Source organism: Nannobrachium achirus, assembly GCF_963921795.1.
Source record: "Nannobrachium achirus genome assembly, chromosome: 6".
Lineage (NCBI taxonomy): Eukaryota > Metazoa > Chordata > Actinopteri > Myctophiformes > Myctophidae > Nannobrachium > Nannobrachium achirus.
The window spans coordinates 37,577,210-37,699,105 of NC_137815.1; the positions used below are offsets into that span (position 1 = coordinate 37,577,210).

At 43.0% G+C, this 121,896-nt stretch overlaps 6 protein-coding genes across 8 annotated transcripts in view; all 6 read right to left on the reverse strand.

The window, feature by feature from the left end:
• The window catches only part of r3hcc1 (R3H domain and coiled-coil containing 1), a gene marked incomplete at its 5' end in the record, with an annotated part of 13,248 nt that extends 5,476 nt beyond the window's left edge, over nucleotides 1–7,772 (reverse strand). The window contains 6 exons of the mRNA XM_080728197.1: nucleotides 42–214; nucleotides 717–1,479; nucleotides 1,970–2,107; nucleotides 2,210–2,339; nucleotides 3,718–3,790; nucleotides 7,668–7,772. Of these exons, the coding sequence (XP_080584323.1) occupies nucleotides 42–214; nucleotides 717–1,479; nucleotides 1,970–2,107; nucleotides 2,210–2,339; nucleotides 3,718–3,790; nucleotides 7,668–7,772 (1,382 nt within the window). The remainder of the gene's footprint in view (nucleotides 1–41; nucleotides 215–716; nucleotides 1,480–1,969; nucleotides 2,108–2,209; nucleotides 2,340–3,717; nucleotides 3,791–7,667) is intronic.
• Nucleotides 7,773–11,400: 3,628 nt separating this feature from the next.
• ccdc71 (coiled-coil domain containing 71) lies at nucleotides 11,401–46,183 on the reverse strand. Its single transcript, XM_080727303.1, has 3 exons — nucleotides 46,138–46,183; nucleotides 36,494–36,615; nucleotides 11,401–12,549 (listed from the first exon to the last, which is right to left on the reverse strand). The coding sequence occupies exon 3, from the start codon at nucleotides 12,536–12,538 to the stop codon at nucleotides 11,414–11,416; it is 1,125 nt and encodes a 374-aa protein (XP_080583429.1). The 5' UTR covers nucleotides 12,539–12,549; nucleotides 36,494–36,615; nucleotides 46,138–46,183; the 3' UTR covers nucleotides 11,401–11,413.
• Nucleotides 46,184–58,726: 12,543 nt separating this feature from the next.
• On the reverse strand, nucleotides 58,727–71,026 carry pdhb (pyruvate dehydrogenase E1 subunit beta). Its single transcript, XM_080728606.1, has 11 exons — nucleotides 70,979–71,026; nucleotides 70,830–70,889; nucleotides 69,140–69,247; nucleotides 68,817–68,879; nucleotides 68,666–68,701; nucleotides 64,743–64,933; nucleotides 64,469–64,563; nucleotides 62,711–62,821; nucleotides 62,447–62,538; nucleotides 61,321–61,462; nucleotides 58,727–59,838 (listed from the first exon to the last, which is right to left on the reverse strand). The coding sequence occupies exons 1-11, from the start codon at nucleotides 71,012–71,014 to the stop codon at nucleotides 59,693–59,695; spliced, it is 1,080 nt and encodes a 359-aa protein (XP_080584732.1). The 5' UTR covers nucleotides 71,015–71,026; the 3' UTR covers nucleotides 58,727–59,692.
• Nucleotides 71,027–73,871: 2,845 nt separating this feature from the next.
• pxk (PX domain containing serine/threonine kinase) lies at nucleotides 73,872–101,348 on the reverse strand. 3 transcript variants are annotated; one of them, XR_013962127.1, is made up of 19 exons: nucleotides 101,110–101,348; nucleotides 97,413–97,463; nucleotides 97,267–97,314; nucleotides 93,345–93,531; nucleotides 90,913–90,990; nucleotides 89,185–89,258; nucleotides 88,846–88,920; nucleotides 88,635–88,739; nucleotides 88,445–88,546; nucleotides 87,445–87,606; nucleotides 87,036–87,153; nucleotides 86,703–86,781; nucleotides 86,540–86,588; nucleotides 84,928–85,005; nucleotides 84,619–84,705; nucleotides 84,156–84,213; nucleotides 83,794–83,856; nucleotides 76,255–79,165; nucleotides 73,872–75,540 (listed from the first exon to the last, which is right to left on the reverse strand). XR_013962127.1 is itself a non-coding variant. In XM_080728469.1 (19 exons), exons 1-18 carry the CDS (start codon nucleotides 101,209–101,211, stop codon nucleotides 81,943–81,945), a joined length of 1,533 nt encoding a protein of 510 aa, XP_080584595.1. In that variant the 5' UTR covers nucleotides 101,212–101,348; the 3' UTR covers nucleotides 79,060–79,165; nucleotides 81,931–81,942. The 3 variants fall into 3 exon arrangements, 2 of the variants coding, with proteins under 2 accessions (XP_080584594.1, XP_080584595.1); XM_080728469.1 differs by lacking the exon at nucleotides 73,872–75,540 and adding an exon at nucleotides 81,931–81,959 and having other exon boundaries at nucleotides 79,060–79,165; XM_080728468.1 differs by having other exon boundaries at nucleotides 73,872–79,165.
• Nucleotides 101,349–102,107: 759 nt separating this feature from the next.
• Nucleotides 102,108–103,733, reverse strand: LOC308286772 (hydroxyacyl-thioester dehydratase type 2, mitochondrial-like; the record flags this gene model as incomplete). Its single annotated transcript, XM_080727897.1, has 1 exon — nucleotides 102,108–103,733. One exon carries the CDS (start codon nucleotides 103,731–103,733, stop codon nucleotides 103,200–103,202), a length of 534 nt encoding a protein of 177 aa, XP_080584023.1. The 3' UTR covers nucleotides 102,108–103,199.
• Nucleotides 103,734–103,747: 14 nt separating this feature from the next.
• Nucleotides 103,748–113,762, reverse strand: rpp14 (ribonuclease P/MRP 14 subunit). Its single transcript, XM_080727898.1, has 7 exons — nucleotides 113,626–113,762; nucleotides 113,295–113,355; nucleotides 111,753–111,875; nucleotides 111,491–111,572; nucleotides 106,581–106,657; nucleotides 105,932–106,010; nucleotides 103,748–103,854 (listed from the first exon to the last, which is right to left on the reverse strand). Exons 3-7 carry the CDS (start codon nucleotides 111,842–111,844, stop codon nucleotides 103,798–103,800), a joined length of 387 nt encoding a protein of 128 aa, XP_080584024.1. The 5' UTR covers nucleotides 111,845–111,875; nucleotides 113,295–113,355; nucleotides 113,626–113,762; the 3' UTR covers nucleotides 103,748–103,797.
• Nucleotides 113,763–121,896: the final 8,134 nt, after the last annotated feature.

Genomic DNA, 121,896 nt, shown 5'->3' on the forward strand with positions numbered 1-121,896 from the left:
TGTGAAAGAGCTCAGATGAGATTTGTTCTACTCTCTCTGACCTGTATTCTGCAAAGGCATCCAGCAGGTCATCGGTTGTGAAAGAAACCGGAAAGTCATAGATTTCAATCACATGGCCAAAGTCTTCCAGGTTGATCCGCACGTTCTCAAAACAGGAGTAGTCGTTATGGGCATGCTCAAAGCAGACGTCCACATTTTTCAGGTATGGTATAATCTGAAAGGACATAAAGAACACCCTTTTTATTTTTCTTCCACATAAGGAGTAAACCTTGCCAGGATTCCCATAGGAAAGAATATGCATGATGGATTTACCATAATTACTAAAGACAGATCTTTATTCATAATTTTACACAAAGATGCATTTGCATTTCTGAAGAGTGCTTCATCAGGTTTGTTTTAATAACTTTCTGCTGTGCTTAAAGGAGAATTCAGCAGCCCATTGTTGACAACACTCTGTGGAGAAGTCTTTGCCATTATGAAGGACAGATTCAAACAAGAAAAAGGAATGGTCGAGTAATACAAATAAGCGATTTAGCGTAAAATCCCACCGCTCTCGGTCGGAGTTGCAGAGGACTCGAGATGAAAAAAAAAAAAAAAAAAACGTACCAATCAGATTAACGTAATAAAATGACTGACTAGTCCAGAATTGTCATTTAAAATAGTTTTATAAGACAATTAAGTCAACAGCGGTTCTTAGTAGGGCCTATGTACTGTACCTCTTGAAAAGTGGAAAAGGTGACCTCTGTGTTTGCGTCTGTTGGGTTAGGGCAGCATGACACACCACCCTGTCTGTTTGCGTCTGTTGTGTTAGGGCAGCATGACACACCACCCTGTCTGTTTGCGTCCGTTGTGTTAGTGTTAGGGCTGCATGACACACCGCCTTGTCTATTTGTGTCCGTTGTTTTAGGGCTGCATGACAAACCACCCATGTACTCCTTCTCATCGTCCTCCAGAGTCATAGCAACAAAATATGATAGAGGCATGTTGGACATGTCCCAGACCTCTTCTTGCTTCATGCACATGTTCTGCTGCTCATCGTGAGGACAGGGCAGTGAGCTGTTGCTGGAGCCGTCGTCAACACAGTTGGCTATGCTATTGGGCGTGCTGGGGAGCGACTCACAGTTGGAAATGTTTGTGGATGTTGTGCTCTCTGCAATGTCAGACGAGGAGCACGAACATGAACAGGAGTCAGAAGAAGCGCTGGTGCTGCAACAGCAGCTGCAGTTACAACCATCGTCTACCGGTATGCTGGAAAACTTCTCTCGGGGAAGCGGCAGGCTTTGGAGGGCCTGTCTCTCCCTGGAAGCCCTCGGTACATAGAGCGGCTGGTCAGGCTTCCGAGGTGCCCGGCGGATGTGGTTTGGGGTCGGTGACGTAGACTTGGTCGCTTTCTGCGTTCCCCCTCTTCCTCTTGGCCATGAGGGCTCCTCATACGGGCTGTTGTTCACCTCTGTGTCACTGTCTTCTTCTAACTCACCCCTATTACAGGATAAAGTTAAATTAAATTAAATGGAATGATACTGTGGTATCCTTAAAATAAATAAAAAGACACCAACCCCGACAGCTTCATAAAAGTAGTAAAGCTGGTGATAAAGTTTTGGGAATCACACATACACCTACTAAAAATACACCTTTTGCCAATATAAGACACAAATTATAGCTATTTGCATTCTAACAAGATACTGTATGTAACAAAGAACATCTACAATGTGTTGGTGTGATGCATCATCTCTACCATACTGCAGTGCCGTGGCATTTACACCATTATGAGCAGGGCATGAAATGGCATGCATTTTCTCTTTAAAAGCAGCAGTTAGAGTAAGAGAGCAAGATAGATAGAGTTTTTATTCCGTGGGGGAAATTCAGTCATCAATGGCAGTTACAGTAGGAAAAGGAGGTACAGGGCATATTACAAGCAAAAAAAGAAAGGTCAATATCTTGATAAAAATACATTTAAAAAAAGGTATACCTGAGCTCAGAATAGCAGACTACCACCCTGCGGCTCCAGCCTTCCCCAACTGAGAAGGTGACAAGTTCTGGGTGGTTCTCTGTGGTCTTGTGGGTCAAGAACCGAAGTCGGCTCGAAAGAGGGGGGAACAGTAGCACACTGAACAGAGAACATTGTGACAAGTATTAACAACATTAAACGTATGGAACAGGTAACACATGCTCACAAAAAATAAACTTGAGAACAGTCGAATAGTCTTACCTTTTGCGGTTCCCTTTTTTCTGGTACGCATCCAGCTCCTCAAGGACAGTATGGACGAACTCATTCTCTTGTTTAGGGAGATAGGTCCCATCGATGCAAGGAAACGCCAGGGTGGACAGGAAGATGTATCCTGTTGACAGCGCGGCATAATTAAAAGTGTAACCCACCACCAAGACACACAATTATTTGATTATTCTAGCTCAGTTAGTGGTTCTCAAACGTTTTAATTTCAAAGGAGCCCCATAAGAGTCACACACCTTTAAGCCAGGATATAAACGAGTCAGATCAACGACTTGAGGCTGCTTCAACCCTTTGAAAATACTTCATTTTTGTCAAAAATATAAATAACTTTATTATTATTTAGGGTTTAGGCAAATTAGGGCTGATATAAAGCCTATAACTGCCACATGACTTTGCTAATGTTTCTTTCTGTTTAATTGCCAGGGTTCTCTTCGAGGTTGTATCTAGACAAACTAACAAACAGTGTAGTGCAGTGGTTCACAAACTTTTTCATGTCAAGGACCCCCCAGATACATGCATTATTAAGCTACGGACCCCCATTTAATGGCATTTCTATCCCTGGCTAATATGACAAATATGCCTTAATACATTATAATTGTCCTCTATAACTACAATGTAAAATTAAAAACACCTTAATTATTTGATTTCTTCTAGAAATAGCTAATCTTTCACTCAATAGGAGAAATGCCCGTCGCAAGTCGATGATGTTATAAATGTAATTTGTGATCTATCCCTATGGAATTTATGGCATGCATGTGCAAATAAAAATAAACATAATACTTCCTACAGTTAATTATGAGCATCAAATCAATATTTCAAATGTGTTTGTGTTTTGTTTTTTGCACATGCATGCCATAAAAATGACACATGACATTTATGACATCATCAACTTGCTCGTGGGAAGTCACTCAACAGTCCTGTGTACCAGCTGGTTCTAATGTTAGAAAGCCTGGTAGGCGAGGTTACAATAATGTAGAAGGCAGCACGATGTTATTGAAGACAAGCGCTTCCAAAGTTCAATACTTGGAGAAAAGAAAAACATGTTTGCTCGGATTTCTTGACAGAAAGTATAACATGTATATGGTGGATTTTTTCTGAAACAAACACGTTGCAGATAGAAACAGCATAATTCAAGCGATATTGGTGAATGTGACGTTGTTTAATACAATCTTAAAAAACCCGCTTTGATGCATTGAATCCCTGCATTGCATGCATTGAAATGAGAGGTATTGCAACCCTAGATTCATCACATTAAAAAAATAATCTAGTGTTGCAATTTGCGGCTACCCATAAGGGTCCATTTGGTTCCAAACTATCATTTAGCTGGGGGGCCCCCTGGAAATCCCTCAAGGACCCCTGGGGGTCCCCGGACCGCAATTTGAGAACCGATGGTGTAGTCAACAACAAGACGATTAGCTCTTAGCATGGATATTCTAGAGGAGAAAGCACAGCTCAATTTAAACAATTAAATCAAAACGTTAGCTTACCCACCAGAAAGGAAATGGTTTCAAGTGTATCGCAGGTACGGGTGCACAGTAGTAGTGATGACAGTAAATAGGCCTAGATACGATGATAGTGAAGGAGATGAACGCAGTGCTAACAGAGTTCCACGCACCGCTAGCGATGTTAATGTGGGAGAGTGTTTTTAGCAGGTCTTTCAGTCCGAGTGTATCAAAAAAGCAACTGGGTTAAGGCAGCGGACGCTTATGATTGGCTGCGCGGAGTTCACGAAAGTCGGGGGGACGGAGACACACCTAAACTAATCCTAACCTAATCCTAACACTGGTGAATGCTAACCTGGTGAAATGCTAACCTACAGACGCTGGTGAATGCTAATCTGGTGAAACGCTAACCAGCCGACGCTGGTGAATGCTAACCTGGTGAATGTTAAACTGGTCGGACCAATGGTGCTTAACCCAGTTGCTTTTTTGATACAATCGGACTGAAAGACCTGCAAAAAAACACTTCGCCTCCCGTTAGGATGTAGGCGTCGATTGGCGTCCAGATAATCAATGGTGAATTAGCCCCACCTTGTGCTCCGGAGTGAGATTGACGATCTCTCTCTCTCTCTCTCTCTCTCTCTCTCTCTCTCTCTCTCTCTCTCTCTCTCTCTCTCTCTCTCTCTCTCTCTCTCTCTCTCTCTCTCTCTCACACACACACACACACACACACACACACACACACACACACACACACACACACACAAAATGAGTAGACAATAATATTACCAGAAACACATAAAGAACTAGCCCTTCTGAATGGGATGTACAACAGTACAACATCTGTTTAGCCAGCTCCTTTTAGAATGAAATCCACATTTTTGGAATAATAATCATACCATCAGCCAAAATGGCTGTAAAATATAGCAGTAATCTCTCTTGATCTTTTAAACGAAACGTGGCAGCCAACAAAACCAGAGTAATATGTAGGCCTATATATTTACACATTTGAGAACCGCTAGAACCAGTGGACTCCTATGCCTGCATATGCCATAGTGCATAGTGTCATAGTAAATCAGTCTCATACATATTCTGAAGAAAACCTGGAGACTTGACAAAACATTGTTCAATGTGTAACACACGTATTCTGCCTTTTGTATTTGATGTTATGCTTTTGAAACTGATATTATCCTAGATAAAGTACTATGTTCTATCCGTCTGTCTTTCAATGTTATATGAGATACTTAAAGTGTGGTTCCTGTGGAAATAAGCCTCGGCTTTCTAGGATCTCCTTTTAGTTGACCTTGTACCAGTGATTTGTACTGTCATGAAACTGTACTTTTTTCTATTGCAAACTTCTAATAAATTCTTCAATCAATCAATCAATCAAAACACAGAATATCATTTTATGCAATATGTACTGGGGTCCTTGCTGCTTCTCTCTCAGTTAAATGGTCCTTCACCTGAAAAACGTTGAAAATCCCTGGTTTAGTGCACAGTCGAGTCAGTGTCAACCAGAGGTGTAGTCAATGCTACTTTTAGAAGTGGGGGAGCACATCTATCCTGCTTGTTTCTCTCTACACAAAATCAGACAGGGTCCGGGCCCCTGATAGGTTCCCTATAGGCCCCTGTGGTGTGACTATTCTCATTGATTGATTGATTGATTGATTGATTGAAGACTTTATTAGAAGTTTCCATAGGAAAAGGGACAGTTTTGAGTACCAAGTCATCTGCGAACAGGAACAGGTTGCAGTCACAAGCAGATGCCATGTCGTTTACATTAGGAACAATAGAGGCCCTAGTATGTTTCCTTGAGGAACACCACAGCTTACTAGGAGGGGGGGGGACAGGGTTCCATTCACCTCCATCACCTGTTCTCTCCCCACTAGGAAGGATTGCATCCAGCTCACTGCTGCACTATCAAGACCGATAGATTTAAAATTGAGCACCCGGTGCTACATTTTTTAAACACCTCGCCAGTTGTCACTGTGGCGAGTTTAAAAACATCTTTGCATACTCCTAGATTTCTGTAGTATTTATTGACATGCTCTTTGCCATACTAGAGATGGACTGGACAGTTTGTGGCTGGTGGTAAAGTAGATGTTAAGACAATTTGCCACATCAAGCTTGTCTGAAATGAAAGTGACAGCCGTTTTGATGTTTATGTTGTGGAATAGGGTTTCCAGTTTAGAACTGCAGCCTAGTTGGTTGTTAAGTCATGCCAGAAAAATCTGTGATGCCAGACCCCTAAACAGTGTTTGTGTCAAGTTTGGTGCGAATTGGAGCAATGGCCTTTATTTGGGCCACAAGTGGCCCCTAGTCACTGTTACTATATTTCTCATTACATGGCAGGCCACAGGACAGTGTTTGTGCCAAGTTTGGGCCGGATTGGAGCAATGGCACGCGGTAGACCCCTAAACAGCAGTAGTGGACAGCAGCAAAGTATATTTACTTGAGTACTGCTGTTGTTAACTACATTTGTTGAGTATCTGTACTTTACTTGAGTATTTTAGTTTCAGCTCATTACAAACTGTATCCATAACCGCACGCGTAGCCACGTAGTCGGACGTCGACTCGACATTGTCAGACTTATGGGTAGCTCTGGTCCATAGCGTTAGTGGAGTTCTCCTCCACTAACTCTATGGCAGCCCCTTCACTCCACTTAATTTCTTTTTGGGGTTAGGGTTAGCTTCTGAATCGTTAAGTTAATTTATGCACTCAGAATTTGGTCTGGAATACTTTTGAACAAATGTTATCAATGGGGCGTGGCTGTGGTGCAGCTGAGGTGTTATGGAAGCCCCTGCAGGTTTGCTTTGATAAGAGGTTAAACTCATCCGTGTAGTTGAGTCTGGTGTCTTATCTTCCTCTGGTCCCATCTTCCTCTTGACAACACAACACAGATTCCCTGTGGGGTTCAGGTCAGGCCAGTTGGCTAATATTTTGAGATATGTTTGATTTTCATGAGCTGTATGCCATAACATTTTCACTGCATGCACAATGAATCTAGAAAATATGAAAGTCTTTTTTTTTTTTAGATTAATCTGTACTGTATATATTATTGATATATTTTGTACATGGTAATTTGCACTTTGGAATACTTACTTTCGCTTGTAGTTGAGTAGCCTCGCGTAGCCAGGCTTACTCATCTGCAAAGAGAAAATCTGTGAGGCTGAGACAGCATAGAACGGTGCTACTTCCGCCGGGGAGAATTTTCACGGATGTTATTGTTTTTTTTCCAGTGTGGTGTAGGCTATTCCCCGGAATCCCCACTGGCGGAAAAAAAATGTTCTACTCCTCTCGACCCTTCGGATGCTCATAATAAACAATATCCAAACAAAAACATTCTGACAAAGGACACCTATTAAGAGCGAGTTAAGAGCTACAATCTATTTAGGTTTGTTTCGCTGGCGGATGTAAACAGACCTGCACTGTGTGACTAACTTCCCTTAACAGCAGCACTTCCGCCACTTCAGTTATGCAGCCCACAGTGGATATTGTGTCCAGGGTGGTAGTTAATAATTGACAAAGTCCTCGAGTTGAGTAGGCTACATTGCCCACCACTGCTGCAGAGTTTGGTACAGATTGGAGCAACGGTGCACTTGTGGCCCCTGGTGTGACCATTCCCATGACAAATCCCTAAACAGTATCTGGGCCAGCCAACTTTGGTGTGGATTGGAGCCATGGTATGTCTGTCTGCCTGGCACTCAGGGGCCCGTTGTGGCTATTCTTATGGCGGTCACCTGAACAGTGTTTGTGCCAAGAGATTGGTGCGGATGGGATCAACGGTGTGCTGTGCAGCCCCGGATGTTATTTTTGTGCCGCCCACAGTTGACCCACCCTCTGCAATTTTAATATAGGGTAGGATATATATTGCACAAGTAGAAGTTGAATTTTTTGATGTATTGTGCAGCCCTACCAGATAAGCGCTGAGAAAGTGCACGTTTCTAGTTTAAGTGAATGGTGCATTTTTTTTAGATAGCGCCTTTCTTTGTCCATACCAACTCTGGGGCAGCCCCGGGATCGAACTTGGAACCTTCCGGTAGCCAAGCAGCCACTCTACCCCTGAGCCACTGTGTCATGGACAGACCAGCTGACACGAACATCCTTAGATCGCTTCCACTAGCAGAGGTAAAAGGGGCTTTGAACCATGCACATTTAGGACATTTTCAGCAATAGTTTTTATTGTATTTTAAAGATCGTGTAGGAAATACATTAACATACTAATGTTGGACAAACAAGAAAAATAAAATCAATAAAAATGATTGATAAAGTGGACATGAACATGGCATGTGCCAAAAAAAAAAAACGGCACCAAGGAAGACAATAAAAAAAAGAAAAGAAAAAGATCACAAGACCAGCATGGTGGGAAATCAAATACGGACCTAGGAGGATACTGCGTAACTATCCCCATCTTGGAATGCCGTTTAGCCCAAACAGTCATCAGAATACATGGATGTATCAGGGACCTCTAGGTGGTCGGTCCTTCACCACAGTGGAAAACACGTCTAGAAAGCACACAAGGTGGATTTGGCACACTGCTACTCTCTGGGGAAACACTGCAATTTATTGTCAAAATGTACAGTACGAAAACAAACACCTGTCTCGGTGAAATGAAATGAAAACACGTTTGAGGCTAATTATTCCTAAATACATTTTGAAATCAGCACCACTGTGGGTTCATCTTTTCTTTAAGTATTCCTTGGAAATTTCACCATGAAAAAAATAATAGCCTCACATTCTTTGTCAATTGATTCAAAAATTACAGAAGTGAAATAAAAATAGACAACAACGTTGTTGTTTTATTCATTAAATGCCTAATAGTACAGCAATGTCCAAGTCGGAGTGCTTCTCAAGATAAGCAACAGTATAAGAGGCTGGACTTTGTTTAGACTGCTTGAATATACGCATAACTGAGAAATGGACAAAATCAGTAATACAAATGTCATCAACATATCAATAGCCACAATGCCCTCGAGTGGCATAGCTGTGGTGAGCATTCTGACTTCAATTTGATCCCAAACAGGGTATGAACATTTTTCAATGATATGAACTGATATGTCCCCAAATTCACCAAATCATTTCAGTTCTCTGAACCAACTAGATTGTTTTAGAATAGTACGGAATGGCAGGTTGAGTGCCAAGTGAATAGTTCAGTAGGTCACCTCTTACAACAGCTAATGGACCACATCAGTAATACAAATGTCATCAATATCTTTAGTCACCAGGCCCTTCAGCTTTCTGAATGGACTGACTGGTATGTCCCCAAATTCACCAAATACTTTCGGTTTTCTCAACCAACTAGATTATTAGAATGTTATGGAATAGATGGTAGGTTGTGTGCCAAAGTGACTATTAGAGTACGTACAGTCGTACACTTTTCAAATAAAGCTAAAGATTTTAGCATCCATCTGGTGGTCATTTAATTATCCAATTCAAAATTAGTTTAGAATGTTGTCAACTGCAGCAAACTATGACAAACCCACCACAATGCTGTGTGCAGTCCATCGCTGGTCGGAGGGTTCTGTGCATACACAGAATTTCCACAACACTCACTACTATAAAATAAACCGGTTCACTAGCTCCCTGTATGGGGATAAACTAAAAACAAAAGGACTTTGTGCATGCTGATGCTGCTGCAGTCCAGTCCACAGAGCAGCCATGCTGCAGCACTGTACAAAATATTTTCTTGTTTTCTCAGTCAACACTAAAAATAAAAACAATAAAGTAGACAAAACTGCCCACTATTTTCAGGTTCATTTATAAAAAGAGGAATATTTTGCCGTCAAACTGAAACGCGAGTGGTAGAACCTATGACAGTGAGCCCAACTACCGACTCCTTACCCTTTAAATCTGAACCCCCAAAAATAACACAGTGAATCACTTTTGCACTCCTGTGGCACTTATCAGACATGTGATGTTACTCATTGTCACTCACATAAAGAAATATGTTTGTTTCTGTCAGTTTTAGATCCACATGTCCTAGACCTGTGTCAAGCCCTACAGTGGTCACTTAACACTGGTCCTCAGGGACCCCTTGAACTGAATGCTTACTATCCTACCAGGCGGTTAAAGGAATATTTCACTTTCAAAACATGTTTTGTGTGCACCCCAGTTTTTTGTTTTTAAGTTACTTGATTCAGTATTTAGATATTTGATATTAATGTTATCAGACACGCCCCCTTCCTATACAAACTCATTCATCTAACATGGTTTAAAAAAATGTTAGTGGTTTATCTAGCAACTTATAAACTGTCTGAAGATTTAGTCTACATTAAGGATAAGTGGGATAAAGAACTGAGAATTACTATAAATGGAAACGAGTGGAATCAGAGTTTCAAAGACATTTTTAATTTCTTAAGATCACCCTTCTGGCAGGAATATGCCTGGAAAATCAATATAAGGTACTTCCAAACACCTCTGTCAATATCTAAGTATCATTCAAACTCTAGCTGCTGGAGAGAATGTGGGGAGAGCAATGCGGATCATACCCATATATTTCTCACATGCCCCAAAATACAAACTTTCTGGTCAAGAGTTAAACAAATAATAGAACAAATATTTGGGAGAGTTTTAAATTTACAAAATCATAATATACTCCTGGGAACACGTCCCAAAAGCCTGCAGAGCAGAGATCTATATCTCTTTTGGATTATGAGAATTACAGCACTCAAACAAATATCAAGGGGGTGGAAAAGTTTGGAACCTCCCAGGGTGGATAAATGGTTGGAAAAACTGGAGGACATGTACTCTATGGAGAAGGCGACATATAAAATTAATGGTAAGGAAAATGTATTTGAAAAAAGGTGGGCCTCTTATCTATTAAATAAGGATAACATGCCCACTTAACACTACCTATTGATTTGTCCATTTTATTTGTATTTTTGTTCAAACCAAAAGTATCTCAGACATAATCATCAAACAAAAAAGCCTCTTTATCTTATTTTTTTATTTTATTTTTTGGTCTCTGTAAAGTGGTTTATTTTGTTGTTGTGTAGGTGGTGGTTTTTTGCACTTAAAAAAATAATAATAAAAAAAAGGTCAAGATGTCCATACAGGGCCATGATGACATGTGAAAAAATGTGAAATGACAGTGAATTTGTTCTCTGGAAGATGAGTTGCATGTTAAATGACTTTAATAAAGTATAAAAAATAAAACATAAAAATGATAAACTGGGTAGTAAGTCTGGGAAGCTCACAAAAGCAGACATTAAAATGACCCCTAACATGTTTGAAAGCAAAATATCGCTTTAAATGCATTCAAAATTCTTCTGCAACAAAAGATCTGATGGTTGATTTGGGAACTTTCTGATAAAATACAGCCATCTGTCCTACAAAGTCAAAAAGTGAAAGCAGAAAAATGTTACCTCCTGTCCTGTCAAATGAATTATTGGTAAGACCTTGGTGAGATAGTATAACAGAGATAAGAGTAATTAGTGACATTTACAGGTGTAAGGTTTTGTAGACATGAAACCTAAACATATACTGCACTATGGCATATGACCTTCAGAAATGGAGGAAAAATAAATTAAGTTTGCTGTTGTAGAGAACAGGAATTTGTGGGCATTGATCTTAAGAGCGACAGAACATTCTTGGTGTAGAAAAAAATGCTGAAAATAGTTGCTTGGGTCTGGGAGCCTTCAGTTCAACTGGGATAATGTTGGGGTAATAAGGGGGTGTGTAGACAGGTTGAGAAGGTTGGGCGAAAGGAAGGGTTGTTGAGGGGTAGGGTTTAGTTTTTTCATGGTTATTTATATATAAACGGTTGGATCTGAATGACAGGAGAGAGGTTGAGCTGCAAGATATTCTGGGCTTCCCGTCGGGCTTCGGCCACTGAACGAGAATCGTCTATTTTGATAACCTTCTGTCTCAGATAGTTCTTGCTTTTTAGGGCTTTTATCCCTCCATTTTCCACAACCATGGGCTTGCTCGGCAACCCGTTCTGTTGTTTGTATCCGCCTTGTGGCCAGTGGGCTCCATTCCTCCTCCTAGTAACCATCAGTTCCATGTCAGTCTCTGGCAGAATGTGGCCGTTGGCATAGATAACCGGAGCAGAATCTCCTATCAGTGCCCCTCCATCCATCCTGATGGGGCAGGACAGGGTCCTCTGGTTCGACAGAGCCACAGCTGTGGTAGGGGGCGACCTGCTGCCGTTTTGCGAAGGCTCACGGCCATTTTGAGAAGGCTGCAACGGTATTCCTGAAAACGTGAGGGAGTTCTGTCGTTGCTGGGTGGTAGAGTCAGTATCGGAGTCCCAACATGTCTGTATCTGGAGTCGAGCAGTGTGGCCGCCCGTCAGACCCTCAATGTTAGTCAGCCTCAAGCATGACTGTGCTCGAGGAATAACAGGGGACGACACAGTGGTCCTGAAGCCACCATTGGAGCCACGGTAGATGACGGCACGGTGATCCAGCAGCGAATCAGGGGGTCGGATCCCCTTGATCCTGGGCTTGGCTCTCTCAGTAGTACTCCAGGAAGGGTGTTGTTTGGATGCAGGCCTGTTCCTTTTCTTCCCTCTCTTCCTCTTGCCTGTTAATTTGTCGCCTCCTCCCCTCTCCACGGGGTTCCCCATTGCGAGTGGGAGAGTCATGCAGGAACGATATCGGTAGACGTCTTTGCTATGCAGAACAGTGGGCCGATGGCCCTCCTGTCTCAGTTCTCTGAGGAATGTCTCCAGCTCCCTCATGTCCAACCGGCCACAGTTGGAGCTCATTGAGGTCATTGCAGGTGACTGGAGTATATGCAGTGCATCCTGGAGTACAATTTGACCAGCACTGTTGATACGAGACCAGCTGTGGAAGGGACGCGGCTCCTCAGTGGAGACTGTTGACTGGCATCTGAGTGGAGGACCTCTACTCTCTGAATCAGCCATGTTGTAGATTCCTGGCAAGAAGGAAATAGAGAAGTTGTTAAAATTGTAGTAGAAAAAAAAAAACAGTTCCTGGTAAAACTGTGTAGGCTTGCTGAAATCTAGTAGACATTCGACTGCAAAGGAAAAACAAAGTCAACTAAAGTTTAAATGTTTATCACTCACACTGATGATTGGTTGGCAACATTTATTTCACAAGATTTCTTGTTACTAGGGGGAGGCCATAACAACCTTTGCTCATACTGCTGACACCACTGCTATAGTAGACTGGGATCACTTCACTTTTCGGGGTTTGATCCGGTCGGGAGCAGAAACCACTTCATGTCATGTTGTAGTCCTAGACGGACTACACTTTGGCAGTTTTAACCCAAAATATTCCCCTGCACCCAAGGACATAGTTTTAGGGCCTACCTAATAAAACACCTTGATGCGGCGTAGTTCTGCTTTTCGAAGAATTCGTTTGGTAAGTGCATCTTTTAGTCCAACTCGTAGACAACTGGCAAGACTACACTAGGCTACTCGAGCATTTTAATAGGGATTGGGGAAACAAATGAAGGGAACCAAATCAAAGCGACGGCGCTTCTTCTAGTGGTTTCTGCGGATTTAGGCGGAAACCAAACTGTCTGTTGTGAACGAACACCAGGCTTTCTCCCAGAAAGCCTTGTGTTCGTTCAAAACAAGGTTACTGCTATAGAAACCACTAGGGCGGTCGCACTTAATACATAATCGTCTATTCGCGATAATTTTTCATATTCACGATTATCGTCAATATCCAATTTAATTTAAAAAAGTAGTGGGTTTTGACAATAAAACCATTCTTAAACCTCGTCCTCACGTCAACACTTTATTCTTGAATGCGCCTTCTCCTTGTTGAACGTCCCCGTGAACGCAGAACGCTCAATGCTCATCCTCCACTCCACAGTCAGTCAAGAGTCAACAGCAGCACGGCACGCACTGCAGTCACACAGGCAGGCTGGCTGACTAACTAAACATGCTTAAAAAGTTTGTTTCAACCGATCCAAGCTCGGACCTACAGACACATGTACCATGCACATCCCGGGACTATATCCCTTTAGCTTAGCGCTGCAACTCTGCTCTGGTCTGGAGGGGGATGATGATGAATGATCACACACAGACGGTGACTAGACTAGAGTATAGATGCTGGATCGATTGTGATAAACATTATCGACTATTGTCGCTATTCTCAGTTGTCGGCTATTTTTGCAGTTGTCGGCTATTTTCACAACGCATCGTGACGCGTTGTGGGGTTGTAGATCGGCTATTTTCACAATACATTGTGACGCGTTGTGAGCTTGTAGATTGGCCACGGTATAGGGCTAAAGTTTGCAAGTAAATGTACTTAATAGTTACTTTACGCCACTGAACTGATGTTCAAAAAGCAATTAAATTGCTCTTCTTCATTAACTTGTACAGTATGAGTATTATCAAAGCTCATAGCCTACTATATAGTGGCATAAAATGAAGGGGTAAAAAAGACAATATATTCGTCAATTGCGATTATTTTGTATGACGATTAATCGTCTCCAGAAATTCCTAACCGCGACAGCCCTAGAAACCACCAGAAATTGCAACAACTCAGGCTTACGAAAAAATATTAATCAGACTACAGCCTAGAGGTGTGTGTATGACGACAAAATAAAATATTAAAATCTGCGTTTTCTGAGAGATTGTGATAACGATGAGTGCATATGCTATTGTTGCAGTTCTATACCTTATGTTATACTACACAGTAAAATGGTGTCGCTTGCAAATAAACAGAGCTACAAACCTATCCCACGTTTTAATGCTACATGATGGTAGTTTGTAGATGTATTATTTTTGCTCATACATTTTTCCTCCCCGTTTTTACGTAGTGCAGTGTAGCACAGGACGACAACAACACAGACAAGTTGTTCCGTAAAAAGCCTGACATCGGAAATATGGATTAACTGGTTTAGATTTCCAGGCTGTATATTCCCGAACATTAAGCCTGTTGTGTATATAGTCTGATATCTTTTACAGTGTAGTGTACCAAACTGCTTTTTTCCTGGGTGCGTAATCTATTCATTAATGAAGAATTATTCTCTAAATTGGTTCGCATGTCGGATGGCAACACAACATGCGTAGAGTTACTGCAACTATGTTTTGGGGTAACGCAAGTTACTTTTTCCAGTTCGGTAATGCCGTTACAGAACTGAGTTGGCTTCGTTACTAATTACTGTGAGAAATTAGCGCACAACTTAACTCATACACTGCCAGAGTAAATAAATAATCCCAGCCTGCCATTAATTTTTCTTACCTAGTCACAGAATATGTATCTCCAGTACGATAGATCACGTGAGTTAACTCAAATGAAAAGCCTGGGTTCCCGAGGCTATGAGTTAACTGACCTAACCACGTCACTAAACAGCTTGCATTAGCATATTGCTAAAGTAGCTAGCTAGCCTGTTAGCTATAATAGCATCTTAACAGCTTTTATGTTTATGAAAATAAAAAAATAAAAAAATATTATATAGTAAGTTTAACTATACCAGTAAGACTCCCTAATCGGGAGATAAGCGACCGTTGGTCGCTTATCTCCACAAATAGGCCAAAAGTTTGTTTTACCAATTATTACACTCTATGTGAACATTTACATCAACAAATCTCAAGTACTGGTTTTTAGGGGGGCTGAGTGTGGCGCAGCAGCGTGTCATGCATTTTCTGCAGGGCCTTGTCAATGGCTTTGCGTTCTTGCTGCTTTTTGTTGTTGTTGATCCTCTGGAAGCGCGCCCACTCGTTTGCGTGCAAATCAGCTGGATAGAGGCACAAGCCTTGCAGGGAGGTAACTCTGGAACAGCCAACGTAAGTGATACCCAAGGAGTGCTCAGAGGTTCCGATGTCAAGGCGCACTGCAACCAACTGTTTACCATAGCAACCATGTTTTTTTTACCTTAGCAACCAACTGTTTACCATAGCAACCATGGTTTTTTACCCTAGCAACCAACTGTTTACCCTACTAACCAACTGTTTACCATAGCAACCATGTTTTTTACCTTAGCAACCAACTGTTTACCCTAGCAACCAACTGTTTACCACAGCAACCATGTTTTTTTTACCCTAGCAACCAACTGTTTACCCTAGCAACCAATTGTTTACCATAGCAACCATGTTTTCTTACCCTAGCAACCAACTGTTTACCCTAGCAACCAACTGTTTACCATAGCAACCATGTTTTTTACCTTAGCAACCAACTGGTTACCATAGCAACCACTGTTTTAGACCACTGTTTCTTGCCGGTCTTATATAAGGGTCATTTGTGTACGGTGTGATGTCATACTGATGTCAGCAGTGTGATGTCATACTGATGCGGAGATATGAGCAGGGCAAAGGTGTGACGTGTGACCGACGGACGGACGGACGGACGGACGGCCGGTGGAGGTTTTGATACCAGTAAGACTCCCTAATCGGGAGATAAGCGACCGTTGGTCGCTTATCTCCTGTCACACTGCTGACATCAGTATGACATCACACCGTACACAAATGACCCTCATATAAGACCGGCATTATCTACCGACAGATTAGTAACAAGATGTCAAAATCGTTGAAGGTTGAATCTCCAGATATGGAGATAACCAACACATCACTCCATATATGGAGATAACCGACGAATCTCACTAAGTCTGACCTCACAAGCCCCATATTTGGACACGAACAACATATAACTCCATATATAGAGACATAGCTGCTGACATCAGTATGACATCACACTGCTGACATCAGTATGACATCACACCGTACACAAATGACCCTTATATAAGACCGGCATTATCTACCGACACATTAGATGCAAGCAGGATCTCGACTCTGACACAACTCATCGGCTCATAAGCTGGTTCTCCCTCCATATATGGAGATAACCGACGAATCTCACTAAGTCTGACCTCACAAGCCCCATATTTGGACACGAACAACATATAACTCCATATATAGAGACATAGCTGCTGACATCAGTATGACATCACACTGCTGACATCAGTATGACATCACACCGTACACAAACAAAGGTGTTGACGTGTTGTTGCTGGTCTGTTTGTGTACGTTAGCAACCACCTTAGCAACCATGGTTTTACCCTAGCAACCAACCGTTTACCATAGCAACCATTTTTTTTTTACCTTAGCAACCAACTGTTTACCCTAGCAACCAACTGTTTACCATAGCAACCATGTTTTTTTACCTTAGCAACCAACTGTTTACCATAGCAACCATGGTTTTTTACCCTAGCAACCAACTGTTTACCCTAACCAACTGTTTACCACAGCAACCATGCTTTTTTTTACCCTAGCAACCAACTGTTTACCCTAGCAACCAATTGTTTACCATAGCAACCATGTTTTCTTACCCTAGCAACCAACTGTTTACCCTAGCAACCAACTGTTTACCATAGCAACCATGTTTTTTACCTTAGCAACCAACTGGTTACCATAGCAACCACTGTTTTAGACCACTGTTTCTTGCCGGTCTTATATAAGGGTCATTTGTGTACGGTGTGATGTCATACTGATGTCAGCAGTGTGATGTCATACTGATGCGGAGATATGAGCAGGGCAAAGGTGTGACGTGTGACCGACGGACGGACGGACGGACGGACGGCCGGTGGAGGTTTTGATACCAGTAAGACTCCCTAATCGGGAGATAAGCGACCGTTGGTCGCTTATCTCCACAAATAGGCCAAAAGTTTGTTTTACCAATTAATACACTCTATGTGAACATTTACATCAACAAATCCCAAGTACTGGTTTTTAGGGGTGCTGAGTGTGGCGCAGCAGCGTGTCATGCATTTTCTGCAGGGCCTTGTCAATGGCTTTGCGTTCTTGCTGCTTTTTGTTGTTGTTGATCCTCTGGAAGCGCGCCCACTCGTTTGCGTGCAAATCAGCTGGATAGAGGCACAAGCCTTGCAGGGAGGTAACTCTGGAACAGCCAACGTAAGTGATACCCAAGGAGTGCTCAGAGGTTCCGATGTCAAGGCGCACTGCAACCAACTGTTTACCATAGCAACCATGTTTTCTTTTACCTTAGCAACCAACTGTTTACCATAGCAACCATGGTTTTTCACCCTAGCAACCAACTGTTTACCCTAGCAACCAATTGTTTACCATAGCAACCATGTTTTCTTACCCTAGCAACCAACTGTTTACCCTAGCAACCAACTGTTTACCATAGCAACCATGTTTTTTACCTTAGCAACCAACTGGTTACCATAGCAACCACTGTTTTAGACCACTGTTTCTTGCCGGTCTTATATAAGGGTCATTTGTGTACGGTGTGATGTCATACTGATGTCAGCAGTGTGATGTCATACTGATGCGGAGATATGAGCAGGGCAAAGGTGTGACGTGTGACCGACGGACGGACGGCCGGTGGAGGTTTTGATACCAGTAAGACTCCCTAATCGGGAGATAAGCGACCGTTGGTCGCTTATCTCCACACACTGCTGACATCAGTATGACATCACACCGTACACAAATGACCCTTATATAAGACCGGCATTGTCTGACCTCACAAGCCCCATATTTGGACACGAACAACATATAACTCCATATGTTAAACAGTTGGTTGCTAGGGTAAAAAACATGGTTGCTATGGTAAACAGCTGGTTGCTATGGTAAACAGTTGGTTGCTAGGGTAAAAAACATGGTTGCTATGGTAAACAGTTGGTTGCTAAGGTAAAAAAACATGGTTGCTATGGTAAACAGTTGGTTGCTAGGGTAAAAAAATGGTTGCTATGGTAAACAGTTGGTTGCTAGGGTAAAAAACATGGTTGCTATGGTAAACAGTTGGTTGCTAGGGTAAACAGTTGGTTGTTAGGGTAAAACCATGGTTGCTAAGGTGGTTGCTAACGTACACTAACAGACCAGCAACAACAGACTGTTGCCACAGCAACGTACACAAATGTTTGTGTACACTAACAGACCAGCAACAACAGACTGTTGCCACAGCAACGTACACAAAGGTTTGTGTACACATCACACTGCTGACATCAGATGTCATACTGATGTCAGCAGTGTGATGTCATACTGATGCGGAGATATGAGCAGGGCAAAGGTGTGACGTGTGACGTGTGACGTGACGGACGGCCGGTGGAGGTTTTGATACTAAACTGCGACCTAACGGCCGCAACTAAACTGCGCCCTAACGGTCGCAACTAAACTGCGACCTAACGGCCGCAATAATATAATAACTACAGCATGTCTGAAACTGGTGGGCAGGGCTAAACCAAAGAAATTGTTATTTGTTGAGGGGAACACTATCCTGCTCTCATTGTGTGTCCTAACACAAATTAACAGGTAGCGAACATGTTTTGAAGAAGAGGCAGAAGATGGAGTTAAGATGACCGTTTACTGTTGTCTGTGTTCTCTCCAATTAATACAAATTTGTAAAACTGAAATAAAAACAGCTAAAAGACATCACAAAACATTTACAGTAATGCTTTGGTCTCAAGAATCCAAAATAAACTACAGTCAGCATACTGAATCAAGTATATTAAAGTATTAAACATGTAAGCGTCTAAGCAATATACTGTAAGCTCAGACATTACTTATTACTTTAGCATTTTAACATTCTTACAAACATGAATTCACATCAATTTATTTTTTTTACCAAAAGAGCAGCACAATGAGATAAATCCACTTACAAGCGATGAACTTCAAAGAATCAAGAAAAACCAAGGCTGCCGACATGTGCTGAACAAACATTTGACTGACTGAATGACCTCAATTGCTAGCACTGGGCTTACTTACAGTATAATACTTCAACTAATTGCACATGGCAAACAGTTGTGTGATTGACAAGAGGTCATGAAGACCTGCTTTATTGCTCAAAGCTAGCAGCTGTGTAGAAAGACTGCTAGACTAGTGGAAAATTACAATACTACCTGAAACAACCACTAGGTGGGTACAAACCGAAGTTGAGACAGAACATGACAAACACAAAAAAACATTTACGTGACTGCATGGAGCCTCGAGTTGGATGTGTTTGTGCGAGAAAAGCAATGAATGCAAGAATAGCTCTCCAGACCGTCACATATTATAGTAACATAGACGGCACATAGTCAGGATGAGACTACTGTTTTTCTGCTGGCACGCATCGCTCTTCTCACTCTCTTGCTAACCAAAATGTGTTTATACAACGAAGAATTGGAAAACATTCCATTGGATATTCTTTTCAGGAGTAGGCCAAGATCACAGCAATGAGTGGAGACAAAGTGAAGTTCAAGCTGGGTACACTGTAGCTTACCCCAGTTTGTACCATTGACAGCAACTTTGCAAAACACACCCATCTCCTTTTTATGTAGGCATAATTGTCTTTTTAATTAATGCCATAATTTGATTGATCATTTAAATAATCAACCGGTTAATCGATTATGAAAATAATTGTTAGTTGCAGGCCTATTCGGGTGGCGCAATGGTAAATTAAAGTGCCTGCCTTATTTACTTTACTGCCAAAAACTGCGACTGTCGTGGTTGACTGCCGTGATTTTCATACCTTTTTAACGTGGGCGCGTGCATGTCCATCGTGCACCTGCGTGCACACTGTGGTCTTTTTCTGAGCTAGTAGCAGTGATGTTTACAAAGGAAGTAAATGGAGCAGGAAGTGGTCACAGAGAAATGGCTTGTTCCGGCGCAAAAAAATCAAGATCTGGTTCCGGTTATCTGCCCAGACCAGAAGCACTATCTCTAGGTTACTTAGTAACCGCGGAGCTAAGATCCGATTTTGGATTTTTTTTTATAAATTAAATTCTCTGGTTTCTCGGGCAGGGCAGTAAATGAGTTAATTTCTCTCTTCCCCTGCCAAACGTGTCTCCCCATGTCTTTTGTTCGAGGTCCCAGACCGCCGTACTCGTCTCTGTACGTCTTTGTTTTATTGCTTTTTCCAAAAGTTAGAATTCAGCCCCATCTTGTGTTAGAAGAGTGGAATCACAGCTGAAAAGGAACGTAATCAAAAATGTAATTAAAAATAAATAAATCGCCCCTTCCATTCACTGACTGTTTATTTATGTCACAAGTGATCCAATCCCTGTATAGAGCCCACCTACTGTATCGGGTAATTTGAAAGCCGCTTCTGTATCCGGGCTAAACCGGCAACCAAAGTTAACTGATCCTGATAGCATTGTTGTAGACGCATGTGCAGTTGCACACCACAGACAACAACATTCATTGCAATTGCTGCTTGCAAACACCACAGAATACATTGACACAAACACACTGGAACAATTTCAAGGCACTTTATAAGATTGAACGTTTGAACGTTTAACTTAGTGTTCGTGGCAGCTATAATATGACTTTTGATATCATTGCTTTCCCCTCTTCTTTTCTGTACCGAGTACCCGGCGCTGAATCTTTTAACTCTTATTGTGCCATCCCGAACTAGTTCGGGATAATTATTAACGTCCTGGGTGCCTATCCCGAACTAGTTCGGCTTTGTAATTTTTTTTTTTTTTTCGAGCCGCGCCGCCGGCCGTCATCTGTTTACACGGCCCGCGAGAGCGTCGTGCCGCCGATATTTACCATCCACTCCAATGCAATCCAGGATCTTTAGAGCTCATTTTCTCTGTTCCATGCATATCCATGAGGTGTGCAAGGTTTAATCATGGCTAAATCGCCGAAAATAGGGCTTCTAAAATGCTTGGTAGCCAATAGCTAACTTCAAGCTAACTTCATCCTGTTCCTGTACATGCACAAAGGAAAGTGTTCAGGCGCATCATGGCTGCGCACGGCTATGGTGTTTCTCTATGGTGTTTTCTATGGCCACTGGGCGCCCTCTAGTGGTGAAAAGGTGGCATTGAAAGGGTTAAAGGCCCACTTTCACACGTCACACTCATCAGCTATCAGTACAGCCTGTTCTGAGAACCCGTGGAAATCTTTTCACCTCTGCCTTCCCAAAAAAAGGGGAAGACACAATGCTCAGAAATAGGACTTTGTGAGGATAGAAGGTGCTAGGAGGACCACAAAAAAAGACTACAATAGGAAAATTGAAAATTCATGGTGTAGGACCTTAACTGTTTTGTAACCGATAATTTGTGACCTGTTAAGAATATTTCTCGATTTGGCAATCCTTAGTTGGGGGGGTTGCTTTGGTTCAAAGTTTTATGCGGCACACACTGCCATCTCATACAGCACACCAACGGTCTGCGGCATAGCGCTTGAGAAACTGTGTTCTATAGGGCTGAAATAACACTAGCGCTGGGTCAATGGGACCCTCGGGTGAAAGTAAACTCAATCTCCTGTGATCCTTTGGGTGATGACGTCATCAGGAAGGGAATAATCTCTGTTGGCTTTTATGCAAAAATCGCCAGCCCTTATCTAAGCGACGGACAGCCGCGGAAGAAAACATCTGTGACAACATAGTGAATTTCCACAACAGTGGCTTGTTGGGTCTTCAAAATAAAGCAGTCAATGGCGGCACACGTTATCTAAATAATTAATTATATATAAAGCATAGAAAGTGTTAAGTGTGCCTGCCATGTAATGACAAAACAATTATATTTAGTAGGGATGTCCCAATCAGATCGGGTGATCGGAGTGAAAAAGATCGGTTTGGAATCGGGAGAAAAAGATCAGGATTTTCTATATAAATTATATATTTTTTAAGCCTGCAACGATACATGAACCGTTATCGAACCGTTCGATACGAGGGTCTCGGTTCGGTACGCGCTACGTACTGAATGACAATTAATTATATATATTCTATCAACGTCGGATGATGCGCTCTCTTGTGCTCAACCAGAGTTGTTGATCTGCACTCTACTATGCAGCTCCAGAGCTCCTCCTCCCCTCCCAGCCCCCCACCACAGAGGAAAACATGCATGCAGTGCACACTGACCAGATGAGAGAGACGCTGAACTTTATTTTCACAATAATGTGACGCTCATGTCATGTGAATCATAACATAACATTCTCTCGGTTACACTTGGATGGAGATTATTGCGCTCTCTTGGCTATGGAGAATACTGTAGCACTCTCTGAGTCGGATCTCTCTCTCTCTCCCTAGGCAGCACACTGTTGTCTGTGGCTAGACTGGCTACTTTAGCCTAGCATTAGCAAGCTATCCTAGCGCAGCTAGACTCTATGGCTGCGTCCGAAATCCACCCTATTCCCTACTATAGTGTACTAAAAGGGGGTTCCGCCATTTTGAAGTAGTGTCCGAATGTATAGTGAGCATTTTTGTACCCCAATATATTGGACTAAAATATCCCACAATGCATCTGGATGTGTAGGGTGCTTTCGATGGTCACTATTCAAGCCCTACCACCCCACAATCCACTGCGCAGCGGCCGCTACGTCGCACAGGACTTCGCACAGGGCCCCGCATTTGTCCGGCACAGCCCTGCACACATGCACAATGCAGGCTCTTGCTGTGTAGCGACCTGTTGCTGAGCAAACGCAACCGAGCTGCCCGTAGCATAACCACCGGCTAAAGAAACGCGCACCAATGTCCACAGCCTTGTCACCAGAGAACAAATTATGAAAAAAGCTATGAAGTTGTTTATGAAGAGAATATACGAGAATAGACGCTGGAGGCTTTTGTTTTTCGATCGCTCTCTTTTCTTCCCAACCTTCCACAGCTGATAATGATAATCATGATAATAATATTTGATTTAAATGTGCAAGAATAACCTATTTTATCACAAATATGTGTGTATGTCTGCATGTGAGACAAATGAATGTGGCACAAACATATTCATTCATTCACCCATGAATTAAAAAATTAAATAAAAATAAACTATTTTTATAACATTATTTTAATGAATCGCGATAAAAAAACAATTATATAGGTATATCTCTCATAATAACACTGCAACATGTTGGTATGTTATTTACAATCCACAAGCATTGGGGAGTTGATCTACAAGCTCACAACGTGTCGCTTTGCGCCATGTTGAGAGCTTGTAGATCAGCTATTATTTATTGCTACAAAAGCCAGCGCTCTGAGCGTTTTAACTGCGCGACAGCGATGACGCAATTAGATGGCGACCGAGTAGTGTCCGAAATTTGCTGATGAGTTTCACTACTGTAGTACACTACATCTGGATCCCTCATTTAGGGTTAGGGAGTAGGGAACGAGTTCCGCATTTCGGACACAGCCTATGACTGCCAACACACAAGGGCAGTGAGTGTGATATTGTCTGACTATGCGAGGGCAGCAAGGTTATTATCAAGCAAGCACTCTAGCCCCCCTCTCACCCCTCCCTTTAGTTTGATATTTTGCAAAGAATGCACAGACAACTATTCCACAATCTCCGAATGCTATATAGAGTCTGGAACGGCAGCTCCCGAACGGCGAGTATCGGAAGTAGCCACTGCTGCACTGAACTGTAGTCCCATTGGAAACGTAACAGAAACACAATAGCTCAGACAAAGTCATTCGAGCTGCCTATTATTGTTATGAGTGTATAGTTTAAGAAAACGTTTGAAAACATCATGGAGGTAACACCAATAACACCAGAGAAAGACGAAATAAAGCCCCCAGAAATGTTGAAAGGAGACGTAACGCTTCCAATAGGACATGTTATTGTTACTGCACCAAGGGAGCGGTTGCGTCATATCCGCTTTATCTCGCACTCATCGTTTCTTCCCCGGTTTGCCAGACTGTATGCCGGGAGCATTTGCCAAAATCGCGGAGGCAACAGTCTGGCCACGCGAGACTAGTATCCCTCAAATTAATATGTATTTGGCATCTGAAAATATCTTGTGCTGATTTGAGTTGCTACAAAAATATTTAAACATTGTTAGATTTATTTTTGAAAATAGAAGATCTACAAGCTAGATTGGTTATAAGGGTTAAAGTGGTTGATTTTGATACCATGTTAAGTAATTTAGCTGGGGACCCCCTGGAAGCCCTAAAGGATCCCCTGCCCTAGAATATGAGTGTTGTTGAAAGATAAGCTGATAAGCTTTATTTTTATTTTGATCCAATGCTGCACCAAGTGAAAAAAATAAGCTATATTCATGTTGGATAGAATGGATACTGTAATTTAAAAAATAATAATAATACAAATAAAATAAAAATACCTTAAGGGACATCGTGAATGTGTTTTCTTTTCTTTATGCATTGCCAAAAGATCGGATCGGGAAAAATCTGTATTGGCAGATACTCAAAATCAAATGATCGGAATCGGAAGCAAAACAAATGATCGGGACTTCCCTAATATTTAGTGTGTTTGCCAGACTATATTACTTGTGCTTTATAGAGTAACCAAAAGTTTGACCGCCTACTCCTCCCACAGTTTTTGCGCTACACACTCGAGCCATATGTCATATCAACCAACTTCATCAGGAATCGTGTGCTTGCATTTTCTGTACAGACAAGTTGTATAGTAGGGATGTTAACAATGAATCTTAAATCGATGAATTGCTGTTAAGAAATTATTCGATTCATTTACACGATTATAATGAATCGTTTTTATTATTCACTAAGGTATGGTGTGTGTGTGATATCAAATGTGAGCTTACATAACTAGATTTACTGTTCCTACGAAACAGTGTGGGCTCGCATGGAACACCATGTATGGGCACAAAGATCTACCCTTTGGCTGCATTGGCTAAGGCCTTTGTACTGTCAGTAATTTTTTTGAGGAGAATAAACTTGACCTATAAAGATTTGGAGGGGACGAGCTGTAATTGCTGAAGCCCCGCCCCCTCTGTCTTCCTATTGGATGGCCTTCAAACAGCCATAACTTCAGTTCGCAGCATGGTTATGTCTCGAAACTTGGTTTCTGGACCTAGACCACCAATAGGGACGAGCTGTAATTGCTGAAGTCCCGCTCCCTCTGTCTTTCAATTGGCTGGGCTTTAAACAGACATAACCTCCAGTTCCCAACATGCTACCGGTCTCAAACTGTGAGGGTGGTCCCACAGACCTAACCGCTAACCCCAATCCCAATTTCATGACAAACTAGTCCTGTGCACAGTATATGAGGGATTGAGTGTAGGAGTCTCAGAAGTAATGTTGGAGAACCCAGACGTATTAATGTCATCTCCAAATTTGGATATTGTTTCAGCACACGGCTGTTACCATGACGGGGACAGGCGGTGGTATAAGTGATGTCAGAAATGTGGGCACTGTTTCACCCGTTTATGCCCATGTATGGTGTTCCGTGTCCAGCCATGGACGTCAGTACTATGACGTCCTTGTGCTAGTGCTGGGCGATGAATCGAAAATGGATCACGATCTCGATTCAGACACCTATGCGATCACGGCGATTCTATGACGTCATGACACTGTGGCAGGGAAATAAAAACATTTGGGCAAAAGTCCTCACTCCACACACCAGCACTGAGCACTCCGTGCAAAACGCTGAGGAAAAAGGCTACAGACACACGCACAGCCACTCTATGGAGCGGTTTACCACTAGAGATGCAATTTATGGCTCTTTGAAGTGAGCCAGAGCCATGGCTCTGGCTCACTTAAAAGAGCCGTTCAAAAGAATGGCTCATTTGGCTCTTTTGACTCATTGCATTTAAAATATTTTCGTTGAAACATGAATCCACAAGGTGGCACGGTCTGGCACCACATTCCTCTGCTGACAGTTGAGATCACAATTTTGTATTTACCCTTTTTATAAAACATGTGTGTGTGTGTGTGTGTAAATTAAGCTACCTTTACTAATGTTATTCATGCAACACCTTAAAAAAACCAAGCAGGCAACAATGAACTCGCTCCTCCCTAGCAGCGTATATAGCCAGGATTTACCAGCTGGCTAGGCCTGGCACAATGTGAGCTTGTACATCGGCTATTTTAAAATAGCAAACATTTAAATATTTACAGGGACATAATACAGTCATTTGTCATGGAAGTGGACTTCCCAAGCAATATGGAGACGTTTTAATTATAGAAATCGCTTAATAATTGTCTACGCTATGATCAAATCAAACTGTAGTGTCTTAATTTGCTTCCTAGATAGCTGCACATTGCCGCGCCGCACCGCGCATCGCGTCGCGAGCCAATTCAGCCAAATGAACGGCTCCCTACTCCGCGAACCGGATCCCATCGTTCACTTCAAAGAGCCGTTCAAAAGATTCGATTCGTTCGCGAACGTTGCATCTCTATTTACCACTGCTCAAAAACACCTGCAGAGCTGGACTTTTGTTATATGTGCCGCGGTTCCCTGTGACTGATCTGTCTGACAGACGTTAACGTGTGAAGAAAGACTGTAGCACTAGCAAGCAGCATAGCGTGTGTCAAGTTAGCAGACGTCCCAAGTCTCCCGGATGTTGCGGGAGTCTCCCGGAAATCAGTGTCTCCTCCCGGACACCCGCGAGTGGCACTGAACCTCCCGGAAATCCTGGCCGCTCCCGCAAATGCTTGGCATATCCGGCTGGATGCGGTCTAGAACCGGATCTGCGACCCGCGATGCAAATAAATGTGTTCTCATTCGTCGTCGAACTGTCAATCTTGCAGCCTGTGCGACGCACGGCAGCCTGCAGGCAGGCTGTTGTGTGTGTGTCTCACTGTGAGAGTGTCAAAACTTTCTCCCAAATAGGTAAGAAAGACATCATGCTATAAATTAAACCGATTATATTAAGCCTAAAATGGTTCCGCCGCCGTGCAGAAACGTTTTTAACAGAAAAACCCTATATTTTTCCTCGCGCACGCGTGCTGCGCGCACGTGCACAGGGGACCTCCCGGAAATGCTGATCTCAAAGTTGGGATGTCTGAGTTAGGCAAACGTCAATTCTTGACTTTGTGATGTCAGCATGCTTATCTCCAATTCGGGCATGCGGCTGTCACCATGGTGGCGACACTGTTAAGTATCAGTGATGTCAGCATGCGCATTTCCAAATTTGGGCATTGTTTCAGCATGCGGCTGTTACCATGGTGGAGACAATGTTAAGTATCAGTGATGTCAGCATGCAGACAGACGATCAGACGGCGGACAGACATTCGGTAAATTAATAATTAGATGACCACTATACAGTAACCGTTAACACTAACCTTAATGCTAACTGCTACCGCTAACAGCTAATGCTAACCCTATGCTAAACTCTACCACTAACCGTTTACTTTAACGCTTACCATTAATGCTAATTGCTACTTCCGCTAAAGCTAATCACTACTGACGCTAATGCTAATGCTAAACCTTTCGCTAAACGCCAATGCTAAAGCTAGTGCTTAACACTTTCCAAGCCACGGGGAGCCCCTTAATATTAAAACCGGAATATACCGGACATCTGAGCAAGGAGTCTCAGCCGCGCCGTCTTTTACCGTACTGGGTCATTAAAAACGAAATAAATGATTTTTATCCGAAAATCGGCAATCGTCTAACCTTCCCTAGTCACCATGCATCCATCGATAGCGCATGGCTCGTCTGACATGAAGCAGAAGTGACGTCAGGTCCATTCCTTCTTCAGGCTTCCTTGCAGCCGTCCGTTTACTGTTTAGAGGATAACATTAGCATAGATGGAGTGCTAAGGGCTAAGCTAGCCAAAATGGTCACATCGACTGTTCAGTCATTCTTGGATTATATGCTTGGATTATTATGCGCACGGATCGCGCACGCGAAACGCACGGGGAGCAGATGCCTCGGCCAAAACTGCCACTCTGTCAATGGAGATCCAGATAATCACGGTGAGCTAACAACCTAAAAAAAAAAAAAAACAACGGTGCGGTCCAAGAAGGAGGGGTGGCGGGCTCATGTTTATAAACATAATATTATGTCTCAGATCACAATACAATAATAGAAATTTCACGGCTAATCTATCAACAGTCATTCTATTTCGGCTAGCAAAGTGTTAAGCTTACCGCTAATGCTAGCCACTAGTGCTAACGGCTAACGCTATTCGCTATCAATATCCTCTAATGCTTACCGCTGACTGCTAACGCTAACCACAACCGCTAACCATAACCACTAACTGCTACCATTAACGGCTAAAGCAAACCTGCAGAGCTGCAGGCACACTTTTTTTCTAGTTTCAATTGCGTTTTTTCACTCCCCTCAAAAATGTGCATGTGCACAAAAGAATAGCCCTGAACAGTGTTATAAGCCACTTATAATTCATAAAAAGATGCTTATTAACCTTATTGTTTTCAAGAGCTACCGAATACTTGCATTAAAATAAACTAACTAAGCAAAGAAAAACACCCTCAATGGTAAACATCCATTATTCCATAATCAGTGACAGTAAATATTTCCTAGGTAACAGATGACAGCACGTCACAGCCAGGTGTAAAATTCCTCAAATTCCTTCTTTTGTCTCCATGGTCTCTTCTTCTTTCATTTGTCTTTGAGCTGTGCTGTTCTACAGGCCTGTGTTAGTACACTCCCACGTTAGGAGTGGAGTAATGGGGGAGGGGCAGTTAAGGGTTAAGTGTCCTACTCCGGGATACTCTACACATGTCGGTGCCTGGGAATCAAACCAAGGACCTTCTGGTTCCCATGGCCGCAGTCATTTTTTACCACATTATTGTGGGCTCGCCTGGAAGGCGAGCACACGTATGTTATCTTCATTATTTATTAGTGTGGTTGCCCTAACAGGGCAACACACTATAGTTCTAGGGAAACTTTATTTATTCTTTCTTTGGGTGATAAACTTTTTTTTTCGGCGCGTTTCACCGCCCACAGTTTTTGCGCCACACACTCGCGCCATATGTCAAATCGACCGGCTTCATCGGGAATCGTGTGCTTGTATCTCGCTAAGAAAAAAGTTGCATCGTTTAATTGATATTAATTTATTAGTGAATTAATTTTCCCCATTGACTTGAATGGGAAAATGCAAAAACTCACATTCAATAATTTTTCTCTCGCAAACCATAAGGGCTACAGTTTCAAAATTTAGAGAGAAGGTTCATAATACGTACAAGGATTAAATAAAAAATAATTGCATCAGTCGGCCTCATGGTGGCGCTATAACAGCCCACTTTACGTTTCGGCCTGTAACTCTTGAACCGTAGGTCGGAAAATTAAAATTCCTTTTCCCCTGGATTCCTTGGGTCATGACGCATCTCCCCATATAGGCCACGTCAGGATAGATTTTCCGCCATTTTGAATTTTCTTCAAAACACACTTTTTGCTCCTTTTCCCACATATTTTCTCCAAATGTCACAAAAAACGGTACAGATGATCTCTGGACCCATGCGATAAACATATTCAAGCGATATTTCGATAGTCCATACCGTTCGTCCGTAACAGGCTTCCAAATTTAGCGGGAGGGGCCCGTTTCGCAAAAATCAGCCATAAATCACAAACGAAACATCCAGTCAACACAAAATTTTAACCACAAGTCGCGGGTGGGATTTTCAACAAATCCCCAAAAATATTTCCACTTCGACCCTTAGGGGGCGCCACAAACGCGCAAAACGTAACCGTTTCGTGCCAAAACGCGTTTTTTCAGGGGGGAACGACCCTCTCAAAACGAAACACAAGCGATCTCGGATGCGACGCGACAACGCAATCGCCTGGCGAAACTCGTGGGAGGAGCCTATTTCTTAAAAACAAAAAAACGTATCCTTACATCAAGAACGCAGGATCCCAACGGCGCCTTTTCGATTCGCGCGTCGCACGGCCCCGACGGTATCCGTCCCTACTTCCCCTCCCTCGGGTCCCGGCGTTTTCCTCGGGGTCCCGGAGGCGCAGCCCCGCCACTCGCGCCGGGGCGGGGCGGGCAACCACACTCGCAATTTCACAAATTGCAAATTTTCTAGTTTCTATACTAGTCAGTATCTCCTCAAAACTTTGCCGCGATTCATCTCCTAAACGCTTACACCTTTCAACACCATTCAAATTTTTATGTGTTCAGCTTACTGAGGACAAGTGTGCGTGTATTTTTCTTTTTGAAATGTTTTGTAGTATAATTATAAAAAAATAAAAATGTTTAACTTTAAGCACCCAATGCATTTCCAATGGGTTTAGTGAGTGGGGACAGCGTGAGACAGAGGAAAGGGACCCATGTTTATATTAAGGCGCTGTGGCTGCAATATTCACACTTCAGATATGCTATTTATATCAATGCGTTCACACAGGTCTGCTCTCTGATTTGATCCAAATATCTAAGCTGTGTGATGTATAAAACTATAGTTATAGTTAAAACTATAAATAAATGTCCCTCTCCACTCTACTGATTACACAGCTGTGATCAAGAATCAAGTCCGGGCGATGGGATGTAAATCCCATAGCCATATATCCTAGAGCCCGCAGGGACAGTCAGCCATATTAGTGGTTGTTGTTGGTTGTCAGGGAGATATCAAAACCAATGCATTTCCAAGTCAGATCCACAAACACAATAAAAGCCATGCTCCACTCCTCAGTCTGGAGTGGCCACATAGAAGAACACCTTGGTTAAAGACATAGTGGAGGACAGATGTGATCTGGGATTGTTAGCCTACAGTATATGCACTCAATATACTCCACTACAGTTGGAGTCCATTTGACAGTTGCTGGTTCCCAAACACAGAATCAAAAATGTAGATCTAGAACACATAGAATATGTACAGTACAGTAAGGTTCAGTAGAGTACAGTAAAAGTACAGTAAGGTTCAGTAGAGTACAGTAAAGTACAGTAAGGTACAGAAAGGTACAGTACAGAAAGGTACAGTAGAGTACAGTACAGTAAGGTACAGTAAAGTACAATACAGTACAGTAAGGTACAGTAGAGTACAGTAAAGTACAGTAGAGTACAGTAAGGTACAGTAGAGTACAGTAAAGTACAGTATAGTAAGGTACAGTAGAGTACAGTACAGTAAGGTACAGTACGGCACAGTAGAGTACAGTACAGTATAGTACAGTAAGGTACAGTAGAGTACAGTAAAGTACAGTACAGTAAGGTACAGTACAGTAAGGTACAGTAGAGTACAGTAAAGTACAGTAAGGTACAGTACAGTAGAGTAGAGTAAAGTACAGTACAGTAAGGTACAGTAAGTTACAGTAGAGTACAGTAAAGTACAGTAAGGTACAGCAGAGTACAGTAAAGTACAGTACTGTAAGGTACAGTACAGTACAGTAGTGTCCAGTAAAGTACAGTAAAGTACAGTAACGTACAGCACAGTAAGGTACAGCAAGATACAGTAGTGTACAGTAAAGTACAGTACAGTAAAGTACAATACAGTACAGTAAGGTACAGTAGAGTACAGTAAAGTACAGTAGAGTACAGTAAGGCAGTGACGTCAATACGTGCGCGTCACGCGTCTCTGACGCATTCACGTTGCCTAAAGACGCATTCACGTCAGTGTCCTTGGGTCCCACGGACGCATCGCCTCCACTGGAGTCCACGTTAAAATAATTTACCACGTTGCGAAAAAAAAAAAAAGTCCAGACGCCACCATTGTTCATGGGTGAAGGCATGCTACTTAACGCTATGTTAACACAAATGAAATCCGCGTAGAAAGTCTTAAAACAGACGATAGAACTAACGACAGTGTGTTTTGAACGCCATTGTGTGTCCGTAGATGGTCACAGAATTCAATGGGTGCTTGAGTTTTAGCGTAGCACCGGGCCGCTCTCTGACCATAGTGGCACAGCGTGTTAGGTGATACACCAAAAAGTGTTCCCCCACAGAACGTGTATGGCGCAGAAACATGACATGCTCACTGCTCACACAGCGACCCGCCTCCTCTCCCTCTGTCCTCTTCATTCAATAACAACTGGATACACGCGCTATAGTTTATAGATGTGGTGGACATTGGACAACGTGTTAGAAGCCACACAGGTCTTCCTTGCGTCTTTACAACAATAGCGACGATTAACGTTGTGGTGAACGTGGTCAAATAACCTTTATTGGCTCAACTACAACACGGAGGAAGCAAGCTAGCCTAGCATGTATGCTATCTGAGACAGTATGTATATAGCCTAGGCTGCCTAACTGTTTGATTGATATAGTGTTTTCGTGGCGGCGCCGTCCATTTGGTGGTCCGCCGGGGCAGCGGACCACCGCGGCCGCCTGTGCCTTGCACTCCCGCATCCATAGAGGGGCGGCACGTCCCTCTATGATCAACCGTTCAAAACAAAAGTAGCTGATCTACAAGCAATCCTAATCCACTGTTTTTGACCCAGTCCACTGGTTCTTTGTATACAGCAGAGCAAACACAAGCACGGCATTTCCCCCATTCCATAGAAGCAGTAACAGTACAAACAGGAGACATCATGATCTCACTTAGAAGATCCATATTATCGATGTATATAAAATAACAGGTGGCTGACTGGCTGTTGATTATGAAGACTCGGTAAAAGCTTCTATCTACACCCCCAAGTGGTCAACATCCGATATTACCGGTTAGGTATAAAAAAAAAATCAAACCATCACATGACTATTTGGAAGTATTAAAATAGTAAGATTTGGAATTGTGGTTCATTTCTTTCAGACACATTTCTACGTAACATGAACATAACCATATAATAACCAATTCAAGTTAAATGCTGCACTTTGTCAAAAATGACATGATGCGTTGAATTTTTGTGGGACCCATAAAATATCCCTGGGACTCATCCGAAAGACCCGTCTTGGGTCCCGGGACTCATTACATTAAAAACCTATTAACATCACTGGTAAGGTACAGTAGAGTACAGTAAAGTACAGTATAGTAAGGTACAGTAGAGTACAGTACAGTAAGTTACAGTACGGCATAGTAGAGTACAGTACAGTATAGTACAGTAAGGTACAGTAGAGTACAGTTAAGTACAGTACAGTAAGGTACAGTAGAGTACAGTAAAGTACAGTAAGGTACAGTACAGTAGAGTAGAGTAAAGTACAGTACAGTAAGGTACAGTAAGTTACAGTAGAGTACAGTAAAGTACAGTAAGGTACAGTACAGTAGAGTAGAGTAAAGTACAGTACAGTAAGGTACAGTAAGTTACAGTAGAGTACAGTAAAGTACAGTAAGGTACAGCAGAGTACAGTAAAGTACAGTACTGTAAGGTACAGTACAGTACAGTAGTGTACAGTAAAGTACAGTAACGTACAGCACAGTAAGGTACAGCAAGATACAGTATAGTAAGGTACAGTAGAGTACAGTACAGTAAGGTACAGTACGGTACAGTAGAGTACAGTAGAGTATAGTACAGTACAGTAAGGTACAGTACAGTAAGGTACAGTAGAGTACAGTAAAGTACAGTACAGTAAGGTACAATACAGTAAGGTACATTAGAGTACAGTAAAGTACAGTAAGGTACAGTACAGTAGAGTACAGTAAAGTACAGTAAGTTACAGTAAAGTACAGTAGAGTACAGTAAAGTACAGTAGAGTACAGTACAGTAAGGTACAGTACGGTACAGTAGAGTACAGTATAGTATAGTACAGTAAGGTACAGTACAGTACAGTAAGGTACAGTAGAGTGCAGTAAAGTACAGTAAGGTACAGTACAGTAGAGTTCAGTTTAAGTACAGTAAGTTACAGTAGAGTACAGTAAAGTACAGTAAGGTACAGTTAAGTACAGTAAGGTACAGTAGAGTACAGTAAAGTACAGTAGAGTACACTGAAGTACAATAAAGTACAGTAAAGTACAATAAAGTACAGTAAGGTACAGTGGAGTACAGTAAAGTACAGTAGAGTACAGTAAAGTACAGTAGAGTACAGTAAAGTACAGTATAGTAAGGTACAGTAGAGTACAGTACAGTAAGGTACAGTACGTTACAGTAGAGTACAGTATAGTACAGTAAGGTACAGTAGAGTACAGTAAAGTACAGTACAGTAAGGTACAGTAAGGTACAGTAGAGTACAGTAAAGTACAGTAAGTTACAGTAGAGTACAGTAAAGTACAGTAAGGTACAGTAGAGTACAGTAAAGTACAGTAAGTTACAGTACAGTACAGTACAGTACAGTACAGTAAGGTGCAGTACGGTATAGTAAGGTACAGTACAATACTGTAAGGTACTGTACCTTACAGTACCTTAAAGTATCCTATTTGTTGGGTTGGAAGCGAGCCCACACTGTTTCGAAGGAACAGTATTTCTAGTTTTAATTGCGACCGTCACAGTTACTATCAAAACCTCGACCAGCTGTCTGTCAGTCTGTCTGTCTGTCACACGTCACACTTTTGCCCTGCTCATATCTCCGCAACCGTTGCCCCGAACCAAGCCAAATTTTCTCACATGACCCTCTTCTAGCGCCACCATGAGGCCGGTTCTTGCTTAACACATTTATGGACACTGCTCCTACAATTTTTGCCCAAAAATCACGCAAATCGGTACACAGTATGTTTACACTCATCTCATCAACATGGATCCGTCCCATTTAGCGCCCCCTTCAGGACGATTTAAAAAAAAAAATTTTTTGACACTGCTCCTACAAATTTTGCCCTAAAATCACGCTAATCGGTACACAGTATATCTATACTCATCTCATCAACATGGATCTGTCCCATTTAGCGCCCCCTTCAGGCCGATTTTTTAAAACTAATTTTAGGACACTGCTCCTACAGATTTTGCCCTAAAATCACGCAAATCGATAAACAGTATGTCTACACTCATGTCATCAACATGGATTTGTCTCATTTAGCACCCCCTTCAGGCCGATTTTTTTAAACACATTTTAGGACACTGCTCCTACAGATTTTGCCCTAAACTCACGCAAATCGGTACACAGTATATCTACACTCATCTCATCAACATGGATCTGTCCCATATAGCGTCACCATCAGGCTGATTTTTTCAAAGACATTTTTGGACACGGTCCAAAAATGCCGGTCGCTTATCTCCCGATTAGGGAGTCTAAAGGCTCTATCAGAGTCCAGGGTGAAGAGCTATTCACTTCACCGCGTTGTAGTTTCCTAGCTATCACCTAGGCTTTGTTATGTATTTTAGGTGATAGCTAGAAAACTACACCGCGGTGAAGTGAAGAGCTCTTCGCCCTGGACTCTGATAGAGGCTTTACTGGTTTATTTTTTTCCAAAAAAGAATAGTCTTGGTAAGATCGGCTACAATTGTATTTTTTATAGCTACAATAGTATTTTTTTAAGATATAAAGATTTGTATCTCAAAAAAATTAATCCCATTCCTTTGAACTGGGAATCTTTTTGTGTAGCCAGATGGAAATGTTGACAAAAATGTCCATAAACCTTTCCACTAAAAATACTTAGGGCTATCACTATCAACACTTAGGGCTGGGTCGGTATCGGCATTTTGTCACCGTGGTTTTCGTCTTCCCATTACAGACGGTATTGCGGTAATTACTGCACTCCCGTATCTATTAATTAGGGTTCTGCGATCAGCCAAAATATTCATATCGTCAGTCCAAAATTCACCGCTCCACAGTCCTATAAGCTCGAGTTAAAAAGTAAAAGTAGGCTACCTCAAAATTGCATAGTTACATTACACCACATGGTCAGTCGACTTTTAGAAACTAATGTCTTGCGCTAGATTCATTTTCGCTCGTATGCTCTGTTAAGCCTATATATGTTTGGAGGGATAAAAAATAAACTGCCACAAGGTATTTATAAACATCCATTCCTCGTGTGGATTATGAAGAAAGTTGAACGCTGCTGCTGTACAAGGCTGCTCCAATGCTGTGGATTTCTGTCCATCCGAGTGAGAGACAGCACAACAGCACTTTTCACAAACATCATGTAACATGTGGTACGCGGCCCAAAGCAGAGCGGCATGGAGCGGCAGGCGGTCCTCGCTAAAAAAATAAATACACATTTTTTTTATTATTTCTTTACTGCGGTAAGTAATCTGACATCGCGGTAGGCTGTGGTACGGCGATGGGGCCGTACCTATGTTCCCCAGGTTCTATGTTACCCACTTTCTTACCACCTAAACCTAACCCTAACATCAGTAAAACTAATGCAGGTTAACCTGTGGGGAACATAGAACCTGGGGAACATAGGGTGGACCCCACGGCGATTACCGTGCCCAGCCCTATCAACACTATAATACACCATCAACACACTTAATACTATCAACACTCTTAACACTACAAATACCCTCAACACTACAAATACTTAACACTATCAACGTTCTTAAATAGGTCATCAAATGGCTTTTTTACTACCTTTCTTTTGAAGTTCTCTTCTGAAATGGAGGCTGGTTGTGTTTCAGCCAATCAGTCTCAGCCGACCATCCCGTCCGCTCGGGCTATGGGATCGATGCATCTACACCAGCTACTGTTTGTGTCTTGCGCATGGTGAGGCAGAGAGAGAGAGAATGGCAGTGGTGAAGTATACTGCATTGCCAATTTGTCACCTCAAATGTTTTTACTCAGATACATATTTTTGTGTACGGTTTTAAGTTTAAAATGGATTTTTTTTAATGCACCGTCTAGACTAGATTCAGGACAGAGCACCAGCCCAACTGTGTCACTAATGATTATCAGCTGCGTGTGAAGTAAAATGACTATCACACAGGTGAATCACACATGATTGATAATTATTCTTAAGGGCTTGCTGATGTCACATATTATGTTATCTTTTGACTGGATATTATTAACATTGTACTTTTAAGGACTTTAACAAAATACACAAAAAATGATTAATGTTGCGTGAATTATGACCATGTCTATGTTCTAAAAGTGTGAAAATCATATTTTTCATTTCAGGATGTCTTTACCTAATCAGGTTTCCTGCACCATTTTAAAAGCAAAATTTAAGACTTTTTAAGACCTTTTTAAGACCTCAACAAATGTAATTTAAGACCCAAATCGCCCTCCCGGGCCGTTCGCTCTGCCTTTTTCCGCCGACCTCACACTCACCGCGCTAACGGAGGTGCGCCGTCTCAAGCCTGTATCAGAGTCGGGTCTGCGGTGGAAGGCTATCCACCGCGGTGTAGTGCCGTGTAGTCTTTTTGAGTCATAAAACTACAACGTTAACGCACTAGACCCGACTCTGATACGGGCTTCAGGCGACATTGATCCACGCGAGACACCGCCGAGCGAGCTAAAGCGAGCGACTAGCCGTGTTGAGCGTTGCGAAGGTCGCATGAGACAACTCAGCGCCGTCCGAGTTATGTCACGATAAGACATTAGTCAGGGAATATTAATAAAACCCTGGGAATAAATTCCTTACCAAACAATTTCTTCACCAATGTGTTCGTAAAGGTGTCTAGTAGTAACATCTAACAAAGATTGAAATTCAACATCCCCAGGAAAATCTTTGACAGCTAGGGTAATTCTGGGTCTCATTCACTTATACACACTATACAGGGGGAAAAATGCTTTAAGTGGGATGTGAGGGGTCTAACTAGGTGTTTTTAATTATTCTGAATCCATTGCAAGCATTTGTTTTGCACTAAAAACATTCATTGGGCTAAAAACAGCCCATAAAAATTATGGTTTAGTGATGAGTCATCACTTTTCAGTGGTATAGGGGTCCATTTTTAGCCCAAGGATTTTTTTGTGCAAAACAAATGCTTGCTCACTGACTGCTGCTCGCTTCAGCTCGTTAGCCGTCTCTCATCGTCTGATATTAATACATCAAATAAACAAATCAAATGAATACGCACAAATGTTTATGGCTTAATTTTCCCATGAGCCTTAAAAACACCATCATCAAATTTAATACCTACGGTCAGATTTGGTCAAATTCAAGGCTTTTTAAGACCTTAAATTCACGATTTTTTATTTAAGACAATTTAAGACTTTTTAAGGACCCGCGGGAACCCTGCTAATTGACCGGCAAAGACGTAATATAACGCAAGTCAATCCTTTGTCCAGAGCGCCAAAGACATAATATGATAAAAGTTTTTTTTTTTACTCTAGATGGCACTGTTCGCACATAATATATTATGACTTGTCAAAGGTTAGTGAAAACTGAATGCTGGCAGCAGCAGGATAGAAAATGTTTTAATTCTGGCGGTCACTACTTAACACTCTTAACATGGACAGCCATAATTGTTTTCTGTACTTGGTTGTTCCCTGCCATGTTTTTACAAACCTTTGAAAATCTTTAAAAAAGCCTTTTTTTGTTCCAGTTATGTCATCGACGTGTCAGGTGACCTTCCGGGTATCCCGGAAATAATCGGTGACCCATAAGCTAGTGACCAGCGCCATCCAGCATCAAAATAAGGAACTCTTCAAACTCCCATGTCAGCCTGGACCGTTGGCAATAAGTCGTCAAACTCATCACGTGCCAAAGAACACAGTAAGTGCCGTACCGGACTGAAGTCGTAATTTCGAATCCAACCGTTGAGTGCAAAACCCAACTTAAGTCGGGATATAACATTTCCTATTGTAAACCGTAGCATGCGGTCTGCAGCACCCGGCACTGATGGAAATACTCAAATTCTCATAATCCTTCAGGAGATGTAGTCATCCGGAAATGAAAACCTCTGCTTACTACAATGGATTGCTGTGAAGGCATATGGATTCATCATGTAAGCTATCTCCAGATCGTGTTCTTGTTTAAAGGAGAATTCTGTCGTTAATCGGGTGATAGGCAATTCTGCCTATTTACATCGCTCCTAAATCCCTTTTTTCTTTACTTCTCTGCTGTTTATAAACATAACGATGAGTAGGGATGGGTATCGTTCACCTTTGAATCGATACAATACCATTTTCGATACCTGGGAATCGATATGATACCTTTTTCGATACTTTTAATTTATAATCATTATTATTATTATAATTTACCTTTTTCGGGCCGTCATGTCAAGAAGTAGGCTTACTTTAGTCTTGTTGATGTGACTACTATTACTGTTGCTATGGCTGCTTTTGTATATATATATGCGAGTGTTTGTCTGCAATAGAATATACATATTATATTCTTTTTACAGCTAGGCTATGGTTAAGTTGTATTATTATTATTATTATTACCATCTTACCTTATCTTAGTTTTTCTTATTATTATTGTCACCTCGGCAACATTGCATTCTTGTCCTGTATGTGAGTAGTGAAAATAAAACGATTCTGCAAGTTTAGTTTTAAACCTCACGTCAATAATTGCACTCTTGAACGCACCTCCATGTTGAACGTGTATGCGCATATACGCTTCCGTGTTCCCGTTTACTGAGTGCATATTATATTGTAATTAGAGAAAAGGATTTTTTAATTTTACATTATAAAATTATTTTGATTTCAGTGGGTGGGGGCATGCATACAAGTGGCTAAATATGTCTTTCCAGACACATTCCCATTCCCAAGATGTACCACAATCTTTCATGGGCATAAGTGACTTATGGGGGCTAGTAGTGTTACTGTACATAGTAATAAAGAAATCACCAGCCAAAATGCATTTTCTATGTAAGAGATTTGTGGTTTTAAATTTGTACTGTGAAATTTGTAAAAGACGATTTGTACATTTGTAAACCTTAAATTGTTTTGTATAACACAAAACATGCATGAGTTGTTGAACACTATAAATAATATTGGCAGTTTGGCACTCATTACATTAGCACATGACAAATCAGTGGTTTGTTAAAGTTCCATAGTTTTGTACTTTCTGTTTTGTATGCGTGTATCAACATATAAATATTAAATAAATGCATAAACATGTAGCTATGATACAAGGTCAGAGCTAGCAACCGGTAGCATTGCTAACAAAGTCCTCAGTTTATAAACAAAACATATCGAAATAGCGAAAAATCGTTTTGAAAGTTATCACTAGTCTGTTGGCTTGTGTATTATGTAAATCTTAAACAAGGTTTGTTAACAATGCTATTTTGTCGTGTACGTGCCATGGTCCTCTGGGCACAAGTTCAAGTCCGTTCCAGCAGGGGCAGAGGCTAACCCTTGATCTCAGAGAGCATACAGAGAACAAAGAGAGACTTGTAAACAAAGGAAATTCAACACCTGCTATGCATGATGGGATAGATGGCTCAGTACTACAGCTCTGAATGAGAGCCATTGAATTGCTAATTTATCTGGTTACGGTTTTTAACTCGACTTCAGTTCTATAAGCACATTGAAGTGGTAATTTATCTTGTTGAGGTTTTTAACTTGACTTCAGTTCTATGAGCTGTAGTTTCAAAACTATTCACTCAATCTAATTAACCACTGCTATGATTCCCTGCTTTCATCACCCTGTAGACAATATGCCTTCCGGTTGGTTCTAGCGGAAGTGGCGGAAGTCCTTTACGTCATGCGTTGCAGTCTTCCGGTGATATTCTCACGGCCGAAGTTGAACGCTTTCTGCCTTATATTGTCACCAGGCTTTTCTCTTCGCAGATGAGTAAAGCCCTCTCCATACTTCGACCGAAATGTTCGGTGAGTTGTGTTTTCCGACGTGCAAATTTCCGAACTCTCGTTCGGTCCAATGCTTTTCAGAATATATCATATCATTTTATGGAAGAAAAGGACCTTTTGACCGAAAACGGCGGTTTCGGTCAAAGTATGGACAGGCCTTAAGCCTGGCTATGCTTTCATATGACATGAAAAAGCCCAGTCACACCAATGATTCACAATTCAACTAGTCGCAACTAACTGACCTGCAACGGTAGTTACAATGAGTTGCGTTGTGAATAGGGTGACCAGACGTCCCGTTTTACCCGGGACAGTCCCGTTTTCAAGCTACGTGTCCCGGTGTCCCGAAAAATATCTCTAAAACACTAATATGTCCCGGTTTTCAACATTCACTACAAAATTGTCCCGGTTTTCGCCAGAATTAAAATAATAGTAGCTGTTTTCAGTGGTTGCATAGACATTTATCATGTTCTTTTCATGAAAACATGCTCACCTAACCAATCAGAAAAAAGGAACAAATTCATTGCGTGTCTGAATTCAACACTGAGCCTGTTTGTCAATCACTCACTGCCTGTTTGCAACCCTGCGGTGCGTGCACGAACGTTAGAGAATGGGCACGCGCGTGCGCGGTAACGTGCGCATTGCTTTTAGGGTCCCAGTTTTAGGCAACAGTGTTTTGCGTCCCGGTTTGAGTGGCTGAAAATATGGTCACCCTAGTTGTGAATCATTGGTGTAGAGTTGGGACTGGGATCATGCAATTTGAATGATTGTATATAGAGGCTAGCGTGGTAATGCTACCAGTTTAGCAGGTTAAGTTTGCAGACATAGCAGCCAAATATATCAAATTAGCATCCCTTATACATACAAATATTTTTGTTAGAACAAGATTGAGCTAAATTTCAAAGTGGGGTGTTTATTCAATTTTTGGGAAAAACAAAACACAATGTTTCAATGGTTGTACATACATACTAAGGATGTGAAAAGGTGTCCAAAATGAAAATCGATTACCATAATTGTATTATTGACGTTTATTCGAATAGTCGAATGTTAAAAAAGAAACCATAAAAATAAGTGCAGAAACCCTTTTTTATTCTGCCATCAACAAAAATGTTGCAGATCAAACAACAATAAAACTCAACACTTTAACTTATATTATCCCTCTATATTATGCTTAAATAAGACATTTTTTCTTTTCTAGGCTAAAGGTGTATTTTAGACGTGATGTGGAGGGCTCCGAGTGTTCCCAGTAAGGAAAGTAGATTTTCAACATCTTAAAACTGTCTTTCTTTTGGTGAGAAGATGAAACTTAATTTAACTTTTTACTACAGACGAGACTGAGCAGCCTGGGCTGTCGTGGCTGTCATCATCGGTCACATAGAATTAAGGAGAACTCTGTAAGGCAGCGGAGTATCACGTTAGCATCCATGCTAACATGGAAGCTAACATTAGCCAGACTCCACAAAACCGTTCTTTTGTCCAAGCTTCCATCCGATTGCTTTGTAAATGTAAATCCACGGGGACAAGCAACACTCATGCATATTGTATGATGAGTGCTGCTCCCCGAGGGAGGTTGCTTGTTGGTTGGTGGTGCTGCGCAATTATCGTTCGGGTGAAACTCGTCCAATGAAAAAGGTTCTGCTGTGATTATTAGGGCCCGAGCTCACACAGTGTGTGAGGACCCTATTGTAATCGTAAAGATTATTCTTATTATTATTCCCTCGAATAAATCGTATTTTTGAGCCGCAAAACATACTCCAAAAGTTGCGCAACTTTGCACACACAGAAGTGGCGAAAATTTTCGTATTTAAAAAAAATCTAAATGGGGCGTGGCCTAATGGCGCAACAGGCGCCCCCTACAAAATTTCAACGGCGCAGCCCCACTATACGGTTTCACCTACACGTACAAAAATTGGTACACACCTGTATTATGTCCAGACTTGCAAAAAAGTCGCTTGGTGCCACGTCAGAAACCAAACAGGAAGTCAGCCATTTTGACTTCTTTGTGGCATTTTGGTGCGTTTTTGGCCGTTTTCATGTGTCACACTTTAACGAACTCCTCCTAGGGCATTTATCGGATCAACTTCGAATTCACTCAGCGTACACAAGACACCTTAACGATGAAAAGTTATCAAAATAGTGCGTCAAACTTCCTTCGCCAAACAGGAAGTGCCTTTCGCCAAACAGGAAGTGCCTCTATATCTCATGAACTGTTTGTCATACAGACGCGTGGGTGGCATCATATGACTTGATTAAAAGTCCTTATCCTTAATTGGTGCTTCCTTCACCAAACAGGAAGTGCCCTTCGCCAAACAGGAAGTGACTCTTTATCTCATGAACCGTTTGTCGTACAGACGTGTTGGTGGTGTCATATAGTCTCGCGAGGCCAGACTGTTGCCTCCACGATTTGGGCAAATGCTCCCGGCATACAGTCTGGTGCATCAAAAGAAGAACGATGAGTACCGGTTAAAGTGGAAGTGAAGCCTCCTCGTCACTTCCGTCTCACATCGCACACTTTTATCATTATATAAATAAAAATCATATAAGCATGTTTAGCTTACTGCTTAGCAGAAATGACATTTTAAAATATATTTTCTTGAACGGTAATGCCCGTTTCCATTACTCGCCGTTCGGGAGCTGCTGTTCCAGACTATATATAAATACCATTCAGAGATTGTGGAATAGTTGTCTGGCTACACGAGACTAGGTGTCATATGACTTGATTAAGAGTCCTTAACCTTAATTGGCGCTTCCTTCTCCAAACAGGAAGTGCTCTTCGCCAAACAGGAAGTGCCTCTGTATCTCATGAACCGTTTGTCGTACAGACGTGTGGGTGGTGTCATATCACATGATTAGGAGTTCTTAACCTTAATTGGTTTAACTTAGCCCCTTCCCCTCTTCTGATTGGCAGCTGCCCCTTGTGACGTGGGTAGAGCTGCGAGGGCCCGGTCAATGCTGCTTGCAGCTTTAATTAAAATTGTTTTCCTTTTGATTATCAACTTTGATCTCATAAACAATTATTCGAATAGTCAAATATTCGTTTACATCCCTAATACATATAGGCTACTGGGCTAATGATAGCAATTTAGCATGTTAAGTTGGCAGACTTGGCAGCTAATGAAGCATGTTCTTTTTTTATAATCCGAAACCATAAGGACCATAAAAGGGTGTGTGATTTATGGTTTATCCGGGTTACCCTCACATGCTGGAAAATACAATAGGATATATAATACGTTCCCCTTTAAGCTGAAGAACATTAGTCACCACTACAGCTTGGTAACTGGGTAGATAGTTAGCCGGAAAACAATGTATGAAATTACAAACCTAGTTTAATTTAACATTGTGTATTGGGATAGATACCAACACCAGATATTGGCTTTGTTGTGACCTTGTGGGTGCGTTTGAATATATAGCACTGAGCACACTGTCCAATACAATGTGTCGCGTCATCGCATCATCTCTGTTCACTGTGAGCGACCGGAGATGACGCGACTCTCCACTAGAGGGGGGAAAAAAAACAGGATAAAAATGCTTTTTATTAAACAATCCGTGTAATTATCGTTGAACGGCATCATTTCTGAGTGAAATGAGACTTGGGTAAGCACTTTATTTTTGAAATCTGGCGTTTGTAGCTCAAACCGTTGCGCTATGACTACCCCACTGGACGCAAGGTTGAGGGGGAAACATGACGGTCATGTATATGACCGTCATGTATTCAGGGCTAATAAGTGAGTGTGCATATCCGAACGCACCCTATATCAAGCTAGCTACATGTCTAGCTGATCCTAGCCTCGCATAGCCAAACAATATCACTGCGTGGATATTAGTCTGGTTCTTCTCAGGGTGTTTTTTCTCCCAAGGGGCGGTTACAAAAAGATTCAAACAGACTGGGGTGGTTACAAAGATTCAAACGGACTCTATTGTTGAGCCCACAACCAATCAGAGTAACAAAGGTGATACACCTGACATACATTTGCTTACTGGCCCCTGGTTGGTTCCTCACGACTATTGAGCCGTGAAATATTTGAATAACTGAGTGGGGCCAGACCTAGCTGCCAAGGGCAATCTTTCTTTGCAATGGCAGATTCGTCTGGCTATGCGAGGCTAAGCTGACCATACCTTAAGACCATAAGGTAACAAAATGTAACAGTATTTAACAAAATTGTCATCAACGTTCTGGTCCAAAGCCTGAAAACATACGAGAGCGTCATCCTATTTTCGAATTTAAGAAGATAACAGCATTAATTGGCATTACTGCCATTTAGAATTTTTTTTGCTCCTTTTCCTACATATTTTCTCCAAATGTCACAAAAATACACATGATCTCTGGATCCATGCGATAAACATATTCAAGCAAAGTTTTGATAGTCCATACCGTTCGTCCGTATTAGAAATTCAAGAATCACGAACGAAATGTCCAGTCAACACCAAATTTGAATCGCATGTGGAGAGTCTTTGAATCCCCAAAAGCATTTCCACTTTTACCCATAGGGGGCGCCACAAATGCACAAAATGTAACCGTTTCATGCCAAAACATGATTTTTTGGGGGGGAGATCAATCCTCCCCAAATTAAATACAAGTGATCTCAGGACGACGTGACAATGTAATTGGCTTGCATAATTTGTGGGAGGAGCCTATTTCCTAAAAACAAGACGCCATATATCACGAACGCAGGATCCGATCAGCACCAATTTATAATCGCACATCGCAAGGCCTCCGATGGTATTCCTCCCAATGTTTTCCTCAGATCCCGGTGGCATAACCCACGACTTGTGTGGCGCATACTTGCGATTTCCCGAAATTGCGAATTTTCAAGTTTGTATTGTTCCGAGGTTGGAAATCCAAGGTAGGTCAATGGCATTGGATTGTTTTGTAGTGTGTAACATACACTAGTAGTAGTACTAATACTCCATTACACAGGTGAATTTATTCACCCTCTTCTGCCTCATAGTGCAAATGGAGGCTGAATGTATTTGGTGAATGATTAGCCTATCCCTACTGAACATGAAAATCTATTTATAGCCTTATCTGTGGTTTCTAGGATTGGCATAACCATAGTAAATCACATCTAATTAGAAGAAAACAATTTAAACCAATCACACCCATTTACCAATTGTGCGCGACACCACGTTTTTTCCCCCGTAGCTCACTAGCGCCCTCTCTTCGTCGCGACAAATCTCTTGGCCATTACGTTCCAGAAAAATAGCCGCCATACAGCTTTAAAAAAATGCTGTGCATCACATTCACAACTTCGAGTCCGACTCCCTCATGGAACACGTCGCAAATTTTCAGTCGGACTTGAAACACTGGCAGCTTCTGGCTTTGCTTTTCAAACACCAGGCAATCTTTCTTTCTCAGTCTGCTCTATCTCAACAACTAGTTGGTGATGCCAGTTTTTTAAAAGACTGATTACAGCCCAAGACTCCTCACCTTCAACGCCAACGTTTTAGTATGTCCAATATGGAAATGTTGTATACAATAAAACGTTAACACATTAGAAAAAATAAAACGTGATAAACGTAGTTACCTTTTCCAACGGCTGCTGTGTCGGTATCCAGCCTGACTCTTCCGAGACTCCCCAGTAAAATGGCTGCAACAACAGACAGACAGAGGAGCCGATAGAGGTACACGGTATCATTTTTGCCTTAAGTTATTGTCGGTTAGGCAGCCCCACATTAATATGTAACACACGATTATTGATATTTAACTTATGTTCAACATTATTTTATTCATCAATGTAAAATTTAACTATTTTTTTATAGTTCTGACATCGGAGTAAATTAGCTCTACCTAATTGTATCTTGAATTTTGAGAATATAATGATAATTAGAATACTCTAGTATTATTTGAAATGTAGTCTACTCTATTGCATTGACATTTTAAGATAATCCTGGTGAGCATTACAAGTGCCTAACAACAGATACATTAAGAATATATACATGGAAATACCTATTTGGGGAAAAAACGTACCCTATAATAGAAGGGGTGGAGTCTGCGATGGAGGAAACGAAGGGGTGGAGACTGTTCTCCCTTGGGTCTGATAAAGAAGATAATGTTCAGTAAAATTCCACATATTATAGCCAATCATTTATTTGTACAATCATGATTCATGCCAAGACATGCCAGTAGTGTGAACCAATAGACTATTATCATTATATCTGGGTAGGTTTTATTACATATTTTGGGTCTGTAGCTAAAAAGTCCTAGCTCTGCTAAAAACAGAACAAAACGTCCATGAAGGGGTGGAGTCGTATCAAGGCCAACCCCACCCCCTGAATGATCGTGGGCGTGGTTTACTGGTGTGGTTTACTGGTGCCACAAAAAATCGTCCATTAAATGTTCCCATAGAATCTGAAACATGACCATAGAAACTTTGATTCTTCACTTATGCTTGCAGATCCAGTCTAGAGTGGATATGATAACAGACTGTGCAGATGACCGAATACAGTGGGCTGTATGTAGACTGTAATGGATCTGATTCTGAGCTCCAAACAATAAATATAAATAAACCAAGCTACCAGCCTACTGCAGGAAGCCTTGTGCGACAGGTTCATTTTAACTAGTGATGTTCACTCGAGAGCCAAATGGGTGGAGTTGATTTATTCCAGCTCCACCCCTCTGAATCTAGTCTGAACTGCTCTGAACTGGTCTGAACCGGTCTGAACTAGTCAAGGGCCACCCACTGCCTGGCTGTTAAGGATAATGCAAGCCCTGGAGCTAGTCAAGCCCCACCCAATGACTGACTGATCATATTTAAGTGTGCCTGCCATGCAATGGCAAAACACTTATTGTTAGTTTGTTTGTTTGTTTGTTTGTTAGTTAATAATGATCTCACAAATTTTGGCTCGTAAATAACTGCCGCACGATTTACACCACCCCTGCAATATTTACATCAAAATGTGCGCTCGGCCGGGAATGGGGTGCTATTACTTTTCTTTCCGATCAGCGACGTAATTCGCAAACGACACCAATCGCCCCATTGACTTTGAATGGGGAAAAACTGACACTTTGGCGCCACATTACTCTGGCATACTTTTACCTAACAACATGATTTAAACTTTAAAACGCTCACACGACTTTGGACTTTTTCCGGCCAATAGGGGACAAGCTGCTTATGCCCCTCCCCCGCTGTCTTCCTATTGGCTGGGCTTTAAACATCCATAACTCCAGTTTGCAGCATGGTACCGTCTCGAAATTCAGTGTGTTCTTAGACAGCCAATAGGAATGAGCTATAACTGCTGAAGCCCTGCCCCTCTGTCTTCCTATTGGCTGAGACTTAAACAGCCATAACTCCAGTTTGCAGCATTGTACCGTCTCAAAACTTGGTGTGTGTACTTAGACGGCCAATAGGAATGATCTGTAATTGCTTAAGCCCCACCCCCTCTGTCTTCCTATTTGCTGAGACTTAAACAGCCATAACTCCAGTTTGCAGCATTGTACCGTCTCAAAACTTGGTGTGTGTACTTAGACGGCCAATAGGAATGATCCGTAATTGCTTAAGCCCCACCCCCTCTGTCTTCCTATTGTCTGAGCCTTAAACATCCATAACTCCAGTTTGCAGCATGGTACCGTCTCGAAACTTGGTGTGTGTACTTAGAGGCCAATAGGAATGATCTGTAATTGCTTAAGCCCCACCCCCTCTGTCTTTCTATTGGCTGGGCTTTAAACATCCATAACTCCACTTCCCAACACGTTACTGGTCTCAAACTCGGTGGGTGGTCCCAAAGTCCCAACGGCTAATCGCTAATGCTAACCGCTAATGCTAAAAATGCTAAAGTGAATGCTAAAAATGCTAATGCTAAAAAATGCTAATATTTGATTTGATTTAATAATCTTTATTTTGAACTCAATTAAAAACAAAAAATAAAAATAAAAACAAATAATAATGTTCACAATATATATATATAAAAAAAAACATGATAAACAAAACTAAAGTAAATAAAATGCGATCTTTTTTTTTTTTTTTCAAAAGGTCCAAAAAGGAGTAGGAGAATAGTAAAAATGATAATGCTAATGGTAAAAATGCTAATGTTAATAAAAATGCAAATGTTAAAGCTAATGCTAAAAATGCTAATGATAATGGTGATGCAAAAAAATCTAATGATAATGCTGATGTTAATGTTAATGCTAAAAATGCTAATGCTAACACCAACCACTACACCAGGTTGCACACACTTGGCGAGCTGCAGGCACACTTAAAGTTTTTTAGAAATGTTCTTTTCTACTTTAATCTAATGGGAAAATTGTTGATGTGTTGATGTGGAAATAAGCACAATGCGAATTATATAGAATGCGTTTGAAAATACGCAGAATCTGATCACTTTTCAGAGTGCTCAGCAATGCACCCACTGCAATGAATTTATGAACCATCAGATTCACTGCACATCAGCGCTTACAGTGCATATTTCTGAACACATCTCCACACTGCCTTCCGGCCTGGTGGAGATATTAAGGAAGCCTATGTTTGGTATAGGCCTATACATTTTTTGAGACTTTGTAGTCACTCGCCATTAATGAAAAGGACTACGCCATGAATGAATTCCACATTCACAAGGGGCTCATTTCCATAGTACCTCCCCTCCACTTCAGTTTCCTGGCAACTGAAGAGAAGGGGGCGGTACTGTTAGTGTGGATTCTATTGAGACTATGGGGTGAGCGGGGTAAAGTGGTGCTAAAATTGGAACGATACAGGGAAGATTAGCATGTTGCCATGCTAAAATTGGAACGATGGAGCCATGTTACCATGCTAATCTTCTCTGTATCGTTCCAATTCTAGCCCGAAGACAGCGCAACAAAGGGCATTTTGGTATTGCATCTGAAACAGCTTGGAATTAGAGACAGACAGAACATGAAATTTCAATATCCGAGTGGTTGTTTAGGCTAAAACCTGTATAAAAGCATGGTGTGGCCCCTTTAAATGGCAAAAGGTACTGTTCATGTAACAATTTTACAAGAGACACAATGAATGCTTCAAAAATGAACAGTGGGATTTTTAACATGCCCCGCCCCTCTGCTGGGGAGTGGCTATCCTAGTCAGTCATGTGGATGATAGCAACGTTCGGGCAAGTCCCGGAAAGGACGTGCTGTGATTGGCCAGAGGCACTCTGGCCAATCACAGCACGGGAGGCTAGGGTAATTGCTGTTAACTGCCCTCTGGCTCACACAAAGATGGAGATCCAGGGCGATGATGTGTTCATCTGCTTATGTTGCCATCAAGAATGCACTGTTTCTCTCAGATGCAATCATCATCAACTCATCGTGCATTGTCATATGAGAGGGCAGCGTTCGAGTCAAACAGCCAAGAGCCAGTGTCCTAAAGAAGTGGAGTGGTACAGCCCAACAAAGGCTATGTTGCTGCTAGTGTGGATGGTTGAGCTATAGCATGCAGGATAAAACCTTCAGTATGCTGATGAAAAGGTCAAGACCTAGGTGATCTCTCAGGCTGGACTCACACATATGCGTGAAACATCGTCTGAGAATGGCCACTGGGGGCGCCGTACTAATGCATTGTCAATGCAAGGTTGTTTGGTTTTTTGTCGTTAGCTCAACCACAGCCTGTCTTTTGGCCAAGAGACACGGCAACGACAAAACACCAAACAACCTTCCATTGACAATGCATAAGTACGGCGCCCCCAGTGGCCATTCTCAGACGATAAGGAGAAGATGTTCACGCATATGTCTGTGGCGCGCCTCAAGAGTTAGGAATGGTATTTGTTTACAACAGGCCGTTTGATCCGGTCTAGGCATGGCCTAAACTGGAAACAAGCAGAAGGAGCGGCCTAGCTTTGTTTTGGTCCCCCCTGTTTGTTTCCCAAATCCCTATTTAAATGCTTGTGAAGTGTAGTCTAGCCAGTCACTACGAGTTGGACTAAAAGACGGATATACCAAACAAACCTTTTCCAAAATAAGCAAAACTATGCCGCATCAAGGGGTTTATTAGGTAGGCCCTAAAATGATGCCCTTGAGCGCAGGGAATTATTTTGGGTTAAAACTGTTTCCAGTTTGGTAGTTCCAGCCAAAGTGTAGTCCTTTGAGGACTACAACGTGATGTAGGCTGTTTCCACTCCCGACCGGATCAAAAGCCCGAAATTGGAAGCGATCCCAGGCTAGCTGTTGGGTGGCTGTAGCTGGGACAGACCGACAGACTTTGCTGAAACTGTTGCACTTTCCACAGTTGAAACAGGTTTACCACAAGCAGGCCTGGTCTGAGACTCTGAGTTCTTGAATTATGTATAGGAGAGCTATAGTTCCCACATGGCTGGTGGTGTGGGTAGTCATAGGTCTGGAAGCGTAGTTGAACCACCGGCTTCAAATGCTATCAATCCGTCCATGCTGCTAACTGTACTCATGGGAAGGTGGGTTGTAGCAACTCATAATGTAATAACGGCTCATAATGTAATAAAGGAGCCTTTAAATGACTACCAAGGTAATCAATAAAGTCAACCAACAAAGTCAACCAACAAATTCGTTTTTTTGCAAAGGGTTGCCCCGCTGATCAATATTAAATCTTGAAAGACCCTAAGAGGTGCTCTTATTGGGCCCCTCATTGATTATGGAATACTCGTTTGGTATCGCAATGCCCCAGTTACCTTAAAGTTAAAGCTCCAAACAGCCCAGAACAAACTAAGTACAGCATCTTGCAATGGGCCTGGTGTACAAGATACACTACACCTCCAAGATACCCATGTACCTGACAAACTACTTCCTAAAGGTCAAGGATGTCCTCGATCACAACACCAGAGGCAGCTCCACCAATCATGTTCAACATAGATTTAACACTAAACAAGGCTCTAATTCGTTCTCCTGCTATACCACCAACATGTGGAACGCCCTTCCGCAAGCCTTAAAGGAGAGCAAATCCCTAGCCTCCTTCAAAATTGGTATGAAAAGTCACCTTCAGGCGGCTGCTACTCATGACTTGTAAATAGACTAAGCCCACATGCTCCCAACCTCCCCTTTTTTCTGCCTTTGTATTTGATGTTATGCTTTTTCTGCTTTTGAAATTGATGTTATCCTAGATGTTGTACTATGTTCTATCCGTCTGTCTTTCAATGTTATATGACATACATAAAGTGTGGTTCCTGTGGAAATAAGCTGTAGAGCTTTCTAGGATCTCCTTTTAGTTGACCTTGTACCAGTGATTTGTGCTGTCATGAAACTGTACTTTTTTCTGTTGCAAACTTCTAATAAATGTTTTCAATCAATCAATTCAATGCCTCAACTGATGAACACAGAATGCAATTTCCGCAAAATCAAATCATGAATGCAGTGTCTGATTGCCGTGAAAGGAGAATGGAACCCTTTTCACAATGGCCTATTATTGCGCCACTAGGAGGCCACAATAACCTACCTGACCTGGCAGAGACCTGCTTCTAGTTACATTATAATTTGCTACAGGCGTTCTCTGTAGTCGGGGATCCACATTCCCAAAAGCTCAAGGAATAGGGTTGAACCTGTGATGTTCTGCCGCACTTTTTATTTCTGTTTTATCTATTAGTTTGGTCATTAAGGTCCACAGAATGAGGCCTGCTCTGACGTTTAAGTTATGGCCATTTGTATATTCACTGTTCCATTGACTCCACTACACAGGAAAGGAAATATATATTTTTTTTTAAATTAAAAATTCTGCTTTAAGTAGCATGTGAGGGGTCAAACTGGAGGGTTTTCGTGATTCTGAATCCATTGCAAGCATTTGTTTTGCACAAAAAACATTCCTTGGGCTAGAAAACGAACTAACAAAAGTGTGAAAAGTGATGACTCATCACTGTGATGACTGTGAAAAGTGATGACTCATCACTTTTCACACTTTTGTTGGTTCGCTTTCTAGCCCAAGGAATGTTTTTTGTACAAAAAAAATGCTTGCGATGGATTCTGAATCATGAAAACCCTCCAGTTTGACCCCTCACATGCTACTTAAAGCTTTTTCTTTCTTTTTGGAGCTGTGTGGAACACAAGCTCCCCTATACGTGGCCGTGTGTGTAGGTATGTGGGTATGTGGGTATGTGGGTGGGTGGGTGGGTCTGTGGGTCTGTATGTAGCCTGTATGTAGTAACCCTGGGTGACCAGAGAGGTGCTGTTGAGTCTAGCCTGCCCTGAGCATCAACTGCAATACACACACACACACACACACACACACACACACACACACACACACACACACACACACACACACACACAGCTCCACTTCGAACAGAGGTTCGATTTTTTATAATATATTTCCTTTCCTGTGTAGTGGAGTCAATGGGACAGTGAATATACAAATGGCCATAACTTTTTTTCGCGATGTTTCCGGCAGAGCAGGCCTCTCATTCTGTGGACCTTAACCAAACTAATAGATAAAACAGAAATAAAAAGTGCGGCAGAACATCACAGGTCCTCTCCCATTTTGAGGGACTGGATCCCCGGCTACTGGGTAAGTGTGGCCACTGCCTGATCAGTGAGAGGAAGCAAATTAGGAGAGGAGATAGCTGCACAGTCCAATCTCCTATCTCCTACCTGGGTTGCATCTTGGAGGCAAACCTATCCAGTGAAAAAAAAAAATCACACTCGTGTGAACTGAGCGGTGGAGGCTGTGTGTGTGTGTGTGTGTGTGTGTGTGTGTGTGTGTGTGTGTGTGTGTGTGTGTGTGCGTGCGTGCGTGCGTGCGTGCGTGCGTGCGTGCGTGCGTGCGTGTGTGTGTGAATGTGAGTCTGAACAACAGCGCCCCTCCCTTAATGTGTGGTCAGAAAAGGTTACTGCAGGCTACATACAGACACGGACGCATACAGACAGACATACATACATACATACCCACACACACGGCCACGTATAGGAGCGTTGTGACCACCGCTCAATTACTACCAAGGTAATCCAAAAAGTCAACCAACAAATTTGTTTCTTGCAGAGGGTTGCCCCACTGATCAACAGTAAAACACGAAACACTCTAGGATGTGCACTTATTGGATCCCTCATTGATTATGGAATCTTCGTATGGTATCGCGATGCCCCAATTGCCTTAAATTTAAAGCTCCAAAGTCCAAACAGCCCAGAACAGACTGATTAGGGTTGTGCTTGGTCTTCCTTCTCGGGCCCATCTCACCACTTATCACCACATAAGCGTGGGGTGGCTCTCAGTAGCTGACAGAGTACAGCATCTTGCAATGGGCCTGGTGTACAAGATACACTACACCTCAGATCAGGGGTGGGCAACTTTGATGATGGCGAGGGCCACTATATTTCCACCTTCACTCCAGAGGGCCACATTGCATATTGCTACTTCCTACTTTGTCATTCTAGTATCTCATACAAAAGAGGCAAAAATAGTAAATCTACTTGTAGATCGGCTATTTTTGCTTCTTTTGAATTGGAATCGTGAATATTTGTTTTATTTTTTAACTGGAATCCTGAAATGTACACATTTAGTTATATATTCATGTTGACTCTATGAACCTAAATACAAATACCTACATTGGACATAAAAAAAATACATTTGAATACTACTATACTAGTCATTAAAGGGGTATTTCACTTTCAAAAAAACTTTTGGTAATTTTATCATCTAATCAAGCTTTTATGAACACCCTGAACTGTTTTTAATTAGCTTGATTGAATATTTAGATATTTGATGTAAATGTTACCAGGCCCTCCAGGCCCAGGGCCTCTCCCCACACACACCCATTGTAACTTCAAACTTCATTTTAACCATGATAGATTCATTAAAAACACCCATTATTTGTTTCTGGTGACTCATACTACCCTCCTAATATGTGAGCAGGCCGTGTTTTTTACGATAACTTTTTTCATTTATTTTGACTAATTATTTCTTTGTATTTCATGTTTTCCATTTTTCCAAATAATTATTAAAGATAAATGAAAAAAGTTATCGAAAAAACACGGCCTGCTCACGTATTAGGAGGGTAGTATGAGTCACCAGAAAAAATAATGGGTGTTTTAATGAATCTATCATGGTTAAAATGGAGTTTGAAGTTACAATGGGTGTGTATGTGGAGAGAAGCCCTACCACTGCTCCCTGTTGAAAGTGGAATATCCCTTTAAGCTACTAATATAGACTGACGGAATTAAAGCAAGTCATGTTTGGAATTGTAACAGCTGAAATCAATAATATATCAGTATTACGGTATTAACCAGCGGGCCGCATTAAGTGAAGGTGAGGGCCGCCAGTTGCACATGTATGTCATAGATACTTGCCTGGCTCCAGCCCATAGACCCGCCCACAGGCTACAAAGATACCCATGTACCTGACAAACTACAGTTTGTACTTCCAAAACAACAACATCAGGATGTCCACAATCACAACACCAGAGGCAGCACCACTAATCATGTTTAACCCAGATAAAGGCTCTAATTCGTTCTCCAGCTATACACCAACATGTGGAATGCTCTACTGCAGGCCTTAAAGGAGTGCAAATCCCTAGCCTCCTTCAAAATTGGTCTGAAAAATCACCTTCACCAGATGGCTGCTACTCGAGACTTGTAAATAGACTAAGCCCCCCCCCCCTTTTGTCTCCTATATTTTCTGCTTTTGTAATTGATGTTATCCTTTGCAAAGTACTCTGTTCTATCCGTCTTTCAATGTTATATGAGATACATAAAGTGGTTCCTGTGTAAATGAAGCTTACTAGGATCTCCTTTTATTTGACCTTGTACCAGTGATTAAATCACTGGCAATAGGAAGAAGTAGTTTCATGACAGCACAAATTTTGTGCTGTCATGAAACTGTACTTTTTCTTATAGCAAACTTCTAATATATTTTTCAATCAATAAATAAAATTAAAATAAAATCTATCTTTACAGCCTCTTCTAGTGACACTTTTTAATTTCCCAGCATAACTTCCCCCTTACTGTTACTGTGCAAAATATATATAGGACCAAATCTGTAGTGGTCCAAATCTGCATTCTTTGCTAGCCATACCTCTAAGACGTCGGCCCCACACTCACGCATGAACTGACCGTTGATGCCTCCGTCTAGTAGGCCTACCCGACTGGTAAAGAGAGCACTTTTTGGAGCAGCAAAGTTGTGGTTTTTTTAATGTTTTTTATGCCACGTTTTTTGCAACCCATTTTTCTCACCCGGTGACTACCTAACCTGTAGTCCTGGTTTCCGCTCTCCCCCTGCCGCGCCAGGGGACATTGGGGAGCACCCGGTTGGCTAGGGCGAGGTAGTATAGAAACCAGGACTACTGCATGTTTTTGTGTGAGGGCCTATGCCCAAGGAGACACGGGGAGAACATGCAAACTCACCACAGAAAGGCCCTATCGCCAACCCCACCTAGGGTGTGGGTGCTGATGACGCGGGTGGAGGAACACGCCCCCAGCGCCCACAGCTTCCCCCGGCGGGAATCGAACCCAGGACCTTCTGGCTGTGAGGCGAAGTGCTAACCACTGCACCACCGTGCCCCCGCAAAGTTGTGTTTTAAAGGCATAGGCCTGCTGTGTATCCTACAGCATAATATGATATCTTTCACTGGTATATTTTTCATAATAATCATTCTACATAAATGTGTTTTGTCACAACTTCTATTTGAACACTATTTTTGTCACAAGTGTCTGCTCACAGCACTCACACCAAAATGAAAAGGCACTGGAAATGAATGTATGTATTTTAAAGTTGATACATTAAAACATTATTTTCCAAAATAGCCTCAGTGCTAGGACCCTGCAGAATTTGTTTTGGAGTGGTACTTCCATGGGTTTGTTTCAAGGTTAACCCGACAATGGAGCTACAGTACCAGAGGTGTTAAATGTATGTTGCACAGAATCACTTTAACACACAATCTTTGGTAAAGATATTTGGCGTAGAGAGGAAAAAAGACTGGGGCAGAGAATAGATCTATTCCCTGTGCATGTGTTGTCAAATTTCAAAGTTCCAAACACACACTGTCCCTCTGCTCTTTAAGAGTGTAGCATCGGCGCACACTTCATCCCATTGGCACATCCTCCAAACCAGCTGCTAGCCGAGGACATGTTTCAAACGAGGGAATTTTGTTTTTATATCCCCCCTGAGGAAGATGGAGAGAGACTGAAAGGCGGGGCTGTTTTCACCCAGGATGGCATGTGGGGATAGATAGTCCAGCATAGATAGGGCAAGAGGAACAGGCACTGATAAGAGTCGGGGGAGGTAGACAGGGTTCCTAGGCCTTATACCATATAAATGTGATTATATACTTCTCTCTTCTTTCCCTGTATAAAAAATTATATAAAATAAATCCAAAACAGATTGAAGAGCTATGGATTGGCAGCAAAATGTAAAGAGGGCATCAAGACACTTTTATTGGCATGGTCGCTTTGCATGCAAAGATTATCACGTGGAATGTGCAGCTGGGTACCCTCCTCACTGCCCCTCTTTCATCCTGGGCTCTTTGGTATCAGGCTTATGAAAGACTTATTATGCTTATTTATCTTCCAAGGTTGACACCTTCGCAATTTATTACCATCCTGATTACTCCCGGTGTCTCCCAGGGGCCCTGGATACTTCTTTGTTATTGCCGGACATGTCTCTGTGGCCTTGAAACTGTTCGTTGGGTGGGTGGCAAAGATCTGCCATAGGAACACTGCTCTTTGAACAGGCTGGGTGACTCCCTCCTCTCTCTAATCTACGTTGACATGTGTTGCCCTTCCTCTGGACCTCTTTTGGGATGGTGGTCGGGGATCATGTCCCTGGACAGTATAATAGGATGTTGTCAGTTCCTTCCATGGGGTCGGCAGTGACTCAGGAGGTAGAATGGGTGCTTTTATAGGAACCGGAAGGTTCCTACAGTAGTTCGATCCTGGGCTCCTCCAGAGTTGTCGAAGTGTCCTTGAGACACTCAAGTCCCGCCCATTGTCCTGCCCCTCTCCACACCCATTGGTTGCTGTGTCTTGGTGGGACATTCCATCCACTGCCATGTTAATTCAGTTGCTTCATATTGTTATTGTGTGTGCTCAATTCTAATTTCAAACTTTGTTTCAGTCAATTGGAGCTGCTCAGTGACAGCATAGTGAATCAGCATGTTTTTATTTCCCCAAAAATTATGTTTTAGCTAATTCAACATAAAAAAGGCGGAACCAGGGCGGGACAAGGCAGATAGAGCCTGCTGGTTGGTCAGTCAGGGACCAACCAGGAGGCTAACAAAGGGTGATGCTCCCGATGAGCAGGTTGGTGCCTTGCATGGTTTCCTCCGCTATAGGTGTATGAATAGGTGTGAATGGGTGAATGTAATGCACGTGTATTCATTGGAGGAGGGATCGCACACAGTGGCAAGAGTTGTCTTTTCTTTCTTTATTATTACATGGATGAGAAACAAACGTTTTGGCTATCAGCCTTCTTCAGTGTATGATAGCTGATAGCCGAAACGTTTGTTTCTCATCCATGTAATAATAAAGAAAGAAAAGACAACTCTTGCCACTGTGTGCGATCCATCCTCCAATGAATACATGTTGATCTAAAGGGACACCGCACCAGTCGAGTCAGAGCGCGGTGGTAACCAAAAAGTCTATTGAATGTAATGCACAATCATTGTAAAGCGCCTTGGATAAAGGCGATATATAAATGTACCATTTACCATTGTGTTCTAGTTCAGGGGTTGTCTCAGGGCCTGTCAACACTCCAAAACTCGCACACACAGGAACCTTATATTGCATAAAAAGAGAACATGGCACGGTCACAGGCTACCAAATGTAACACATTCCCTGAATGAAGGAGGGAGGCACTAGAGCAAAAACATGGGACAATTAAAGCCTTTTTAATAGCAGGGTGCAGGCAAATAATGTGATGTTTCGATGTCAATACATCTTCATTAGGAAACATTTGCTCCAATGCTTTCATTCTTCTTACTTAACCTGCTTCTAAAATGCACCGGACCAACCCAAATTTGGCTTGAGACGCGGTGAACTCTTTGTTCATAACCTATTCCCTATTGCATTTATATGTTTTTCTTCTGTCTTGCTGTAGGTCATATAGTGAAAATAGACAATCTGCATACTCAGGTGTTGTTAGTAGATCACCTATTTCCACAGAATTTTATTGTTCGCATATTTTGACATACCCAGAATAGGGACGTTAAAAGTGAACCACCCACAAACAAGACACAATAAAACTGTAAGGTGATAAAATTGGACTTTATTCCTGTAACAGTGTCATTTACAATGACCACGAAAACATCTAATGGAGTGGGTCCTGTTTTAGCTACAATAAATAGTCCTTTCTGACAGGCTGTCAGGTCAATGAGGTCAGTTGGTGACTTCATTTCAACAGTCTTCAAAAAACCGTCCTGAAACGGAGTGCAAACAATTGCTAAGTACTTCTATGCCTATTGGACTGAAATTTGTCTGACAAAAGGAGGAAGAGAGACAGAAAGTCAGTTTTTGTCTGTTTTTCAGGTAGAGGGTTATGTACAACCACAGCTGTGGACAAGAAAACCTTGGCTTCAGTAGCAGCCATGTTGGCACCTCAGGACTGCCAGGTAACTCCATGGCAGACTGGAGACAGGGCACTGCACACAGCTCAACTTCACCAAGATGTCCTCGTCTTAGTCATGTTTCCATTCAAACATACCACTAATGAAACATTTCCGCAATTAGTTGTGTTAACACACTGTTCAAGATGACAGCAGAACGATTCTGTAATTAATGAATTTCACACCTCCAATCAATGAAGGTAAAATGTATTTAATTCAGCTTTTGAAACACGACAAAAACACTTGAATGGAATTCATAGAGGTTTGACAGTCACGTCTTCTGTGCGTTGTTATCTGTGCAACATTACAATCTGGGACCTTTTGGCCACATTACACCGTCAGAAAATCCTAAATAGATTTATTTATTTTTTAATCTATGGTTTTCTGAAAGCAGGGGAACAAGAGATAAAAGTAAAAGAACAAGACAAACGTTTTAACCTGTATGTTGTCAGGACATGATCTCAGGTTGTCTGAACAGGGAGGAAAAGGGGAACTGACCTCTAACATCTCCACCACAGATATTTTAGGCTGTTTGAACAGCCAATAATAAGATTGTTTGTTTAGAAAGAGAATGGAGACGGACAGTCGGTGTGTGTGTGTGTGTGTGTGTGTGTGTGTGTGTGTGTGTGTGTGTGTGTGTTTGTGTGTTCAAATGTTGAGAGTCTTTTTTACTGAAAAGATGATGTCTTTAATCTGTGGTGTACTGTTGTCCTCCAGGATTTTGGCGTAGGGCATGGGGATGTCCACCCCTGTCACCCTGACGGCCGGAGCATCTAGGTAGTTGAAGGCAGGACCTGAAATACACAAAATGATATCTATTTTAACCATACTTCAACGGTACTTTTCTATAAGTCCCATTAATTTTTTCAGTAGAGATTTTATTATCAGCTATGTCATAACAGTCCAATATAGACATACCAGTAAGACTCCCTAATCGGGAGATAAGCGACCGTAGGTGGCTTATCTCGACAAATAGGGCAAAAATGTGTTTTTCCAAAAGGTTCCTGATCCATGTTGATGACATGAGTGTAGACATGCTGTGTAGTGATATGCGTGATTTTAGGGCAAAAACTGTAGGAGCAGTGTCCAAAAATGTGTTTTAAAAATCGGCCTGAAGGTGGCGCTAGAATAGGGCCATGTGAGAAATGAGGGGTGTGGTCTCCGCGTTGCCTTGGCGGACGAATAGGTACCGGCCCCGGCTCTCCCGGACGCTCCTAGCCCGAGTTACGGCATTTTATGTGCGCTGCAGTGGCAGGGGGTCCTCCACTGGGGGCGCCACCACTTTTGCATCCGTTCTGGAGCACCAGGAGTCGGTGGTCCCCGGGAATTCCCCGTGAGCAGCCCCGTTGGGGTGGTCATTTGGTCATTTTTGCACATTCGGTCATTTTTTACATCTGGGGGTCCCCCAGGGACCTGGGGGTCCCTGGGGCTCCGGGGGTCCTTGGAGGTTGTAGTTTGGGAGGCAAGGAGTGTGTGTGTAAAATCTGGCATGGATCGGGTCAACGGGTGCGGAGATATAAGCAGGGAAAAAGTGTGACGTGTGAGCACATTTGGTCATTTTTTACATCTGGGGGTCCCCCAGGGACCTGGGGGTCCCTGGGGCTCCGGGGGTCCTTGGAGGTGGTAGTTTGGCAGTCAAGGAGTGTGTGTGCTAAAGTTGGCATGGATGGGGGCAACGGTTGTGGAGATATGAGCAGGGCAAAAGTGTGACTGACTGACGGACTGACAGACAGCCTGTGGAGGTTTTGGTAGTAAATGCGACCTACGGTCGCAACTATGAGGGTCCTGGTTAAGTGTTGAAATGAAGTTTAGGCAAGTCTAACTATCCATCTTTGTAAATTAACCTCTTAATGACATAAGGAAATAGGGAAACAACGTTTGATTATTCAAAATATGGAAACGTAAATGAAAAACAGGCTCACACCCATGAAATATATAAGAAATTATTGAATAGTGTAAACCTTAATTTAAAGACTGCTGTGCAGCTGCAGCTCTTTCTGCAAATTAAATTGAAAATAAAATCCTGCTGCTTTGCTCAAGGAAAACTCATGTTAATAAGACATATTGCTTCTGTGGAGCTTAGATTATTTTGTATGTCTTTTTTTTAAGTGCTCTTTTTCAGCAATGCCCTGCTTCAAATTCACACAGACACACCAAAGATGCAATGAGCACATCAGCTACTACTAAAAAGAGACCGTTTATGAAAACAACCTAAATATTCTTCTTGTCTAGTGTAGTCTGGGTCTAGCCTGGTTAGTCATTCTGTTGGTACATACCCTCCATGATCCTGGCACAGATCTCTGCTCCAACTCCATACTGTGGCCAACCACCCTCCACCGTCACCAGGTGGTTTGTCTTCATCACACTGGTCTCAATACAATCCACATCCAGAGGACGAATGGTACGTAGATTTATCACCTACACAGAGACAGGTTGATAGGTTAATCAACTAGAAGCGCGACGCCACACACACACACACACACACACACACACACACACACACACACACACACACACACACACACACACACACACACACACACACACACACACACACACACACACACACACACACACACACACACACACACACACACACACACACACACACACACACACACACACAAAAGTTTATAACTGAAACCCAACTGAAAGACTAGTCAATCACCTAGACGTTAATGTGCACACAAAGGTTAACTAGAAGCAGTGCTCTTCCGAGCACAGGTCTCCACCAGGCCACACAAATCGGCCTGTTATAGCGCCACCATGAGGCTGATTTAAAAAATGTGGGGCAGAGGTTCTGAATTAGCATCCAGGGAGTGTGTGTGCTCAGTTTGGCAGCGATCGGGCCAACGGCGCCGGAGATTAGCTGGTAACAACCAGGCCACACAAATCGGCCTGTTATAGCGCCACCATGAGGCTGATTTGAAAAATGTGGGGCAGAGGTTCTAGATTGGCATCCAGGGAGTGTGTGTGCTCAGTTTGGCAGCGATCGGGCCAACGGTGACTGAGATTAGCTGCTCACAAACTGCGAGGACACACGGACGCACGCACGCACGGACGGACGGACGGACGGACGGACGGACGGACGGAGGGGAAAACATACTCTGGAGACAATTACTAGTTGTGTAGTAACCTTGTCACCAGACTTTCCACCACTGAGGAAAGCCTGGTATAATTGTTCTAAAACTAGCCGTGTGATTTAGAAAAAAGAAAAAAAACAACAACATTGTGTTCCGGCGGTGGGTTCCCGTTGATGTCGCATTGTTTTTGTTAGAATAAAAACAGTTAGAATATAAGATGGAACCACTTGACCAATCACATATGCTGCCTCTTCATCAAGAAGATCATAAACACGTGTGACTAAACCCCAAACTCCTCTCCTCTAGAGCAGGGCCTTACCTCACATTCAATGCCCTCCTTGGCGAGGACGACGGCTGCGTCCAGACAGAAACCCACCATACGCGAGTGTGAAACCAGGGTGATGTGACTTCCTAAAAAGAAGACAAGGATGCATTCAGTCATAAATACCCAGGATTACAGGGTGTTCATTTCGTTGAAGATGAAAATAAAATCAACAGTACAATGGAAACACAGTTAATACTGGTCTATGTGGTAGATATACAGTGTCTATATACGATAGTAACTGATCTACGAGGTACTTACCTTGTCTCTCTACCTTTGCCTTGCCGATGGGAACAGTGAAGTCCTTGGATTGAACCTCCTCTGACAACTCAAAAGGAACACCGTACATCAACTCATTCTCCAAGAATACCACTGGAAACACACACACACACACACACACACACAATGAAAGCTCAACATTAGCATGTCCTTGAACAAGGTACTTAGATACCAGCTGCTTCTGCAGAGCAGGTCAGTCCAACAGAACAAAAAATATTAATTCAGTATGTCACCCATCGACCTGTTAGTCTCAAGTCTCATTTCAATAAATAAACACGCTGAAAGGGCTACATTATTAAATTGACCACAAGCACTGAGTCAGTCCTGACAGGATGTTAATGGGGTTTATTAAAAAGAAGGGTATATACTGTATGAATGCATTCAGGAGGAACAGTCTGACTGAAATTAAGATGGAAAGTCACAGTATAATTAAAAATCACACTTGTGTGAACTGAGCGGTGGAGGCTGCGTGTGTGTGTGTGTGTGTGTGTGTGTGTGTGTGTGTGTGTGTGTGTGTGTGTGTGTGTGTGTGTGCGGGTATGTGAGTGTGAGTGTGCCTGGCCTGAACAACAGCGCCCCTCCCTTAACATGTGTGGTCAGAAAAGGTATTGCAGGCTACAGACAGACAGACACGCACGCATACCCACACACACGGCCACGTATAGGAGACGGTGTGATGATCTTTTTATCTCATTAACCTCCACCCCTCCACAGTAAAACAACACGATTAAGTTCATCGTGTGAAGGCAACGTGAATGCAGCTGTGTGATGCCTGGGAAAACTCCCCCTCGTATCTCTGGAGGAAGGACGATAAAAGCTCCTCATACTCCCACTGCTGGCCTGTACTTAGTATTTTTTATAACTGGTCCTGGACATAGAACAGAAAAATCACACTTATGTGAACTGAGCGGTGGAGGCTGCGTGTGTGTGTGTGTGTGTGTGTGTGTGTGTGTGTGTGTGTGTGTGTGCGTGCGTATGTGTGAATGTGAGTGAGAGTGTGCCTGGCCTGAACAGCGCCCCTCCCTTAACATGTGTGGTCAGAAAAGGTATAGCAGGCTACATACACCACAGGCTACATACAGACAGACAGACACACATACATACACGGATACACACACGGCCACGCTATGGAGACGGTGTGACCACCGCTCAAAAACATTTAGGTTCCTTACCATCCAAAAATCAACCTCTAAAAAACAAAAAGATTATTGCATTGCTTAATCGCTGTGTAATGTTTGTGTTCTGTGTGGATGTACTCATAGCACAAACAGCAGTTTAAGTTCATTTAAAATAATCTCACGAAATAAATGCTCCCAATGTGTAAAGTCAAGAAATACAATATACAAAGACAGTTATATTTGTTTTTCTCTGTCATTGCAACTGTCAGGTCGCAAGTTACTATGAAAACCTCCACCGACTGTCCCTCCATCTGTCCGTCACGTCACACTTTTGGCCCTACTCTTATCTCAGGCACCGTTGCCCCTATCCATGCCAAACTTGGCACACACACACACACACTCCTTGGCTGGCAAACCACAACCTCCGCCCCTGATTTCTCACATGCCCCTCTTCTAGCGCCACCATGAGGTTGCTTTTTGCAGACAACATTAATGGACACTGCTCCTACAGATGTTTCCTAAAAATCACGCACAGCGGGACACAGTATCAATTTGTGTACACATGCGACCTGACGGTCGCTTATCTCCCGATTTACTGGTTATATCCAGTCTGTTTTCTCACCAGGGTTGTCATCTCTGATGGCTGATTTGAGGAGACCTCTAGCATCCTCAGCGTTCCATGGACTCACCACCTTGAGACCTGGACAGTGTCCATACCTGGAGACAGATGGGATAGACATGGTTGGATCTCATATTTTTCCCGGCCCTCCTGTTCTTCCACATTCTTTTCATATAGACGACCATAGCCACAAGCACTTCTGAATGCCGAGTGGGGCCTGCCAGTGCCAACTGACCTAGGCTAAATAACTGACTTGATGATTAATTAGCTAACCTACCATGCAGCAAAGCACTGGGAGTGCTGGGCAGCGACGCCGGCTGAGGCTCCATTAGGTCCTCTGAAGACGATAGGTACTGATTGCTGACCAGCTGACATGTAGTAGGTTTTAGCAGCAGAGTTGATAACCTGGTCAATGGCTTGCATGGAGAAGTTAAAGGTCATGAACTCACAGATGGGACGCAGACCAGCCTGGAGCGGGAAACACAATTTTTATCTTTATTGATTCTGGTTCACAAGAAAATCATGGATCAAATAATCCATGGTGATTTGATAATGTAACAAAGAACAAAAAAATCACACCCGTGTGAAGTGGAGCTGTGTGTGTGTGTGTGTGTGTGTGTGTGTGTGTGTGTGTGTGTGTGTGGATCATGTGTACCGATTTTTGTGACATTTGAAGAAAATATGTAGGAAAAGGAGCAAAAAGTGTGTTTTGGAGAAAATTCAAGATGGCGGAAAATCTATCATGGCGCAAATGGGCGTGGCCTATATGGGGAGATGCGTCATGGCCCAAGGAATCCAGGGAAAAAATATTTTTAATTTTCCGACCTACGGTTCAAGAGTTATAGGCCAAAACGTAAAGTGGGGTGTTATGGCGCCACCATGCGGCCAAATGACACAATTATTTTTTATTTAATCCTTGAAATCATTATGAACCTCCTCTCCAAGTCTTGAAACTCTAGCCCCTATGGTTTGCGAGAGACAAATAATTGAATGTGAGTTTTTGCGATTCCCATTATAAGTCAATGGGGAAAATTAATTCACTAATAAATTAATATCAATTAAACTATAGAACCTTTCTCTTAGAAAAGTAATAGCCCACGATTCCCGAGTAAGCCGGTCGATTTGACATATGGCGCGAGTGTGTGGTGGCAAAACTGTGGGACTAGTGGTGTGCCGAAGTTTAGGAAGTTCAGGCTACATACAGACAGACAGACAGACAGACACACAGACAGACAGACACACCCACACAGCCACGTATAGGGAGCCTGTGCTTCACACAGCTCCAAAAACAAAAAAACATTGAATTCCTTAAAATTTGCATCGCTAGTAGAATCCTATTTATCCAATCTCCCTCATCAACTGACTTGGATTTGCCTTTGTCACCTGCTATGCCACTAGTTATTAATAATAATAATCTATTTATATAGCACTTGTACACTGCTTGTATAATAAAAAGAAAACATTAAAAATAAGACAGCAATGCAGTAATAGGCAACTAAACACCAAATTGTGGCAGAACTGACTGGACTAAATGACTTGGACCGATTTAGTGAAGTTGTCATGTAGATTCATTTCAGTCAACTGAATGTCACAATATTTGAAATCGGGACAGTCCCGGTCAAACCGGTATGTCTGGTCACCCTAGCACTTCACCTTGTGGTATTGTAAATACCTCGCCTCTTAACGGGCACAGAAGTATGATCACATCTTCCTGATTCTTGCCTCCCTACACTGGCTCCTACACTGTTCGTTACAGGATTCACTTCAAGATTTGAATGCTTGCTTTTAAGTCTTTAAATGGGTTGGACCATTGTACATATTGGCGCTTCTAACACCCAAAAGGGTCTTGAGGACTACAGACCAGTCACTTGTTAAGGTCTCACTAGCAACACTGATGACCTGTGGAGATAGATCATTTTACGCTGTAGTGGCAAAACTGTGGAACGAGCTTCCACCCCATGTTAGTGTCTCAACGCCGATGTTTAAATCACGTTTGAAAACTCACTTTCACTCTTTCCTTGGCGTTTGAAATTTCAAGCTGAGAGTTAGTGTTTCCACTAGGCAATGTTCTATATGTTGTCCTGTTTATTGTGTATTGTTTGCTTTTGGTATTTTATAAAAAAAAATTACAGAGTGTACAGCACTTTAGTTCAACAATGTTGTTTTAAATTAGGGTGACCATATTCTGAAAATCCAAAAAGAGGACACTCTACCCGGCATATATATATATATATATATATATATATATATATATATAAAATTTTCCCCCCAATCTTTTTTTCTATTACTAGTTTACCGCTCAATTATGCCCTATACCACTAATAGCCTATTATGTATTCAATTTTGAGGGGGTTCCAATTGGACCCTTTACAAATCTATTAATAGGCTAGAGATCCACTGATAAAGTATGCCTTTTGGCTCCTGTATGAACGTTCAGCTTTGTAACTAAATAAAAGAGAGGTAGCCCATTATTCAAACCGCCGTATCTTCTGCTTTACAAGGTTGTAGAAAAGATTCTGTCAATTTAGTTAGCAGAAGAGCTCTCACCTCGCACAGACTGTCTTGTAGGCTACTTTGCAGTGTTATGGGCTTGAAGCAGAACTTTTATAATTGTAAATGCCTAAATGGACACAGAAGACTACCAGCTTTGCTGACAGAACGCTCTGCTTCTCAATGTTGGTCACTCGCACTTTTTGTGCATTTCATCAGTGATTGAAAGCCGCGGTCGTCGCGAGCACCTTCGCCTCGCCGATACGCATCCGTAGAGCCGTCTCCCGTCATTTTTAGACCAGGTTTGAGGGAGTAGCAGGCAAGATTCCTTCACCAATGTAAACACAGTTGCTGAGGGAGTGAGCATTAATAGCGTTTGCAGTTCGTTTGACCCTGCGCTGCGCGATCTGCTGCAGAGCTCTGCTCTGCTCTGCCTCTGATCTGAAAGCGAGACAGGCTGAGGGAGGGAGGGATCGCAGGCAGAGAGTAGTATGAATAATACACGTTCCGGGGTTAGCGCCTCTCACAGTGTGTTTCCAAAAGAACCATTGAACGTGCATTGTAAATGTCCGTGCTTAAACTGTGATATGCGCGAAACCCCGGACATTTGAAGGAATTTATAAAACCCCCCCGGACCGGCCGGACAGCCCCCTAAAAGAGGACATGTCCGGGCAAAAGAGGACGTATGGTCACCCTATTTAAATGCGTTCTATAAATAAAGCAGATTGGATAAATGTATAGACTGACTGTTTCGTCTTCATGAACAAACTATACAGATTTAGCTAATTGCATCACTCCATACTGCTTGTCAACATAATTGACTTCCCTAATAATAATAATAATAATAATATAAGAACGGATATAAACTCACAGAAGAGTATAGTTAATAGGGTTGGGGACGGTAACCGCCGTACCGGCCTACCGCGGTGTCAGGGTCCTTACCGCGGTCAAAAAAGACAATGAAGAGGCTATTTTTTATTGAGAACGAGAGAGTTTTAAAACTGGAGAGAAGCAAGGACCGCATGTGCTCCATGCTGCTCTGCTCTGGGCCGCGTACCACATGTTTGAAAGCTTAATGGGCCGTAAAACTAACGCTAGACCCTACGTTTTCACACATGGAGACAGAGAAATCCCCACTGGACACTGACTGGAGCAGCAGTCTCGTAGCAGGCAGCAGCGTTAAACTTTCTCCATTATCCATACGACACAAGTATGTTTATACATACCTTGTGGCAGTTTCTTTATTATTCATACAGACAGAGCGCGAGCCGCGAGGACTAAATCCGAAAATGAAACTAGCTTTTACTTTTTCCACCACGCCGCTGACTCCAATTGCAGGAGCGCGTTGTGCCCCGTCTGCGATTTTACAACCTTTTGTGTCAAGTCTTGTAACTAATACCTGTCACTCAATCAATGCGATTTGAGACGTGAGTTTACAGAATCACTGTACATGATCTACCCGTCTCTCATCTGGTTGTTGTTCACACACCACGTACTGTCTGTGTCAGAAAAGCCCCAGTAGTCTACGACGAATTTTGGGCAGATGATTGGAATATTTTGGCTTATGGCCGAACCTTAATTGATAGATACGGGGGTGTGGTAATTACCGCAATACCGTCGGTAATGGGAAGACGATAACAACATTTCCATACCGCCACAACCCTAATAGTTAATGAACAGATCTGTATATAATTACAGTCAAACACTCACCATGGCTGCTCCCACAGCAATACCTGCAAAACCCATCTACACACACACACACAGACACACACACACACACACACACACGTTAATGAGAGAGTCAACTTATTATGGGTCCATGGTTGTGTTGAATGGTGTGTGTAATGCGTTTCAGTCTGACCTCTGTGATTGGAGTGTCAATGATCCGTTTGTCTCCATACTTCTTCCACAGTCCCCTGCTAACCTACAGTACAGACACACAGACAGAAAGGCAGAGAGAGAGACACACACACACACACACACACACACACACACACACACACACACACACACACACACACACACACACACACACACACACACACACACACACACACACACACACACACACACACACACAAGCTGGTGCTTAATCACTGCTATTTTCTTCCTGCATTCCATTGTTCAACTGTGCTTTACACTCTCAGTGTTAAATTTACACTCCAGATTTGACTGTGCACTGACCTTGTAAGCTCCGTCATACTGAGCTACTTCCTCTCCTAACAGGAAGACTTTTTCATCCCGTTCCAGTTCCTCGTCCAAGGCATGGTTCAAGGCATCGCGCACCGTCACCTAGCAGCCACAACAGCAGGGGTCATCAATATAGCCGTACACGGACAAACGTGTCTGTTGTATTTATACCAATATGTTCTTATTTGATCGTAATATCCAATTACTGAATGTCAAGTATCCAGGTTTTCTTCAGAGTATGTATGTCACTGATTAACTATGACACTATGGCACATTATGAGTCCACTAGTACTAGTGGTTCTCAAACATGTTATTTGCAAGGTCCCCCGTAAACTCTCAGAGTGTACAAATGGAAAGCGGGTCCATTTGGTTCCATTTGTACACTCCCAGAGTTATAGACCCGTTATGGCCTTTTTGGGTTTCTGGTAATATTATTGTCCGCTCTAGGGTGAGCGGACATCTATCGGTTCAGGGTTTCATGCCAGCTAAACACAGCACCAATTTATTTCGCATGTCAAGTTCTTTAACACAGAACAAAATAGTGAATTACCTGTTAACTGTCAGTTAATGCTTTTTCCCTTTTGTTATTGATGATATCCTATGCTAAGTACTGTGTTCTAGCCGTCTGTCTTCAATGTTATATGAGATACATAAAGTGGTTCCTGTGTAAATAAGCCGAAAAAGCTTACTAGGATCTCCTTTTAGTTGACCTTATACCAGTGATTTGTACTGTCATGAAACTGTACTTTTTCCTATGCAACCTTCTAATAAATTCTTCAATCAATCAAGAAGAATCAACTCTAACACACACAATACACTCCTTGCAAAGTGAATGATTGTACATTGCAATTAATTACAAGTACATAGCCTATATTGTGCATGTGTAGTTGCAAAGCCCTGCATTGGTCCATCCATAGTTGAGCCGAAACATACATTGACATTGCAAAGTATGCCATTGCAATGCAAACTCTCTGCTAAAAACAAAAGTGCCCCTAATGTATTCTATTCTCCTATTCCTATCAGTTTACTTAAGTAATGACAGTCCTAGTTTCCTTAACAGACTTTGAATTTGTATTCTTTTCCAACAACTGAAAGTCACTTGGGATCAATACACAGTGTACTGTAACTAACTGTAATCATATGACCCACATGACATGCTCAGTGACAGTCTCTCAATCCATAGCTTAAGAAACTGTTAATTCTTTTTTATTAATAATATAAAAACGTGTGTGGTGGTGGTGATGATGATGATGCTGCTCTTGAGTCTGGAATGGACATCAGCCAAGCAAACAAACAACCTGCCATCACTGGCCGGATTCAGTCAGTGACAGACATTAGGCCTACTCAGCAGAACTGGACTTCTACATGTAACCCACGATTAATAACATCTTTTCGTCCTGTATATAAACACATTAAAAATCTGCCCATGACACACGCTGCACTATGGTATCATTCATTAGTACAGTTTATAACAGTGGTTCTCAAAGTGGATTCCAGGGGTTCCTTTAGGAGGGTCTAAATTAACCCATACAAGTCTGTAACTCCGACAGTGTACAAATGTAACCATTGTACACTGTCGAGTTAAGGGGAGACCTTGAAATTTGAAAGTTTGAGAAACACTGGTTTATAAGGTTGTAATTAGCCTGCTAGCCTAGCCTTGGTACTGAGTCACATTGGGACCGACCTGCACGGAGACAGGCGCCGTCCGGTGGAACTCCCGCCTCACGACCAGGGAGACAGCGGTCTGTCAGGACGAAAAGAGAGAGAGTCATATCTGAGCAGCAGAAAGGTAAAGGTGTACAATTATAACCAAGGTTTAGTCATTTTCATTACCCTCCCAGAGCGAAGAAAACACCTCATCGACGCCATCTTTGACCTGTCCTCTGCTGGAAGTGGGAGGGAGCTTAGCGGTAACCAGAGGAAGTAAGCGACCAATCAGACTTTACGTTGATGCGACAGCGGGGGCTCGTTATCACAGAACACCAATAGCGGGCGTTCTGATTAATGACGTAGGCGGAAGGGAACCTCGGACTTGACAGGAGGGAAAAAAAATAAAACAATCCAAGGCATCCAAGGGCAACTACAAATGCACCCATCAGGCCATCACTGTCTGTCTGTCTGTCTGTCTGTCTGTCTGTATCACTGACTGACTATGGAAGCAACAATATTGTTATAGCCAACTCAGCATACTTATTATGGCTGTCATGATTATGACATTTGTCACTTAAATCATTGCAATTAACAATTTATTTTTTGAGCGGTACCGCTCCTACATCTGGCTTTGTGTGTGTGTGTGTGTGCATGTATGTATGTATGTATGTATGTATGTATAGTATGTATGTATAGTATTGATGACCATGGAACACCATGTAGGCCTATGGAGATAACTAACTTCACAGACAGAACGGCCCATACAAGGAGATAAGCACAGGTGTCATGTTTGATACCATCGCACAACAGCTAGGTGCGACTTTTTTTTTTGTCGTTACACCGGAGCATATGAATGAAAAATACATTTCTGTTTGGCTTCTAGGCCTTGGAGGCAGGGCAGATTATGACAAATAACCTAATTATACAAATAAATTACATATTTATTAATATATTTTCTAAACTTAGTGCCAATTGATTCCTCCCCACACTACACACATTTCTGTGGTGTCACTGAAGTTGTATCCTACTGACTCACCTGCCAGTGAGGAGCCCCCACCAGGAGCATGTAGGTCGGGCGGGCCTTCGTCCTACTCCCGCCTAAACACTCCCTGCTGACAGGTGCCCTTAGGATTACACGGAATGACCGATATCACCCTCTGTGCCCTTGGCTTCCCACAAAGACGAGTTTTCCATAGAAACAGGTAGAGAGAGACAGTGTTGCCAGGTCTAGGAAGTGATACCAGGTCTAGGAAAACGACTAGGTTGGTTGTTTAAGTTGGACAAAATGTGGCCAACATTATATTTCACAAGATTTGTTGTTACTTGAAGAGGCCATGGGGACTTGCGTTGGCCAGACGGCGGCGGCGCTCGCTGGCGTTCTCCTCAGGCACAACGGCGCGTGCTGGCAGCTGGCTGGGTGGCAGTCGACGTGGAGCTGGCGCTTTGGCATGGAATCAACTTTGACCAAAACTAGACTTCACTTTGTCAAGGTGCCAACTTGCCCTGTTATTTATATTAGGTCGCTCATGTTGATGGTGACGTCAACAAGAATGCTTAATATTGATGACTAAACAACTACACTTTAGAAACAAGCCCAACAAACCGCAATCCGCAACTGCCAATATTGACAGGCAACTTATAGAAAAGAAGCCCAAAGTCGCTTATAACAAACAGCCATGGCAACACTGGAGAGATTATTGGAGAGAGAGGGCAGACAGGCAGACAGAGAGAACTGGAGACCAACCAAGGCATCTTCTTCTTTCAGCTAATTCCCACCAGGGGTAGCCAGTGCTCACCACTCATCTGTTTTCTAGGTCTTTGGCCGCTCCTGCCACCTGCGCCTCCTCTCTCTCACTGCATCCATAAACCTCCACACACATACTGTACTATGTACATACACACATATGCCACATATACAGTATATAGCAGATCTACAAGTCCACACGCTGCAAAGCGACATGTTGTGAACTTGTATATCTCACTATATATGTATACTTAGAAAATCTATATGTTATAGGAGAAAGCAATATTTATTTAAATTACTTCTTGATCATTCGGTTATAAATATCCTGGTCTGTGCAATACTTTAAACAGAAGTGCTTTTAATGTGCGTTGACTTAACTATGCTAACCCAGTCAGGTCAAGTGTAGCTGGCTATATCAAACTTAGGACAACTTTGTTTTTTTTACAAGGGTTCATATTTTAGATTGTAATTAGAGGACAACTTTGGTTTTTACAAGGGTTCATATTTTAGATTGTAATTAGAGGACAACTTTGGTTTTTACAAGGGTTCATATTTTAGATTGTAATTAGAGAAAAGAAGAGTGTTAAGATGTTTTCATTTACTTCTTTCTGTTGTTTTAGCGATTTTAATTACTTTGATTTCAGTGCACGGGGGCATGCGTACAAATGGCTAAATGTGCTTTTTAGACACAATAAGCCAGCAATTTCTTTATTACTAACACTACTAGCCCCCATAAGTCATATCTTCCCATGAAAGATTGCGGTGCATCTTGGGAACGGGCTTATTTTATCTAGCCACTTGCACGCATGCTCCAACCACTGAAATCAATGTCATTAAAATCGCTAAAACGATAGAAAGAAGTACTGTAAATGAAAACGTTTTAACACTCATCTTTTCTATTATCTCATTACAATCTAACATAATATGAACCCTTGTTGTAAAAAAGTTGTCCTTTAAGGCTACTTGCATGTATTCTTGTTTTATGAATCTTTACATTTTTGTTGTAGGCTCTCTCTCTCTACTTGAACCTGCTTCGGCAACTGAATTTTCCGAAGGATCAATGAGTGTCTTTCTGTCTGTCCATCTACAATATCTATTGTATTTATCTATCTATCCATCTAATCAAAATCTTTTGATATTACTCCCTACAGATTGTCCAATCATCATGCAAATTAGTACACGTCTATAGTCATGTGATTAAAACGGATCCGTCTGATTTTTATGACTAGGCCTGTAACACTATAACAAGCCACTTCACATTAATAACAATATAATTAACAGTAACTCGAGGGAGAAAAAAATTATGCAGACACACAGGATAGTTTTCTCAGTTGTATAATATGTAGTAGGACGTGAAATATCAGGGTAATCCTTTACACCACACATTAAATGAAATTGGTAAGCATGTGCAAATAAAACCAAAGATTTTTGATTGTTAAAATAAAACACAGGTTTCGTTTTTCTCCCAAGGCTGTCAGGTGGCTCCCATAGCAACAAATTGACATTTAAATGAATACATTATAAATACAGACTACAACTTCCGGATGTTTCCCATGCCTTACCCTCACTATTCCGATTGATTCCTACTGGTGAGTTCTTTTATCTGTTCTTTGCGTCAAATCGATGTTTGTCGAGTTGATTGTACTGTGAAGACAACTACTCGCGGACACAATAGGCAGTTAGTCCAGGTTGATATACACAGAGATAGTTAATCTAGGTTGTACCAGACAGATACTATCGGCCTATAGAGAATTAGTGTAGGTTGTACTACCGATAGATTTAGTCGTCATTGTACAGACATATACTATATATACTGTATATACAGACGTTAATCCAAGCTGTAATACAGGTCTATATACACATGGTTGTAGACAGTGTACATTATAGACAGTTAATGCAGGTTGTATCCGACACATATTACAGGTCAATATTAGACAGAGTTGTAGACTGTGTACTGTATATACTGTATATTCAGCCAATGCAGGTTGTATCCGACACATACTCAAAGACAGTTGTACCACATGTATGCTATTCACATAAATTATGCAAGGCACTCCCTGACCATTTTGATTGGCTACGCTTTCCTTCCTTTGGCTGGGTGGAACTTGAGCACGCCTCACGAGCTTTAAAGCCTTGCTGTAAGCGTGCCTGGCTTGTTGGAAAGTGATGTAAAAAATCACAGCGATCAGGGTGTAGAGTAGTGGTTCCCAAACTTTATAGCTCGAGGCCCAAGAGAGACATTTTACATGGGACCCAAACTAGTGAAAACAGCAGATCTACAAGCTCAAAACGTGGCACCACAAATGGGTCCCGACCCAGTGTTTGGGAACCAGTGGTGTATTAGTCTACCATGGTTTGCATAATTTGTCAGTGTGAATAGCATTGATGCAATAGTCCAGGTTGAAAGGTTTGCTATAAATACAAAAGAATGTCCTCCAAAACCTCACCATGGTGACAGACAATATTGTTTGACCAGCTAGGTAAAGCAACCACCAAAACAGTAGGGTCAACATGGCTGCCACACTCTTATTTCTATGGCTGTGGTTTCTGGCCCACACAGTGTTGGGTTGTGCAAGCAAGAATGGGCATGTACAGTTTTAGCTCAGGTTAAAAACACAGAACAGTGTTCTGTTGAAATAATATTGTTTAATCCAAGCTGTATCGTGGATGAACACATCCAATCGGCAGTTGGCACGTTGAATATTGGTTAGGGTGAAGCCCACCCCCAGGCAATATTTACCAGGCTCTATTTTCACTAGAATCTAGATTACAATAATAATAATAATTACTGGACATGATAACTTGTTACATAGCTAAGCACTAACCAACAAGGCAGTCCAGGAAATGTTTTATTCAGCTTGAAACTGTCACAGTCATAATATTGCTGTCATGCGGGACATGCGCGCATGCATGCATGCTGGGAGTTGTCAGGGTTCCACCTGACAGCAGGGTTAAATAATTAATTTCTGTGGGAGTGTTCACAGACACAAAATGTTTTTTACTTTAAGATTTACCAGTAAGACTCCCTAAGCGGGAGATAAGCGACCGTTGGTCGCTTATCTCCATAAATAGAGCAAAAATGTGTTTTTCCAAAATCTTCCTGATCCATGTTGTTGACATGAGTGTAGACATACTGTGTAGTGATTTTCGTGATTTTAGGGCAAAATCTGAATCGGCCTCATGGTGGCGCTAGAGGGCCATGTGAGAAATGAGGGGTGGGGTCTCCTCGCCGCCAAGGCGGACGAATAGGTACCGGCCCCGGCTCTCCCGGTCGCTCCTAGCCCGAGTTACGGCATTTTATGTGAGCTGCAGTGGCAGGGGGTCCTCCACTGGGGGCGCCACCACTTTTGCATCCGTTCTGGAGCACCAGGAGTGGGTGGTCCCCGGGAATGCCCCGTGAGCAGCCCCGTTGGGGTGGTCATTTGGTCATTTTTGCACATTTGGTAATTTTTTACACCTGGGGGTCCCCCAGGGACCTGGGGGTCCCCGAAACTCCGGGGGTCCTTGGAGGTTGGGGGTCCTTGGAGGTTGTAGTTTGGCAGGCAAGGAGTGTGTGTGCAAAATCTGGCATGGATCGGGGCAACGGTTGCAGAGATATGAGCAGGGCAAAAGTGTGACGTGTGACGTGTGACAGAGGGAGTGACGGAGGGAGTGACGGAGGGAGTGACGGAGGGACAGCCGGTGGAGGTTTGGATAGTGTGCAAGTAACTGCGACCTACGGTCGCAATAAGCCTTTGTAGATTTGTGAACCTTTATCCTCCTGAATCTACAATCCGGGACAGTCGTTTGCCTTGTCTCACTGAACCACGACCAGCTTTTATATTTTAGGCACCCTGGCCACAATATAACTTCCGGTTGGTTCTAGCGGAAGTGGCAGAAGCTGCGTTTAACAGGCATTACGTCATGCGTTGCAGTCTTCCGGTGAAATTCTCACGGCGGAAGTTGACGGTCTGATATTGTCACCAGGCTTTTCTCTTTGCAGATGAGTAAGCCTGGCTACGCGAGGCTATATCTTAGGGTGGTTAAAGACAAAGTTCTCTAATCCATTCTCTACAACTACCATTAATGGGGTCAGGTGTCTGGTGAGGTGAAACACTCCCACCACCACCACCACCACCACCACCACCACCACCACAGAAGCCCAGATTTGATTCCTGACAGCGGTACTTGAGAGTAGAAACAGTGACAACTTATGTTGCCCGCCTTGCCTCGCATTGTGTGTAATAATGTAAACAGCCGAGCAGCCATGCGTCGTCAAAGCTTTCTATGAGTAATAACGTACACACATTCTTTACCCGTTTCTTGACAGTATGATCAATCAGATCATCAACACACTTGTGTGATACCCACGTTGAAGCAGGAGACCACATCACAAAAAATGCCAGCTCAGGGCCACATTACACACAACCAACAACCACCAGGTGCCGGCGTTTCACCAATCCGGGTCAGTTGGCTCGTTTTTATTCTACAGTGGTTCAAATGAACAGTCACTGAAATAGCGAATCCTACTGGTTGGTCCGTTCGGTAGGGAGGGGAAATGGGGAAGATGGCATGAACCTCTGTTATGCTCTGCCGGTGAGACTCCTTGCTGTCAGGTGAAAAACAGCAGCTGGTGACTACATGTTTTTGTTTTTTCTACTGTACATCCTTTCCAGGCCAACAGTGGGTTGAGACAAGAACTGCAGATTGCTGGGTGAAAGGCCATGACTAAAAATGGCTTAAAACGAAAAAGTCAAGAAATTAATAAATACAATTACAAAAAAGAAAATAACCATTGATGTGCCCTTTAGCAAGGCACTTAACAACCAACTGCTCCAGGGGAGCTGCTCAGTGGCCAGCAGTAAAAAAGAAAAAGAAAAAGTGCAGTTTTACTGAGTAGCTACCACTGGCCAATAATAGAGCACCATGGTTGTACTGTACAGTTGTAAAATAACATAAGTGCTCTATCATTCTTCCCCCTCATTAAAGAAAAAAGAAAAGAAAAAGCCTTCAGTATTCAGTTTCACCCTGCCGGTTGTGAGGAAGCTCTTTGCAGAAGCTCTTTGAGGAAACTCTTTTCAAAAAATGAAAAATTCCCCTCGGCCAAACAGGTTGTCAACTGTAACTTGGTCCGGGGACACTTACACTACATCAATCAAATGAAAACAAACTTCGGCTTTAGTTATTTAACTAAATTAAGCAGTGGTTTAGCGGTTCCGGTCTATCGGGTGAAGTTAAATCTTCATAATAATAATAATTACGTCACAGGATGTTAATATGAAAACGTCCTTTTTCTCAACAACCGGCGATGTCCTCCTCACACTCCTCTTTCAATCCCACCCCTGTGGGTTAAAGTGCTACAGAGTATCTTATTCTCGTTATGACATTCATTTTCATTCATTCACTGAATCACAAAAAAGAAAAAAAAAACACATTGCATCAGATTGGATAAAATGATTGCACTGAATAAAAAGGAATTCCAAACGCTTTCACTGCAGTAAATTGAAGCATTTTAAAATGTTCTCTTCTTTGCGTTGTGCTGCTGCAGTCTGGTTTCTCTTCCACACCACACCATGCTGACATTGTGTCCTTCCATCAGCTAAAGTGACCACCGTCCTGTCCAGGGTGGGGGGCGTTCATCATGGTAGAAGGGCAGTGGAGACATTTTGTTTAGATTGTCATGTGACGAGAAGGTTTCAAGTTAAATCCCACGCTGATCCTAACCTTCTACCATGTTGAAAGTGTCCAGCAACAGGGCACTGACCCTTTGAGGTCAGGGGTCAACCACGTTGAAGTTTCCTGGAACAGGGCTTTACCCTCTGAGGTCAGAGGTCAACCAGAGAGATGTTTCTGCACCTCCCCTCCACAGGAACAACGGGTTTCTCTAGGCACAAGTTTCCATATGGCACACAGTGAGTCTCCATTCCAACACAACACAAACACTAAAAACACAATGAAAACCAACGCGGGAGAATGTTTTAAAATGGCGGTAGAGGGTAAACCAATCACATTGTGGTTGTATAGTGCTTTGGGGCGGAGTCAGTATAGAGGAAGTTGCAGTCCCACTGGGCTAGCTTTCTACTCTCTGTGGGTTCAGAGTGGTAGGGTCCAGGGGCTGGTCAGAAGATGGACATAATCCAGCAACTCACTGGCCAACTAAGATTTTACAACAGAATAGGACCTCCAAATGATAGCTGGCTCTGTCTCTAAAATATCAAAAAACTGCTCAATGGAGGCATGTAAAGAAGGGGGGAAAAGCAATTAAAAGCAACTAATAGCAGTATTGTGTTGCTGCAGGAAGTGGTCAATGCATCCACATTCAGGTAGCTTAAAAAAATGCTATTGCCATGGCAATAGTCAGCTTTGCCAAGAGCCGTCACCCACCGGTGGGCGAGTGATTGATCAAAGGTCGTCCAGTTTACCATCTCTGGGAGGCGATGTCTGGGTCAGGTGGCCAGATGCAGGTCAGATGATTGGTTTGCTGTGGTCTACGGTCTCCGCCTTTCTCAGTTTGCCTTTGCTGAATGTGTGAATGGAGCTGAGCAGAGCAGTGCGCCCCCCCGCCCCATCACACTGACCTTCTGGATGGATGGTGGAGGGGGGAGGTGGAGGAGGAGGGGGAGGAGGAGGAGGTGTGGTCTGGATTCCTGTATGGGTCAAGAGTAGAGAGAAAGGGAGTCAGAATGAATACCAGAACGCTCACCCCAAAACAGTGGTCTCAGGCGTCTATCCGGCGGAAATGTAGAACTGTCTCTGCCTGGTATTCCTAAACGTAAACTAGGTAAACTATGTCTAAATAGTTAAACTAACCTTATTCCTAACCTCAACCTCAGTAAAACGATGCCAAAATCTAACCCTATTCCTAATCTTAACCTCAGTAAAACTATGACTAACCATAAACGCATTTCTATCCTTATCCTCTGTGAAAAAGAAAATACAAGAATAGAAAAGAACCTCCCCACCCAGTGGTGTGAAGTTGGCGGGAGAAAATGAGGGCGAGCGGGTTTTAAAGCAAGCATTCTTGCTACCGTCAGAATCACATTGTGTATGAATATATTATTAATTGATAAAGCAAGCATTCTCGCTACCGTCAGAATCACATTGTGTATGAATATATTATTAATTGATAAATAAAATGCAAAAATGCAATACTTAAAATAATGACAACAGGTACATAAATAAATAGAAATACAGTAGTAAAGTAAAGAGGGAAACAAAATAAAACAATCTGAAACTTGTGTTTTTAGTTCCTGTCTATGAATAATAACTGTGACCATTATGGTGTTAAAGCAATGTTGAACTTTGGTAGAATCTTGAGTTGTATTGCTACCTGGGCACGATAGAAACACAGATAAAGGCTATATTTGGACGTAGGTAGCACCAGATAGGCAGCCCACATAGCTACAACCCAAGGCTCAATAAAAGTTCAACAACACTATTTTCTATAGTTCAAGGAACTAGGGAGTGGCATTCACTGTACTGAACCGACAGGGATCTCTGTCCCACTCTCCTGGATCACTTTTACTTTTTCATTTCATTCCAAAATAAATGAAACCACATTTTGTTGAGAGTGATGTGGTTTTCCATTGACTTACTGTACGTGGACTGTGATGTTTCAATTTAGAAAGTCTGAATGCAAGTGTAACATTTAGGAGTTAGCATTTAGTTTCAATTTCCTTCTGTATCGATTTAATTTCCTTGCTGAAGTTTGGATCACTGCAAAACATTTCGTCTACAATAGGTTTGACAGTTGGATGGAGACAGAAGAAAGTCAGATCATTCCGTGGAGGAGCTGGTTCGTAGAGAACTCTGAAAGTCCATCCATCTCTCTGATAAAAAGGAAACCAATTATGGAACAAAAGCTTGAATAGATTAATTCTCCCTCCATTCACCATAGTGCTCCTGTTTCAACACAAACCAGATTGACAACTTATAGACAAACAGGCAGACGGACTGACAGGCAGACAGACAGACAGGCAGACAAACAAACAGACAGACAGGCAGGCAGAAAGACAGATTCCACACATCACAATCTCCAATGAGGGCAGAGGTCTGAATCAGTGTGTTGGGCATATACAGTATAATCAGAGGAAGAGAAGGGAAACCTTTCTAGAAGTCTTTCTAGAATCATTGTAGATTGTGAACATTGTTTTTTTTAAAGAAGCATGCACACCCTTTCCCAAGCAAGCAGTGACTTACTATATTATGACTTACACTTGACTGCATGTCGGGAAGTGCAATGTGCTCTTAGTCTTTTATGTACAATCACCAAAAAAAACAATCAATCAATCAATAAAACAAAGATAGGTCACAAGTATTATATTTCCATGTTAACAGCCACCAGATTTACTGGGGGACACGATAATGCTTATTTCTATATGCACACCATACCCAATAGAGCGGTGTTAGCAGCTGCTAAAACTGACAAACATGTTAGATTTTCTTGTCAGTCAATGTTGCGGTCTCTTGTGTCCATAAGTCAACAGTCTCAATAGACCTTATTCACGACTGCACAGTGACATAAATAGAAAGGTAATGTTACATCCTGTAAAGGTATTAGCAATGACAGTACTTAAGGCTCTGTTCCATTCAGGTCAAACAGAGTCAAGGAGCTGCTATTGTGAACGTTGGCTCACTGGACAGGCTCTGCTACACTAAATGATTCCACTAATTTGGATTACACTAAAAGTTGAATTTCCTTTTGTTAAACTAATGTTTGGCAATTTAGTAATTTCCGAGAGACCCTTTTCAGAGCAGATATTATGACGGGAAAACACAGCTGAAGGTAATAACATTACTGTTAACTGTGTACCATCATGGACAGCTCCTTTGCAGTTAAAGTCTGGCCGATACACAGAAACCCATGAATGAAACACACCCACAACTGAGATTATTACCTTTTGCTCTGTTTACCTGTCACAATGTTATGAAATGCTGTGAAAATGGTAGATTCCATATTGCAGGGACAAGGACACACTTGTGTAAAGGTAAAATGAATAGTGGGATATCTTTGATTTAGGTGTAACAGTTACTGTAGCAATAATTGAAAATACTACTGACTATCATCACTAGGCATACCTAAATTATAGACACTTTTTTAATTTGGCTGCTGCTGTCTTTACTATTGATGCCAACATTGAACTGGGGTTGTTGATTTTGATATATTGCCCAGTCTTAGCTTAACCACTTAATACCCTACATTCTTTGTGGACCGGTATCCTTCAAAGCTCGATCCCTCGCCCCCTCCTTTATCCCTCTACCACAAATTTGTCCTATTTTTGCAGTATATTATGAAAGGCCCAGAATAATTACGTTAGGTTGCAAGTGGTTAAATATGTCTGTATGCTTGGGTCAGAGTGCACAGCACAGCTTCAAAAAAATGAGAGATAATCATTATTTGTTTTTACTTTACCCTGCATTACGGTCAGAGTGGAGCATGCTCTACGGAGACAGCAGGGAGAAGAGAGGGACATGACAGTTATTCACTCAAGAGCAACAGGATGGACAGAATTTACGGCAATCACCAGGAGAGGATTGGAGAGGAGAGATCTAAATATGTGATGACATCACTAGTATTTAGACTATTTACAGCAGACAAAAGAGGACTGAAGGGGTGCATGTACCAATCCAAGATCCAGCAAGAAACCTCAGTCATAGTGGCACAGTGACTATGAAACCAATGGTACTCCCTTTGTGTGTAGTTGGGTACCGCGTATGGCCAGGCTGAAACATGCTTCTATGACTTTTGCAAAGCATCTGTCCTCAGGGGGATGAAACAACGTGTCTAGTCGCTACACACTTAATGACCAGACAAGGGCTGGGGCGGTATGGATTTGTATTTACTGTGGTAATAAATCACAGTTTACCTTCTCCCCAATCCAACCCTTGATGCTGACTGAGTACCAAGCAGGGAGGCACTGGGTCCCATTTTTCAGTCTTTGGTACAACTCGGCCGGGGATCGAATCCCGACCTCCCAGTCTGACGGTGGACACTCTAACCACAAGGCCACCGAGCTAGTGTTATTGCTGTAATGCGGTATCCCCCAATAAAAAAGTTGTATTGAAAAATACATTAAAAAAACAACAACAACGTGGTTATGAACTCGACACCGCGGTATGCATTACACAACCGTGGTATGGCAGTATTGGGGTTATTGCCCCCAGCCACAGACCAGACACAACAACATGTCCAGTCAGTACACACTTAAAGACCAGACACATGTTCAGTCAGTACACCCTTACAACTTAGTTTTTTTACAACAAGGGTTCATATTTTAGATTTTTCATTTACTGCTTTCTATCGTTTTAGCCATTTTAGCGATTTTGATTTCAGTGGGTGGGGGCAGGCGTACAAGTGGCTAAATAGTATTTTTAAACACAATAAGCCGGCGATTTCTTTATTACTATTTACAGTAACACTACTAGCCCCCATAAGTCACATCTGCCCATGAAATATTGTGGTGCAGAAAGCAGTACATGAAAGCATTTTCACACTCATCTTTTCTTTTCTCTAATTACAATCTAAAATATGGACCCTTGTTGTAAAAAACAAAGTTGTCCTTTAAAGACCGGACACAACAAAATGTTCAGTCAGTAGTACTCGCTTAAAGACTGGGCAGCAACGTGTCAGGTCAATACACTATTTAATACATACATACTTCACGACCGGACAACAACATGTTTAGTCTTCTTCTTTCATGTATTATCAGTCACAATACTGTTAACGACTAGGCCACATTTTCAGCCACTACACAGTTAACTAGGCAACTCGGTCACACTTAACGACCAGGCAGCAACGCATCCAGTCGCAACACAATTAACTAGGCAACTCAGTCAGTACAGCTTAACAACCAGGCAAGGCATTCGGTCGCTACACACTTAACAGCCTTGAGTTTTAAGAGGTGTGCTAGAGAGGGCTTCTAAGCGAGCGAGCCTAAGCGAGTGAGTGCTCACGCCGAGCAGCCGATGGTCACGTGGGTCGACAAGTGTGCTATTCCTCATTGGCAAAACGAGGTTGAGGGTATGACATCACCTGTTGTCACAAACTACAAGTTGTGCTGCACTGGTTCAAACAACAGTCAGCACAACTATCATTGTAGTGATCCCTTCTGACCACACTGGGCTCTACACAAACTGTCAGTTTACAAACACAACCAAACAAACGCACATACAGAGTTTACTCTACGTATATAATGAGTGAGACAGACAGAGACAGAGGACAGACATACTGTACAGAGAGACAAAGAGAGACAGACGGAAAGAAAGAAGTGTGTACCTGTTGTGGAGGGAGGAGTGGGAGAGGAAGGGGACGTGTGAGGAGAACTGGCACCTGAACCTGCTGTGAGAGAGAGAAAGAGAGAGAGAGCATCTGCAGTGGTTAGAGGTGGTCTCCCTACTCTTCCACTGAGACATTTAGATCCTTGGGTGGGACACTAAATGGTTGACATGTAGCCCTGTCCGAAGCTCATGTCCACATTTGGTGCCAGCCTGTACATGCATACTGGTCCTTATCAGTGTGATGTTGTCTGATAAGTCTTGTTCGGGGGAGTACTTAAAACGGATTTAGCTTTAATATACTATTGTATATACCAGTTAATGCAGTATTCAATGTAGTATAACATACTAGCAGCAACATACCAGAGTTATTGCAGTATTTGACAGAGGAGTCTTCTTCATATGCTGATTGTCTTGACTTCTACAACAACAGAAAACAATAAAATAATGAGAATCAGGCAAGGAAGGTTGCAGGTTCACATCCCTGGAGCAGTTGAGAAACTCTGGGCAGGGCAAAGTCAATGAATAACTGTTTAGATTTCAACATGAGACAAAATAACTGTATAAAGGTAATGTATTACACAAGTGTGGAATAATGTCTTGTATTCACTATTAGGCCTTGCTGACTTGTGTAATAGCCTGTGTGAGGAGACATCTTGTGACACTGGCACGATGTCATTTGTCCTTCTCCTTGTGACATGTCCTAGCAGTCTGCATATTCAGGGTGCACCCGATCCCCAACCTCCCGGTTCTGGACAATCGACCAGTTTCACTGTACATTATTCCTTACTTATCTGTGAAGTGAAATTGGGTCATGTTGCTGTACCTTTCTGGCCAGTATCTTTCTCTTCTTCTTCTCCTGTTCTGATCCGTGGTGAGACTGAGCTCTGCTCACACGCTTGAATTGATGGAGCTGAAACAATACATCATCGGCATCACCATCACCATTATCATCATCAACTGCAAAATCATTGTGAAAACCATCATCACCTTCACTAATATTACCATCATAAGCAACATTACTATACTCATCAATTTCATCATCACCTTCATCATCAAAGATAGTAAGTAGTTTGACAGACAGCACTAGTTTATTTAACATTGTTGTAGTTTGTTGTGGTTTGTTGTAACTAACCATCTTCTGTTCATCCTGCAGTCGTCTTTCAAGACTGTCTTTTGCCGTCTTTAAGGCTTCCTTCAATTTGCTGGGGATCTGAAGACACATAAACAACACTTTAGCATGTTCTGATGTATTGTAATTTATTTCTAAGCTTGTGTTGTTGCCAAACGATCCGTGATCTCCACTTACCAATCGTCTGGGCCCAAGAGTTCATAACTTTTAATCACTATCCAATCAGAGTTTGATTTTGGGTAGTCCAAAACCAAAAACAGAATTGGCTGTCACTTTTGATATCGATCTCTGATCATAGAACTATCTCAGCAAACATTATGTCAATAGGTCAAGAAATATAGTAAGTTTGATTATCAAATAACCATTTTTTCACCCTTCTTCGATAATATTTTTGGGGCTTTTTATGCCTTTATTGATAATACTTTAGTGGAGACGGACAGGAAACAGGGAGAGAGAGATGGGAAGCGACATGCAACAATGTCATCTTGATTCCAACCGGGAACGCACTGTCAGGCTGCATTAGCCTTATGTGGTACTGTATGTACATGGGCCGCTAGGCCAGTGGGCTAGGTGGGCTAGGTTGCGGGCGCCCCATAATACCTTTAACACCCCAAATCCAAATCTGATCTCCTTGGACAAGAATTAAACGTTTTTTGAACTCTTGAACCCATGGGGATTTCTAAATGCAAGGTAGTTGTTGTAACGGCGGCCGGGTATAGAGATGCCAACAAAGCTTTCAGTTTTGGAATGAAATTCTGGACTTTGGATTGGTTCAGCAAACAGTATTTTAAATCAGTTTCCACAATGTGATAACAAAAGCTGGAAGTTGGTCCTCAATCTCTAGTTGAGCGAAGCATTCAGACACTGACTTGTGGGTATAATTTAGTTATGGACCAGTCAAATAATATTTTTAATCCTGATGTGACAAAAACATATACTGTATATTAAAGTGAATTTAAATGAGATGAGTTTCAATTCCATACCATTCTGGGGTCATTTGCACATGTACTCTGGCCTTTGAGTGCAACACACACAGTTTTTAAGTTTCTTGATTCAATATATAGATATTTTATAATAATTTGATCAAACGCTATTGGTTTTAATTACCAATAGCGTTTCGGGGTCATGCCTTCCTCAGCATGCTAAGAAAGTGATGGTGTGTGTAGCAGGAGGGACAGATAAACAGACAGGCATGACAAGGACTTCAGCTGCTCTCTGTAAAAATCGCACGCGGGACGCATGTGACAACCCCTGTACTTCCGCACCCGTCTCCCCCCCACGTTGTCGGCTAGCGCCGGTTCTGAAAGGTGGACGTGATGAATGGAGGCTTTCAGACCAAGCCAACCTCACATGGAATCTCTGTGAGAATGCTGACTAAATTAACCACATAAACCCTACAATATACTTAGTTGACTGTGGTCCCCCAGGGCTCTATAATTGCTCCTTTTACCCCTCTACAACAAACCTTTAAGCCAAAAATAGCAGACACACACACACTGCATTGCAGAGCTTATTATGTAGCTTGTAGAATTGCTATTTTGTTCACCCCAGAATAGGAACAAAAAAGGTTAATGTCTTTCACCTGGTGTAAACTGGTTCTAGAGGTTGAACTCACTTTAAACTGGAGTTTGTCTGTCTGGTACAACTGGACATCACTGAACAACCTGCAAAATAATAAATAGTAAATATTAGTTATTAACATTCTAATCGAGAAGGAAATAAATAAAAAAGAAAGAACAAACAAACAGTAATTTGTAGTATGATGGAGATGTACTCACGGTGTTTGTATGAGTTGTGAGACTGTCGGCATTCCAGTTTTACAAGCTTCAGTTGAAAGAATGGACTGAAGTACAGACACTGTAAACACAACACACACACACACACACACACACACACACACACACACACACACACACACACACACACACACACACACACACACACACACACACACACACACACACACACACACACACACACACACACACACACACACACACACACGTACAGTTTCTTAGTGTTGTTGAGATTCAAGTCTCTATGTGCAAACGTTTCTAAGGAGTGTTTAGGTGATAGGACAGTTGTGTTTTCATGTGTGTATACATACATACCTACACTACTGTAGGCTGTAGGAGGGTACTGGTCTACAGAAACACCCTCAGCAGGTCGTCCGTAGGTCATCTCATACAGTAAATGACCAAATGAATAAACATCTATACTCTCTGTTGACTGGAAGCACAAACACACATCAACGATACTTTACAGTAGAGTACAATAGAGTCAAGTACAGTAGAGTACAATACAGTGGAGTGGAGTTCAAAATCACTTTAACAACTTAAAACATGTAAACATTGTCTATTTTCTTTAAAAGAAAATGTGTACATTTTCTGGAATATTATTTAACATTTCAAAAACAAATCTTGTATGGGGTCCCTGGCACAAACAACATTTCAGATATTTTATTTAGGTGCTTTGACATGAAAATGTTTGAGAACCACTTGAGCATAGATAACATCTTACATTGATCTTCCTGAGTTGTGTGATGTGAGGTCTATGGAACGCAGGAAGTCCCAGCATGCTGTTCTCCACCTCCAGCAGACGACACCGACCCTCGTCCAACACAACATTTCCCAGGTGGAGGTGCCCATACGGCAATCCTTTATCATGGAGGAACCGCAATGCCTGTGTACAGTAGACAAACATACACACTTCAATGGGCTTTATTGGCATGAGAAAACATACCGTACATTAACATTGCCAAAGTGGAACAATACAATAAATAAAATAAAGTATGCACAATTGAAAGAGAATACAATTATGTGTATTCTGAGCCGTTACACTGCAACAGCCTATCTCGATCACAAGACCGTACGGACTCTCACTGAGTCTCACTCAGGTAGCTTTCATTTTGCCGTTTTATAATTTGGTTTTAATCCAGTGAGTTTTCTCTTTTCTTTCTAGAGCGTGTCGTCCTAATTCTGCCCTGCATGCATTATTTGGTGTTTGCCGCTGGATCCAGACAAATGCTTTGCAAAATTCTGTGTGCAGGGTCTCAATTTGGTTTTGTCAGTTTGTTCCATTTTTCAAGATTTTCGTTTGCAGATGGTCCCCAGATCTCCCAGCCATAGAGGAAAATTGGTTCTATCACAGAGTCCAATATTTTAAGCCAGGTTTTTATTGGGATGTCTAATTTGATGTTTCTTTTGATGGCCGCATAGAAGGCCCTTCTTGTCTCTTGACTTAAGTTCCTTTACAGCTTGGCTGAAATGTCCTGTGCTGCTGATGTCTAAGCCAAGGTAGGTATCGTATTTTGTTTGTTCTAATGGGATTGTATTTAGAAAGAATTGCTGGTATTGGCAGCAGGATCTTTTTTGATATGTCATGATTTTAGTCTTGGTTTGGGTTCACACACACACACTTGTGTGAGCAGATGATCTCTTCATAAGTCCATTTGAGTTTTTTTTTTTTTTTTTTTTTTTTACAAAAGGGCGATTTACACTGTGTGCGTACATGTGATTACCTCCAGTATGTGTCTTCCATACAATTTAATGTGTTGTAGTTCCAGGCCCTGGCTCTTCTTTGGGTTACAATACTTCTTCAGAAACACATCTTTAGGTTTCACCTACAGAGAGCAGCGGAAATGGTTATATACACCCTGCATGCGCGCACGCACACGCACGCACACACACACATTCAGCCAGTTACCGTACCTTACAGATGTGGTCTCTCAGGGAGCCTTTCTCATTAAACTGTCTGATGACCATCGCTGAAGACTCACCAGTACTGACAAAAAATACTGGACAGATGTATGGATTCTATGAGGTGAGGAGAGGAGAATGTTTAGCGGTACTAATAGAATAGTAGTGGTGCCAACGCTAATAAATAATAATTATGTTTGCTTGTGTGTGTGCATGTACATACAGACATCGTTGTCAATAGCTTCATTGCAGACTGCAGGTCTTTATCTGACAGAAACTTATCCGGACCTAGATCCACCTATCACACATGTACAAGGAAACACACACACACACACACACACACACACACACACACACACACACACACACACACACACACACACACACACACACACACACACACACACACACACACACACACACACACACACACACACACACACACACACACACACACACACACACACACACACACACAGAGAGAGTAGTAGTTTAGACACAGTGCTTATGTAGTGTCAGTATTATATGTATTTATTGTTAGAAAAAGAACAGATCAGCTCACCCAGCTCAACAGCTGTCTTTCTTTGGGAAGCTCTTTGTTTTTGATTAAAAAATACTTCTTTCTGATTCTCCAACCTGGGAACAAAGAAACAGCATTCTGTTTACCTTTCATTTATTTTAACTGAGTACTCAATTATGATTTATTCAATTAACAGGGGTTGACACTAAGGTCTCAGAGGCACTTGCCCGTTGGGCAAGTACACATTATATGTTCTACTGGTCCAAAAGTCGTGCCCACTTGTCCGAAAAGTGAAATCGTCCATTATACAATTTAACACTTTATAAATGTCATACCAAAATGTGTATCCAAATAGCTACATAGTTATGATTGAATATGTGGGTTCAGACCTATTTTATATTAAGTGTAGCAACAGTGAAAACAAAAGTTTTATTTACCTGCCAGGGGCAGGTGGGCAAGCCTTAGTGTCAATGCCTGATTAAGGAATGTTTGGTTATTGATGTGGAAGATAACACATTATAAATCAATATTCTATTTCGAAATATTGTTTTAATAATGTACAGTGAACCAGCTACTGAACCGTATTATTCATTTGTATTTGATGATGCCCTGTTTAACTATTTTAACTCTTATTGTGCCTATCCCGAACTAGTTCGGGATAATTATTAACATCCTGGGTGCCTATCCCGAACTAGTTCGGCTTTTTAAAAAGCCGGGCCGCCGGCCGTCATCTGTTTACACGGCCCGCGAGAGCGTCGTGCCGCCGATATTTACCATCCACTCCAATGCAATCCAGGATCTTTAGAGCTCATTTTCTCTGTTCCATGCATATCCATGAGGTGTGCAAGGTTTAATCATGGCTAAATCGCCGAAAATAGGGCTTCTAAAATGCTTGGTAGCCAATAGCTAACTTCAAGCTAACTTCATCCTGTCCCTGTTCATGACACAAAGGAAAGTGTTCAGGCGCGTCATGGCTGCGCACGGCATGAGCATATACAACGCTTGTCTATGGTGGATTCTATGGCTATTGGGCGCCCTCTAGTGGTGAAAAGGTGGCACAGAAAGGGTTAAAAGAGTTAGTAACTCCCACAGGCACAACACTAGAGGGAGCTAAACAAGTCTTTTAGCTTGCCAAAACAAATTACCCCCCACTGTTTTTTTTTTGTATTCATACTTTTACTGCTCCTAGTATTGATGATTTCTTGTCTTTATATATGTCTGGATTAATTGAATACACAGGACCACAATGGAATTGATCCTTTTAGCATTATTGTATAACTGTACCAATCATTCAATCAATCAAACTCAATACTTGGATGCAGAGTATGAAGTTGATTGTTGGGCAGTTCTCGAGATATGCAGAGGACACACCCACACCCACGTTGTGCATTTTTAGAAGGATTCAAAGTTAGTAAGGTATCGATAATGTGTTGATTTGATCATTGCCGTCCGTGTTTGTATAGTCCCTGTCACAGTAAACACCTACTGTTGTTTTGCGGAAATGTATACAGCTGCTTCTTTCCACCTGACAGTGAGGACTTTCACTGGAATGCATGTGAAGGTACATGCTATCCCTCCCAGATGACTGTCACTCCCCAGCTGGCTTCCCACCCACAAACACGGCCAAATGCGTTCGTTGGAGCGCCAAGTCAGAGGCACTGTGGAGTAATCAAACCCCAGTTTGCAGTGCTGCCTGGGCAGGACCTTTACCCCCGCATCACCCAGACGCCCACCTGGTTCAACCAATACCGTTTCAGGTCCAGGACTTACCAATGTCTCTGAGTGGTTCCACTACCTCCCACTGTGGATCTGACCTGAAGAACATAGAAACCTGCTGAAGGGCAATCTCTGGAGACAGAAGAAAAAGAAGGGAGGGGGGGCGGGGGACAGGGAGAGAAAGAGTGAATGACAGTTAAAGCGATAAAAACCACGTGAGGGAACTAGAAATGGAGAAACAAGAATTGACACATTGTCAATACATAAGCTGGTCACATTTGGGTTAAAAAGGCGGGGACGTTTAATGTTACCATAATGCTTTGAATGAGCGTGACAAAGTGAACATATAACTGACTGACTATATTGTGGGATGAAATCTGCAGTAGACGGCTGTGAATTGCTGTAAGTGGCATCTCTTTGATATTGAAGTAGGACTGTCATCTAAGGGGTAGCCTACTGTCATTTTAAAAAGTAATCTTACAATACTAGTTAATATGTTTATGATGTCATTGTGAGAATGTGCTATAGTGTTGTAGTCGAGTCCACCTAAAGTGTCCAAGTCAAGTCCAAGTCCTAGGGGGTTCGAGTCCGTTTTGTCTTATGGATACAAAAATAATATGAATTTAAAAAGAATTATATATTATAGGTCTACTACTGTAATCTATAACATTTTTAAACATTGCTGTTATAGCTGTGTCATTGTAATAAAGCTGCATGATTATGGCAAAACTTATATTATCAAACAAAATCTTATTTTAATATTTTTTAATAAAAGCTAAAATAAATAAATAAGGTTTCCCTATTCAAACACATAGCAGTACGTGCATGTCTGCATTTCATTGTTTAAGGTGAGAAATGTACCTTATGTCATTAGTCTGATGCCTTCGAGTATATGCAAAGCAAAAAAATACCCCATGTTACTGCTTCAAGTTGTTTTGATTCGTTTTAACCTCTCTACAGAGACTTACAATGTTACACTTCTCTCTATTGATCAGTGCACTTTAAAACGTTCGGACGAGGCTTAACGAGTTGTAATAGGCTACACCTGGAAAGACAAAAAGAGAAAAGATGTAAATTCTTAATCCAGCGGTACGGGTGGATTAATGATCACAAAGGCTGTGTTTGGAATTGGAAGCTGTGTAGGCCTACTGTTTAAATAAGGACTTATTTATTTGGGAACATGTCGAGGATGTCCTGCAGGCTGCAGGTAAGAGGAAAGCAGAGAGAGTTGTCTGTTGGCGAAAAAAGAACTTTTGGGAACTTGCTTGCTGCTGCTGCTGAGCGTGTGTGCCTGTGTGTGTGTGCGTGCGTGCGTGCGACTGTGTGTGCCTATCAGATGCGCATCAGATAATTCAGATATGCTCCGGCGCAACATTAATAGGCTATATACCATTAAAACCAAAGTAATGAGCCTGTTTTGAAAATGTAGCAGAGTAAAAGTACAGATACTTGTGTTAAAATGTAACGGATAAAAGTAAAAAGTACTCAGACAAATAACTACTCAGTAAAGTACAAAGTACTGAAAAAAGTACTTTGTTACAGTAACAAAGTATTTGTACTTCGTTACTTCCCATCTACATCTACAGTGCAGTATTGATACTTTTACGATACTTTTACTTAAGTAAAACATTTGAGTACTTTTTCCAACAGCTAATTTTCCCCATAGCCTGGACTGGAGGAGCGGTAATGGCCCAGTTCTTTCCCCCCATTGTCTAGAAGGGCACTCCTGGGGTACTGTCCTGCGATTGGCCCTTAGCTCTACCATGTGACATGAATAGCCTATCCAGAAGAGGTAATCAATGGTCGTCAAAGAAAATGAGCTGATTACCGAAGCTGGTGGCCCAGCTTAAAAAGGGAGACAAAGAAAGATTGAATCTCAGAATCAACTTTCAAGTGGGTGAAATTCGTTGTTGTGCATGATCCATCGTTTTTGATGTTTTCATTAAAAAAGAAAGGGAAAAGAAGTAGGGCAGGGGGAAGGAAGATCAATCAGTAAGAAACAAACGAATGATCTACATATTTACACATACTGTAGTACCTGAGTTGAGACATAAGGTGGTAAGACATAAGGTGTGGTAAGTACCTGAGGTAAAACATAAGGTGCTTGAGATTAGCAGCAGATCTATACTGTATATGATGCTATGGACTTTGTTAAGGTGCAAGAACAAAACTAAAGTTGTAAGCTATATACTCAATGTAATGACAGCTATCAATCTCAGTGAATCATATGATAAAGATCACAATTTCCAGTTTGATCCCCATAACATGACACAGGGGTTAAAGCCAAAAAGAATCTCAAGACTGAAATCAGTCTCAAAGACTGATAAACCCCTGCATGACACTGAGCATAACACTGAGCATGACAGCTGAGTACTTTGCTAATTGTGACCAAATGCAAGAATTGGTAGAATCATTGACAATGCTAATGTTAAAAGTTGAGGACTTTTTGTTGCTAAATTAATCCCAACTATCCTACCGCTACTGACCTGTGTAATTGGCTGAGTAGTTGTTGGGATCCAGGAACTTCTTGACAAGCTCACAGGTGGAGAGCAGAAGGTGCTGGGTAATAGTGTCCAGGTAGGCCTGCAGTCCTTTCTGTCGCTCAGCAATAAACTCTCTGTCCATGTTACCTATCAACTTCTTACTGGGTAGAAAGAGAGAGACACCAGACACCTAAGAGAAAGAGAGAGGGGGTAGAAGAGACATAATTATACTTTATTACATGGGTAGATATAATACTTTATTGGCGGTTAATTAGGAAAACGCCAACATGGACTATACACAAAAAACAACTATGAAAATGTCAATACAATGTGATCCTGGCTAAAAGAAAAAAAAAATACTCCCCAATGTAGTCATTATGCCAATTGATTCCTCCCCACATACATTTCTGTGTTGTCACTTTTGTTGTATCCTACTGGCTCACGAAAGGGTCTGAGTGACCGTTATTATGAAGGATTATGATACTTGACCTTATAAGTCACTATAATAGGCTTTATAATGTGTTATGATTGCATTATGAGTACTACCAGTGTTATAAGCAGATTACACTGCATTTATAGATGATTTCTCAGAGCTGCAACCATAACTGCGGTGTCAAGCGGCACCTATGCGCTCTGGAAAAAGTCTATACGTGACCTTATATGTAAGTAATTATAATGTCATGATTGTTATGAAGCATTATACCTATTACGATGCAATAAGCAGCTAATAATGTAATTTGTGTTTACAATGCATTATAGATATGGGCAGTAACACTTCCTTACTGATATATACAGTCAACACAAATATACAATGAAGTTTGAGGAGCTTGTGCAGAGGCATTACGTAGCAAAAGCCTGAAAATTGTCATGGGTGTAGTAACCAAAACAGTTCCTTTTATTACATCCAATGGACTCAACCCTCATCTCAGTGACGTCATTACGTGCGTGTCCCGCTTCAAATACGCGTTCACGTCGCCCAGAGACGCATTCACGTCGATTCACGTCATGGTCCTGGGGTCCCGACTCCCGGGGACGCGCCTCCATAGTCCATGTTAAAATAATTGACCGCATCGCGGTATAAGAAAAACATTAGTGATTAGCGAATAGCAAAGGCCGCGATTTTCTGCAAAGTAGACTTCCCAAGCAATATGGGGACGTTTTAATTTTAGAAATCCCTTCATAATTGACTAAGCAATGTAATAATGTCCTTAAATCCTTGTGCATTGATTAAAAGCTGCCGTTTGTCGTAAGCTGAAAGTGAAAGTGATTTCTGTGCAACGGTGGCTCCCCCTCCTCCGTCCCCGCACACATGTGAAGTGAAACTTTTGGTGTGTGTCTTGGGTTGATGAAACTTAAGCAAGGCAGCGACATACGGTACTTTCTTCCTTGACAATAATGAGAGGCAGACAATACCATTACTGACATTTTGCTGAATATAAAAATGTTTTATATTGCTAATAAGCAAAGTAAAAGGGAATCTTTTGGAAACTTTATGGGTCTGTAACTCAGTGAATAAATGGAACCAAATGGACCTGTTCCATTTGTACTCTAGTATTTTAACATTTAATATAAATTGGGGTCCCAGTGATATAAATATAATTAAATGGGTGTCTGTAGCCTAGTGTATTTAGAAATCCCAGTTCTAAGTTCAAACATTAGCCAAATTGTAAAATAAATATAAGAAATAGGCAAACATTTTGAAAATAGCCGATCTACAAGCTCACAGCGCTCAAACACATTTTATTGAGGACTCATAAAACTTTTCTGGGACCCATTTGAATGACCACCTGTGGGTCCCGGGACCCATTACATTGAAAACCTAGTAACATCACTGCCTCATCTCTTCTGTTTGAAAACAGTGACAGTGACGCTATGTGACATTGGAAACCAGATGGGCGAAGGACGATCTCAAGTCCCTCTCAAAAGCCTTGCTAATATTTGAACATCAAATATGCCCCCTTCACTCACTATTCCCACAGCTCCAGTTTGGCTTTGTATGCAGCCAATTTATCTGGCAACTTAGATTAAGTTGCCATTCTCCCCTGCTCTCGAGCATTTCATCACAAACATGCTCAGACGAGAGTTAACACTGGGTGCTTTGATGTGGTTAATCATATTTCACGTCCACTGCACATTCGCCTTAGCCTGATTTCAGACTCAGCTGAAGCTTGAGTCTGACATTTTGCCGTGTTTGAGCGATTTCTGGAGGGGAGGGACTTTGATGGCATGGATTAGTTTTTTGTTAAACCCACCCCCTGCGCTAATTGGAGGAGCCGTCATTTCGGCTCCAGAAATCACTTATTATGAACACAATTCCAGACCAGAGAAACAGTCCACTCTGAGAGTGGGCGGGTCTATGGGCTGGAACCAGGCTACATTCGCCTGATTCAGATTTAATACAATCATTGTGTAACTGGTACTGAGAAAGGTGTCATTAAAATTAGTAGAAAATAAGTCAGTGAACATTTATAGCTGCCATCGAGTCTGTCTTGGAAAATGAAAATTGATCTCACTTTACAGCTGTTATATATGGCCAATTTAGCCAATGTACTTGTCATATCGTAATTCATATCGAGCAACATGCACAGACGGGAAATGAGCTGGGTAGGAAGAATTACATTGACGACATGCTGATTGAAAAGCATGAATGTTGTAATGGAAACTGGACAGACGGGGTGGTTGACGTGCACAAGATGTTATTAACTACCGTGTTGTGTTACGTTTTGTTAAAAACCCACAACAAACAGTAATGAGAGATTGGACTGGGAGTGGCTGTTCAGATACTGTACATCAGGGGTTTTCAAAGTGGACCCTGGGGTGCCGCGACGGCAGTCCAGGGGTGCCGCGAGATCATTTGATAATATTTGGAATTTATTTGGACACTTGAAAAAATATTGAGTATAATTTTAAACTTGGAAGTACAATTTTTTTCCCAGTCAGTTCTAACTAAAATGGCTGTTATCTCAACGTTTTCCTCGCAACATAATCACTAAAATATCGTCATTGTCGGGCAGAAACCTTGTATCTCCAAGTTTCAAATGTGTACGTCTTTTGGTAAAGCAAAGCCCTGCTTAATCATACAAGACTGTCGCACAAAACTAGTGAAAACAGCCGATCTACAAGCACCCGTTGTGTGCTTGTAGATCTGCTGTTTTCACTAGTTTTAGTACATTTTATAGATGATAAATACAAAATAAACGATTTTGGACATACAAGGTTTCCACCCGACAACGAAGATACGCTATAAATATAAGGTGCTGGGAGTGAAAATTATAATGTAGGGGTGCCTCGGATTAAAATAAATATTAATGGGGTGCCCTGAGACAAAAGAGTTTGGGAACCCCTGCTGTACATAATAGTTAAATATTAGGCTATAAAATAAAATAAATCACTTTATGTGCAGACTGGTGTCGCAAACCACCAGCAAATTGGCCACAGACCTCCAGTGGTCCGCAGACCACAAGTGGGGAGCCCTTAATTAGGCTACATGTACCGTGCGGAAATGTATTTATGTATATATTCATGAATGAGAACAAAGCCAATGGCAGATTTGGCTTCATGAACTTGCATTTTGTATTAATATGATAGAGAATGAGAAAAGAGACAGAAGACACTTAAGGCATGCCAGTTTTCTTCACTCCAGTGTCAGGGGAGAGGAGGGAAGAGGAGAGTGGACAGAGAGAGGAGAGGGATGGAGAGGCTAACAGAGATGAACGTGAAGGTCAGTCCCTGGGTCCTGGACAGGAAATGAGCTGGTGAAACCTCAGCTGAATTTGTGGGAACTTCCTGTCAAACAGGAAGTGCTGTTGTGTGATGTGCTCCTTAAAAACCAGTAACCAGGGCCTGACCTGCCCCACTTTGATTACTGGACTTAAAGTGAGTCAGCAAGTTACAAAGTAAAACTCTCACAATGTGTGTGACTCACCAGCAGTCCAGTGTTGAGCAAGTCAAAATCACTGTAGCGACGAATCACCTGGAACACATAAGACAAAACACTTTTAACTGATTCAAATGCAAAAAATATGGTTGGTCCATTTGGTGTAGACATTTGATTGTAAATGGTTTAATTACCTGCCAACTGTTTTCTGGAGCCACTCCTCTCTGGACTCTAATTATGTACTCCTAGAGAGAGGAGAGAGACAGATACGCATGTTAAGGCAATAAAGGCATTAGGATTTGGACTAATGTGATTTGGATCAATTGGATCTCACTGAGACAGCTGTTGGTTGGAATATTATGTCTATTTTGCTGATCTAGGATATGAGCCTTGTTCTCCTCACTATTGTTGATTGTTATGTTGCTGATCTGGAATTCCACTGTCGGAGGTGAGTCACTACAGATTAACCTCGCCTCAACAAGCTTTCCATACAACAGAAAACCTGGTTTTCATTCCTAACAGATTAATTTGATCCAGTCTAGGCCACACCTACTCCACTGCAAATATCTGGTTATATATTGGGCTGGGCGGGTGTCACAATGTTATTGTTCCCCCATGAATGCTGAATCGAGTAGCCTCGGTCTCACCAGTTACAGTAACTCGACAAGTTAAGTTAAGCCCCCAGTCTATACCAATGTTTCCCAACGCAACTAGTTGCAACTTCTAGCCAGTTGTAAGAAATTTGCGTTGGTCTAAATTGACCCGTTGCAGGTTTGTGCAGTTTTGGGATAATGTTGCAAGTTCCGCTGCCTGGTGAGTGGTGATATCCGCAACAGATCAGATCATAAAACTGCTAAATTACAAGATCCCAGTCTACTACAGATGTAATGAGGATCAAATCTAATTTCCTGCTTTTCTTATTGGCTTAGGCTGGCAATGCCAAGGTCCAAAGGTCACCCAGTAAAACCATCCTGGAGTTAATCTACATATGGATATGCAATGCATTGCGACCAGCCGACCACACCCACACCCACACACACACACACACACACACACACACACACACACACACACACACACACACACACCCCTAAACTGGAATTAACTGATGTCAAATGTCAGTCACAACATCAGAATGTTTATGTTTTCATTTAGGAATATCAACTTACAACTAACTACTTTTTGAAGTCAGGTGTTTCGATTGACATAAGAGCTACTACTATGTGGATCTGTCCAATAATAGTCTTCTATGACAATGGTTCCCAAACTGTCCTTTGTAATAGCTCTAAAATGGAAAGAAACACACTATACTTACTATAATAAATGGTCAACCATTAGCCACATTGCAAACGTTGTGAAAATAGCCGATCTACCACTCACATTGGCTGGCCAAAGAAATTATCGCTAGCAGATCCCTGGTCTTATGTATTAGTCTACTGTCTGAATGAATGCTGTGTATAATGTATTGTCTACTGTTTGAATGGATGCTGTATCTAATGTAAATTGTTAATGGTGTGTTTATATAGCACCATTTATATAGGCGTTTTACATAGATTGTGCATTACATTCATTCATGGGTGCTGTGTCTAAATGTATAGTCTACAGTCTGAATGGATACTGTGTATAAAGTATAGTCTACTGTCTGAATGGGTGCTGCATCTAATGTAAATGTTAATGGGGGATTTATATAGCTCCTTTACCCACAGCACTTTATATGGATTGTACATTACATTCATTCATGGGTGCTGTGTCTAGTGTATCCATTCTACTGTCTGAATGGATGCTGTGTCTAATGTATAGTCTACTGTCTGAATGGATGTTGTGCAATGAAGCGTTGTTAATGTGAGGCTTGTGACTGTCAGCCCTTTACTGTATTTTTCCAGTCAGGTACCTTATGTTGGCAGCTGCCTTGCATCCGTTTTTGAATGTTCCTTTGTTGCTTTATCGATGCATCAAGTGCCAAACTGAATACAGAGTTACATGAATGAAACAAATACTGGGTACCGTAACAGTGACTGTGCTTCTTCTAAACTGCTGACAGGCAATCTGCCAGGATGTGTAGTTTGGCCTCAATATTCTGCTGCCTTATGACCACCACCCACCCACCCCTCTCTCATGCTCGCTCTCTCTGTCTGACACACACACACCTGTGTGTGGGTTGGTTGTTATGTTAACCTGGATGTCGGTACCAATACATATACGGTATGTATGAGTAGACTGCCAGTCTGCCACTGGTTTAACAAATCACAGAAAGTGGTTTCCGGTGTCCTGGCGTGACGTTCGCACCTCGATAGTAACCAGGGGCCAGGGCTAGCTCAGCTGACAAGTGTCACACACAAATCGGTGACCTATTCAGTTAAGTGATTCCAAAAGTTGTCACAAAACCCGTCTGCCACAAGATCCTTTCAACAGATTCACAACATCTCGTTTGTTATAAGCATCATAATGTGTTGAGGTAGTGTTTAGGGCTAGTACCTGAGCTCGGGCTGCACTATGACAATTTATGATGGAATATGAGGAAAATAGTGTACTTTTACTCCACTACAATTATTTGAAAACTGTACTTACTACTTTGTAGATTTAGATAATTATTACAAAACATACATTAACCACTTCAGCCCTATATACATTTGGTCCATTTGAAAATAGCTGATCTACATTGTGAGCTTGTAGATCTGCCATTTTTATTTGAAAACTTGTGAAACAGGACATTCTGCATAATGAGTACTTTCTACTTTTGGTACTTTAAGTAAATTTGATAACAATACTTGTGTACTTTTAGTCATTGTATTTCTACTATGCAGTATTGATACTTAAGTAAAATATGTGAGTACTTTTTCCACCACTGCACCAGACAAGAATGCTGAGGATGTCTATTTCATGACAAGACAGTACAGAAGCATTTTATCCTCTGACCTAACTGTAGCCCTGGTCTACAGGTTCCTTGTGTGCCACTGACACTGTAATTCATGTTCTTTTGGCTTAAATAACATACGCCAAAAAAGTGACTTGCCAGTAACCTAGTAGCTGTAGTCACTGAATTCTACAGGTTACAGTTTCCGTTGTAACAACGCAAATCCCCAACTGTCAACAACAAACGTCAGCAGGGCAGAGCTCAGACAGTCGGCCAGTGAATAGAGCTGCTGGACACAAGCAGTCAACCCGTTTGACCAAAACATTGTACCTTAAATAACAACACGTACAGTATCAATGACTTATAAGTCTATCAGCTTGTGCTGGTTTAGTAGTCTTGTGGCTGTAGACCGTAGCGTTATGAGTTCTCCGTAAAAGGCTGCGCACCCTCTCGTTTGCAGAAAAAAATATAAAATACAGTCTCGCTACTTACCAAAACAAATACGGCTTTAGGTAGTTGAAAGCCTACTTTCCCTAGTGGGAACACTCTGAGCCCCCCACCTCACGTCTAAAATACACCTTTAGACAGAATGTGGGAAAATATTTCACCGGAAGGTAAAATCGGGTCAATGAAATTTTCTATTGGCAAGATCTGTAGAGGGCGGTGTGGAGTAGCTAAAACCTCCGGTGAATTATTTTCTTTTCTGGACAAAAAGTGTATTTTAGACGTGAGGTGGGGGGCTCTGAGTGTTCCCACTAAGGAAAGTAATCGTTCAACATCTTTGAACCGTCTTTGTTTTGGTAAGCTAAAGTGTATTATGTATTTTTACTACAGACGAAAGGCTGAGCAGCCTGGGCTACCGCGGCTGTGAGCGCAAGGTCTCATCGGTGACATAGCGTTAAGGTTAAGGAGAACTCCTTCAAAATATGGACCAGAGCAGGACCAGAGGTGATGACGAGTGTGTTTTTATTCCACCGGCTCACCGTGTGTGTTGTTGTAACACACATTACAATGTGTATTATTCCACCTTTACTCACCGTGTGCGTGTTCAGGTTCTGGCTGGCTTCTATCACCGCCGTCAGAGGGACGGTGTCATCCAACAACAGTCTGCCTGGGGACGGCTTCTCCAGGAAAGACATCCCGGTATCTGTCTGTCTATCGATCGCTAGTAGCCAAAAATACGTCCTGAACGGATACTAATAAAAATGAGCACAGTGGCTGGTTATAGAGGTGTTGTCAGGATGATCAGGACATGATGACATCTCAGATTGTGAGCCCACACAGAAAAAGGACGTCGTAGCTTCAGGAAGAAGAGCATAGCGCACAGCTCCTGTTGGTTTCGACGTCACACCGTCATGTTACCCAGAATTACCACAACTTACTTCCGGTTGGTTATTTCCCAAAATAAAAGTAACGGTGATGGTTACTTCCCAAAATAAAGGTCACAGTGAAGTGAATGAACCATAGGTGAAAAGGCACAGACCGGATACTAAAAAAATATACTGCGTGTACACACACACACATATTTTCCACTGAATATATTAACGCAACAGATTACTTTTGTATTTGTATTTATTTGTTTTAAACTCAACACATATATTGTCAATGTCTGTCACTGTCAGTGAAGACAAATATCCCTTCGGCGACAATAAACATTAACTCCAGTCAAATGGGATCCGTGCAATACCAAAATGACCTCTATTTCCACTATGGATATTAACCATTGCAATTAAAACAGAATGCTGAAATTATATCACATTTGCTGGTTGAGAATAATATCTTATGTCCACAGGAGAATACTTTTTACGTTTTATAGCCTGCTCAATGCGACTCCACTTTGAGCATCGGACATAAGTTGACCCACTCTATTACTATTCAGTATGGACTATGAATTTCTAGCCTGGGTGCCAGCCTGTTCGCTCCGTTCCGCAATTTGTTTGTCTAGACAAATCTAAACAAATCACGGAATGGAGCGAACAGGCTGGCACCCAGGCTAATGAATTTCAGACAAATCACACAATTCTTGCAATGGCGTCATCTCATCTGCCGTTATGTTCTAATCTGGCTCAAGCCCCTGAATCGCTAGCCATGCCCTTTAAAAAAAAAATATATATATATATATATATATATATATCTTTTCAAACTAAATTAATATTCAGGCTGAGTGTTAGGCTAGTGATGTTCCACTTTTTAACTTTGAGGTGCAGGAAGTGCAGAAAAATAACTTTGGCAAGGGCATGTAATGTGTTTGTTTGTTTTCTCTACATAACTAATATAAATTTAGAAGTAAAGAAATATGCTGCAGCCTTTAGTCATTAAATTACACTTTCACAGCTTCAACTTGACCATTCCTGTGCATATTTATGACTTTATCATTTAGTACGCAGACTTTGTGTGAAGTCTGAATCCCAAACTGCCAGGTACAGAGATCTATACTCTCCACTTAACCTCATCAATAGAGATGTCCATTCATATTAAACAAGCACAGTGACTAATATGATCCACAGCAGGTAGGTTATCGGTGCCTTGCTCAAAGACACTTTAACAGGACATGAGTCTGCTGTGTGAATCAAACCACAACCCAGTCACTCTTCCTCCTTCTGCTCTGTCTCCACTCTCAGAGGCATCCTGCCAGCACATTCCCCTTCTCCCCATCTTCTCCTGTCTCCCATTTTCTTTTCCTTAACGCAGGGGTAGGCAACCTTAGGCACGGGTGCCAACATTGGCGAGGGGGGGGGGGGGGGGGGGGTGATCAAACCGATCACTGGCACACTAGCATGTGTGTGAGAGTCGTTTTTTCTTTTAAAATCAAAAAGGGGTAAGTGTAAGTTAAATGAAATAGTTAAATAGTCAGTTAAATGAAGTCCCCTTTATACAAATTACATCCTGCACATAATTCTAAATTCATTCAAACTCCTAACTCTGACTCTCTGGGAGGGAGTCTAAGAGAAATCAGTGTCTAATGATCATACATCCTGGTGTGAAAGAAAATATTTCAAACGTAATGTTGATATGGCACACTGACTATCAAGAAAATGAAGACTTGGTACTTCATGTCAAAAATGTTGCCGACCCCTGCCTTAAGGTGTCACTTCATTTTTTTCTTTTGTCCGCTTCTTCCACCCTCCTAGGGTATCTTAACTACCACCTCTCCCTCCATCACCACCTTCTCGTCCCGTTTGACAGAGCATCTCACGGTGATGAAGGCCAAATTCATCTTCAACTTCCTCACTGTGGCCAGAGCCAGCACCTCCTCCCCTGGGTAGAGGGGAGCCGGGAAGCGGATCTCCTGTCGGAGGAGGACCGATCCGGGTCCCGGGAGCCGGGTGCCAAGGACCGCAGACACCAAGCCATTAACCAGGACTCCATGGACCACTGGGGATGTGAATGGAGAGGAGGTGGTGCCAGACATGGCAGAGGAGGCGGCGTGGATGGGGTTGGTGTCTCCCGTCAGCTCAGAGAACAGCTCCAGGTCACGGGAGGTGAAAGTCCGTACGAGGGAGGCACTCTGGCCGACGTGGAGGAGGCGCAGGGAGAGTTGGAAGGGAGGAGAGACGGTGAGAGAAGGATGTGGTCCAACTCGTGTCTGAGCAGCGGTCATGATGCAAGAGTGAAAAGGTGGGCGTGACCTTGGAAGGATCTGTCTCCACAGGTGACTCATTTCCACTCTGTCTCTCTCTGTGTGTGTGTGTGTGTGTGTGTGTGTGTGTGTGTGTGTGTGTGTGTCAGTCTAGCTTCAGATCCCTGCTATTGCCAGACAGAGCCAACAGGAAGGGAGACACCTAGAGAATCAAACATACACAAGCACATCCCGTCACTTTACTGGTCACATGCCAGTGGAACAAACATCAAAGGAGCTAAACTGACCTTAAATCTGAGAAATGTATGCCTTTTTACATTTTAAATCCATAGTTCAGGCTTTTACAGTATTTTGACATTAAGTTACTGAACTAATGTACTGTAATAATTTATAATAAATTAACATAACATGTGTCACAGGGCAGCCGTGCCCTATACATGCATACACACACACAATATCAAGGACCGTGCACATACATCTCACAGCTGAGTCAACCTGATCAATTGACCATCAGCTGGTTTGGAAGTGACTGTTCAATTGTGTTGTATATTTGTACAAAGGACATTTTTAAGTAATTTAACTGAGTTTAAATATGTGTATGTGGGTTCAATGTCACTGAAGTTAAACGTGTTGGTCACCTGTCTCTCCTCTGCAGTGCTGGCAATCCTGTAGATTGGAATGGGCCAAGCACTGTAGAGGAGGAGGGGTGTCTGTTCCGGTTATTTTGTGTTCATTTATTGTTTGTGTTTGGCGCCTGACATATTTATTGAGGTATATTTATTGAAAATGAGTTAAAGAAGCACAGGTAATTGTAAATCAACTCATGGGCCGTGGTTTGCCTTGTTTGAGCTAATTGATTCAATTATTACTTTTGTGCTTGGTTTGCCCCACCTGTTTAACTCATTGAATGCCATTTCAAGATGGCCCCCAAGTACCAGACTGCCACTATCCTAGATTTCTAGTGCACGGATCAATTTTTAGTGCACGGATCGTGCACGCCCATGCACCATATATGCATCATATGTGTAGTACTTTTTAACAGCTTTCAAACAAAAAATCCGCTTGGAAATCCGTTCAGGCATTCATGAGATAGAAGCCTTCAAAGTCAGACAAAACAAACACTGCCACCTTCCAAATTTCTAGTGCACGGATCAATTTGTAGTGCACGGATCGTGCACGCCCATGCCTAGATCATGCACCATATGTGTAGTACTTTTTAACAGCTTTCAAACAAAAAAATCCGCTTGGAAATCCGTTCAGGCATTCATGAGATACAAGCCTTCAAAGTCAGACAAAACAGCCATTTTTGACATTTTGAAAGATGTGTTTGTTATGGGGCTAAACATGCAATTTCGCAATTGCGATCATGCCTAATACATTTGAGGCATTTTTAGAATTTTTTTTATAAAAAAAAATTTTGAAAAAAAAAAAAAAAAAAAAAAAAAAAATTCAAAATGGCTTCCAACTCGGGAAACTCGGGCTGTGGCAGCCTGGGAGTACTGTAATAACTCGTGAAACTCATGCCTTGGCAGTCAATGAGTTAAGAGCAGTCATGCTGCAGGTGAGGGAAGTTCAGTCTTGCTTGAGGCTAGAAAGAGACAGCATCAGGGGAGAGCTGCTAGGGGCCTCATGGAGGCACAGCTAAACTAAACCTGCATAGGCGGGACCAAAATAAATGACCCCCCCCCCCACAATTTTCCTGTAAATATAACATTACTGCTCCTAGTATTGATGATTGATTGTATTTCTTTTGTCTTTATATATGTCTTGATCAATTGAATACACAGGACCACAATGGATACATGTATTTTGTATTATCCTTTTAGCATTATTGTATAAACGTACCTCTGTACTTTTTGCAAACAAAGTATTAATTCATTCATTCAATCAATGGTTCTGGACTTCAATGGTGACTGCCATTCCATTCCATGCTGTTCTGTGATGTATAAATAAATATCATTATGAAACCCTCTGCCATTTTTGACTACTAAGGGTAAAAGCGTGGCAGACTGAACTTATAATACACCATGATGTGTAAGCACTGCAGCTGCACCTAACACAATAATGGGTGCATTATTTAGATGTGAAGCTGTCGATACTTGCCCAACTAAATCTAAATTGCTTACATCATCTAAATCTAAATTGCTTACATCATGGTGTACTATGAGGTAAGCTGGCCAGCTTACTTCGTCGTTTTAACCTGTACAGGAAAACGATGAGATAACTATGGAACTATTTCATGACCCTTTAGTATTACTACTATTATTATTATTATTGACCTGGAGCATCGTGAAGGCACAGCGTTGCTTCTGATAGAATCCCAACAGAGTCAAAGAGCTCCACAACTTTACCAGACCTCTGTAAGACACACAAACAAACATGTTTATTCTTAATGTACAAGAGTTGACCAATCGAAAATCACGATTTTATATTTCACAATTATGTATTCATGAAACATGGCAATTAATTGAACACCTTGCCCTGGTCTCCTCACCATTGCATAAGTAAAACAAAGCCAGTTGTTAAGAAAATTATGAAAACAAATCATCATTGCCAGGATCATTATATTAAACAAAAACCTTGCAGCCCTAACAAATACAGTACACATAGTGCAGACTGCCTTAAGTTTTCGCTCTTCACAGCCCAGGAATGCGTGGGAATGGGTAAGGTCTCAGGAAGATCTCAAGGTTATGCTTATTATCTACACGGATAAGGACTCTTGTATTTCACACGGGGCAGAGAAGTGCATTGCCATATATTGAATGCACTTCTTTGTGCACATAGTACAAACTGTTAAAACCTCAAAATCAACAAGCGCTGGTTTAATTTAACAAGATAGAGGTAATATTTCCATGACAGTGTATGACTGGGCAATACACTGAATTCTTCAACATAACAGATTGATTTAAACAGTGAATCTGAGGTTACCTGCTGTAAACACGCAGAACAAACGTCAGAGAGTCTTCGTCATAGGATAACAGGTCAAAGGGAAATGCAGCACCTATCTGAAACCACACACACACACACACACACACACACACACACACACACACACACACAGTTTATTTATGACCACATAAACAGAAGTACAAGGAAGCCTCATACAAAGGTCATAAACAATGACAGTGCAGTCAGATAAGGCCTAACAAAATAATATGTTGGTTTCCGGTAGGCGACCGACCCTATTAAATACGTGCGACCCAGATGATTTTATTGGCATTTGGAGTGAAAAAATAAAAAATAAAGTCAAAATCCGACCGAGTCGATCAAAAACGTCTTACAAAAAAATCACACCCCCCCCCCCTTCCCCCCTGTGTGTGTGTGTGTGTGTGTGTGCGTGTGTGTGCCTGGTCTGGCCTGGCCTGAACAACAGCGCCCCTCCCTTAACATGTGTGGTCAGAAAAGGTTACTGCAGGCTACAGACAGACAGACAGACACGCAGACAGACAGACAGACCCACACACACGGCCACGTATAGGAGCGTTGTGACCACCGCTCAAAAATATATTTGGTGCGACCACATTCGCGAAGTCAGGACCTGTCCCCGGTTCCCGAGGCTAAACTAATGTGAGTTACGTTACAACTTGTATTCCTCCAAACACACACAGACACACAAGCACACACACAATCGGGGGACAAATTGCGTTGCCACTCAGTCACTGACTGGCAGCGGTAGCCATGCTAGCAACGTTAGCAGCCCAGCCACCAGTACAGCTGAGAACTGTATAGCCACCACAGAGAGACGTGAGTTGGAGACGAAACATTTATGACAACGTGGGATTCATCTGAAAGACTGTACGGCAACAGCGCTTGAGTGAATGCGGACTCCCGTGCGACACTGCATGTCTGCAAGTACGACTGCGTCTCTCTCTCTCGTTCGCTCGTCGAGTTGTGTTCTTTTGTCAAATCTAAGCTGGAAAATCTAACACTTCCTGTAGCCGATCTCTTCAGAATAAGATATATTGCGCTAGCAGCAATAAGACTTCCAGATTTCTTATTACAATAAGACTTCCAGACGGTGGTCGACTTCTTAATCTCTTCAGAATAAGAGTATCCTAAAAGAAATTGAAATATGATTTCATTTGCATGATTCATTAAAACTGTAAATTAAACATTAAAATTAAATTTAAAAAATATGTTTTAAATGATTCATTAAAACTGTAAATTAAACATTAAAATTACAAAAAAAAAACAAAAAAAAAACTACCTACCCATCCTTCCCATGAGGAAATACAATACAATTCCTTGCTACCCATCATGCCCACAAAAAAATAAAAATAAAATAAAATAAATTCCCTACCTACTCAGCCCTAAAATTACAGCCAACCGGAAGCCAAAGTTTTATTTTGCTAGGCCTAATATGAAAGAACAGCCAGTTACAAAGAGCCTAAATGGCTAATCATTGTTACATACAATACATGTCAGGCTAGGGCTCCACCAAAATGACGGCGTCGTGCCGGCGTCGGACGCCGTCAAAAAATGAACCGGGGCGAATTTGAGCGTCCGACGCGGACGTTGACGTCGGCAGTGGAGCACCCTTCATTGATTAAAACGGGAGCGTTCCCAGCGTTGACGTTGACGCGACGTTCGACGCGCCCGGTGGAGCCGGGGGGTAAGACAGCGGACATAAGTCATGGGTAAAGGAAGCAACGCCTCCTCCAAATTGAGCAGCTTCCTATAATGGCTGACACTGAGCAAAACCTTGCTAACTGTTTGGCCCTCCTTTTGGAGAGGCCTGCCATTTGTAAGCCCCTCACAACCAACTTGTGCACATGCCCTAGGCTGCCAAAGATAAAAACTAAAAGTTTGCATCTGTAGCCTAGCTGTGAGATGGTCTGCACTAGCTGTTGATATTTCAGCACTTTGTTTAGAAAGGCTTCTTCCAAGCTGTAGTCAAAAGTGCAGCCGACCTCGAGAATAAACACCTCCCTAAGGGTTTCATTTACAACAAAGACATCAGGAGTGTTAGCTGTAATATTTGAGAACACAGAATCATCATTACACAGGTTAAACATGCTCGGCTTCACAGCAGTGTGCTTATACAGCATGATGGAGGACCTAAAAATAGAAGAGATATCTTTATCAAATCTACAATTCTGTCGTGCCTACATGTAGAGGCCCCTGTATACATGGCAACCATTTAAGATGTGGGACATGGTTTCGGCTATTTGCTCATTGCCATGATGAATACAGTGAGGAGCATGGTTGCCTGGAAACCAGATGGAGAGATTAAAGGGGAAGACCACCCGTTTTCAATATTGAACTGTGTCATTAATATACCTTAGAGGAGTTGTGTGGAAATAGAAAAAAAGTTCCCCCCCCCTTCTGTGTTGCCTAGAACTGGAGGATTGATTTTGGGGTTTGTATTGTAAATTACAACTTGATGACATCACACATTGTACTTTACGATACAAACCCCCAAATCAATCCTCCAGTTCTAGGCAACACAGAAGGGGGGAACTTTTTTTCTATTTCCACACAACTCCTCTAAGATATATTAATGACATATTTCAATATTGAAAATGGGTGGTCTTCCCCTTTAAGTTTAGTTGGTAAAACCTGTAATCTTGCTTTCAAAGTAAAGACAACGATGCACTCATCTATGGCAACATTTTTGAACACAGAGTGAGAGACAGAATGGTCTGCATCAGGGAGACATGCAGTCTTCCCTTGCAATCTCAACTGAGTCCAGTGCTGCCTCTGCCTTTGCTGTTGTGCCCACAGGAGGCGACCTCGGGCATTAATCAGTGGAAGATGGTGTTCTGTTCCACACACAGTCATAGTTGCTCTCACAGAGATACTGGGGTCAGATATAACATTCTCTGAGACAGCCACCACCTCAGAGTTAGACCCTACCCACTCCAAGGTAACATCAGCCCAGCAACACAAGTCATTTAGGTCCGGCCAGTCTGACCACACACCAAAGCCAGGGGAGCGACTGTCCAGTTTTCCATTCGGTTTTCTCTTAAAACCAAGGAAGTTAGAGTCCGAGCCACGAGCCAGAGGGACCTTGCGTCTTTTTAGGTCCAAGAATAGAGAAGAACGAGCAAGCATTCTCACATACTGGTCATCACTGTTCAGCATATTTAACAGATGGGAGAGCCGTGTAGCAATATAAACCCATTCGAAATTGGGAACACCCAGACCACCCTCGCCTTTACTGTGAAATATAATGTCACGTGTTGTGTGTGTGTTTAGGCTAGTCCACTGCCTCACTAGATGTACAGTTTTATCAGTCAAATCATGTAGTGATTTTCGTGGGATATGTACATTGGAGAATAGATGTTGTACTTTGGCCAATGCCAATACACGGACAGCCTCCAGCTTCATGATAAGAGGCAGGGGCGATGCATGAATTAAATCAAGTCTGCTGGAGTATTCAGAGGTGATTACATCGACCTTGTCTTTCCATTCACCTGCCACATTAAACTTGTGACCCAGGTATGTGTATGTTTCATGGCGTGAATAGACTGTTATAGGTTTATTGTTAATTGTGAATGCAGGTACTGTATCTGTGTTTGAATGGTACCAGCGGTTTCCCCCACTCCGCCTCTCATAAAAAACTGCACATTTAGTATCTTTTGCCTCCAAACCTGACCACTCCAGGAAGGAATCAGTTTTGGATAACATGTTACCAATTACAGCCCCATGATAGGAGGCGACCTGCACGTCATCTGCATACCCCTGTACGGGGTTAGGGGAAATGACATCGTCGGGGGCAGACATACAGAGCCACTTCATCCACTGGTTAAGTGCTAAAATAAAATTTACAGCACTCCATGGGCAGTAGGCCTGTCCTCTAAAAATCGACGAATCGACGCGTCGTTTTAAGCCCCCGGAATCGACGCCAATTGTTTGAGTCGAGCCGTCAAAGATATATAATTTTTTTTATCACACCAGTATACTGTGGTGCGGTATGAGAGCGCTGGACTGTGACTGTCATGTAATTCTTATTGAGTCCATACTTCCTACTACTAGACTTAAAAATAAAATCAGTTCACGTGACTTGAAAGTTGCCTTGATCATATAACAGGGAGCTCTTATTTTGAAGTTAACCGCTTGGAAAGGAAATGCGTCGACGAGTTGTTATTCTACTTGAGAGCTGGCCAAAGAAGCAGCAGAGCCAGCGCGATGCGCTTTCACTTTCACTGCCGTGGGTGTGTGGTGGTTGGACTCAGGCTGAGGAATAGCGACGGGCGAACTGTTTTCTTTTTATTATCTCGCACCAGATCGGCAACATAGCTCTTTTGATACAGCAGCGGTGCTCTGAGAAAATACAACTTGTGGAAGTAATACACGACATGCTGTCAAAGAGATGCATTATTCTCTCCTCCGTTGTTCTACTCTGCTCCACAATTCACAATTACGCACGGCAAATTACGCACGGCTGGACGCAATCTTATCGTCATTAATGTCCAGTGTCCACCGCTATCATGTCTCAATATGCACGGTAGTTCATGGATCTAATTCACTTTAAAGGCTTAAAACATATTGCTGTTTTATTGTATTACGTTGACGTGGTTTAAAAGCTTAAAGCACCACTTTTTTTTTTTTTTTTTTTTTTTTTTTTACATAAACGATTCGTCGACGCGTCGGATTAACCCCCGCGACTCGAATCGACTTGATAAATCCTGCGTCGAGGACAGCCCTAATGGGCAGCCAGTTTTAATACCTCACACACACACACACACACACACACACACACACACACACACACACACACACACACACAGTTGTCATTTTTGTAAATATCACTTTTGTGAAAACACTTTACTGCAGAGCATATTATAATTTATAAAACTTAACCCAAAATACACAGGAAAGTGATCATCTTTTACCTCTCCATAAATGGTTTTGAGGCCTGTAGTTATGAACTGCTTCAGCTGCGCAGCACTCGGCACTTCTTGATCCTCCAACACACTGAATGAACACACACATGCTATCAGAAAAAACTAAATTGTTCTCTTTGAAATTGCCGAAGAGTTATAATAACTAACAAATAGTACATAGTAGTAACACATTGTACAGAGACAACAGAACCTCACACACTGACCTACTACAGTTTAAGTGACATAGTAACAGTACTATGATTATACTCACAGAGAAACCTTCAAATAGTGATATCGTGATTTGTTTTTCAACACGACTCTTTGGAAAGCTGCAGATCCTTTCGTTCTGTCAGTGTGCTGCATTCTACTGGACTTACGACCACCCCCCCACGTCCTTAAATGACAAACATGGAGTGATATGGTGAGATTTCTGGGGACCTGAGACACATTTACAGAGCGTATAAAATATGGTCATGAATGGTGCAGATATTGGATTTGATTTGACTGATATCTTTATAGATAATATATTGCATATACACTTGACGAATAAGAAGAACGCTTGCCCCATATCAGGCTCGCCCTGGGTCTAATCTGGCGACCTAGGAACCTTAACCTCAGTAAAACTATACATAAATCTAGCCTTATTCCTAAACCTAACCTCAGTAAAACTATGCCTAAATCTAGCCTTAATCCTAAACTTAACCTCAGTAAAACTATACATAAATCTAGCCTTATTCCTAAACTCAGTAAACTTATGCTTAACCCTAAACGTATTCCTTAACCTCAGTAAAACGCATGCAACAATCACTGGGCATTTGCCAGAAATATCCGGCTACAGGGGCCTACTGGGCAAGTGGGCAGGGCTTCTTTCATTTTACAGGAGTTGCGTTCTAATACAGTTGCAGACCGAATACCCAATCTCAGCACCAGCCTCGCTAATCATTAGACTCTAAACCCACACAGCACACATCCTGGGATCGAAGAATAGTTTTAGACTGCGATGGAGGTGCGCCGCCTCAAGCGAACTTGAGCCACAAGAGCCACTGCTGCGGCTGAGCGAGCTAAAGCGAGCGAGTCGCCGTGCCGAACGTTGCAATGTTTGCTTTAGCCGACTCAGAATTATGTACCAATAGGCACATAATCGTGCCCCGACTGCCACTCAAACTGACTACTTAGTTTGGCTCTGTATGTCTGGCAGACTGCCTTGAAGGGTGATATCTCCCACAAGCTGGGGGCGAGCGGTCTCCGAAAAAAGAATGGGGTGAGTGTGTTTTCGGACGAGGCTTCCGGTTCACCACTCGAACATTATTCTGTGGCCAGCGTGTCGATATCGCGATGTAACATTTGTTCGGTTCGACGACGATGTCGCACAAAGGCTCTAATAGAGTCCAGGGTGAAGAGCTATTCACTTCACCTCGTTGTAGTTTCCTAGCTATCACCTAGGCTTTGTTATGTATTTTTAGGTGATAGCTAGAAAACTACACCGCAGTGAAGTGAATAGCTCTTCACCCTGGACTCTGATAGAGGCTTTAGTTTGACACTGGTGAATGCTAACCTTGTGAAACGCTAACCTGCCAACATTGGTGAATGCTAACCTGGTGAATGTTAACCTGGTGGATGCTACTATGCCTAAACCTAACCCGAACTCTGACCCTAACCTCAATAAAAAGGTTCCTAAACCTAACCCTAAAACATAATTCTAACCCTTAGTCGAACCAATGGGACGTTTTACCAAATGTCTGTGTAGTGTGTGTTTGAGGGGAGGGGTAGCAGAGACATAGAAAATAATAAAAATCCATAATAAATACCATACCTCACAAGTAAAATCTCTCTCTCTGCTAGGCAGTGTTACAGTCCCAGGTGTGGTGAATGTCCTGTCAGGTCAGTTAGATCAGTTACGGACATGTTAGTTAGTTGTGTAATTCAACTTTAATCATCAATGTCATGGTTGAAATTTAGCCATAAATTATAACCCTTGTAGAAGCTTTTATTTTGAAGACGTTAAAAGGGTTATAATTTATGGCTAGTTGAAATGCACCTCATCAGGTTAGCTAATGGCTAGTACACACTTAGCATTGTTAGCTGATGGGGATACAGGCTCATGAATTAGACATCATTGACGTTAAGTTCAGTCTCATACTTACCACCCACATGCATCTGTTGTTGACAGGTAAACACACGACAATGACAACCTATGGTGGTAGCAGAATAGAAGATTACCACTACTAGTATACAGTTTGCACCGCCAACGTGATACCCTTCAAACAGCGCACATGCGTAGTTCTTCATAAACAGAGTGCTCAAGTTGTCAGGCAACCAAGTAGCCAATTGTAGCACGCCCGTCCGGGGCTCCGGGCTATGGGATCCAAATCAATAGCACACTTCTTGCACATTCATTTGTGATTTTGTGTACATTTTTGACAGATCAGATCACATCATCAGTCTACCAACAACAGGCAAATCAAAATACCTTACGAGATTACAGATTATCTCAATTCCTTTACCCAGGTAGTGGTAGAAGGAAAAAAGTAACCTACCCAGAGCATATTGTAGCGGCCCCTTTAAGAGTGGCCGGATGTCACGTGTTGTTGTTGTGGCTTTTCCCGGAACTTGGGGGGAAGTAGCGTCATTCCAGGGTGTTGTTGTGATATGGGATACAGTCTGTGCCACACTCTGCGAGGTTATATGTTATTATTCATGCTGAACGAAGCCTTTAATAAACGTGACACTAAACTGTGGGACACGTCTCTGCCTCCGGTTCTTGGGATTGTTACACTGGTGTCAGAAGAAAAACAAACAAAGACTTTGTCGGTGAGGAGACGTGCCGTTGTGTGGTAGCTAGTTAGCTTCAGTGTGTTAGCTAGCTAGGCGAGCAGTATGGATGAGAAGAAGATAAAAGAAGAACAGCGGGACAGTGCGCGATACGGTATGTCGGAAGAAGTGAACGTGCCGCGGCTCGAGTTGACTCCAGGGCGGGTGGCCAACTACCCTGGCTTCCCCTCTCGTTTTCGCGGGTCGCCGCTCCGCGGGAACGGCGATGTGCGGCCGCCGGGTCCCGCCATTTTTACAGCGTCGGGCGGTTACCATGACGACGCCCATGCACCGCCGTCGGCTGGCTCTGTGAAGACACCCAAGTACACTGGTAACTCTGATTGGGAGGCTTTCCATGCTCAATTCGAACTGTTAGCAGATGCTAGAAGATGGACAATGAGTGACAAAGCTCTTCAGTTGGCTCTGTGTTTGGAGGGAGATGCCCTGTCTTGCCTCCTGTTTTTGGATGCTGATCAGCGGCGGTGCTACGACGCCCTGGTGGGGGCGCTGAAGAGGCGCTTTGGAACATGGTCCCAGCCAGCACTGGTGAAAAATGAACTGAGAGGGAAATGCAGGAAGCCTGGTGAGTCACTCCGGGGGCTGGCAAATGACATTGAGAGCCAGGTGCGGCGGGCTTACGGCCACCTATCCGCCGGCGCGCGGAGCGAGTTGGCTACCGACCTGTTTGTTGGGGCCATCTCTCCACCTGACCTGCGCATGCAGGTGCAACTTCAGCACCCGAAGTCACTGCAGGAGGCGTTGGAGGCAGCCATCGAGAGGGAGAGTCTGCAGAGCGCGGCCGCCAGCGGTGGACAGGAGGTGAGCCCCCATGCGGTGAGGTCAGCGTCGGGGTGCCCTGCCAGGGAGGAGGCGCCAGCGTGGGCGACGGAGATGACTGAGCTGCTGCGGGCGGTGACTCTACAGAGGCCAAGCGGACCACGTCCAGGTCCGCAGGTCTGCTGGGGGTGTGGCCAGCCCGGCCACATCAGGAGGAACTGCCCTGCCGCTCGCCAGGGGCAGGGAAACGCCTCGGGGTCCGCATAGACGGGGATATGCGGGCCCCGATTCCCACTGCTTCCCCAACGACGCCAGTCCGGGCGTGCCGTCCAGCGGGGGGAGCACAACAGCACAGCCAGGGGGAGGATGCTCCATTCCCCCCAGAAGAAGACGACAGCAGGCCGCCGCCTTCGCAGCCTCATCCGCCAGCGGAGGGAGCCCAGCAGTGCAGCGATGGAGGAGACGACAGCGGTACTCCACCTGTCGTGGTGGGGTGGATCCGTGGGAGTTCCAGTGGAGCGGGTTCCTGCCACGTCGCTGTCTCCGTCCAGGGGGTGCCTACTGCGGGCCTGGTGGACACCGGGTCGTCGGTGACGCTGGTGAGACCGGATGTTCTGCCCAGCGGGACACCCTTGCAGCCTACAGCGGTGCAGCTCCGCACGGCCACAGGGCAGCTGGCTCCCATGTTGGGGAAGGGGCTGCTGTGGCTGTGTGTGGGCGGCAGACGCGTTCGTCATCTAGTGTGGGTGGCAGATGTTCAAGACTACTGCATCCTGGGACTGGACTTTCTCCAGGACACGGGGTGCCTGTTGGATATGGGGAGGGGCACTCTTAGCTTCCCAGGGGGTCCTACCGTTGCCATGGGCCCTCTAGCTGCTGGCCTGCTGCCCCCTGCCCGGTCTGTCCAGGCACTGGAGGTGCCGTTCACTGTTCCTGTTTTCCCCTGCCCCGACCCCTGTGCTTTTGCCCCACGGTTCGCTGCCCCGTTGAGCCTTCCCTTCATGTGGCCAAGTTACCCCCCCTACCCTGCCCCCCCTCCCCCTGTGATGGAGACTATGATGTTTCCCGACGCCCCCTGCCAACAGCTGTCCCCTCTAGCCCCTGTGTTTTCCCCTGTCACTCCGGCCCCCTCTCTGCGGATAAGAGGGGGGGGTGGTGGAGGTGAGCTGTCCCTGGGGGGAGGGGTGTGGAGGGAGGAGTATGGAGACCTGGAGGAGCGGCAACAGGAGGAGCTGAGACAGCTGCTGTCGGAGTTCCAGGACAGCTTTACAGCGAGCGAGAGTGAGGTGGGGAGAACTCACATGGCGCAGCACGTGATTGACACTGGACTTGAGCGGCCCGTCAAGTGTCAGCCGCGCCGCCTCCCTCTCGCTCGTCAGGAGGCATGCGACCAGGCCGTGGACGACCTGCTGCAGTCAGACTTTATCGAGCCTTCCGACAGCCCCTGGGCGGCACCGGTGGTCATGGTCCCGAAAAAGAATGGAGACTGGCGGTTCTGTGTGGATTACAGGCGGCTGAATGACTTGACCACTAAGGACTCTTACCCCCTCCCCCGTATCGACGAGTCCTTGGATCTAGTGACGGGGTCCTCGTGGTTCACCACGTTGGACCTCAAAAGCGGTTACTACCAAGTCCCCCTCTCCCCTGAATCCCGCCCCAAGTCAGCCTTCTGCACCGGACGCGGCCTGTGGCAGTTTAAGGTGCTCAGCTTCGGACTTTGCAACGCCCCTGCCACCTTCTCCCGCCTTATGGACAAAGTGCTGGCTGGTATACCCCGCCAGGAGTGCCTGGTGTACCTGGACGACATTCTGGTGCACGGGCGCTCCTTCGAGGCGGCCCTGGGGTCCCTGAGGAGGGTTCTGGGGAAAATTAAGGAAGCGGGCCTGATGCTGCACCCAGAGAAATGCCGCTTTATGCGGAGGGAGGTGACATTCCTGGGGCACCAGTTGGGGGCAGCGGGCATCGGCCCCATGGACGAGAAGGTGCGGGCGGTGGAGCAGTGGCCCACCCCCCGCGACCAGAGCCAGTTGAAAAGCTTCATCGGTTTGGCCTCGTACTACAGACGGCATGTGCGGGGGTTTGCCACGATCGCATCGCCCCTGTACAGGCTGCTGGAGAAAGACAGAGACTATGTGTGGTCCGAGGCGTGCCAGGAGGCATTCCTCAGGCTGAAGCGAGCCCTGTGCGAGGCCCCGGTTCTCGCCCCACCTGACCCCACACTGCCTTTTGTACTGGACACTGACGCTAGCAGTGTGGGGGTGGGGGGTGTCCTGTCGCAGTCGTGGCCAGAGGGTGAGAGAGTGGTCGCGTACTTCAGCCAGAAGCTCAAGAAAAGCGAGCGGAACTACTGCGTCACCCGCCGGGAGCTCCTGGCAGTGGTGCTCTCTGTCAGGCACTTCAAGTACTACCTGTGCGGCCACCCCTTCACTGTAAGAACTGACCACTCAGCCCTCCAGTGGTTAATGACTTTCCGGGAGCCGGAGGGGCAGGTTGCCAGGTGGTTGGAGAAGCTGCAAGAGTTCGACTTCAAGATAGTGCACCGCCCTGGGGCTCGCCACGCCAACGCAGACGCTCTCTCACGTCGGCCCTGTGCAGCAGAAGGGTGCCGCTACTGCGAGCGGAGAGAGGCACGGGAGCTGGAGCGGCACATGGACGAGGAGGAGTGTGCAGCCGTCAGAGTCGGGGAGGTCGTCTGCAGGGAGCTGCAAGCGGTGTCGGATGCAGAATGGAGAGCCGAGCAAGAAAAAGATCCGGACCTGCAGCCTGCCTTGCAGTGGATCGAGGCCCAGCAGCGTCCGCCTTGGGAGGAGGTGGCGCCCTTTTCCAAGGCGACTCAAGGACTATGGACTATGTTTGAATCGCTGCGGCTGTCCCAAGGTGTGCTGCAGCGGGCGTTCAAGACAGCAGCCACCGGGGAGGAGCAGTGGCAGGTGGTGGTCCCAAAGGGTCTGCAAGAGACAGTGCTGGAAGCCATGCACGGGGCGGGTGGGTCTGGACACTTTGGGGTCAACAAAACTCTCCGCCGCCTTCGTCAGAGCTTCTACTGGGGGCGGCAGAAGAGGGACGTTGTTGACTTCTGCCGTCGCTGTGACCCCTGTGTTGCTCGCAAAGGCCCCACCGGGCGCTCGCAAGCGCCACTCCAGCAGTTCCCGGTGGGGTCCCCTATGGAGAGAGTGGGGATAGACATTACGGGGCCATACCCTCTCTCTGACGGGGGCAACCGCTACGTCCTCTCCGCCATGGATTACTTCACAAAGTGGCCGGAGGCGTATGCCATCCCAAACCAGGAGGCTGAAACGGTCGCTGATGCCCTGGTAGAGGGCATGATAAGTCGGCTCGGGGCGATGGAATCCATTCACAGTGATCGGGGGACTAATTTTGAATCCCGGGTGTTCGCTGCCATGTGCGAGCGCCTGGGCATACACAAGACACGCACCACCCCGCTGCACCCTCAGAGCGACGGTTTGGTTGAGAGATTCCACCGGAACATGGGAGACCAGCTGGCCATCGTCACCTCCCGGCACCAGAGGGACTGGGACAAACACCTGCCCCTGGTGCTCATGGCGTGCCGCTCCGCGGTGCAGGAGTCCACGGAGTGCACACCCGCTCTCCTCATGCTGGGAAGGGAGCTGCGCACCCCGGCTGAGCTGGCCTTCGGACGCCCACCTGACGCCCCGGCTGTCCCTGCAGGGCCGGAGTACGCCAGGAAGCTGCAGGACCGCCTGGATTCAGCGCACCGCTTCGCCAGGGAACAGCTGCAGGAGGCCGGCGTGAAGCAGAAGCGGTACTACGACGTGAAGTCTCGGGGACGGGACTTCAAGCCAGACGAGTTGGTCTGGGTCTACAACCCGATACGGAAGAAGGGACGCAGCCCCAAGCTTGACAGTAAGTGGGTGGGGCCCTGCAAGGTGCTGGAGAGACTGGGAGAGGTTGTGTACCGCGTGCAGATGCCTCCTCGGGGAAGGAGGGTGGCCCTCCACAGAGACAGACTGGCCCCTTACAGGGGGGGCTCTCCTTCCTCCGACACGAACTCTCAGGCAACCTCTCCCCCTTCCCCAGCTCCTCTGCCCCCTCACGGCCTCCCGCAGGAGGCCCCCACGCCCGTTTGCCCCACCCCGCTCCCCTTGTCCCTTGCCCCGGATGCCCTCTCCCCGGGGTCTGTCCCTCTGCCCCCTGCTCCCATGCCCCCACTCCCTACTAGGTCTCGGCCGAGGAGGCGGACAAGGCCTCCGGCCCACCTACGTGACTATGCGGTGTCCTTTGGGGCACTGGACTGATGTGGACTGGACAGTAAAAAAAAAAAAAAAAGGAAAAAAAGAGCATGTGAAAAAAAAAAAAAAAAAAGGAAAAAAAAAAAAAAAAAGATGTGATTGTGAACTTGAAATGTTGTTGGGATGTGGGGTTTGTGTTGGGTTGCACTGCACTTGTTGCCATGTTGCCTTAGGCTGTGTTATTTTCTTTACCTCCGGAGCGGTCCTCGGGGACGAGGACTTTTTGTAAGGGGGGGGTAGTGTAGCGGCCCCTTTAAGAGTGGCCGGATGTCACGTGTTGTTGTTGTGGCTTTTCCCGGAACTTGGGGGGAAGTAGCGTCATTCCAGGGTGTTGTTGTGATATGGGATACAGTCTGTGCCACACTCTGCGAGGTTATATGTTATTATTCATGCTGAACGAAGCCTTTAATAAACGTGACACTAAACTGTGGGACACGTCTCTGCCTCCGGTTCTTGGGATTGTTACAATATTTACTTGACTGTTGTTAAGGAAGATTGTGTAGGAATAGATATAAAACATGAGCTAGCAAGCATAATACACTTGTCAGACCTAAAATGATAAAAAGCCCATTTGTGGAAACACATGCTTAAAGGAGTAGGCTAGTTCACCCCCAAAATGACTTTTTTCATTGATTAGGCTACTCATGCCATGGAGACTTGAGTTCAAGTTCAATAATGTTTTTTGTCGCATTCCTAAGACGATAATTTGATTACAATAGATTTACCCCCACTGATTCCGTATTTATTATTATTGTCTCCACCAGCCGAAGGCAGGGGGAGAGTATGTTTTCGCCCCTGTCCGTGCGTCTGTCCGTCCGTCCGTCCGTCCGTCCGTCCTCCGAGTTTGTTAACAGCTAATCTCCGGCGCCGTTGGCCCGGTCTCTGCCCCACATTTTTCAAATGGCCCTATTCTACCCACCATGAGGCCTATGCGCCACCATGAGGCCGATGTTTGCAAAACACATTTCTGTACACTACTCCTACAGATTTTCTCCAAAAATCACGCAAATCGGTAGACATTATCTCTACAGTCATGATCGATACGGATCTGTCTGATTGTCCATATTCCATCCTGATTGGCTGATATTGGCTTTCAAAGTTTGTAAGATTGGTCCATTTTGGACAAAATGCCTCAAATCACAAACGCAGAGCCGCGCACATTCGCAAAAGGCGAAGGAAGAAATTACACTACAAAATGTTCAAATCAGCCTCATGGTGGCTCCATGAAAGGTCTAAGATTGGTGAAGAACACATGCCACCCTTTTTACATTTGCCTATTATAGCACCACCACCAAGACGCGTGGCCTGGTGGAGACATGTGCTCGGAAGAGCACTTCTTCTAGTTTGTATTATTATTATTACTAGCGTCTAGTCGGCGACCTGGCCAACTCGGAACAATGTAAATAGGGAATGAATGCCCCGCCCTTTAATGCAAACCCCATTATACCTGTTTTCATAGGACCCATTTTGACCATTTGTCTGCCTGTGTCCATTTATGCCCATATATGGAGATATCTGTATCTGTCTGTCTGTCGGTGTCCATTTTATGTCCATATATGGAGATCACTGCAGTTATAGTTCTGGGTCCATTTTATGCCCATATATGCCCATATATGGAGATATCTGTCTATCTGCGTCCATTTTATGCCCATATATGGAGATCTCTGTATCTGTCTGTCTGTGTCCCTTTTATGCCCGTATATGGAGATCTTTGTGATTCTGCATCCATTGTATGCCCATATATGCCATATATGGAGATATCTGTTTATCTGCGTCCATTTAATGCCCATATATGAGATTTCTGTCGCTTTTTCAAACAGATGGTCAAAACGGGTCCTATGACAACAGGTATAATGGGGTTTGCATTAAAGGGGGAACCGGCACTGTGTCTGCAACACAGTCGGAGGCACAGACAGATACAGAGATCTCCATAATGGGAATAAAGGGACACAGACAAACAGATGGAGGAGGAGACAAACTTAATGCAAACCCCATTATACCTGTTGTCATAGGACCCGTTTTGACCATCTGTTTGCCTGTGTCCATTTATGCCCATATATGGAGATATCTGTATCTGTCTGTCTGCATCCACTTTATGCCCATATATGGAGATCTTTGACCATCTGTTTGCCTGTGTCCATTTATGCCCATATATGGAGATATCTGTATTTGTCTGTCTGCATCCATTTTATGCCCATATATGGAGATCTATGCAGACACAGTGCCAGTTCCGGAAAATCCTGATGTCAGACATCAGAATCCGAACCTTTCGTGCTGGTTCCAGAAAATTGTGTATCGGGTCGGGTCGAGGCCGAGCACTGCACTACCTGCTGCGGTGGGGAACGCACGTGCCAAATTTGAAATAGGGAATGAATGCCCCACCCTTTAATGCAAACCCCATGAATGCCCCACCCTTTAATGCAAACCCCAATATACCTGTTGTCATAGGACCCGTTTTGACCATCTGTTTGTCTTTGTCCACTTATGCCCATATATGAAGATCTCTGCACACACAGTACCGGTTGCGGAAAACTCTGATGTCAGACTTTATGCCCA

Coding starts and splice junctions, on each gene's coding strand:
- ccdc71 (XM_080727303.1), bottom strand. CDS start 12,538: ATGGCTGATTCAGAGAGTAGAGGTCCTCCACTCAGATGCCAGTCAACA.
- pdhb (XM_080728606.1), bottom strand. CDS start 71,014: ATGGCGTCGATGAGGTGTTTTCTTCGCTCTGGGAGG. Junction 69,248..70,829: donor CGGCGCCTGTCTCCGTGCAG/GTCGGTCCCAAT, acceptor TGTGGCTGCTAG/GTGACGGTGCGCGATGCCTT. Junction 64,934..68,665: donor TTGCTGTGGGAGCAGCCATG/GTGAGTGTTTGA, acceptor TTCCCGCTCCAG/GCTGGTCTGCGTCCCATCTG.
- pxk (XM_080728468.1), bottom strand. CDS start 101,211: ATGTCTTTCCTGGAGAAGCCGTCCCCAGGCAGACTGTTGTTGGATGAC. Junction 88,547..88,634: donor TGAGAGACCACATCTGTAAG/GTACGGTAACTG, acceptor TGCTCTCTGTAG/GTGAAACCTAAAGATGTGTT. Junction 85,006..86,539: donor CAGACAAACTCCAGTTTAAA/GTGAGTTCAACC, acceptor ATGTGTCTTCAG/ATCCCCAGCAAATTGAAGGA.
- rpp14 (XM_080727898.1), bottom strand. CDS start 111,844: ATGCAGCACACTGACAGAACGAAAGGATCTGCAGCTTTCCAAAGAGTC. Junction 106,011..106,580: donor GTTCTGCGTGTTTACAGCAG/GTAACCTCAGAT, acceptor TGTGTCTTACAG/AGGTCTGGTAAAGTTGTGGA. Junction 103,855..105,931: donor GTGCCTTCACGATGCTCCAG/GTCAATAATAAT, acceptor TTGATTCTCTAG/GTGTCTCCCTTCCTGTTGGC.